The sequence below is a fragment of the Peromyscus californicus genome, unplaced genomic scaffold (genome assembly GCF_007827085.1).
Source record: "Peromyscus californicus insignis strain IS unplaced genomic scaffold, ASM782708v3 Scaffold_4__1_contigs__length_199733344, whole genome shotgun sequence".
NCBI lineage: Eukaryota > Metazoa > Chordata > Mammalia > Rodentia > Cricetidae > Peromyscus > Peromyscus californicus.
Window position 1 is genome coordinate 173406478 of NW_026294562.1, and position 144179 is coordinate 173550656.

Sequence of the window (144179 nt, forward strand, 5' to 3'; positions counted from 1 at the left end):
GAAAACAATACTACCACACATTAACATTCCCACTGTTCGTGATCTGTACAGAAATCCACACTTTGGAAAGCCAGTATACACATGCCTTTGAGTCATTAGAAAGCAACCAAAAGGAATTTAGTCATAGTATTGTAGAGTGGTAGTATAGTAGTTTGTACTCTGACAGAGCTAGATTAATAGCTTATCAGAATTCCATTGATTAATATTAAGGCTATGAATTGTTGGAATCTTCGTGTAACAATAGCATAGCAAGAGAGAGAAGTCTGGAACATGTTTCATTCTTTTATACATTTCAAATCACTTTCTCCTTATCATCACTCAAGCTTTCGTATCTTCACATAAACAAACCTTAAAGCACCTTCTTAGACCCAAAAACATTTTTCTTAGATCCTCAACTTAAGCTTCCATGTCTTCACATAAACTTTACACCTTAAAACACCTTCTTTCTATCTAATTCACCAGGAGATAAAGATGGCTGAGATCAGTCACTGTAAAGCAAGCTCCTTTAAATAAAGGAATGGTAAAAAGTTACATTGAAACCTATGCATTTATCTAACTTTTGAGTCTAGTAATGAGGTCAGTTGTGTCTAGACTTAGTATCAGCTCTAGGAGAGTGAGGCCTGTGCCTTGGATTTTATATGGAGAACTGGGAAAGTGGCTGAAGCCTTGGTTGCTGCTGTTAAACTGACAAAGCTGTCACTAGCCAAGTCATCAAATAGCATCAGAGTCTGAGGAGAAATTTTTACCTGAGTAAGCTGCAGACCAAGCAGCTTCTGAATGTATTAAAAATGACAGACTCTTACTTGCTGGCTACCTAGACAGCTACCTCAGGGTCCTCCAGGGTCCTTGGTGGCAGAGGTCTTAGGGCAGCATCAGTCTGGTCTTCAGCTGCCAGGACCAGAAGATCCGACCGACTTTCCTGTGGAGTAGAAGCTTGTGGGAGGACCAGCCTACCTTGTCTAGGCAACTTGGCACAATTGATTCCCCAGTGTCCTGTTGTCCACAGTCTGGACAGGGTCTTGGCAGCAATTGAGGTGAAAGGTAGTTTTTTGTTCCGTGGCTGGTGTTGTCACATTTACAACAAGCTCTGGTGGAGGTTCTTCTGTGCTCCTCTGTCTTCTTTGGAGGAAACAGAGTTGCTGCCAAGAGATGGCAGGTCTCTCTGTCATGTGAAGCTCTTTAATTAAACATTTAAATGCCATATTCTGCAGATCTCTGAAGCATTTGAAGACTATCTATCTATTAGGTATATCTGAATAGACAAACTTGGTTTCTTTCTAGTTACTTGTTTTAAGCTTAACTTTGAAAACATATACAGGGGACTAAGTAAGGCTTATCCTTGTAATTAATTATATTAGTACTTAACATGACTAACGTTAAAGAATTTGGTCATTTATAAGATGACTATTAACTTGTGTTCTGTAACCATCTACAATATGTTAGCAGCTCTCATCAGACTAGGACTTTCCATTCCATTCATGTGAGAATAAATATCAAAATAAAAATCTTTAATCACAGATAATAGGTTCTGTAAAGTAACCAAAATAGGCATTTTGTGGGTGAAAGCCAGCTCTGCCCTTGACAAGCTGTAGGTTCCCCTGCCCAAATGCTCAACTCTGGGAAAAGCACCCTCTTTGGGAATCAGAAACTAATATATATATATAATTTATCAAATGCCTGAATGATCAAACACATATTGCCACTTATCTAAGTTCTCCAGAAGCTTGGTGTTGAACATTTGGCAAACATGTAAGTACTTAGGTGTAAATCCCTAAGTTAGCTTTTGTTAATCAGAATAGATCTCTATAACCTTAAATTTTTATTATCATACAGAATATATTCTAAACCAGAGCTGAATCACATATACAGTATGTTGTAATAAATCCAACCATATAGTTTTATCATCATACAAAAGTTCATACCAATCCAAAAATTTGAGGCTTGTTGCTTCTTTAGTCTAAAAGGAGATAGAATGAACATAGAGCTCATTAGGACTAAGAAGTGTACTCTTTAACCTTAGTAAAAGATGGCTGCCAGCCACATGGCTGTCTACATCATGAAGAGGTCACCAGCCAAGATGGAGAAAAGCCACATGATTGCTGTTTAAAACATGTTTTTCTAAACGATAGTAACATGCATATATACGTAGAGTTTACTTACAGGCATACAGAGTTAGGTACAGCTTACATTCACACATGTGGAGTTAAATCCAAGTCACATACATGTACACACACACAATCTCTCTCTCTCTCTCTCTCTCTCTCTCTCACACACACACACACACACACACACACACACACACACATACACACACACACACACACACACACACACAAGCTGGCTTCTCCATCTTTGACTGTGATGTCGCAGCAAACACAGACAGGACATTTAGAGCAGAAAAGCAGATGGACACAAGCAGGTCTTGGAACAAAGAAAAAGAAAGAAAGTGGAGAATTCTTTCTCAGTTCCACAACTGCCTCATCCAACGAATACTGAGGCCAGTCTCACATGAGGGGAATGGTCAGAGGCAGGTAGCACCATCAGAGACCCAATTGCTGCTATTGAATGGAAGGCAAAGCCATCAGTGAACAAGGAAGTAGATTTGTTGCAGGTGGAAGACAGCGAGTCTATTGTGAGCAGAGAAGGTGGGTAGGGTTCCAGAATGAAGTGGGTACCTTTGGCGGGCCCTGCCAAGGTATGTCACCAAAATGCCACACACAACAGAGTTAGTGCAAGAGGTTTATTGGGGGAGGGGTAGAGTGGAAGAGTGAAAGGTCACATCAGAGTGGGAACTTGAGAGAGGCAGGCAGACAAGAGGAAGAGAAGCAAGAGAGAAAAGAAGAGGCAAGAGAGGGAATTAGAAACAAAGAGAGGAGTAAGGTAAGAGAAGAGGCAAAGAGCAAGCTCTGCCTGGTGGGCTCTTTTAAAGGGGCACATATAGCACTGCGGACGGTGGAAAGGGACCTGGTGACAGGTGATGATGTAACTGCTTTAATGATAGAGGCAGGCTGCTGCTGTGGTTGCCAAAACCAACATTGGAATTCTTCAATGAAAGAAGCAGATAGACATATAACACCCCAGTTTTTCTCTATTTGAGAGAGTTCAGCTAATGAAAGGGGAAAATGCAGTTTAATAGGCTTCATATCTAGCAGGAGCTGAGTAGAGGAACAGGAAGAACAGAGGGAAGGCTTGGAGTGAAAATAAGAGAAAGTTGGACATAGGGTACCCTCTTCCATCTCTCTGATCACTGACAGAAGTTGCAAAGGTCCCATAAAATATTGGGATATAGGGTGCCGGTAACTGGCCATTTGGATTCATATCTAAGTGGCATTGGGACCAGATCTGACTGCAAATGTGGCTAAGTTAAACCCTTAAGTTGGGTGCTTGGTATAAAGGTCTGAGGTTTTGGAAAAGACATCCCAGAGGGGAGCATGGACATATGGTGATAGGTGCATTTCCCATGAGTGAGGTAGAAAAAAACAAGACCCAAGGGCCTGGAATTCCCAGCCTCCCAGGAATTCAGGGAGGATCGGATTGAGGAGGTACAAGCTGTCCAGTGGATCATCACACAAAGAACAAGGGCTCTGAGCCTGAGAGACACATGGTCGCTTGGTACCAGGGCTTGCGGGTGGGGCTGAAAGGTGAGAAACCAAGCTGGAGAGATTAATCCTCACTCCTAGGAAATGGCCAGAGGTGGAGAAGGGGGGCTTACCAGTCATTGCCAGAGCTGGATGGGGAGCCCAGGAATTGGCTAGTTGGAAAAGTGAGGCTGTTGTAGGCAGAACAGAGTCCAGGGTCCCAGCATGCCTCAGACTGCCTGTGGATGGGAGGATCTGCCAGGATATCCTGGCAAGTCTCATGGTACCAATATTGTAGTTTAGTTAAAAATGACAGAAGGCGACCTTGGCAGGTTGGAGCCAAGGGGCGCCACAAAGTCACACCATACAACAGAACTCATGTGGGGGGTTTATGAGAGGGGAGGAAGGCAGAGGATGGGTGAGAGAAGGGGAAACAGAGGCAGCCTCTGGAGATAAGAAGCAATGGGAAGAGATTGGGGAAAATGGGCAGAGCTTATTTTTTTATAAAGGAATTTAGCACATGTACCTAGGGAGAGCTCTACATAGTGGCATATCTGAAGACATGTTCTGTCAGGACCCTGAGCAGGCCAGCATAGCTGTCTGAGTACTAACACATACACTGTTGGGTACCTGGGTACTCCACAAGTACTCCTCAAATACCATGTTCTCCCCCACCTCCTAGAAAAAAAATATGGGTTTGTACAAAAGGCTGACCCGATGTGAGCCCTTCTTCTTGACCACCACACTGCAGAACTTGTCCTTGGCCTGCACTGAGTCACAGGAGACCTGAACCCCACAAAAGGGGAATGTTCTTAGAAGTTTCCCTGTGTTTACCAGCTCTGCCCCTTGCATGTGGGACACAGGAAGAAGGGATGTGATCACCTCGGGATCCTCAGTTCAGCTCCTAGTCCTTTAAGGGATGGATCTATGGGTTTCCTAATCTCTTTAATGTTTGCTCTTGACTGCAGAAAATTTCATTTCATTTCCACATCGCCCACAGTAGTTCCCATATCCCTCTGTATTAGTGGTTCTCAACCTTCCTAATGCTGTGACCCTTTAATACAGTTCCTCATGGTGTGGTGACGCCCATGTTATTTTTGTTGCTACTTCATAACTGCCATCTTGCTACTGTTGGGAATCATAATGGAAAAAATATCTGTGTTTTCTGATGGTCTTAGGTGACCACTGTGGAAGAGGTTGTGACCCATAGGTTGAGAACCACTGACCTTGATGGTCTTCACAGTTGACAAGGAGAAACCCTTATGGCTTCAGGGTTGAGAAATACCGTTAGAAATTAATGTGAATTTTAACCCTAGCAATTAGAGACCTGAGGCCAACATGAGAGAAATATGTACAACAGCGATGTGATGGCAATATCAGGCATGAAAGCACCCTCCTTGTCATTCACACCCCACAAACCTCTCCTTCCTTTTTTGAGTGAGAGGGCTTGTTCGTTTTTCAGCCTCTGTGTCATGTACCTCAAAGTATCTTCATTAAGTCTCTGATCCCAATTCTTCGAAAAGTCTTAATTTACAATAAAGTTTGGCCACTTCTCAACCAAACTGCTATGTATTCCTTTCTGCTCTATTCTTGTTGGAGAAAAGACTCTCTCTCTCTCTCACACACACACACACACACACACACACACACACACACACACACACAAATCAATCATTGATTTTTTTCTTCTGAGAGAGTCTCACTGTGTAGCTCTGAGTAGTCTAGAACTCGCTATATACATCATTCTGGCTTCTTGATCACAAGAGATGTCCCTGTCTATGTCTCTAGGAGGCTATGATTACAAAAACACTGTTGTAATTTCACAAAGAAACTCTTTCCCTCCAAAGAGTCAGTCTGAATTCTCCACTTCCTCAGAAACCCAGCACTACTAGTACATCATTTCTATTTTCATGAATTGATCTATTTTGAAAGTTTAGAATAAACGCAATCATGTGACCCTTATGCTTGTTTTTTTTCACTTAATGTAACAGTCTCAAAGGTCATCTACGATGCAACAGTTGTAACCAATGTAATCCTTTTTAATAGCTGAATAATAATCCATAGTGCCCCACATTTTGTTAACACATTTGCCATTGGACACACACACACACACACACACACACACACACACACACACACACACACACACACACACACACACACACACACTGGGTCTCAGTATGCAGCCCAGGCTGTTCTTGAATTCCTAATATACCTGCCTCATTCCCCCAGGTAGTTCAGATAAGATATGTATCACTATGTCTGGTGAAGTATGTCCATTTTTTATTCTGCTGGGTATTCTTCTTGCTGTGTCTCCGTGCTGGCTAGTTTTATGTGAATTGATACAAGCTAGACTCATTTGGGTAGAGGGAAGCTCAATTGAGAACATGCCTCCATATCCACAGGGGAAACCCCCATATTCTGAAGCTCCATACTCAGCTCCTGGGAAGTGTGATGGAATCACTTGGGCTTCACTGACCAGGGACAGCCCTGTCACTCCAACTCCGTCACCTCAGCAACGTGACTTTCTCTTGGACTGACTTTTCTCAGTGCCTTCATTTTCCTCAGTGGACATTCCATGATTCTAGCATCTCCAGCATTTTGGGGTCTCTATTCCAATTTAGGCTTCAGGTGCCCAGCTTCATGTAGCAGCTTATCAGGCAGGGACCAGTAAAGGGAATCCAACCATGCCAGTTGGTGCTGGACCTCAGCAGTTTTCTGGAAGTTTGATGTAAGCCTCTGAGATACCATCAGTCTTGCATCTTTCATGTCTGCTAAACCATTACCACATGGATGCTGCTTCCAAGTTCTAATGCTAGATTAACCATTACCTTGCTCCTTGAATCACATTGTTCTATAGCTTGAAGAACCATTGGCCACTTATTTCTGACCCTGGGGTAACTGAAAGGACCAAGTAGATGCCATAATAGACTGCTTAGTCTTCTCTCAGAGATCAGACCTCAATTTCATTTTCCTGAGACTTGAGCAAGCAGTTTCTGGGAGGGCCGTGAACAAAAGACATAGTCCTTGCAGTAGCTCCCTTTCTGCGCATACTCAGACTGCTCAAGGTTCAGCCAACTGTTTACTGTCTGGGATCCCTCACCAACTTAGAGCTGCATGCATGGGTCAATGTGAAAGCCTGGGCCACTGATTCAGCCTCCACAGTCAGTATGTGTTAAGCCAGCCAGCCTCCATGGCAGCTCAAGTACAGGGCCTGGGCCATTGTGTCAGCCCCCACAGTCAATAGGTGCTGGGCCAGCCAGCCTCCATGGCAGGTCAAAGACAAAGCCTGGGACTTGTCCAGTCCTGCCCAAATATGGATAACTATAACCCCCAACTGACCCTAGCCAATTAAAAGTTACTAACATGGTGGCCACTCACAAAAAACTATTCCTGGGTCTTTTCCTATGTAGTCTGTAGACCCCAAGCCCCCCTTGCTTTAAAAGCCCTGCCCTATTGCTACTCAGGGTCTCTCTTGCTTTGCTGCTGCATGAGACAAATGGAGAGTCCTGAGTTAAAATTCCTATTATACCTAACAATACAAAGACTCTTTGCTTTTGCACTGGATTCAGTCTCTTTGTGGTGCTTGGGGGACTCTGGGTACAACAGTAACACTTACTAGGTGACAGTTTTTTAGAAAGGAAACTTGCATTTCATAAACCCAAGCCTACAGTGGGTGAAGTGGGTGAAGAAAACTCCCCTGAGGGCAACTTTCCTATTGTTCCAGAGCAGAGCACAGTTAGTACCAAAGATGGGAGGGGGAAGACCACTGATCTATATTATCATGGCCAAATGAATTAAAGCAAGCTTTTTTATTCATGTACACAGGCTGCATCCCCCAAAAGCAAGGTTCAAGATGCCAGCATTGGACCTGAGGAAGACAAGGCTATTATAGAGCTCAGGGTTAGATGGTTTCCAAATAGGGGGAAATAGGCAGTGTTACAGGAGCAGAACATAACAGGTGGTCTTAATAAGGTAATCACGAGGGTCATATAGCCTTTTGATACAAAGGTAGGGTCACAAGATGGTTATAAAAAACCCTCTGAAACAAAGAAATGATTGCCATTCCTGGAACAGGCAGTACAGAACTACTGGTAGTTAAGGTTACAGTTGGGGCATGGCCAAATCCTTGAGAAACAGAGGTTTAATCATAAACAGGAATGAACCTAGTCTGTCTTTACTATAAGTTGGCTTTTAAGCCTAAGATGGAGGCAGGCTGGTTCTTCACATAAGTTTGTCCTCAATGCTGCTGATTACCTTAACAGTTCCAGCTGCTTCTTCTGAACCCACACTGTCGGCAACTTTAAAATCTCTCATGTACCTTCTCCCTCTCTCTGTCTCCTTTCTTTCCTTCATTCCTTCTTTCTTTTTTCATTTTTTTCCTCTTTTTTTTTTCCACAAAATAGCATAGTTCCTCTATCTTCCTCCTTCACTTTTGGCTCCTTATCACCGTGGACTTGAATCAGAGCAGTGAGCAGTAACCATGCCGCTTGTCCTACTGCATTCTTGTCATGAAATGTCCTTCTCCAAATAAATTAGTCCATTCTTATTTTTCTTCATTAATGTAATTCTTTTTACTGATCTCTTGAGAATTTCACATCGTGCACCCCAATCCCACTCATTTCCCAGTCCTCCCATGTCTGTTGTGAGAATAGCTTTATGAGTTCAAGATGAGCCTGGGATACATAGGGAGAACTTGTCTAAGAAAAACAGATAAACAAACCCATTCAAAATGTGGCATGGATAATCAAATTCGAACTTGGAAGTTTTGTGATATGCTTGAAACAGCATATATGTGAATTATCTGCTATATAAATCAAAGATATCTGAAGGAAAATTGTGATACAAATTAAGTTGTTTTCACTTTGAAAATATACACCAGATTTTACACACAGTATGAACACCATCACCACCATCACTCACAACAAAATCATAACCAGAGCTCATGACATAAACCTATATTCTTTGTTACTGAAGAAAGATGATCACAAGTTCACAGTCAGTCTGGCTGGCAGAGCAAAATCTACCTACAATCCAAGCGCTGGGATGTGAAGGCAGGAGAATCGGTAGTTCGAGTCCAGCCTGGGCTACATAGTGATATTATATTTCCTAAAAACAATTGAAGCCAAAATAAAAAAAAATGGGTGCATCTGGATTTGGGAGAGTTGGTAGAATGTTGGCTTACCTAGTAACATGAAGCCCTGAGTTCAATCCCCAGCAGTGTATACTATAACCACTGTGGTTCATGACTATGCTCTCAGCACCAATAGAGGAGCCAGGAGGATCAGGTGTAAAAAATCATCCTTGGCAACACTGTGATAGGGTTTCATGAAACCTTCACACCAAGAGAGAAAGAAAGAAAGAAGTCTATTGACGTTTTAGGTTGCTTTTGACCTGTTTGTCTATCAGGATGACAATACGCACTGTGTGATCCTTGGCCACTGGGCCACAATGATACTGACCTATGTGAGGGGTAGATAATGTTGATGGGTTTGGGTCTTTGATAACTGAAATTTCTTGTGTTGAAATACTTTGGAATCTCATCCTTATGTAGTCAAGAATGACATTCAGGGTCCCGAGATCACACTTACTTGATGCAGTGATGAATGTGAAATCCAAGTTGACATGAATGTACGGAATGTATCCTTTCAACCAACCCCATCTCCAGCAGGTTTTGCCCTTGAATGTTGCCTATGTAGCTCTGTAGATGTCAGTGTTGTCAGAATAACTGGCTCTATTTCAGTTTCTCTCTTTCTTTCTTTATTTCTTTCTTCCTCTTTCCTGAGGATGACTCAACACATCCTTCCAGGTTCTTCATCTGTCATCACTTCTTTTGTCAAAATGTCAAGGTAAGACACAATCTCCTGCCAAAGAGAATGAAGGTTCTCTTCCAAGACACAGACATAGATGCAGGTTGACCCCGGTGTGTATACATTAGCTCTCCAGATTTATGCTAGTTTATGGTTTACAATTGAATGATGACTAACAAAGTTAATAATATAGTGTTGGACTATGGGAAAGGTTTTAATTTAATTTAAAGTTTGGGGCATTGGGATAGAATAAATGCCTTTTATTTGAGGAAGCAGTATGGGTTATTTTTAAGTGAGGGGAGCAGAATGCTAATTGTTGAATATTTTTTCTAAAATTGAAGTTGAAATTTAAATGCCATTATAACTGCATTAAGAAGTGAGATGTGAACTGGGGAGGTGGTTCAAGCAGTTAAGAGCACGTGCTGTTCTTGCAGAGGACCTGGGTTCAGATCCCAGCACCTACATAGTGGCTCACAGCCATCTAAAACTCCAATTTTGAGAGCATACAGTGTCCTCTTCTAACCACTTGGGCACCAGACATACATTTAGTAAACAGATATATCTTAAGATGAAACACTTGTACATACAAAATCAAAATTAAAAAAAGAATAAAATGACAGCGTGAAACTCTACAGCTTCATAATGCCTATTCTAAGTTAATAGATGTTCACTGAGATATATATACTGTACATCTTGTCAATTTCTGTATGTTATGTCTTATAATACAGTTAATTTAATAAAGCAACAAAAGAAGAAATGAGATATTTAAAAGATGATTCAGGCTTTGCCTTTATATTATGTTCAGTTGTGGAATGTTCCTTTCCAGCTTACATATTTGATCAGTTGGGCTTTAGTTGATAGTCATTTTTTGGGAGTTGTAAAATATTTAAAGGTAGGTGGTTGATCGTAACAAGTTTCTTAGATTGGGCTGACATTCATAACCAGCTTCGGTCTCTCTCTCTCATACACACATGAATTTCTTTGTGGTAGTAATATATGATCCTTCCTGTGTCAAAGCTGGGGCCCAAATTACCAAAAATTTCAAATTGGAAATTAAATGGTGAGTTTTATCACATAACAATCTCACTCCTGGTCCTGATTTTCTGCATTAGCTGCTTTGTCATCTGGTTAAATATCTGCTCAGAAGCAAGTATGAGGAAGGATTTATTTGAGGTCAGTTTCAAGACAGGAAGGCAGGGCAATTGGGTCTCTAGGTTTGCTGTGGGAGCATGTGGCAGGTGGGAAGGAGAAAGAGGAGGGTGTGAGGAAGAGGTTCCCTTAAGTAACCTACTTCTTTCTCTCAAGTCTGAGAACATCCTAAAAATACTGTTAGTTAGAGATCAAGAATTCAAACACATAGAGTCATGAGAGATACTTCACATTCTAACCATGACTCTTTGTGAAGGATTGGTGTCATTATCACAGGAATGGGTCATCTATAGGAGTGTTCAGTCTCCTTTTTAGCTCTGTCAGTCTTAGGCACACTTGATTGCCCCATGTCATGTTATAATGCAGCAAATGCCTCACCAGACATCAGTGCGGTGTTCTTGGAAATAACTGCTTCTAGAAGCACAAATTTAAAATGTCTACTAATTATAACTTCCCAGCATCTGTTATTCTGCCTCAGTAGAAAACAGTAAGAGAGTCTCCCCATCCTGCATCTCAGAGTCTACAGGGGACAGAGACACTGTCAGAGAGAGATATGTCGGGGGAAAGACAGAGAGATCCAGGTGCTAAGAGCCAGCCAGGAGGAGGAGGCTCACACCTTTAATCTCAGTATTCAGGAGGCAAAAGGAGAAGTTTCTCTGATTTGGAGGCTAGTACAGTCTACAGAATCAGTTCCAGAACAGCCAGAGCTACACAGAGAAATCCTGTCTTGAAAAACCAGCTAATACACACACACACACACACACACACACACACACACACACACACACACACACACACCCCTAGAGGAACACACAAAAGCACACACATGCACATTCATATAAGAAATATCCCTTTGCATATGCAGCACACACACACACACAGGCCCATCCCTGAGTAAATAATCAGACAAAACTGAGCTGACAAGTGCACACTCACCCCCAGAAATCAAGATGCAGTACTCCCAATGTTTTTTAGTCCTGTGTTCTATTTCATTGTCTTTGGCAACATCTATGGAATAGAAAGTGAGAAGATCACCAATAGCCCAAGTAGGAAGTATGGCTGCTCACACTCCTGGACAATGATGAAATAGAAGGCAGGAACAGCTCAAGTTGCTCAACTGCTTGGAGAGGCAGGCTCAGCATAAAATGTCCTGCTGGAGTGTGCAGTGGAATATACAGTCATCAGACCATGACCATGGAGCCCATTGTCCTGCTCCTCCTTACTCTTCTCTCTAGCTTTCTGCTACTCCTGGTCAGAGGCCACACAAAGACCCATGGTTACCTCCTAGGAGGACCATGTGCCCTGCCCCTCTTGGGGAACCTCCTACAGATGGACAGAGGAGGCCTCCTCAACTCTTTCATGAAGGTGAGACATGCACAGGGTCTGTGCTCGATGGGATTAGCCCCATATTTGTTCCTTGATATCACTCAGTGGGATGAGCAAGGGACTCTTCCAGGCAGTAAGTTCAGGTGGGAAAGTTGCTGAGTGAAAGCTGAGATGCTGATTGGTGATCAATGGTACTTAGATTGACAGGCATGTCCTTGCTACACTGGAATCCTGTGGTGCAGTGTTCTTGGAGTGTGAAAGGTGTCAGGGTGTTGAGATGTGTGCCAAGGGTTTACAATTTTCCTCTTTGATGCTTCTTTGTTCCCAAAGAGAAAGAAGGATGTCAGAGGCATTAACAGATAAAGTTTACTTCTGCCAGCACAAGGAATTAGCCTGCCTTGTTCAGGAACAAAGGGAAGGAGAGGCAGTTGAAGAGGTGGGGTAGGTAGGGAGTGCTTATTAGTTATTTAATAAGCACCATTTACCATCCAAGCAGCTGACCCTGGCACCATCTTTCCCAGTCTTCAGAGGGGAGATTTCATGTTCAATTACCACTTGTTTATTAATAATCAATTATCATCCTTGGCCCCACTTCCCATTTAGAGAGCTGATTTAGTGGCAACAACCCCAACTTCCTGCTCCCCTTTGGTTTTTAACAGCTCACCCATTTGGACTATTGGTGTAGTCATTTACTTTTATTTAGCTTTTGCAGCAAACTCATAACCCTCCTTCAAGTTTCATAAAATATCTTTGATCTTATCTGTGTGTTGATAGCTCATTGTTGCTTAAGAGTCAACATTGTGACCTGGCCTAAAAACATAAGTAGGTCAATATCAAACATGTATAGAGGTTTTCCTTAGCATGATCCCCTAAATAACACCAGACACTGACCATTTTCATAGCCTGTCATTTCTATTAGCTGCATTGCAATATAGAGTGAGTTAAAGGCTATGAGAGAATGAGGTGGGTTATGTGCAAACACTGCACCATTCTCTTCAAGGGCTTTTAGCACTGAAGGGTTGTAGTATTCCTGGGATCAATTCCCTGAAGATGCCCAGGTGATTGCATTGTCAGGTATTTTCCAGCTGTGTGTGCTGTAGTCATGACTCACATTCAGGTCCACCGCTAGGTGACTATCACTTTCCCTTCCCATGTAACCCAGTGGGTGGGTCAGGGCCATTCTCTGGAACTTGTCAGAAGGCATTGGACAGGTTTATTCTGGGTCACAGAAGACATGATTCAGCTGGCCAGACTGAAGGGTATGGGCATGGAGCCACATGCATACCTGTATCCTTATCTCTATTTTTTTTTTAGATAGAATTATATGCAGTTGAGGCTGGCTTCTAATTGGATATGTATCCAAGGATGACTAGTGATTCTCTGGCCTTACCTCCACAGTGCCAGGATTATAAACATGAGTTGTCATTCCCTCCTACTCTACAGTACTGCTCTACTGATCAGGAAGACCAACCAATCTATTACGATCCTGTCTGCATGGTGAATTAACCCTTTAACTCTTAGGTCCCCAGATGTGGCCAGAGGGAGAGGATCCTATTTACCAATCTGTGTCTAAGTGTTTTCACAGGCAACAACAATGCCTGTGTGGACTAATCACAACCTTCGTGCCCTTATTTTTGGCAACTTAAGAAAAATATGGAGATGTGTTCACAGTGCACCTGAGACTGAGGCCTGTGGTCATGCTGTGTGGGACAGAGTCATAAGGGAGGCTCTGGTGGACCAAGCTGAAGCTTTCTCTGGCCAGGGGACAGTTGCTATGGTTGAGCCAATTGTGCAGGGATATGGTGAGATATGGGACAGGAGTGTAAGATGTTGTCCAGGAAGGTGGAGCCTGAACTATGGAGAAGGACTCAGGTTCTCTGAACTTCTAGTGTTACCTACCCATGTTTCCCCTACTTTCTTAGGTATGATCTTTGCTAATGGAGAATGCTGGAAGGCCCTTTGGCAATCCTCAAAGGCCACCATGAAGGAATTGGGATGGGGAAGCAGAGTGTGGGGAAGCAGATAAAGGAGGAAGCCAGATGTTTGGTGGAGAATCTGCAGAAATCTCAGGGTGAGTCTCTGAGAATGGGTATGTGCTGATGATGTCTTTCTGTATGCTGTAAATATATTTTGTTCCCATTGGTTAATAAATAAGCTGCTTTGGCCTGTGACAAGGCAACTTAGAGGCAGGCAGGAAATCCATGGAGAGAGACAGGAAAGAGAAAGGTGGAGTCTGGGGAGATGCCAGCCTTCCACCCAAGGAACAATAGGCCAACAGAGTGGTAATGTCACATAGATTAATTAATATAAAAGAGCTTTTACTTTAAGATAAAAGAGCTGGCTAGCAAGAATTCTTAGGCATTGGCCATACAGTTTGTAAATAATATTAAGCCTCTGAGTGATTATTGTATAAGTGGCTGTGGGACCGGGGGCTGAGCGGGACCTGAGAAAAGCTTCCAACTACATTTGGTGCACAGATATGGTATCGAGAATTTCCACCAAAAACCTGAGAAAGCTTTTTAAAAACAAGATTCTAAAATGGAGCTAAAAACAGCTTCCTAAATGTGTCTCTCTGGCAAGCTGTGAGCTACACTATGGCAGGTTCATGGCATACAGGCTTGAGCTACAGCATGGTGGATTCCCACCAAGGTACACAGAGGTTTTTCCAAGCCATGCAGTATACTGCATGGCAGATTTAGCTTTTGCTAGTCTAGACCAAAAAAAAAAAAAGTTTCTGGGCCACACACTGCTTATTGGGGGCATAGACCCTCTGCTTCCTGGAGTTGGTAGTAATCATGACTCTCCTGGGTACCTCTGCCATGTTGGGAAGCTGAGGTGGGTGGAGTCAGCAGTCAAGGCTGCTGCATTGGTCCTAGTCATGCAACTTAGCAGTTTAAAATCTCTCCTGGTCAGAGAAGGATTATAGATTTACAATAAGACAGACTTAGATGAAATAAAATTCTAAATTGTTTACAGTGTATATAAAAAAGTACATAGGTTTGGAAGAGACAGGAAAAGGAGTATATGCAGTTATATAAAGAAATTGATAGTTTTAAAAAATTAAGTCTAGGGAGACACCAGCCTGCCACCGAAGGAACATGTCAGCAGACAGGTAAGCCACAGAACACATGGCAAAACATAGATTAATATAAATGGGTTAATTTAAGATATAAGAGCTAGCTAGCAAGGGATCTGTCATAGACCACACAGTTTGTAAATAATATTAAGTCTCCGAGTGATTATTTTATAAGCAGCTGTGGGACCAAAGGGCTAGGCAGAACTGGAGAAAACTTTCTCGCTACATTTGGTTGCCCAATGTGTCCTTCTTGCTCTACAGCTCATTCTCAAGCCAGGTCAGTGTGTGGGAAGAAACATATTGGTTTATTGACCAGCTGAAGAGCTGGCATTTATATTGACTGGATTGGCCCATATCAGTTTCTAGTAAGTTCAGGGCTCATAGTCATTTGGAGTAGGTCATCATCAGCAAATGGTGCTTGGATGTGTCAGCCAAGTGGTAACCTGTTGAGACAGATATAAACTAGGAACAGGCATTAAAATTGATAAACTTCTTTGGAAATTTGAGACCCATAGTCTCAGTGATTGAGGAAGGGAAGGAGTCCCAAGTCCAGGAGAGAGAAAAATACTATCCTCAGGAATAGACAGGCAGGGAAACTTAGGCTGTATTTATCTGGATCCCTTTGAGCAAGTTTTTATGACTTTCCCAACTTTTTTGAAATTTGTATGAATTTCCTTTTCATGAAAGACATAAAAGTTCCAGATATATTAACATTTCCAATCTGTTTTGAAATCCATATTGTTGAAAAAACAGTTGACAGGTATCTGTAAAACAGCCAGAGTAGACTCATACCCTTGAGTCCTAGCAAAAGCTATAGATTGGGTTTTTAAAAATGTGTATTTTGCTTCTGTCTAGACAGCCAGCTATAAATTGGACTGAAATGTCTTTGGTCTGATGAAAAGCTTCTGTGAGTCTCTACTCAGAAAACAACCAAAGAAATATAAAATATTGAGCTCATGACCAAAACAGTAAGCAGTTGTTGCTCTATTAGCTTGTCAGAATTCTATTAATGAATAGAATGAAAGGTAATAAAACTTTTGAAGTTTCAACACAATGACAGTATGGCAAAGGAAAGGAATGTTATAATATCCTTTATACATTTCCCTCAGATCTTTATATTTTAGACCCTTAGAATTTATTATTTATTAGAAATATAAGTAGTTATTATTCAAGAACAGCCATTTTAAATTATGTTTGAAACTTGTTTATCCCTTAATATGAAGCTTGTGAGTAAAGCAAACCTATTTGTCTTTTTTTCAGGAGACTTAGTAGCTTTAATTAATTAATGCATTCATCAATGAACTAATCAGGTGGTTGCAACCTTGTGGAAGACTCTGGTTGTTCAATGCTGCTGACAAAGCTTAGCCAGCTCAGTCATCAATGCCATCAAAGATCTGAGAAGGATAAATTTTATCTCAGTGCAGACTTCCAAATCTGTTAAAAAATGGTAGAGACTATCTATTATCCAGACCAGCATCATTCCAGGCTCCTGTAGTCTTCATAGCATTGACAGGACAGGTGTCAGAACAGCATCAGTCTTACAGCTGGGCCAATAACTTTAAAGTTTTCTCTGTGGAGGAGGAACTTGTGGAAGACTAATCTTATTTTGTCAGTGCCTCATTTGTCTATTCTAGGCCAGATCCCTAGCAGCAGATGTTGAGTTGGGACATCTTGCCTAGTGGTCGGGGTTGTCAAATATTCAGGTAGCATCCTCATGTCATTGTTCCATATCTTCTTTGGAGACCTTGGGAATCATTGTTAGGAGTTGGGAGTCTCTGTTTGTTATAGTAAGCTTTCTATTAAATAATTTCAGTGCCATATTCATCAGATCTTTGATGGCTTTGAGGACCATTCTCTATTAAATATATCTGAGCTAAAAAAAAAAATCTACGCCTAATCTTGAAAACATCTCTGAGTTTGGTAACAATAACTAGGCCAATTTGTTATCCTGAAAATATATTAGTCAAATAGACATCTCATGTTCTTACTTCTCTTATTTAAATAGCTTGTAATTTATGTAACAGTTAACAGCTTATGTTTTAACTAGTAGCCAGATAGCTGATGACTTGTTTTAACAGGTCCCCAACACCTTGCCCACAGCACTTGTCTCTGCTTGTCTATACCTAGAGCATGAACCCCTAACCCCTTTGAGATCTGCTGGCTGGCTCCAGGCCTCTGCTGCAGAACAAGACCAGCCCTTCCCTTGCTGCAGGCCTGATAGCAAAAAAAAAAAAAAAAAAAAAAAAAAAGCTATGGAGGGAGGTGGCCCTTGCCTCTCTCATTCTTTTCCAGGAAAATAAGGGAGGTTAGTAGACAGAAGCAAGCAGCAGTGACATAGACAGAAGGACAGTTACCTCAGCACTGAGATGACAGCCTCACTGGCCGCTAGCAACAGCAAACAATTGGCTGAATCTTGAGTGGTCAGAGTATGTGCAGACAGGGAGCTACGGCAAGGACGAAGACTTTTATTCACGGTCTTTCCAGAAACTGCTTCCTGAAATTGTTGCCTGTTTTCTGATAGAAGACTGAGCAGCCTCTTACGGCATCTGGTTGGTCCTTTCATCAGAAGTGCAGGTAAATCTCAAGATGGCGCCAGCCGTATGAGAGTCAGCCAGAGGGAGAGTGTAGGGGACACCTAGATCTTGGTGATTTAGCTCTTGCTGCCAGGGGCCTACCATAACCCAGCTATCCTCGTTCACTCTGCCATGGCCAATAGCATCTGCTCCATTATTTTTGGTGAGCGCTTTAATTTCTAGGATCTAAAATTGATACATTCACTAAGTACACTGGGTGAAAGTTTCACTGTCATCAACTCTTTCTGTAACCAGCTAAGGTCAGAGATTTCACAATGGGCCGGGAATCAGTGTGGGTGGATTCTGGGAAGCGACCAGATGTCTCCTGTCTAGAACACAGATGCAAGAAAGGCCCCAGAGGAGTTTTTTTTTCTATCTCTCCATGCTTCAGAGTATAGTATCACTCAACAGGTAACTGCCAGCATCCATAGAGACTGAACTAAAGGAGATTAGCTGAGGCATGCTCAGATCACAAAGTGTGTGCCCAGCATGCATGGAGCCTGGGTCTGCATCACATAAAAAGATTGTGCTGGGACAAGCCTGTTATCCTAGTTTTTGGAAGGTTGAAGCAGGGGCTAGGGAGTTCAAGGTTATCCTCAATTCCTTAAGTGGAGGCCAGCCCAGAGAACACAAAACTCTATCTGAAAAAAAAAATACAAAAAATTCACCTCTTTCTCAAGGAAATACATTGTGAACTAGTTTATAGAAGTCTGAGATAGCATTTCTGGTTCTGGTTTGTTCATTCTCACACCCCTGAACTCCCATGGACAAACCTTACCTTCCAAGTGAGGTGACAAGTCATATTGGGCATAGATTTAGGAATCCAAAAAGGATGGACTGTAAGAGAAGAGGCTTCAGTGACCTTGTGGTGATTTTAGGTAGTCAAAGCTGTGGAGGTAGCAGTGTGTGTGTGTGTGTGTGTGTGTGTGTACCCACATGATCACCTACATTCAGCAGGGAGCACACTCCTCAAGTCTCTGTGGTGTCCTTGAGATACTGGTGTGTTGTGCAGGGCACAGGCTTAAGCACTAACTATTTATGGGATCAAAACATGTTTTTAGGTCGTTCATGCCTTTCTCTGAGTGTGTGAACTTCTTGAACTCCTCCCTGGCATCTTGAAGCATTTCCTGGCCCCCATACTTTCTTGTACAACAACATTTAAGAACTGAATGATTTCATTACTGATAATGTGAGATGTGCCAGGAATCACTGAACCCCAGCACCCCTCAGTCCTTCACTGACCCCTTCCTTCACATAAATTCCTTAACAAAAAAAAAGGAGCAGATGTCTCAACAGTTGCAAAAGCTCTCTCCTTTTTTTTTCTTTCCTTGATTCCTGTGCTGATATCATCAAACTGGACTCGGAAAAAACTTTGTCTAATTGAGTCCCTTTATTTTACTAATAAATATAGCACCTTTGGGGTGAATGATTTGTCCAAGGTCACATGGTGAGGACAGTGTGAAAAAGGGCTGTGATATCCAATCTGTCCACAACTCATTCTCAGTAAAATATAAGGGGCCTGGGAAGTTCACCTAGTGTTGAATTGATTCCCATCCACCAACTGTTCCATAAGCAAATCTCCCTCACAACTAGAATGCAAACACTGGATAAGACATCTCCATAAAGAGTCCACTGGCAGTTCTTCTAGGTGCTACATTGATGAGTGACAACACAGCATCTTTGTGAAGAGTTTCTTCCTTCCTTTTTTCCTTCCTTCCTTCCTTCCTTCCTTCCTTCCTTCCTTCCTTCCATCCTTCTTCCATCCCTCCTTCCCTCCTTTATTTCCTTCCTCCCTCCCTTCTTGTTGTGATTTGAAAGAAAATGGCCCCCAAAGGGAGTGGCGCTATTGGGAGATGTGGCCTTGTTGGAGGAAGTGTGTCACTGTGTGGGGGGTGGGGGGAGGTGCTTTGAGGTCTCTTTTGTTTAAGCTTCCCTCAGTGTCCTTTAACTTCCTGTTCCCTGAAAGATGTATCACTCTCAGCTTCAGCTCCACATCTGCCTGTATACTTCCATGATCCCTGTCATGATGATAATGGACTAAACCTCTGTAACTGTAAGCAAGCCATCCCAATTAAATGTTTTCCTTATAAGAGTTGCCATGGTCATGGGGTCTCTTCACAGCCATGGAAACCCTAATTAAGACATTTCCTTTTCTTCTTTCTTTGGTATATTGACCCGTCCCGCGGGCCAGGTTATTGGGGAGACCCGAGGAGGCACCTCCTGAAAGATCAATGGGGGCGAGAGAGAAAGGAGACCAGGCGCAATAAGGGAAGACAGAGTCAGTCTGAGTCGCGTCAAGGTCTCATTTATTGACTGAGTATTGAGGCTTATAAGCAGGGCTTCAGGCAGGGAGGGGGGCAGGGGAAGCAAAAGGAGAGAAGAATGGAAAATTCCTAAGGAAGGGTGAGGTCGCATTGGTCCCAGGCCCCTGCAGCTGGCTGATTAGCAGGTACTCCAGGAAGTTGTACAGCCCGCAGTTAGGCCAGGAACCTGTTTTTTGCAAGGTTTGATAAAGTAAGGAAGGTCACACAAAATTCAAGACACAGCTGTCCGGAGTCGGTCTCCAACAGTTCCCCCCCTTTTCTCAAAAATGGACCAAGTCCATTGTGATCGGGTTGGCTAGGGTCCGAGAGAGTCCCTGTCTTAGGCTACACAGGGGGCTTCCCACGCTCGGCAGCGTGCCATGTTGAGCCGGTCTCGACGACCTCTGTATGCTGTTGTCTCCGGCATGGGCCCTGTACTATTCCCGTCATTGGGTATCCTCTAGCAGGACCGTGGGGACGTTAGGGCCTTAGGACACTGAATCTGAGTCCTTGATGGGGCTCCTGGCCGGCCTCCTCGGAATCTGGCCCAGGGACCAAAGGTAATGAGACGGAGAAAAACAATTAAGGGGGCTAGAATGGTAGGTAGCAAGGTGGAGATCCAGGGGGACCCTTGCAGTCAATCTTCAAACCACCCATGATGATTTTCAAACTCCCTTTTTCTTTGGGCTAGCCTTTCCCTTAATTTTTCCATCAATTCCCTGACAATACCAGTATGGTTGGCATAAAAGCAGCATTCTTTCTTTAAGACTTCACATAATCCCCCCTCCTTTAAAAATAGTAAATCCAGACCTCTTACGTTTTGTAACACAACCTCAGAGAGCGAGGTTAAAGATTTCTCCAGAGTAGAAATGGATCTTTCTATGGCCTCTAGGTCAGTAGTCATAGCCATTTGTAACTGCATAAGGTGGTTGCTCTGCACGAGGGCAGTAGTTCCTGTACCAATTCCTGCAGTGATGCCCCCAATACCTAACAAGAGGGCAATAGTCATAGACACAGGTTCTCAAGTGTATCTGCCTCTCTGCTCAAAGAATTCCACATCGGAGACTAATTGGACCAGAACATAAGATTTTCCCATTATCAATGGCAAAGCGAGCTTCCCCTTATTCAGTTTTTGCCATCTGCAAGTGTGTCATGGGTTCAGAGGTGGATCTTGGAATTCTAGCATCCTCAGTTTAGTGGTACCCAGACATGAATTATCATTTAGTTAAGACATCAGTGATATAAGAGCCAACAGTAATTAGCAGAAGCACAAGGGCCAAAAACCTTATGATGGCTGACAGAGCTCCTTATCCTCAAGGAACTTGGAACTTTATCTCAGGTTCCCTATGACAAGAAATTCCCTTTTGATCTAACATTCCGGGGTGGTGGGAAACAAGGGCGATGTTTTCTCTTCTATAATTACTTCCTGCTGACATTGGGATGTTGTTGTCAAGGCCCTGGAAAGCCAGAATGTTAGTCAAAGACAAGAGGGAACGTTCTATTGACCAGCTGAAGAGATGGTATGCATATCGGCTGAATTGGTCCATATCAGCTTTCAGCAAGTTCAGGGCTCACAGTCATTTGCAGTAGGTTGTCACCAGCAAATGATGTTTGGATGTATTTGTCAGCCAAGTGGAAACCTGTTGAGATAGATATAAACTAGGAACAGGAGTTAAAACTTACGAACTTATTTGGAACTTTTAGACCCATAGTCTTAGTAATTGTAGTATTATCAATTTGCCCTGAAATCCATAGTGTCCTTTCCATCTGGAGAGCCAAGTATAGATTGGACTGAAATTTCCTTGGCCCAATGAGAAGCATCTGTAAGTCTATATTTAGAACCTGTTTATCTTTTTTGAAGAGACTTATTAGCTTTAATTGATTAATCCATTGATCAATCAATTACTAAGCTGAGAAAGCTATAGCTAGTCCAGTCATCAATGTCATCAAAGATCTGAGAAGGATAAACTTTACCCGAGTGCAGACTCTTAAATCTATTTAAAAAACAACAGAGACTATCCATTACCCAGAATGCCATCGTCCCAGGCTCCTATAGTCTTCATAGTGTTGGCAGGACACGTGTCGGGACAGCATCAGTCTTGGCTGCTGGGCCCATAATGTGAAATTCTCCCTGTTGAGGAGCAACTTGGTAAAAACTGACCTTATCTTGTCAGTGTCTCCTAGGCCAGATCCCTGGCAGCAGGTGTTGAGTCAGAGCGTCTTGCCCAGTGGTTGGTGTTGTCCGCAATTCAGGTGGCATCTTCTTGTCGTTGCTCCATATCTTTTTTGGAGACCTTGGGAGTCATCGCTAGGAGCTGGGGAGCTTGGAGTCTCTGTTTGCTATAGTAAGCTTTTTATCAAATAATGTAAATGTCATATTTAACAGATCTTTGACAGGTTTGAGGACCATTATCAATTAAATGTATCTGAGCCAAACAAATCTAGGCCCAATCTTGAAAATATCTCTAAGTTTGGTAACAATAACCAGGCCAGTTTGTTCTCTTATAGATATATTAGTTAAATATACCTCTCAGTTTTTTTTATTAAAATAGAACAGTTTATGCTTTAAACTAGTATCTGAATAGCCAGATGACTAGTATTAACTTGTATTCCTTAACATAAAGGACATGCAAACTCAGACATTCAAAACCAAACATACATGTGGCCACATTTTTCATTCATACCTGTAGAGTAGACAGACATTTTTACAACTATGACCCTTTGGAGTCTCAATGTAACAGCAGAATAGCAAGACAAAGAAATCTGAAACACGTTTCATTTTTTTTATATATCTCAAGTCATTTTTTTAAATCATTATTTAAGCCTTTTTATCCTCAGACCTTTATACCTTGCTTTTACATATTCTAATAACTTGCATTTCATATTTTTTTATAAACATTTTTTTTTTATCTTAACCAACAATAATTTGAAACCAATTCTCTTAAATGATGGCAAGTATTTGTAACTCATTGAACTCAAATGACCAACACCCATGTAAATTTTTATTTTTCCTGTGGAAACAAAAGCATAATTTTCCCAGTATCTTGAACTGATAATTTAACATTTCTTTTTAAGCAATACCAGGACAGAGAAGGGTTAACAAGAGAAGCTGCTGGCCAGCAGAAGAGACATTGAAGTTATCACAGTAAAGGAAGGGAAGGGGAGCAGTGGGCATAGAGCGTGTCCTTGGCTGCCAGTGTTCCTGAAAAAAAGTTTTTGTTAACTCCTCTGACTAAAGTCAGATTCTCTGCTCAGTGTTCACACAGTTTTTTGTCAATTGCAGGCAGTCCCCATTGCCCTGTCCAGAGCTCCTGTCTTTGCCTGCCTGTATGGAGAGCACGCACACCCACCCTCGTGAGAGCAGCCTGGCTGCAGTCCTGATAGCAAGAGAGCTAGGGAGGGACGGAGGTGGCCTTTGTTATACCTCTCTTTCCTCCTCTTCCTTTAGGAAAATAAGGGAGGTTAGTAGACAGAAACAAATAACATTTACACAGACAATCCAAGAACCGGAACATCAGCACTGAGAGGACGGCCTCATTCACAGCCAGCAAGTCCCTCTTATGGTATGCAAGCCCCACCTGGCAGGAGCTACCTGTTTATCTCAGTTTAATCCAGGAGTGGGGGTGGGGAACCCAGTTCCCTCTATTGTGGCTCACACATTCTTCCAGTGGGCTAGGCAAAGGTCTAGTGGAGAAGAAGGGAACTGTCCCATAGCGTCCCTCACAGTCAAGTCAACAATGAGAACAGTTAACATATTACACATAAGACCACGGTCACACGGAAGAAAACTTTGCCCCAATGAGACAACCAACCAAGCTCCAAGAACAATGACAGCCTGATGTGCTCTGGGTGGGGGGGTAACCCTCCAGGCTCAATCACATCAAAAACAATCCAGACTCGAGGATCTCTGTCCTTAATCAAACAGACATCAGGGGCTTCCACATCCCTGTCAGTCAGACATGCACCTTTTTTTCTTGGAAGAGAAGGAGAGAGTAAAGTAACAATGATCACAACAAAACATACAAAAAAAAACACAAAATGACTCTGACAATTTCCCTGGACAAAATACAAAGTGGCACTTCCTCCCACCGTGGGGGAAGATACCCAAAGATGCTCCTAAACCAAATGGTCACCTCTGAGGTGGCCTTAGGGCTCTGGGACGTCTCCCTTTGCCGCCAGGTTCACTGTCAGGACACGTCTGTCCCAGTGAGCCTGCAAAGTACAAATGGAGCCTGCAAAGTATAAAACAAAAGTAACAAGACAGAGAGACACAGACAAGACAGAGAGCGCTCTTACCGGTAGATGTCAATAAACCTCTGGACCCTTGGGTGTCAGGCAGGGGGAGTTTGAGAGAAAATCCTCTGCAAGGGCTAGTAAATGTGAAACACGCCCATCTCCCTCTGCTTCCTTTAGAACATCTCTAATCACACCATAAAAACTAAAAAAGGCGTCGGGGACATTTTCCCCATCTCTGAGTAATTTGTTAATATCTTTTCCAACCTTGTTCCAAGTCAAAGGGTGAATTCCTGGGCCATTAATCACTAACCAGGGACATTTCTCCTCCACATATTGGAAGAATTTTATCAAATCCTTTTTCTTTCTTTCTTTCTTTTTTTTTTTTTTTTTTTCGAGACAGGGTTTCTCTGTGTAGCTTTGCGCCTTTCCTGGAACTCACTTTGTAGACCAGGCTGGCCTCAAACTCACAAAGATCCGCCTGGCTCTGCCTCCCGAGTGCTGGGATTAAAGGCGTGCGCCACCACCGCCCGGCTTCAAATCCTTTTTCTTAACTCTTATTCCTCTCTCCCTAAGATTACCTTTCATCTCCTTGAGAAAAACAGCCTCTTTAGATAAATTTTTGCCCATGATCGATGGGACAACATACTTAACTCAAGACTCTCCCGCGTTGCACGAGTGATGCGGTCCAGGCGTCTCTACCCTGATCCTCTCCGGGGCCCCTTCTGTTGTCCGTCGTCCGGCAGGTCACCGTGCCTCGGGCCCCACGTTGGGTGCCACTTGACCCGTCCCGCGGGCCAGGTTATTGGGGAGACCTGAGGAGGCACCTCCTGAAAGATCAATGGGGGCAAGAGAGAAAGGAGACCAGGCGCAATAAGGGAAGACAGAGTCAGTCTGAGTCGCGTCAAGGTCTCATTTATTGACTGGGTATTGAGGCTTATAATCAGGGCTTCAGGCAGAGAGGGGGGCAGGGGAAGCAAAAGGAGAGAAGAATGGAAAATTCCTAAGGAAGGGTGAGGTTGCATTGGTCCCAGGCCCCTGCAGCTGGCTGATTAGCAGGTACTCCAGGAAGTTGTACAGCCCGCGGTTAGGCCAGGAACCTGTTTTTTGCAAGGTTTGATAAAGTAAGGAAGGTCACACAAAATTCAAGACACAGCTGTCCGGAGTCGGTCTCCAACAGTATATATGTGTTGTATACATGCATGTATGTGTGTTTGCATGTATGTGAGTACACCTGTGTGTAGAAGGGCAAGTCCACATTCACATTTGCCTGTGAGCCCACAGTTAGTGTCAGATGTCTTCCTTGATAGTGCCCTACTTCACTGACCCAGAATCTAGTCTAGCCATCTTTCCCCAGAGATCCTGTGTCTGCCTCCCAAGTATTGGGATTACACAGGGAGCCAAACCTTCCTCACTTTTTATGTGACTTGTGGGTTCTGAACTTCAGCATTTATGCTTGTGTGGCAAGCACTTAATTGGTGGAGTCATCTTCCCAGCTCCTTTGTTCATTTGTGAAGAGTTCTAAAGACTCATCCCAGGTGTGTGTGTGTGTGTGTGTGCGTGCGCGTGCACGTGTGATGTAGTCTAAGTTTTCTTGAGCTTATGGTAGCCCTGGATAGCTTCAATCTCAAGACAGTTCTCCAGTCTGAAACTGTAAGTGAGCCACCCTAATTAAATTTTTCCTTATAAGAGTTGCCATGTTCACGGTGTCTCTTCAAAGTAATGGAAATCCTAACTAATAAACTTCCTTTCTTTCTTTGGTATACGTGTGTTGTATACATTCATGTAGAATTATTTGTTTGCATGCATGTGGGTACACCTGTGTGTAGAAGGGCAAGTCCACATTCATGTTGCATGGGGGCCTGAAGTTAGTGTCAGATGTCTTCCTTGGTGGTGCCCTACTTCACTGAGGCAGGGTCTCCTTGGAACCAGAGCCTAGGCTAGCCATCTTTCCCCAGAGATTCCATGTCTGCCTCCAAAATGTTGGGATTACACAGGGAGCCAAACTTCCTGGCTTTTTGTGACTTGTGGGTTCTGAACTTCATATTTATGCTTGTGTGGCAAGCACTTAATTGGTGGAGCCATCTTCTCAGTCCCTTTGTCCCTTTGTGAAGAGTTCTGAAGACTCATCCCAGCTTTGTGTGTGTGTGTGTGTGTGTGTTTGTGTGTGTGTGTGTGTGTGTGTGTACATGTGTGTGTGATGTAGTCTAGGTTTTCTTGAGCTTACATTAGCCCTGGCTAGCTTCAATCTCACGACAGTTCTCCAGTCTCACAATTCACCATGCCTGGCTTGCTTGTCCCTTCCGGGGACCTTTGTTCAGCACTGCTTTGAGTGTTTACTCATGTGCCTCTTCCCCACCCTGTCCATCTCAGGGAAATTCCAGGCAGAGACTGATGGTGTGGCTAATAGCCACCAATCTTCCAGCCTTTGAACATTGGGCAAAAAATGCATTATACTCGTGCTGCCATCCACAAGATTCTGAGATACAGTGACCTCAACCCATTGGTCTCTCACTGTGTCATCCAGGACCTACTTCCAGTGGCATATGAATATCTTCAGAAGGAGTTGATTCTTCTAGAATCTAATGCAAACATGCTGCTTTCCTCTAAGGCCCCTTCTGACTTTTCCCCAATAGGGCATGTGTCTTAGTTAGGGTTTCTATTGCTGTGAATAGACACCATGACTATGGCAACCCTTATAAAGGAAAACATGTAATTGGGACTGACTTACAGTTTTATAGGTTCAGTCCATTATCATCATGGCAGGACATGGTGGCATACAGGCAGACATGGTGCTGGGAAGGAGCTGAGAGTTCTGCATCTTGATTCACTGGCAAGAGAAAGTGAACTGCCACACTGAACTTGACTTGAGCATGTATGAGACCTAAATACCCACCTCTACAGTGACACACTTTCTCCAACAAGGCCACACTATCTAATAGGCCACTCCCTATAGATTAAGTATTCAAATGCATTAGTATACGGGGGCATACCTATTCAGGCCACCACAGAATGTTTGCAGAGATTCTTCTGTGTTTTCATATATTTTCACAAACTGGCCTATTTGATGCTGTGTGATTTTCCTCAGTAAATGTGAATTAACATATTCATAGCAGATAGGTGACAGGTGACAGACCCAAGAAATGACCCCACCTGAGTCTGTCTTGGTAGATCAGTGGCTTATTGAAACTACTTACAGCAACCTGGGGAGGGCTAATTTACAGGGCTTGGATGACTCAAAGGTAGCTGAGTCACCTCAAATCCCACCCCATCAAGGGTGACAACTCATCAAATCTGTATCTTTGGAACTCTGTGCCAATCTTGTAGACAATAGTTGCTGCTTTTTAACACTGTGAATTTGGGACCCTTCTGAACTTCCTGAGCTTAGGATCCTTCATTCTTCCTCCAAGGGAGCACACTTCAGTTCAGAGGAAATAGCGCCACAACCCTTAAAAATATACTTAACCAGAGACACTGGAGAAAGATAGAGAATGAGACCAAGAGAGAAGGTACTGTAGAGGAAAGCTGATAGAATGAAACAGAGTGGTATAAACACACACATGAGAGACAAATACAGAGACAGAGACACAGAGAGACACAGAGGAACAGAGATAGAGAGACAGAGACATAGAGTGAGATTAATGCTGCTTGTATTGATGAGTAGAATAAGAAAAGAAATGTGATTTAATTTATGCAAATTACATGCAGATCCTGTTGTAGTTTAGTTAAAAATGGTGGAAGGTGACCTTGGCAGGTTGGAGCCAAGAGGCAGGCACCACAAAGTTACACTATACAACAGAACTCACCTGGGAGGTTACTGGAGGGGAGGAAGGGAAGAAGGGGGAAAGAAGGGAATGCAGAGTCGGCAAGAAGAGAGAGAGAGAAGGAAAGGGGCAGAGCTTGCTCTTTATGAAGGGATTTAGCACAGGCACCTAGAGAGAGCTCTATTCTGTCAGGACTCTCGTTGTAATCCGTTTTCCCTAGTGGCTTTACCCAGCAGGTCTGCACTTGGCTCTGCTGGGGGGAGGTCTTTTGCTCCACCCCTTGGCATTCCTTTAAATACCCTAGGGCAGAGATACCTGGGGCCCAATGGATTAGGATCCAGGCCCTCTTGAGGCTATCCGGTATTTTCTATCTGTTTCTCTCCCCTCTGTCGTTCTAACTAATATTTCCTGCTGCTCCTACTCGAGAGTACTCTGGGGAAATTTGGGGGTTAGGGATGGCTTCCCACAGATAGTGCCACTGAATAGGGACTAAGAATATATATCCAGAGTACTTGTCGAAAGTAAGAGTCAGGGTTATACCCTGCCAGTTTGGAACTGTTCAGTTTTGTAGTGAAAAAAGTTAAATGGGGCAGGGGGTTTTATCCTTGAAAAAAGAAAGAAAAAAAAAAACGGACTAGAAGAATGTCTGAGAATAAGGCTGAAGCATAGAATCTTCTCTATCAAGATTTATCTCTTTTGTCTTTCTCTTAATTTCTATCTATAAAAAGTAAGGAAGGTAGAGTGTAGTAATTTAGTGCAGAAAGAAATTTAGAGTAAGGTAGTGTAGAAAAAATTATTAAAATAGCATAAAGAAAACTTAGGATAAGATAGGGAACTAGACAGAGAAACTAAGTCTTTAATTTTCTAACTTTGAGGCTATGAACACAAGCTGGGAAAAATCAGAGGAGAAGAAAAAACAGGCAGAAAAAAATTCCTGTGGGAAGTTTTTGGTCCCAAGTGGCAGGCAAAAGTAATTCTCCCTGAGGCAAAATTGCGGATGAAATAAGCCAAAGTTTAGAAGTCTTGGGAAAACTTGATGGCCTCTCTCAAACTTTACTTGGGAAAAACTTGGTAAAATCTCTAAAAAACTAGAAATCTTTCAGCTCTCTGATTTTCTTTCTGTAAAGGACAAAAATAAGAACTACCTGGAGATATTACTATGGAGACCACCCGTGATTCTCTCTAAGGAAAAACAATAGGGAAGAACCTCTCTAAGTTCTTTCTTTTAAGGGGGGGGAGGGGATGGGTGGGATAAAAAAAACAGCAGCCATAAGTTCCCTATGGTTAGAGCCTAGCAAAAAGAATGTATGCTGAGAGCTGCAAAGAGCCAAGGGAGAGTTCCCCCCTGATGAGAGGGGCCGCTGGTATGGGGAAAGCAGTAAAGCCAAGTTATGTCTGCAGCTGCAGCAGTGGCAGCATCAGAAACTCTATCTGGGAGGAAGGAACAAGCAGGACTAGATAAAGATCTACCAGGGAAAGTCTCTCTGAAGGAGCTGTAAGAAAGCTTTGCTTTAAGTGCTTTTGTTTCTTTTCACTGACTGGCTGGGGCAAATGAGCAAGCCCCTAGGAAATTTTGGTATCAGGAATGCCCGCCTATATACGTGCTACCAGATGAAAGGAAAACACATAGCAATGCCAGTTTAAGGAGAACAGAAATCTCTCCATCTCCCATGGTGAAAAAGCAAAAAGCTTGGTTCAAACGTCCCATGCTGAAAGCAGAAACTTGACTTTTGTCATGTAGAGGGAAACAGGAATGGCAGACCCAGAAGAATTATGGGAAATGGAGTCTCAAAGGTAGCTCGTAACAGCAGGCTGACAAAAAGAAAAACGCATTTTAGGAAAGGTAGTTTTTCTGCTAGAGATGGCTACTACCTGTTAAAACTGTTTTTTCAACTCGAAATGAAGTTTCTTTCCTAAGCACAGCTAGAAAGCTTAGATTTACTTCCCAAAACATTGAGAGCAAACAAAGAGCTTGCCTCACAGGAGATAATTAAAAGGAAAAAAGCTTATGAGATTGAGTTGTGTTTAAGATTCCAGAGAAACATTGATAGCATTAAATGATGCTCATGGTAAACTTAAAACACAGTTTTCTATGTGATGGCTAAAAGAAAGTCTCTTTTGAGAGGACTTTGCACCAACCAGCTCTTGTGGAGATAATAGCTTTTGCTATGAGGGAAAAACTGCCATAAAATGCTACTGTAAATAAAAATGTCTCTGGCCTGAGAATGAAAGTTGCAGAAACACTTGTTTGAACTAAAATTGCTAACTGCAAAAAGGTTTTGGTTGTAAAACGATTCTTCATATTTGGAAGTGGAAGTCTAGTACCAGAACTTGTTTGAACTTTTTGAACTTAAAAAAAGAAATGAGATAAAACTACAAAAAAGTTTTGGTTAGGGGTTTCTTCATATTTGAAAGGCTGGTACCAGAATTTAGTATTTGAATTTTGGGACTTAAGACATGAATTAGACAGGAGTGATTTCATTGCAAGGGGACAATTTTGAATTTACTTATGTATATAGACTCTATCAGTGCTGATGATTTATGGAACTGTTTATGTAAAAATGGAACTGCTTAAAAATGGAACTGTTTAAATAGAGAAGTTTGTTTTTTTCTTAAAAAAATTATAAAGAAAAGGGGGAGTGTCAATATTCCTCAGTTTATTTAATTTAAAAAAAATTTAGTGTTACTTGAGTGAATTAATGTTATGTTTTGTATAGTTCTATAAGAAATTATTTTTGAATGTAGGTTTGTAGAAAGTGTTAATGGTTATATTGAGAGTAGGTTTGTAGGAATTATAATTGTGTATAGTAATGTTTATGTTAGAATTATTATGTTAACCTATTGATATTGTTGAACTATGGTTTGGTGAAGTTAAGGAAATATTTAAGTTTGATGTGAATACATCATAAATTTAACCTATATTTTGTTAGCAAGAAATTCAAATGGTTCTATTAAGAGGTTGCTTTATGTTGTAAGATTGAGAGAATTGTAACTATGTACAGCAATATTTATGTTAGAATTATGTTAACCTGTTAATGTTAATGATGAAGTTAAGGGAGATTTTAAATTTGATACAGTTCACTCGGGAGGCAGAGCCAGGCGGATCTCTGTGAGTTCGAGGCCAGCCTGGTCTACAGAGTGAGATCCAGGAAAGGCGCAAAGCTACACAGAGAAACCCTGTCTCGAAAAACCAAAAAAAAAAAAAAAAAAAAAAAAAAAAAAAAAAAAAGCCTTAAATGCTAAAAAAAAAAAAAAAAAAAAAAAAAAAATTTGATACAGTTGCATCAAGAGTTTTTGTTTTGTTGTTTTTTTTTATTTAAAGGGCTTGATGCAGCTAAGACTGTTGTAGTCACCTTATATCCATTCCAAAAAAGAAATGCCATCTTTATCATCCTCTACTCCTATACTGGGAGGTGTGACAGCTATAGATATTGCTGTGATCCCTTAATGGGGAGTTGTTTTTATATATAAAGAAAGGGGGACCTGTAGGAGCCCATTTTTCCTAGTGGCTTTACCCAACAAGTCTACATAAAGAGGATGGTTGAACCATAGACCTGAGTACAGGTGTCTGAGATTCTCTGTACTTGGCTGTGCTGGGGAGAGGTCTTTTTCTCCACCCCTTGGCATTCCTTTAAATACCCTAGGGTGAACACAGTCAAGGCTGGTGTATTGGAGGATCCAGGCCCTCCTGAGGCTATCCTGTGTTTCTATCTTTATTCTCATCATCTGGGTATCTCCTTCTAGCTAATATTTCTCACTTCTCCCTACTCAAGGGTACCCTGGGTCATAGAAGTGGTGGTTGGTCTACCACAGACACTGACCAGGCCAGCATAGATATCTGTGTACTAACATATACACCATTGGATACATGGGTACTCCACAAGTAGTCCTCAAATATCATTTTCTCCCTCAGCTCCTAGAAAAAAAATGTGTTTGTGCAAGAACCTGGCTTGATGTGAGCCCTTTTTTTTGACCACCACAGTAAAGAACTTGTCCTTGGGCTGCAGTGATTCACAGAAGATCTGGACTCTACACCAAAGTTGAAAGGGCTTGGAAGTTGCCCTGTCTTTACCAGCTCTTCCTCTTGGTTGTGGGACACAGGAAGAAGGGATTTGACCACCTCAGAATCCACAGCTCAACTCCTAGATCTTTAAAGGATGTATTTGTTGGTCTCCTAATCTCTTTAATGTTTGCTCTTGACTGTAGAAAATGTCATTTCATTTCTATGCAGCCCACAGTAGTCCCCATATCCCTCTAGGTCAGTGGTTGTCAATCTTCCTAATGCTGCAACACTTTAATATAGTTCCTCATGGTGTGGTGAACCCCAACCATAAAATTATTTTTGTTGCTACTTTATAACTATCATCTTGCTACTGTTAGGAATCTTAATGTAAATATCCATGTTTTCTAATGGTTTTAGGCAACCCTTGTGAAAGGGGTTGTGACCACTGATCTAGATGGTCTTCACAGTTGACCAAGGAGCAACCTTTACGGTGTCAATAGAAAAAAATACCATTAGGTATTGGTGAAATTATTAAGGCCACTCCACGTAGTTACAAGGGAGGTTTATTTTGTGGGGTAACTTACAAGTGAATGGATAGTTTACAGAGTCTGGGAAAGGCATGGCGCAGTCTGGCGGTGTTCTCTGGAGAACTCTGCTTGGTCTACCTCCAGTGTCCAGGGTCCAGGAACCAAGAGAGCCGGTGCATCTGGATCTCGGGTCTTCAGGGTCCTCTCTTGGCCCCGCCTTGTAGGCATGACAGTTACCAAAGCCTCAATGGGGGTTGGAACTTTCAGATCAAAGCTGGAATGGCTACCCACTATAATTAGGAATTAATGTGAACTTTAACCCTAGCAATTAGAGACCTGAGGCCAACATGAGATAAATATGTACAACAGCGATGTGATGGCAAAACCAGGCATGCTAGCTCCCTCCTTGTCATTCACACCCCACAACCTCCCCTTCCTTCCTTGAGTGAGAGGGCTTGTTAATTTCTCACCCTCTGTGTCATATACCTCAAAATATCTTCATTAAGTCTCTGATCCTAGTTCTTTACAAAGTCTTTGTTTACAATAAAGTTCAACCACTTCTAAACCAAAATGCTGTGTGTTCCTTTCTGCTCTACTCTTATTGGAAAAAGGACTCACACACACACAAAATCAATCATCTATGTTTTTGTAAATGGATGAATCTCTCCCACTGCCTATTCCCAAATAACCATTCAGAGGTTTATATTAATTATAAATGTTTGGCCAATGTCTCTGGCTTATTATTAGCTAGCTCTTAAATTATCACATTTCTATTAATCTGTTTATTGACACATGGCTGAGGCATTACTGAACCTCTGGCATGTTGCTCTTTGGGCAGCTGGCTGGCATCTCTCCTAACTCCACCCTTCTTTCTCTCTCAGTTCAGTTTGGCTTTCCCATCTAGATATATTCTGCCTGGTTATAGTCCAAATCAGCTTCAGTATCAACCAATGAGAGCAACACATATTCACAGCATACAGAAATACATCCCACAACAATTTTTTTCTGAAAGAGTCTCACTGTGTAGCTCTGGGTGGTCTAGAACTACCTTCATTTTGTTAATATATTTCCCAGTGGACATACACACACACACACACACACACACACACACACACACACACACACACACACACTGGGTCTCAGTATGCAGCCAAGGTTGTTCTTGAGTTCATAATCTACCTGCCTCGTACTCCCAAGTAGCTGGGATAAGATATGTATCACAATGTCTGGTCGGTTGAGTCCATTTTTTATTCTGCTGGGTATGGGTCTTTCACTCAGCTGATTTCTTCTTGCTGTGAAGTGCTGGCTAGTTTTATGTGAATTGATACAAGCTAGACTCATTTGGGTAGAGAGAGGCTCAATTGAGAAAATGCCTCCATTTCCACTGGGAAAACCCCCATATTCTGAAACTCCATACTCAGCACCTGGGAAGTATGATGGAATCACTTGGGCTTCATTGGTCTGGGACAGCCCTGTCACTTCACCTCTGGCACCTCAGCAAAGTGGCTTTTCTCTTGAGTTGGCTTTTCTTGGTGCTTTCATTTTCCTTGGTGGACATTCCATGATTCAAACATCTCCAGCATTTTGGGGTCTCTATTCCAACTTAGGCTTCAGGTGCCCAGCTTCATGTAGCAGATTATCAGGCAGAGACCCATTAAGGGAATCCAACCATGCCATTTGATGCTGGACCTCAGAAGCTTTCTGGAACTTTGATGTAAGCCTCCAGGAGCCCATCACTCATATCCTTCATGTCTGCCAAACCAGTTCTACATTAGAACGCTGCCAAGTTCTAATGTTAGATCAACCATTGCCTTGCTCCATGAATCACATTGTTCTGTAGCCTGAAGAACTGTTGGCCACTGTTTTCTGACCCTCAGGTAGCATTTACTAGATGACAATTTTTTAGAAAGGAAATGTGCAATTTACAAACCAAAGCCTAGAGTGGGTGAAGTCTTGCCCTCCGGGCAGCTTTCCTGTTGTTCCAGTGCACAGCACTGTTACTCCCAAAGATGGGATGGGAAACACAACTGACCCATATCATCATGGCCAAATGAATTAAAACAAGCTTTTTTATTCATGTAAACAGGATTCCTCCCCCAAAAGCAAGGTTCAAGATGTCAGCCTTGGATATGAAGAAGACAAGGCATTTATAGAGCTTTTGGGGTAGAGGATATCCAAATAGGGGAAAATAGGCAGGGTTACAGGAGCAGCACGAAACAGGTGATCATTACAAGGCAATCACAACAGGTGTTCTTAATAAGGTGTTCTTAATAAGGTAATTTTGAAACAAAGGTAGGGCCACAAGATGGTTATAAAAAACCTTTTGAAACAAAGAAATGTTTGCCATTCCTGGAACAGGCAGTACAGAACCATTGGTAGCTAAGATTACAATTGGGGCATGGCCGAATCCTTGAGGAACAGAGGTTTAATCATAAACAGGAATGAACCTAGTCTGTCTTTACTATAAGTTGGCTTTTAGTCCAAAAATGGAGGCAGGTTGCTTCTTCACACAAATTTGTCCTCAATGCTGCTGATTACCTTAACAATTCCAGCTGCTTCCTCTGAACCCACATCGTCTGCAATTTTAAACTCTCTCATATTCTCTTTTCTTTCTTTTTTCTTTATCCTTTTCCTTTCTTTTTTTTTTCCCAAAATTGCATAGTTCCCCTATCTTCCTGCTCTACTTTTGGCTCCTTATCACCTTGGACTTGAATCAGAGCAGTGAGCAGTAACCCTGCCGCTGTCCTACAGCTGCCTTTTCATGAAATATCCTTCACTAATTAAACAATTCATTCTTTTTTCTTTATTAACATAATTCTCTTTATTGAACAGTCCAGAATTTCGCAACATGCACCCCAATCCCACTCATTTCCAAGTCCTCCCATGTCAGTCCTCCAACCTTGTAGCCTCCCCCGTAAGAAAGAAAATTTAAAAAAGGAGGAAAACATTCCACTTCTCCATCTTTCCTGCCTCTCCATCACATATTCATTTGTCCTAGTGGCCTTGGGACCTGTGGTGTGTCACGAAGTATGCCAAGCAGCTTTACTTGCAAATGTTCATTGCAATGAGTTGTTGGTCTGGTTCAAGGACCCTGACTTGTGATACACCATTAATACCCTCATGGAAAGTTCTTTCTGATATCCTGCTGTTGCCTCAAGTCATGGAGATCCTGCATCTATGGTTGTACAGGCCCGGTCTCTTCATGTGCTTCAGCAGGTCATAGATTGGGTAGATGCTGGGGTAGGCCAATTCCAAGCCCAGGACATGAGGACGTGAGCCTGGGTGGTAGCTGAGTTGGTCAGTCTGGGCCTCCATTGGGACTGACCCTTTCAGGCAAGGGTTAAGGCCACCTCTCCTACATGAATGGTGAGGGTTGGGTCCAGCTCTCCCAAGTGAGGGGCAAACTTTCTTTTTGAGCAGCAGGGGAGGGGAGGGGCATTTCTCCCAGGACCATCAATGCTAAGGACCAGTTCATCTGTGCCCAAACCATTGGGGCCCAGTTTTTCCATTAGTGAGCCTCTTCTGATGTGGCCTGCAAGGGGTGGAACCAGTTCTTTGGTGGCCAGACCTCCAGGGCTAGCTCTTCCATGGCTCCTGGAAGTAACATGGGCCACTAGCATCAACACTGATCCCATCTGCCATAGGACCCCAAACCCAGACATGGCCCTCAGAGTACCCCAACAGAGGCATCTGCTGTGGAATAATCCTTTTTCATACTGTGAAGATGTTTTGCTCTTATTGGTTTAATAAAAAGTTAACTGGCCAATAGCTAGGCAGGAAAAGTTTAGGCAGGAGAGCCAGACTGAGAGAATTCTGAGAAGAGGAATAGCAGAGTTACCAGGAGACACAGGGAGAAACAAGAGGAACATGCCATGCTGGAAAAAAGGTACCACCACATGATAGAGCATAGATAAGAAATATGGGTTAATTTAAGTTGTAAGAGATAGTTGTAAATAGGCCTAAGCAATTAGCTGAGCTTTTATAATTAATAAGAAGTCTCCATGTGGTTATTTGAGAGTTAGCCAGCAGGACACTTTTGGGCTTCTTTAGAATTCCACTCTTTCAATAAATCAGTTCCAAAAACCCCCAAGAACCACATGGTCAGGTTTATCACAGTGACAGCCCTCTCTTTGTACAAATTTTCAGAAGTAATTACTTGTCCATTGCTATGAATAAGAACCTGACAAGTGTCAACAGGAAGAGGAAAGGGTTTGTTTTGACGCTACCATCCATGCTGGCAGGGAAGGTGTGGTGACAGAAGTAGGTCAAAATTGTCACAATGTATCCTCAGCCATGAACCAGAGGTAGACTTATACTTGTGTTCATCATGAGTTCTTCTTTTTATTTCATTCAGGAACCACCCATTAATGGAGGTACCCATAGTCAGGGTAAGGATACCCTATTCAATTAAAAATTTGTAGAAGTTCTCTTAAAAGGTCACACCTGGAGCTATGGTTGATGTGATCCTAAATCTAGTCAAGTTGATAATGAAAGTGAACCAAGATGTCCCAGTGCATCCTCTCAGGTGAAGGGACTGAGTGGCATTCCCAACACTCTCTGCAAGTCCCCAAGTCTCTGGCCTTCATCTTACTCTTTTGTTATCCTTCTTCCAGACTCATGGCTTCTTTCTTTCTGTCTGTTTATCTCTATATCTCTGTATTACCAATCTCTGTGACTAAAATATTTGTCCCTACTTTTCTCTCTACATGTCATCATACCCCCTCTTCATCTCTCATCCTCTTTCTGAATGAGGATTGAATCTAGGACCTTAGACCTGCTTGGAAGTGCCCTAACACGAAGGTACATCCAGGATTTCTCACCTGTGACTGCTAGAGGCCAGACAAGTGCTCTACCAGTGTGGTTCATCACCAGCCCTTTTGAAAGTTTTAATTTGGAGATAGAGTTTTGCTAATTTCCCCAGGCAAGGACTGACGCTTAATCTCAGCCTCCCAAATGCTGAGATGAGAAGCACATGCCCATCCTTTGACCTCTCTTTTTATGCAAGACTTCACATGTCTTTATCTATACAGAAGAGAGAGAGAGAGAAGGAAGGAGGGAGGGAAGAACAGGGAGGGAGGGAGGGAGGGAAGGAGGGAAGGGAGGGAGGGAGGGAGGGGGAGGGAGAACTTCTTTCACCATTAAACCGATGTCCGTCTAGATCCAGGACATGACCTCCAGAGCAAAGTTACTCTCCAGTGACCAAGAAGGAAGGAAAGAAAACTGTGTAGATCTCAGACACAGAACCTGTTCTTTCCTGATCCTGGCATGGTGTCACCCTAGACTCGACTGACACCAGGAACTTTTTCTTGTCAAGCTGGGTGATCTGGCATTGAAATGGGTCATTTTTCCAGACCAGGAGTCCTGGTGGGAGCCATGAAGTGCGTTTCATACAGTAACTGATAATTCACACTTGGGGGAGGTGTGTTGCCTTCCCCCTATTAATATATTGAAGAAGTATAAAGAGGTTGGCAGATCACTTAAGGTCACACAATGCATTAAAACTACTATGAGCAATAGAAAAGCTGCTTTCAAAACATGAAATGTGCCAGAGGTGACGGCTCATATCCGTAACTCCAGCACTAGCAGGCTGTGAGAATAGATTACAAAACTAGTAAGTTTTATGATATACTTGAAACAGCAAAGCTATGTGAATTATCTTCTGTATAAATCAAATATTTCTGAAGGCAATTATCATACAAATTTCATTATTATCACATTAAAAACATACAACAGATTTTACTCACAGTATGAGTACCACCATTACCAACAACAACCATAAAATTATACCCAGAGTTCATGACTTAAGCCTGTAATCTTAGTTACTCAAGAGAAAAGGTCACAAAAACACAGTCAGCATAGGTGGCAGAGCAAAGTTCAAATTATCATTGACACTTATTGGCACACCCCTGCAATCCAAGTGCTGGGATGTGGAGGCAGGAGAATCAGGGTTGAACTCTAGCCAGAGCTACATAGTGATATTATGTTTCCTAAAAACAAGTGAAGCCAAAACAAAAAATGGGTTCTGGGGATTTGGCAGGGTTAGTAGAATGTTGGCTTGTCTAGTAACAAGTCCTGAGTTGAGTCCCCAGCAATGTATACTATAACCATTGTGGTTCATGACCATGCATTCAGGTCATGAGGATAAGGTGTATAAAATCATCCTTGGCCACACTGTGATGCAGGGTGGGTAGAGTTGCATGAGACTGTCACACCAAGAGAAAAAGAAAGAAGGAACTCTATTTAAGTTTAGGTTGCTTTTGACCTGCTTGCCCATCAGGATGACAATATATATTGGGTAATCCTTGGCCACTGAGCTACAATGATGCTGACATACATGAGGGGTAGATGATGTTGATGGTTTTGGGTCTATGATAACTGAATTTTTGGGGGATAAAATGCTTTGGAAAGGTATTTAACGAGAATCTGATTTTTATGTAGTAAAGAACGACTTTCAGGGTCCGGAACTTGAATCAGTTCATTTTCACATTCACTTGATGCAGTGACGAATATGAAATCCAAGTTGATATGTATGCATGGAATGTATTCTATCAACCGAGCCCATCTCCAGAAGGTTTTGCCCTTGAATGTGTATGTAGCTCTGTAGATGTCAGTGTTGTCAGAATGGCTGGCTCTATTTCAGTTTCTCTCCTTCTTCCTCTTTCCTGAGGATGACTCAACACATCCTTCCAGGTTCTTCATCTGTCATCACTTCTTTTGTCAAAATTTCAAGGTAAGACACAATCTCCTGCCATAGAGAATGAAGGTTCTCTTCCAAGACACAGACATGGATGCAGGTTGACCCCGGTGTGTATACATTAGCTCTCCAGATTTATGCTAGTTTGTGGTTTACAACTGATTGATGACTAACATAGTTGGTAAAAATAAGTGTTGGACTATGGGAAAGGTTTTAATTTAATTTAAAGTTCGGGGAGTTGGGATAGAATGAATGCCTTTTATTTGATAGAGCAGGATGAGTTATTTTTTAAGGGAGGAGAGCAGAGTGCTAACTATGGAATATTCTGTCTAAAAGTGAAGTTGAAATTTAAATGCCATTATAACTGCATTAAGAAGTGAGATGTGAACTGGGGAGGTGGTTCAGCAGTTAAGAAAGAGCATTTGCTGTTCTTGAGAGGACCTGAGTTCAGTTCCCAGTACCTACATGATGGCTCACAGCCATCTAAAACTCTAATTTGAGAGCATACAGTGTCCTCTTCTAACCTCTTGGGCCCCAGGCATGCATGTACTAAACATATATATGTTCAGATGTAACATTATACTCATAAAATCAAAATTAAAAAAGAATAAAATGACAACATGCAGCTCTACAGCTTCATAATGCCTATTCTACATGAATAGATGTTCACTGAGATGTATAGAGTGTAGATCTGATCAATTTCTTTGTGTTATGTCTTATAATACAAATTAATTTTATAAAGCAACAAAAGAAGAAATGAGATGCTTAAAATTTGTTTCAGGCTTTGCCTTTACATTATGTTTTGGTTGTAGAATGTTCCTTATGAGCTTACTTATTTGATCAGTTGGTCTTTAGTTGGAAATATTTTTTTGGGAGTTGTAGAGTACTTGAAGGGAAGGGTGACCAGTGGTAGCAAGTTATTTAGATTGGGCTAAATAGCCAGGCTCTGTCTCTCTCTCTCTCTCTCTCTCCCATATGGATTTCTTTTTTGATACTGATATGTGATCCTTCCCATGTCAAAGCTGGGACCCAAACTAACAAAGAATTTCAAACAGTGAACTAAAATGTGAGTTTAATCACATAACAACCTTCCCCTGATACTGATTTTCTGCATTAGTTGCTTTGTCACTGTGGTAAAATATCTGTACAGAAGCAAGTGTGAGGAAGGATTTATTTATTTGGGGTCAGTTTCAAGGCAGGAAGGCAGGGCAGCTGGGCCACATGTCATGGCCACACCTTTAATCTCAGTATTCAGGAGGCAAAGACAGGAGGTTCTCTGAGTTTGAGGCCAGCCTGGTCTACAGAGTGAGTTCCAGAACAACCAGAGCTACACAGAGAAACCTTGTCTTGAAAAACCAATCAATACACACACACACACACACACACACACACACACACACACACACACACACACTCCTACAGGAACACACAAAATCATACACATGCACATTAACATAAGAAATATCCTTTCACATATGCAGCACACACAGGTCCATGGCTGAGTAAATAGACAAACCTGAGCTGACAAGAGCACACTCACCCCCAGAAATCAAGATGCGTTACTCCGATGTTCTTTTGTCCTGTGTTCTGTTTCATTGTCCTTGGCAACATCTATGGACTAGAGAGTGAGCAGGTCACCAGCAACCCAATCAGGAAGTATGGGTGTTCACACTCCTAGACAATGATGAAATAGGAGGCAGGAACAGCAAAAGTAGCTCAACTGGGCAAAGAGGCAGGTTCAGCATAAAAAGTTCTGCTGGAGTGTTCAGTGAAGTCCACAGTCATCAGACCATGACCATGGATCCCAGTGTCCTCTCCTTCTCACCATTCTTACCAGCTTTTTCCTACTCCTGGTCAGGGAACACACAGGGACCCATGGTAAACTCCCACCAAATCCATGTCCCCTGCCCTTGTTGCAGAACCTCCTACAGATGAACAGAAGAGGCCTCCTCAACTCCTTCATGCAAGTGAGACATACACAGGCCCTGTACCCTATGTTCTTAGCCCCAGATTTGCTCCTGGGGGCCACTCAGCAGGATGAGGTAGTTACTCCTTCCAGGCAGTAGGTTCACATGGGGTGTTCGCTGAGTGAAAGGTGAGATGATGATTGGTCATGGATGGTATTCAGAATGATGGGCATGGCTGCTTTATGTTGGAATCATGTGGGGCATTGTGCTTGGAGTGTGAAAAGTTTCAGGGTGTTGAGGTATGTTCAAGGGTTTACAATTTTCCTCTTTGGTGCTTCTTAGTTCTAGAAGAGAAAGAAAAATTTCAGAGTCATCAACAGATAAAGTTTGCTTCTGCCAGCACAAGGGATTAGCCTGCCTTGTTCAGGAGCAAACTGGAGGAGAGGCAGGTCAGAGGTCCAATAGGTAGGGAGTGCTTATCAGTTATAAACACCATGGACCATTCAAGCAGCTGACCATGGCACCATCTTTACCAGTCTTCACAGGGGAGATTTCATGTTCAATTATCACTTATTAGTTAATAATCAATCAGCATCCTTGGCTGCACTTCTCATTAGAAAGCTGATGTAGTGACAACAATCTCAACTTCCTGCTGCCACTTGGTTGTTACACACCTGGATCATTGGTGTATTCATTCATTATTATCTAGATTTTGAAACAAGGTTGTCCTACTTTTCCAATGTTAACCTCAAACTCATGATCCTCCTTCAAGTTTCATATAATATCTTTGATCTTATCTGTGTATCAATAGTTCACTGTTGCTTAAGATTTGATGTCGTAACCCGACATAAAAACATAAGTAGGTCAATATCAAATATGTGTAGAGCTTTTTCTTAACATTGTCCCCTACATAACACTGGACACTGACCATTTTCATAGGCTTTCATTTCTATTAGCTGTATTGCAATCTAGAGTGAGATAAAGGTTGTGAGAGGATGAGGTGGGTCACTGCACCGTTCTCTTCAAGGGCTTTTAGCACTGGAGGGTTGTGACATTCCTGAGATCAATTCCCTGAAGATGCCCAGATGGTTGCATTGTCAGGTATTTTCCAACTGTGTGTGCTGTAGTCATGGCTCACATTCAGGTCCACCACCAGGTGACTATCACTTTCCCTTCCCATGTAACCCAGTGGGTGGGTCAGAGCCATTCTCTGGATGTTGTCAGAAGACATTGAACAGGTTGTCACTGGGTCACAGGAAGCATGGTCCAGCTGGCCAGACTGAAAGGTGTGGGCATGGAGCTACATGTATAGCTGAATCCATATCTATATCCATTTCTTTGATACAGAATTGTATGAAGCTGAGGTTGGCTTCCAAATGGATTTGTATCCAAGGATGACTTGTGATTCTCTGGCCTCTACATTCACAGTGCTAGGTTTATAAACATGTGCTACCCTTCCTCCCTACACTACAGTACTGCTGTACTGATCAGGAGTTCCAACCAATCAGTGCAGATCCTGCCTATGTGGAGAATTAACCCTTCAACTCTTAAGTCCCCAGAAGGGGAAGTTTGGGCATATGAGAGGTTCCTATTTACAAGACTGTGTGTAAGTGTTTTCACAGTGTAACATCATCATGTGAACTGACTAATGACAACCCTGGTGCCCTTATGTTTGGCAGTTTTGAGAAAAATATGGAGATGTGTTCACAGTGCATCTGGGCCCAAGGCCTGTGGTCGTGCTGTATGAGACAAAGGCCATAAGGGAGGCTCTGGTGGACCAAGCTGAGGCTTTCTCAGGCCAGGGGACAGTTGCTGTGGTTGAGCCATTTCTACAGGTATATGGTGAGATATGGGACAGGCTGGAGTGGAGGATGTGGTCCAGGAAGGTGGAGCCCAAGCTGTGTTGAAGGACTCAGGTTCTCCGACCTTTCAGTGTAACCTACCAATGCTTCCCCTACTTTCTAAGGTGTGATCTTTGCCAATGGCGAACACTGGAAAGTCCTTAGGCGATTCTCTGTGGCCACCATGAAGGACTTTGAGATGGGGAAGTGGAGTGTGGAGGAGCGGATAAAGGAGGAGGCCCAATGTCTGGTGGAGGAGCTGCAGAAATCCCAAGGTGAGTCTCTAAGAATGGGCATGAAGGAAGATGGTGATACAGATACCTGAGTGCACAACTAAAGAAAGAGAAAGAGACAGTCAAAGGTAGATAACAAGGCAGACAGACTGACAGACATGGAGAGAGAGAGAGAGAGAGAGAGAGAGAGAGAGAGAGAGAGAGAGAGAGTATGGGGAGGATGAGATATGGACAGAGGTGGAAAGAGAGAGAAACACACGGGCAGGGAAGAAACATGAGGAGTATTGTTTCCAGAATAACTCAGAAACATGTACTGACCATAGTGGTCATGTTTCTTCAGAAAATCAATCTGTGATTTTGTTTGTCAATTGGGTATGACTGGTACATACTTGTCCTCTCAGAACTCAGAAGGTGAGGCAAGATGGTCATGAGTTCAAGGCCACTCCTTTCTACATTGTGAGGCCCTGCCTTTGATGTGACTGTGACTAAGTGTATGTTGCTTCCAGCACCATATACAGAGGGAATGATCATGGATGTTTGTAATCCCAGCACTCCAGAGGTGGAGGCAGGAGGCTGAGATTTCCAAGGTCACCTTCTACTGCATATAGAGGTCAAGGCCACTTTGACTTAGCCTTTGTCACTGTCACCCATCATCATCTTATCAAAGACAAACGCAGATCCTAGGTAACTGAGAGGGACGGGGGCAGGAGGAACTGCAGACACGATCTCAGCAGGGAACTGTGTTTTCTTCCTTGTGGTTGTGCTGGTGAGCAGCAGTGAGCACAGAGGCTGATGGGAGTTTGACTCTGGGTGAACTCAGAGGCACTTCTGGGGACTGGAGGGGTCTTTACATCAAGGGCGTATTGGTGACATGACTGTTGTTTGCACCTCTATTTCTATACACGGGACATTTGCCGTCTCTTATTGACCTTTCTCTGGAGATCTGAGAGGTCAGGGCAGAGGCAGGAGGGAAGAAAGGTGCAGAGGCTGGGAAGATTGACTGGAGAACGCAGTCAGAGAAGGAGCGACCCAAAGGAGGAGAAGTGAGCTCTAAGGCTGAGAGTGAAGGTGATGAGCCCCAGGGAAGGATCTATATCTCTGTCTGTAGAACCAGGCTCCAGGCAGCTTTGGACTCAAATGGAAATCCACAGTGTCAGCACACTGGAATTTTTGTCTGAGGAGGTTATGGAAAAAGACACTCACACACCACACACCTTCTTGATGGTTTCCTTTCTCCTCCTCCTCCTCCTCCTCCTCCTCCTCCTCCTCCTCCTCCTCCTCCTTCTCCTCCTCCTCCTCCTTCTCCTCCTCCTCCTTCTCCTTCTCCTCCTCCTTCTCCTCCTCCTCCTCTTCCTCCTCCTCTTCTTCCCACTTCCCCTTCTCCTCCTCCTTCTTCTTCTCCTTCTCCTCTTCCCCCTCCCCCCTCCCCCTTCTTCTTTGCCTCTACAGATTATATTCCCCAACAAAGTCTTTTAGGCAGTAATGGCTTCAGGATGTGGTTACATTCCATTTTTCAAGTGAATTATTATAATGAATATAGGTAAAAACATGATTTTCATCTCCCCTACATGATTAAAAAAGAGTCACTGTGATGACCCACATACATTACATCTAAGCAACATGTTACAGGTTGATAGAACATGAGAAAGCAAGGAACATTTGTTTTCAGCCAACTCTTTCCTAGGCAGGCTGCATATTGCTGTTAAGAAGAATCAACCACTTTATTATCGATTTTGAACAATAATCTTATAAGGAATTTTAAAGGAGTCACAAACCTAAACTTTTACACTTGAAAACCAGTCAGTCAGCTGAAGTTTGAATCCTCAGGGTACATTCCCATTTATCAATAGTTTTTTTTTTTTATTTTGCAATACAATTCAGTTCTACATATCAGCCATGGATTCCCTTGTTCCCCCCCCTCCCGTCCCCCTCACCTTCCCCCCAACCCCCCCCCCCCATTCCCATCTCCTCCAGGGCAAAGCCTTCCCCACAGACTGAGGTCAACCTGGTAGACTCAGTCCAGGTAGGTCTAGTCCCCTCCTCCCAGGCCAAGCCAAACAATCCTGCATAGGCCCCAGGTTTCAAACAGCCCTGGGTGGATCTCTGGGAGTCCAATTAGCGAGAATGAGGAGGGTTTATATGAGCGAGAATTGTTGAGACCAAGGTTGGATAAAGCACAGGGACAAATAGCCAAATATCAATAGTTTTTTATCAAAAAATTGAGGTAAGATATGGGTGAAAGGAATTAATTATCACCTTTGATCATCAACCAGACCTAGAAAGGAAAGTACTTCAGCTAGCAACAGTCAGACTGCTCTGTATTTTTTATCCTAGCCTGATGAGTCAGTAACTCAGCTATCTGTCCTTGTGAACTTCAGATTGTTTTCTGAGGTTCTTCATCTTAAAACTATTCTCAGAGCATCTGGTCTAATCTGAAGTTATTTTGAAGTTTTGTTTGAGCTAATGGTGCAAACAGAAAACTGACTGCATCTTTCAGCATTAAGAGAATTAGAGCCAGCCTAGATCCTGGGGATTCAATTGTTTTCCTTAATCATTAACCTGAACTTTGATCTAAAGCAGTCCTTAGGTAGAACCTATAGGCCTTAGGTTTAAAACTTATAGGCCCTAGCTGTGTAACATTTCCTTGTATTTATTTTTATTCATCAAAACTCTATATAAACTATCATTATTATTTGTAGATGAATTTTCTAAACAGTCTTATTAAATAAGAAACACAAAGCCAAATACAAGGGTGAAAGCCATAGAGATCAGAGAAATAGTGAATAGCCACCAGCTAACCTTAGCTCACCATGCTGCCATAGCTTCCCAAGAGAACCAGCTTCTTTCTGTCTAACCTGCGTCTTTATTGCTTTGCTGTTCTGCCTTCTCATTGGCTCTTAGCCCAGCCACCTCACTTCCTCATCACTGCCTGTCTGTACAGACCTCCAGGTCTCTATGGTTGGTACTGGGATTAAAGGCATGTGTCACCACAATTGGCTGTGTCCTTGAATACACAGAGACTCTGCCTGCCTTGTGATCAGATTGAGGGCATGTGCTACACTGCCTGACTTTTGTTTATGGCTGACTATCTATGTCCTCTGATCTCCAGGCAAATTTAATTATTAACATACAAATAAAATATCACCACATTTCAGCACAAGTAAAATATCACCACATTTCCTCCTTTTCTCTAATAAAAATAAAGAATAATTAAAAAGTTATAACTAATATAAGAAAAACTATATACAATGAGTACAATAACTATATACAATATATACAAGTAATAAATATGTCAACAATGTCTAGTCCATTTGCATTTGACAAACTCAGAGGAAATATTCCATTATCTATCCTATTTTGGTGAGTCCAAAATGTACCTGCTTCACTTTCTATCCTAACTTGTACTATCAACAGAAAACTATCTTATAATGTCTTTCAAATTTATACACTCTACACCTCTTCAGTGAATTTTTTTCTGCAATTCTTAATAAAGAAAACTGTAATGATAACTATCTAATCTTCAACTCCCTCAGAGACTCAAGAAGGAAATAATATTACCTAGTAAAACAGAAAGTACAAACAAGAGGCTTCCAAAAAAAAATGTGAGTTATGACAGAAACAGCCAGCTGCCTGGACAGTCACCCAAGGTTTCTCCGCAACATTGGGGCATCATCTTTAGCCTATAGGCTTAGCGTATCTGACAGACTCATTTGTAAAGTAGGATGTACACAAGGCCTACAGTTCGATCTCACATTCAGTGAGAGTAGTCCATGTACCAAATAATCCTGAATTCCATCAGTGTTTTGTCATGATTCAGGATTTTAAATTCTGAAAAATGTTGGTGTTTTTGGAATTTGGCTGTTCATTATTCTTGACTTGTGGGTGGCTTCATCTCTTTTGTTAAATGCCAGTCTATCATTGAGAGGTTAGAGTCCATCAGCTTGGTTACTCTTTCAAGAATAACTGTTTCAGTTACTGTTCCACTGCACACCAGAAGCCATTGGTCCACTGCCTGTTCAGCTGACTTCAAAGAAAGGGGCACTGTACCTTTTCCAGATTGCAAAGGCTACTTTAGTGATGGTACCATATTGCCCTGGTCACAGAGGATGCCTGTTGCTAAAGCCACAACCACATTTGTCTTAGCAAGGATCAGTAGTCCTTTGTTTTGTGTCCTGTCTGTCCATTTTTGTCCTGTTTGTCAGCAGTCAATGCAAGGGCACTTTGTTGTCCAGTGGCTAGCTTTTGCCACAATGAAAGTTAACTCCATATGCAGTTTCTTCAATGCCCATATCTTCTCTGAAGTAGATTGGTGCTGCCAGGAGCAGACATGTCTCATAGTCACAAAAAAAGAAAAAAATTCTAAGTTATTAAAATATTTTAAATGCCATATTCTGTAGATCCCTGAAGGGTTTGAAGATGACCTGTCTATCTAAAATATATCTCTGCTTAGCCTTGAAAACATACTTAATATGACTACAAGGGTTTTTTTTGGTTTGTTTTTCAAGACTACAAGTTTGATTGTAATGTCTAACTACTAACTTTCATTTCTTTATATCCCAATAGTTGGTAATAATAACATTCAAGAATTAGCAAATTGAATTACACTGTTAAATGAACTGTCTAAGTACAACAACCTGAATAAGATTAGAAAAAATTCACACGGCATTTTCTAAAAATATCAATCTCTGTGTGTGTGTGTGTGTGTGTGTGTGTGTGTGTGTGTGTGTGTGTGTGTGTATATAATTTGTATACAATATATAAAAATCTAATCCAATGTAAAGTATTTAAAACTAGTAATTGTCTTTTCAATGTAGATTCAATAATCTACTTTTTATCTATATCCTCTCTTTACTTTTTCTTTTCAGAGTAGAATCAATAATCTACCCTCTATTCTATCATTTCTATATTTTTTTTCAAACAAGAACCTTAAATCTAACCTCCTTTGCTTAGCCCTTTTCCTAACCATTAACAACAACAACAATAACTTGTAACCAACCCTTCTAAACAATGAAATTATCCCAGACCCAAGACCATTGAAAGACCAAAAACCACCCGCCCCCAACCACCTCTTTGGGAATATGGGCATCATATTCTTAAAATTGCTTCCTGCTGTTTGTGGGCGAAGGCATCTTTAGGGAATTCTGAGAAGAAAAATTTTGGGATTTCTCAAGTTCTAGGATAGGTAGTTTTATCATTTGTTGTCCAGTCTTTGCATAATGCCAAAGTTCAGGGCTTATCTCAAGTCCTTGTTCAAGTAGTCTGAGAAACTGGATCATCTCAGCTAGCCATCCTGAAATTGTTCTGAGCAGTTTGTAGTCCAAAACTGATTTGTGGGTGATGTTTGTTAGCTTAGTGGTATTATTATTGTCCACATAGAATCATTGTTGTGGGGCCCCATCATCTTTCTGGAGACTTCAAATTCAATGTTAGACCTGGGTGTGATTCCCTGCAAAAAACTGATAGAGACTCAAAACACAAAAAACATGTATAAGCAGTTAACTGAAGCCTTTTTTCTAGAATTAGTTAGTGCTCTATATGACCATTAATATCATAATAAAAGTTTAAAAATCTTATAAATTTTGATATAAAATTAATACCTTAAGAAAAGTTTATAGAATCAAAGAATTGAGATTAGTAGCAAAAGAACAGTCCCTTAATATTTTCATTTTCTTCTATCCCATATCAGAAGATGGCTCTTTATTCTGGCATGACACATTTTCCTTTTAACAACATGCTTGGGTTTAAAGAAGGAGAGAACCATTCTCCAACTCCAAAGTCAGCTTTAATTTTCATTTGAACTGGGACTACCAAAAGACCATTTGTTTTAAGTGTCTTTAGAAAAGAGTAGAAATAAACACTTAGGAAGACTTATGAAATTTTATAGATGATATACTGATAGGCCAATTTACTCCTTTTCTTGGGACATTTTTTCTACATGAACATTAATCACTGGCCTATGTTAAAAGCCAGACTTAGCAAGAGAGACTGGCATAGCAATTAGGTTGCTATGTACCTATAACCTTGGTTCAACAAATCAGACAGCTGATATTTTGTCCTTGTGAATTAGACTTCTTTCCCTGAGAAAAGTTTATCTTAAAACCCATTAGCAAGGCACCTGGTCTAATTTGAAGTTACTTTGAAGCTTAAAACCAGCTAATAGTATGTATCTGTCTTAGTAGATGGAAATATAACAATTTACCTATACCAGCCTGAGCTATGATATAAAACAGATCCTAAGTATATCACAGTCATTGTGGAACAATAGACCTAGTTATGAAAATATCCTAATATTATTTCTATTTACCAAAATTATACAGTGTAAGAAGAAATTATCTTCCTGACAATCCACAGATATAAATGTGTCCAGTAGATGGAATATATTCATGAGATGAACATGTTACAATATAGGCAGTGGAAGACTGACTCCACACTCCATATACATACTAGCAGCAAGCATGTAGGGACACAACAAAACAAAATACATTATGGAATCTGTTTTCTAGCAAGCCTTGCTTGAGTGAGAAAATCCCATCACAGAGTTGAACTACTGGTGGGCTGACACCTTCAATATTAATTGCCATCTGCTATTGCTGTGACATGTCTATAGGGTACCAGCAAAGCTTAGAAACAGATTTGAAGATACAGTTCAAAAGCATGCATGTGTATAGTGTACACTATGAGAGGGATGTGTGTGTGTGTGTGTGTGTGTGTGTGTGTGTGTGTGTGTGTGTGTGTGTGTGTGTGTGTTGTGTATTTTTCATCAAATCTGAGACCTAGGAGCATGTGGTTGTTTGAATGAGATTGGCCCACATAGGCTAGTGTCTTTGTATGCTTGAGTTCCAGTTGAATAGGTGTTTGGAAGGATTAGGATTTGTGTCCTTATTGGAAGAGACATGTTGTTATAGGTGAACTTTGAGGTTTCCAAATCCCATGCAAGGCCTGGCGTTCCCTCTAGTTCTGTCTTTCTGCCTGTATATCATGATGTCAGCTCTCAGCACATGCCTATCTACCTGTGTATCATGATGCCAGCTCTAAGGCACATGCCTGTCTGCCTGTATATCATGATGTCAGCTCTCAGGCACATGCCTGTCTGTCTGTATATCATGATGTCAGCTCTCAGGCACATGCCTGTCTGCCTGCTGCCAAGCTTACTGTAATAATGACAATGGATTAACCTTCTGAAACTGGAGGCAACCCTTCAAAAATGCTATTTTTTGGTAAGAATTGCTTTGGTCATGGTGTCTGTTCAAAGCAATAGAAGAGTGACTAAGTTAGAGCACTGTCCACTTCTCGTGACCAGATAGCTCCAGGTAACATCCTGGGTCCTTCTTTCTTGCAGGTGTTTGAACTCTTCTCTGGTTTTTCTAGAGTACTTTCCTGGTGCCCACAAGCAAATCTTCAAAAACATGCAGGAAGTCCTTGACTACATTGGCCAGAGTGTGTAGAGGCACCAGGCAACCTTGGACCCCAGAAATCCAAGAGACTTCATTGATACCTACTTTCTACACATGGAAAAGGTAAGTCTTGCATGAATGAGAAAAGTGTTGTGTGAGAGTGAAGGCTGAGGATGTGAGCAGAGGAAATGGGGGGCAGAGGATGGGGAGGAAAGATAGGAAGTGGAGTGGAAGAGATGCAGAAAAATCTAGAAATTGAAGACTAGAGAAAGGGAGGAGAAAATGAAATAGGAATATAGAAGGCTGTGGAAGAAACACAGGGCAAGGGACAAAAAGCAGAAAAGACCTCAGAGGAAGAAAGAGCCTGGGAGACAAAACATGATAAACTACCAGAGAGCAAAGTCAAGAGAGAAAGATATAGAACAAACAGAGAGCAAGGAACATTGTCAAGGCCTGAAAAATGCCATGTGGTTTATATAGTGTGAGACAGAAGGACAGTTCTCAGGATGTGTGTGCATCTCCCTGTAAGGACCCAGTCACCCCTGACCCTCCCTTCTCTCTCCCATCTGGAACCAGATGTCCAACCAATACATGGAGTTCCATCACCAGAACCTCATGGTCTCCATGCTGTCTCTCTTCTTTGCTGGCATTGAGACCACCAGCACCACACTCCACTATGGCTTCACACTCCACATGCTCAAATATCCCCATATTACAGATGCACCACAGGTTGCCAGTTGGGGGATCATCTAGCTCCCTTTTGGCTCTGGAGCTTTGTGTGGATGAGTGAGATATGAGCCTCTGACATCTGGAATTTGAAGGCTTTGGTGTATTTCTAAACTAGCTCAGTGCTGTGGGTAGTGTGTGAATGAACACTCAGCTGGCCCATTTTCTGCTATCACTTAAAGGTTGATACATCCATTCATCCATCAATCCTTCCCTCCTTTTTTCCGTCTGTCTTTACATCCATCCATTGACTCATCTTCCTGTTCACTCACCTATTCACCCATTTATGCATTCTATTCATTTATCTATCCATCTATTCTCTACCCTTCCACTTATCAATTTTTCTATTCATCCAGCTACACACCTATTTACCCACACATGTAGTCATCTGCCCATCTTCTCTATATCAATAGATTATTAATCTTTGATTCTTTCATCTCTGCTTCACCCAATGACAAATATTTCATTCATTTATTTCAGTTGATCAGCTCCTGAGTTTTATGAGTGAACTATCTGTCATTAATTCATTTGTCCATTCATATACAAATCTTTTCATTCCCTAATCCTTCCAACTATCCCTTAATTTACTCTTCATGTGTCCATCCATTCTATGTATCTATGTAATAATTCACTCATTTACCTCTGATTTATTTATCATTCAATACACCTACCTGTTTATTCCTATATTTACTCATTCATTCATTCACATATTCCTTTGTTGAACCTAACATTTGCTTGATTTTTGGTTAGTTGTATTCATTAATTTTTTAAACATGAACCATTTATTGATTCATTGATAGATTAATATAATGACTGAAAAGTGGAATATGTATATCCAGTGTTTAGTTTGCTCATTTCATTCACTCAGCAATCTTTCCTTTCATTAACTGGCTCAACTATTGCTTGGTTGACTTACACACTCACATTCTAAAAATTTACAAATGATTTGCTGTTTCTGTGAGTATGCCTGCCACAGCTCATGTGTGGAGGTGGGAAGACAACTCTATGTAGTTGGGCCTCTCCTCCACCTTCACATGGGTCCTGGACGTCAATGTCAGGCTGTCAGGATGCAAGTTAAGTGCATTTAATGGTTGAGTCATTTCACTGGTCAACATATTCACCAACATATTTATATTTTGTATTAAATAATACATAGATTAATTTACTTCCTTTTATTTCTGAGAATATAGCCTTAGATTCTCAGCCTGGATTTTTAAATTAATTTTACATTGTTGTTTTGCCTGCATATATGGAACAAACGCATGTCTGTGTGACAGTGTTGGATTCCCTGGACCTAGAGTCACAGACAGTGTGAGTAAACATGTGAGGGCTAGATATTAAACCTGGGTCCTCTGAAAGAGTGGCCAGTGCTCTTAACCAATGTTAATGTTAATGGCATTTCTCCAGCCTCCTGGATTTATAAATATAATTTCCATGCTAAGATGTCTGTCTGTTTGCTTGCCCCCCCGTCTTTCTTTGTGTGTGTTTGTATATTTGTATGTGTGTGTGATATGCTGAGGGAGATCAGCTCTCTCCTTTTCACCCAGGTGCTCTTGAGGATGGAGAAGTGAGAAATATGTAGATAGAAGTATAGAAGAGAGAGACAGATAGAAACACAGGATAGCTTGGGAGGGACTGGGTCAAAACCCACCACTCCCTTCTGTCTCTACTAACGGGCTTTTAAAGGAATACCAAGGAGTGGAGCAAGAGACCTCCCCCCAGCACAGCCAAGTGCAGATCATCCCAGGCACCTGGAGACCATGCACATGGTCAAGCCATCACCCAATGCAATCACCTAATCCTGTGTAAAGCAAGCTCAGATCCCAATAGGAAACTTTTGTGGGCTCCCACAGGTCCTTCCTCTTTATTTTTTAAAGAGCCACTCAGGCCCCTCAGATAAGCTGAGTCTGCCTCAGGTTGTCCCCTTTAGCCAGACAAACCTTTCCCATCTTGGAGGTACACTTTCCATCAAGTGCCGTCTGGCTTAGGTTGGAAAGCTAGCAAGAGAAAGTTGCCCATTCTTGACTCTCAGCATCTGGTAAGAGGGCATACTGAGCTAACTTAGCTCTGGCCCAGGTTCTGAATGAGCTTACAACCTCCAAGGCGATATCCATAGCTGCCACACCTCTCAGTACAGGAGTAGAGGATGATAAAGATGGCATATCTTTTTTGGAATGAGTCTTAAGATGTCTATAATAGCCTTAGCTCTGCCAAGCCCTTTCTAAATCAATAAACACTTGATGCAAACCACATCAGATAAGTTACATCAAACTTAAAGATTCCTTTACCTTCTACCAAACTCTGGTTCATTAACATCAACATAATTCTAGTATAAATGTTACATATTTACAACTATCATGACTATTTACTATACATATTTACAACTAGGATGGCCGCTTACTATATGTATTTACACTTCTTAAAATCTTACATCATTTACAACACTTTACAAGCTTACTTATTTATACTTCTTACAAACTTATATTCAAGAGCAAGCTCTATATAACTATCTTATAAACTTATACTCATAAGGAAACTCTATTAACACATATCTCTTGGAAGAACTATTTACCAAGCTTATATTTAAGAGGAAACTCTACAGGACTATACAGGCATCTAGAACTAACTTCCACTATCAAGCATCTAGAAGAGATTTCTTAGAACTATTTACCAAAGTTATATTAAACTATTAACAAACATTTAGAAAGAATCTCTTAACAGGACTAACCCATCCAACATCTAGAAGAGATTTTACATTATCTTCCAACAAGACAGAGAGTAATTTTTTGACTTCATTTAGAAAGTAGAAATAGTGCTGCTGCTAAACAGTACTTTATGAAGTCCAGATCTTTTATAAAAACCCTTTTAAGAGCTATCTCAGTTTACAGCAAGCCCAGAATGGAAGAAAAGAGATGAAGAGAAAAACTTCCTAAGGAACATTCTGTTTCTGAATTGCTCAGCTATCAACTCCATTACAGTCAATTTCCCATCAGGAGAAGATAATTGTCTAAGCTGGAGTGGGGTTCCAGACCTGCAGCCTTCAGCAGGTTCCCCTATATACCAAAAACATTGCTGAAACTTCATCCCAAACTCCTCAGCAGTCTGAAGACCTCTTTATTCTCCTACTATCCCCATACTGCAAGATGGAACCTCATTATTAGGAACATTAGTTTAGTTGTTTTTCACTCCAGTTCTGCCAGAGGAGTGTCATTGGAGCTGACATTCCTCTGTTCCATACTCACCACCAAACTCTCAGATAATTTTCTCCCTTTTAATTTTTTAAAGATATATTTGCCATGAGTTCTTCTAATAATGCTGATGTTTATGATATGTTTTTATTAGCCCAATATTTCTTGCAATGATATTGGTTCACCAAAACTGCTACTGTTCAAAGGAGTCAAGAGCATAGATGTTGTTTCATGAAACACATCTTTCATTAGCTTATTCTAAGGAAGAACATTTTCATGATTTAACATTTTCACTTCATTCATTAGCTTCTCAACCCCTGATGTTATTTTTCTTAGTAGCTGTGATATACTCTGACCATGAGTAATTTAACTCAGACTGTAGTTGTAGTTTTTCAACCTTTAATAAGACGGCTAGATTTTCTGAAGTTTGATCCCCATATGCAATGCAGTCATTTCTTTTTGAGTGCCTGCTTCCTTGCCCCCTATTAGATTTGCAAAGTAATCATTTATTGCAGAGCTCCCTATTATTCTCATTTGTCCTCTCTAGTATCTCATAACACAACCCACCTTTTTTATTTTTACTTGCCCATAAATTTTTCCTATGTCTAAAGTAATTTCCCAGTGTAGGAATCACTTTCCTTTGCTTTAAGGGTTTCGATATGACTTGTTAATAAACAGTATTAGTATTTTAAATGTCTCTTAAGAGGCAAGCTTTTGATCACCTGTTTCTTGTTTTTTGAGAGGTAACCAGTGCTTAGGAAAGAAACTTCACTTTCAACTGAAAAGCAGTTATTTGGGGCAGTACTGCCGATTTTATCTAAAAAACTACATTTCTCATAGTCCATTTCTCTATATCAGCCCACTGTTACAAATGATCTTATAGACTACATTTCCCATAATGCCTTTTGAGTATGCCACTTCTATTTCCCTTTAGACAGCTAACGTCAAGTTTCTGCTTTCAGCATCAGAGGTTTGAGTTAAGTTTTTTGCTTTTCCACCATGGGACATTGGGAGATGTCTGTTCTCTCCCAGAATGGGCATTGATATATGTTTTCCTGTGCTGATACTGCCCCCAGAATTGAATCATACCCACCTGCTTGCCCGTATCTGGGCAGGTTCTTATGTGCCTAAAGCAAAATTCCCTCAGACCTAGCTCTTCCGAGTTACCAGGTCAATGAGAGAACACGAAATCACTTAACACAAAGCTTTTTCACAGCTCTTTAAGAGAAACTTTTTCCCCTCTGAAAAGGTAAGATAGATTGTCTTGTCCCTGCTTGTTCCTTTCTCCCAGATGCAGAGCTTCATATGTCTCAGGCTGCAGCTCTGTCTGTCTGCTAACTGCATCTGCAGGTAGGAGTTCCCTTATCTGATTCTGCCTCAGCTTTTCCCCATGCTGCCAGTGCAGCTACTGCTAGAAACTTAGACCCTGCTTTTTTTACACTAGCAGCTTTCCCCCGGTCCTGCAACTTTTGGGGAGGAATCTGCCCCTGCTCCATTTCCTGCCTACACTCTCTTGCCAGGCCTTTGCCTCAGGGAACTCTGGCCACTATTTTTCTCTAGCTTAGAGAGACAGGGCTTAGCAGAGAGGATTTGTCTAGCTCCAAGAGGTCTTTTTGTTTTTTCTTAAAGCAAAACACAGATTTTTTTTTTCCATAGAGTTCCAGGTAACTTTAATTATGCTCTCATAGAAAGAGAATCTGAGAAAGTTCTGAAAGGCTTTTTAGTTTTTTTAGAGAGAGATTGTTTTCCCCAAGAAACCTTTCAGTTTTTGAGAGAGAAACACCACCAGATTTCCGCAGAGTTTCTGTTCTCTAAACTTTGGCTTCACTGCCAGGAGGAAACTAATTCTGATGGTACAGTATTTCCATACAGTGGCAGCATCAGCATAGTGAAAAATTTTATTTCACCTGAATTCGCTTCAGGGAAAATTCTTTCCCTGCTGCTTGGGAACAAAAGCTTCCCACAAGAATATTTTTCTCCCCATTAAGCTCTTCTTTGATAGATATTTCCTCAAATTTTTCCTAGTTTGTGTTTCTAGCCCAATAGTTAGTAACATAAGGACATAGTTCCTCCATCTTGTTGCTTATCTTAATCCTAAATTTTTCTTACACTATGTGCTTGCATTCCACTTTTCTCAAGTTTTTCTACACTATATTACTACACTCCTTAATTTTCATAGATAGAATTTAAAGAAAGAGAGAAAAAGAAAGAAGCCTTGATAGAAAGAAATATACACTGCAGCCTCACTCAAAGTGTCTTTCAGCCCCTTTTACTCCCAAAAATAGATTCTAATTTGCATAATCAGACATGTCCTAACTTCCCATGGAGTCCTCTGACCCTCCTTTTGGCAAGTTCCTGGTCTGTCCCTGTTTTCAGCACCATTTGAGGAAGAACAGCTCCCTCTTTTTCCCCCAGGGTACTCTTGAGGATGGAGAAGTGAGAAAACATGGATAGAAGTATAGAAGACAGAGACAGCTGGAAACACAGGATAGCTCGGGAGGGACTGGATCAAAACCAACCAGTCCCTTCTGTCTCTACTAATGGGTATTTAAAGACGTGTCAAGGGGTGGAGCAAAAGACCTCCCCCCAGCACAGCCAAACACAGACCATCCCAGGCACCTGGTGACCAAGCACATGGTCAAGCCATTCCCTAATGCAGTCCTGCTGTGTAAAGCAAGCCCAGATCCCACAAGGAATCTTTTGTGGGCTCAAACAATATGCAGGAAGATGATTTATAACACTATATTTCAAAAGGAGAGAATTCTTACCATCTCCCCACACACACAGCCCTCACTCTAGATTCTTAGATGAAAAAGTCCTTTGCTGTAGGTTTTCTGTTTCTCTCTTTTATGAACAAGGTTGGAGCTAGAAACCTTTGGGAGAGACTCTACTATAGATTTAAGTGTGGCTGTAGAGACAGGTGCCCGAGGAAAGCAAAGATGTGCATGCCCAAGAGTGCACTGTGTCTTTCTCAGCAGAGTCTCCTTGATCTGCACTATTCCTATTGGCTGGCAGAAAACAGAGTCACTATGTATTGCATCCATGAAAGAGGGGCAGGCATTGTCTGTTGTCTCCCTTTTCTGTGCAGAGAAAGTCCAAAAGGAGGTCGATCAGGTGATTGGCTCACACTGCCTACCAACCCTTGATGACCACACCAAAGTGCCTTACACTGAGGCTGTGATCCATGAGATTCAGAGATTTTTAGATCTTGTCCCGATTGGTCTGCCACAGTGTCACCAAAGACACTCTGTTCCGAGGGTACCTGCTCCCCAAGGTGAGACCAGCTGCCATTCCACATTTCTACACCGTGATCATCCTCCACTCTCCTCATCACCAACCTCAGCCTGTTTGTGGTTTCCTAGCATTCTGTTTCTTAGGGACTGACAGTTTGCAGATGGGAGTCAGGGTATACTAATATCGTTGTGTCTCATAATGTCTCCTAGAACACTGAAGTGTACCCCATCCTGAGTACAGCTGTCCATGACCCACAGTACTTTGAACAACCAGACACCTTCGATCCTGACCACTTCCTGGATGCCAATGGGGCTCTGAAGAAAAATGAAGCTTTTATGCCCTTCTCTATAGGTGAGACCCATTTGTGCTTCCTTTCCCAGACACTAGAGGGCAGGCTCATCCTGCAGGACATGGCAGGACTAGGTCCATGTTTACTGAGACTATTTCAGCTGCTTTGCCTGAACCATCCAATTCATCCCGGATCTAGTCCCACAAGGAGTCTCTTGAACTAAATGAGCCCTAAGCAGGAGGACTATCCACACTGCTGTGAACTTGGCAGGGTTTTGATGGCTGGGAGGCATTGACTCTGGTTGTGAACACTGAGGAGCTGGGGAATGTTTTAACATGCTTATTTCTGTTTGTAGTTAATACTCTGGCTTCCTGAACTGTAAGAGAAATCAAAATTACTAGTATGTATTTGAGCAAAGAAACCATTCATGATGGTTAATATCCTGAACCAGAAAAAGTTCAGAGTAACAGCAGCCATCACTGTGAGCATGCAGTGTCTAGAGACAATGGGGAGCTGGTCATGGACACACAGCTTGATTGGTGCCAGCTCTGCTTTTACCTTACTTGGCCATGTTGGAGTGGTTAGAAGCCTGAGGTAGGTCAACTGTTATGAGAGACTGAGACTTCTTCATTGGAAGAATGAGTGAGTGGTTGGGTTGGCTATTGTGTTTGGTTAGTTTGCAACATACAGAAGCTTCCTTTGGCAAAATATAATTTAGCTTAGTGGACTCTATGGGAGGTAAATACTGAAACTGTATATTCAGGTTTTTAATCTTTTGGAGAAAGTGGCATTCAGTGACAATTCCTTAGACTTTAGTTGTCCCCCCCCCATGTCCTCATGCTAGGGATGGGACCCAGGGCTGAGTGTATGGTAAGCAAGCTCTCTTTGAAAGTGCCCACACCTCCAGCCTTTCCTTAGTGCATTCTAGAAGATGTTCTCCTGCTGAGCCTCTCTGTTCTCATCTCATAAATGAGGGATTTCAGGCAAGTGTTCTCTTGCTGAGCTATGTCTCAGCTAAGAATTGTCTACCCTTGAGTGTCCAAGTGACTTCAGTGACCCTGGTTCTGTGCAATATAAGGGCCTCCTTTCATATTTGATCTTCAGAGTTGTAGACAAGTAGGGTGTGAGATAAAAGTGAATTGTCTGTATAACTGTCTCAATTTTAGAAAGGCAGGTTGTTGGGAAAGGGGATGCAAGAAGAAGACATGGAAGGAATGCATGACCAGACGTGGTTAGACAGAGAAGGTGGAGGAGTTAGGATGTTGGCTAGGAAGTTTAGAGAAAGCAAGCAGAAAAGAACAGATAATAAGACACATAGTGATGGTCAGTACAGACACAGGTTCAGGGAGACTGCTGTGGGATGCAAGCAAGAGAACAAGCAAGCAAACAAGCTTAAAGGATATTGGAGTCAAAGGGACATGAATGGTGTCTAAATCTCCAGCTCCAGGCATGGGGACATTGTGTTGAGAGTGAGCTCAGTCATTAAAAGCCAGTCTCAAAAAATCTGGGTTGCATAATCAGTTCTAGGAGAACCATCTCAGAGAGATACTCCATGAATTTCTAAGCTCATGTCATCTGAGATATGGAAATGGGATACCCAAGTCGATAGGGTGCTTTCTCTAGATACCAGTACACATTTACCATTTCCCAACAACTGGAGGGCACAGGGGTGCTGGGAAATCCCTCCTCCACCTAGAGGCCTGAGGCAACCAGCTGCAGATTAAGAATCATTAAGGTACAGGGCAGGTGGTAGAGCCTCTCCCTGGTCTTTCAGGCTCCTGTTGCTCTGTGGTGCTCCATGCCTGAGGTGGCAAACCAACAAGGACTTCTTCTACCTCACAGAATCCTGCGGGTGCTGTAGGTCCCTTATCATGTGTTCCTGCCCATTCTCCATTATATGAACAATTGTGTTCAGGAACTTACTGAAGTTCATTCATCTCAATCTGAAGAAACAACGGAGGCAGAGAGAAAGAGAAAGGTGGGAGTGGGGATGGGTGACAGAGGGGACAGAGACAGAGAAAAAGGTGGGGGTGGGGATGGGTGACAGAGGGGACAGAGAAAGAGAAAGGTGGGGGTGGGGATGGGTGACAGAGGGGACAGAGAAAGAGAGAAAGGTGGGAGTGGGGATGGGTGACAGAGGGGACAGAGACAGAGAAAAAGGTGGGGGTGGGGATGGGTGACAGAGGGGACAGAGAAAGAGAAAGGTGGGGGTGGGGATGGGTGACAGAGGGGACAGAGAAAGAGAGAAAGGTGGGAGTGGGGATGGGTGACAGAGGGGACAGAGACAGAGAAAAAGGTGGGGGTGGGGATGGGTGACAGAGGGGACAGAGAAAGAGAAAGGTGGGGGTGGGGATGGGTGACAGAGGGGACAGAGAAAGAGAAAGGTGGGGTTGGGGATGAGTGACAGAGGGGACAGAGAAAGAGAAAGGTGGGGTTGGGGATGAGTGACAGAGGGGACAGAGAAAGAGAAAGGTGGGGGTGGGGATGAGTGACAGAGAAGACAGAGAAAGAGAGAAAGTTGTGGGAGAGGATGAGTGACAGAAAGGACAGAGAAAGGGGAGAAACAGAGAAGCCATGCTCTGTAGTCCATCAAATTCCTGCCTCAGTCTCCCAAATGCTGTACTTGCACACATGTGCCTCCATGTCTGGCTCATATAAGACCCTTAACACCATCCAGTTGTTAATCTAAGAGTTTTTGTAAACAGTACCTTCACCCTCAGGGCGAAGTCCTATGCGATGGGTACCAATCCTCTCACATGAGCTAGGAGGGAACACTAAAGATGTTGCATTATACATGTGTACACAGACACACTTGGTTCCTACTCTAAATGGGTTCTTATACTTTTGTAACAAAGGACATTGATAATCTAACAAAAGCTAGAAATCTGTCAGAAGTAATGACAAGACATTCACCAACAAATTGTCCTACATTTTATGGTTGATTTATGTGTGCTATGGTGAGTGTGTATGTGTTTGTCAGAGGACAGACTATGGGGATTGGTCTCTCCTTGCAATATATGGGCATAGGGGATTGAACTCTTGTCCTCAGGATTGATGGCAGGCTCCTTTCCATGCTAAAAAGACACACTGGCCCTTGGACCAATTCTGTAAGGTTTTGGGAATCTCTTAACTTTTTTGAACTGCAGGTTGAGGGTGAAACTCTTTTTTTTTTTTTTTTTTTTTGGCAGCAATGTCTGGGGTTCCCTGGGACTGGCTGCATCCTAGGGCCTAGGTCCTAGACACGGGACTCTGGGTGACCCATTCTTATTCTTTGCAATGAGCAAGGTTCTCTGGGTGTAGGGTTAGGACAGTTGTCTAAAGGTTGTATACTGCCCTGGGGCTCACATGGCTTATCCTCTGTGCCCAAAGGAAAGTGCATTTGTCTTGGTGAAGGCATTGCCTGCAACGAATTGTTCCTCTTCTTCACCACCATCCTCCAGAACTTCTCGGTGTCCAGTTCCATGGCTCCTGAGGACATTGACCTCAGTCCCAAGGAGAGTGGCTTTGGCAAAGTTCCCCCAACATACCAGATCTGCTTCTTGGCCTACTGACTGGGCTGTGGTGGCCAGGCCTCCCCGCTCCTGTTGAGAATGGCCCCATCTTTCTACCTCTGAGAGACCTGCTGGAATCCAGGCCCTGGGTCACTGCTCACTTCCTTCCTTCTTACTGCAGCTTCTGCAAAATTGGAGGTGTGTTCTTCTGCCCTGTGAATGACACTGGAGAAATCAATCAAATGGCTTTTTTTCATGTGTGAACAGAGAGACTTCAGGAGGCCACATCTCATACTGAATCACTCCCAACAACCACAGTCCCCATGTATCAGCTCCCAGTGATCCATGGTCTATGCTGATGGACTCTGTATATGGCTGAATTTTGTGTCTGTAGACTTGACTAATATCTATAGTTCTTGTAACAGAATCACATAGTGTGTGATCTTTTGTGTCTGGTGTCTGTTACTTCACACACTATTATCTACGTTCCTGTGCTTTGCAAGCCACAGTCACAAACCTTCGTGGACTTTTCTCATGATCTTTCTCACCCAAAAGCACAATTACCTTCTTTCATGTGTTCTGCCAGCCAAAGGTGTGGTCCAGATTTAGGGTGGGTCTTCCTGCTTCTAAGAATCTAAGAAATCCCTCACATGCTGCCCAGCAGCTCGGGTTCTAGCTGATGCCAGATACAGTCCAGTCAACACTCAAGTGCAGCTATCACTATGCCCAGTCCCCTGACCTTCTGGTTACTTTGACGTACAACCTCTTGGTTGTCTGGTAACTAAGTGTCTTTTCAGAAGGGCTTCTGTCTGCAAACTCCATCACATCCAGGCCAGGTTTGTGACGGGACAACCGGCTTCCTTGTTCCTTGCTCCGTTGTGAGAACCTGGAACAGCAGGTGGCTAATGCCAGGTGTTTAATATGGTGGAAGAGTAACCAATAAGTAAATAAACAACTCAATAACGTGAAAAAAATTAGTTACTCTTTAAACTCACCATTGTGCAGCCAGAGCCAGTCTCCCTAATCTCTGTCTGCTGGAACCCACAGAAATATGAAGTAGGAATTCAGCTGACTGCGGCAAAAGTTAATGCCTGGTAGAAGTCAAGGATCTTCCAGAGTTAAAGCCAAGGCTCAAGGAGTCTTGGTGATATTGGCTCTTGAATATTTAGCCATTTTCCTGCAATGAATTTCTTGCATGCTATTGTACCTTCTCCATTTCTAGAACAGTGTGTTGATCGTTCACTGGGCACAATTTCCCCTATGCTATTGGAATATTGGGACAACCTTCCCCAACTGTGCTAAAGCATCAACACAGACAGACAGACACCCAATTTTAAGCCTCTCTGTAATTATCGTCATTAGCAACATCTGGCCAGAACCATGTCTGGATGAAAGTATTCTATCTGAGAAACTTCCCAGACTTTGTAAGAACTATTGCCCATGCTAGGTGGATGTGCTAATTAAGCTTAACTTTCTCTTTTTCCAAATCTTATCTCTAGTTCCAGATCTCCTATTTACAATTACCAGGTGCATCTAGCTGTGACTCAGGGTACCTAGCCACCAAGTGCACTTACCCCACCCCTTGCCAGAAAACAGCAGCAGCTGAGTTAGCTTGGACAGATAAGGAGCCAAAGGAAAATAAGGCAGTTTTATTTTCACTCATCACTGATAGACTCCTGACACTTTACCCAACCACTTCTAAGAATATAGCTGAGCACATGAATGTCCCTTTTTGATCTACTAACTGAAGTTAGCCCTCAGTTGATTCATTCCCCATTAGTCAATTCCCTTTTGGGTTGCAGATGATGCCTGACAATTACTGCTCTTTTGTGTGGATCTTATTGCCCCTCCTTTTGACCCTGAGGGAATTCAAGCCTGGTGGCCTTGCCATAGCCAGAACATTGCTATTGCATGTGTAAACCTCAGAGACTTAAGAAGAACTAGATTAAAAGGCTAGAAGAGAGAACTAGAAGAATGAGATGGAAGATGAGGAAGAGCCAGGTGGGAAAGAACAAGATGAGGAAGAACAGATGGAAAAAGGAGGTGGGAGAGGAGCTAAGATGGGAAAGAACTAGATGGATGAGAACCTAGATGAGGCAGAACTAGATGAAGGAATTAAGATAGCACTTAGAGGGAATAGCACAGAAGTGTAGAGAGAATCAGCCAGGAAAGGGGCTAGGCATGAGAGAAAAGAAGCTGTGCAGACAGAGAACTGACTCAGAAGAATAAAGTAAATGGACTAAAGAGTTTCATGTACATAGATTCATTTCATATCATCTAAGATTAGATTATCAGATGGTTGTAGATTCATCCACAGACCCTGAGAGAAGGCTACCAAGTGGCTGGACCCTAATACTCTCTGTTATCTGTCACTGCCTTCAGATGACCCGAGTAAATCCTCGTCCCCAAGTCTCCAGACTGACCCAGTTCTGTGAGTCATCTGCTCTTGCTGTCTTGTCACCTTCTGACAGAAGTGTCTGGGAGCCACCCTTTGAGCAGTGTCCCCTGAAACTCAGCCTCTGCACACCACACTGCTGGGACAAGCAGGTGTTTGTGGGAAGTGTCATTTATTAAACATCACCACCTAGGAAGGTGTCTCTGGGCAGCCTTTGGCCAATCAGCAGGCAACTCTCAACTCACCTCTGAGATACTAAGTTTCCACCTGAGTCACCAAGATCATTGTAGCCTAGAAAGAGTTACCAGGAGCTTTGCCAAGGTAGATTCCTGGCTCACTCTCTTCCACCAACCAAGAAATAGGACAGCAAACAGAGCAGTCTGTCCTTCAAGAAAAATGGGAATTACAGCATGCTAATGTAGGACGACAGCACTCTGGCTTCTTTTGAATCTTGCTACTCTGGATCTGTGGTAGCACCTGCTCAAGAACTGTCTCTTTCCTGGGCAAAGGCTTCTCCCTTTGCTGGAGAACGTTTTTGCAAACACACCTCATGAACTTATTCAAACTCTTCCAAGGAGTGAGATTGGAGGAAGTCAAAGTGAGGAAGCAGGAGGTGGGAGGAAGGAAGTGATGCTCACAGGCAACAAAAAGTTGCAAGTCCATGGTTCAACAGACATCTCCAGCTGGGAGAATTCTCTTCTTCCAGCTGTGCTGTGGCACTAGAGAAGCTTTTAGAATTCTTATGAGAAGGAACAGTGGGAAGGTAGGTAGGGAGATAGGTGCTGGATGTTCTGTCTAGATTAGGACCCCCAAAGAGACCACTGGAGACCAAAGATGTCCAGAATGCAATACCAAGGTTTATTTGACCCAGCGCACATGCGTGCATAGTTCTAGCTAGCAGGGAACCCTCATCCACCACGCCCAACGCCGAGAGGCAGGGAGGAGAGTTCCTCTTTCTTGAGGAAGTTAGTTTTTATAGGCAAAACCCACAAAATTCCTTAGAGGGGAGGGGGTTAGTACGGGTCCATCCTTGATTGGTCCAGTTTTTCCTGGGCCTGGACTTTGTCTTATTTCAGCTTATCTGTTTGCCCTGTCAGGAGTTTTACAACCCATCTCCAGTGTCTGGTCATGTTATCTCCAGAGAGGGGCATCTCGTGGTTAATTGGTCACCACCAGACATCCTGACTTTGTTCTTTTGAAAACACTTGACTTCACCCTCTCCAGGAAGGGGGAACTCATTCAGTTCTGTTTATTTTTAAGATATTTGTTCCCTCAGCTCCTTTGGGTTTCTGGGGGGACTGTGTCTGGGACTTTGGTGGGGGTCTTTCACTAGTAGACATACTCTGCTCTCCATCCTGGAGAGTGCTGAAAGTCTCAGGAAAATGTAGCGGAATTCAGCTACTAAGACAAAAGCTACTACCTGGGAAGTCAAGGAGTTTTCCAGAGGTGAATCCATGGCTTAAGGAGTCTTGGTGATATTTTAGCTTTTGTATGTACATTAGCCTGTTCCTGCAATGATTTTCTTGTATGCTATGTATGCCCCCAAGAACTTTTAATGGTGTATTTTACCTGAAATACTTCTCAAGCATCCTAGGCCATACAGCAAACAGTCTCCTGAATTAAGGTAAACACCCTTCTGGAGATACTGCCTAGGAGACAGGTGAGGCTAGGTGCATAGCTTTGTTTCTTTTGAAAGCTCAGACCCTCCTTCCTCTCACAGGAAGTGGCATTCCAGAACAATTGACCCAGAACAAAAGGGTTTTTTGCATACCAGGTGAAGGGACAGAATGGGGCAGGTTTCCCAGCTTGGAGCAGTGTGGCCCAGCCAGAGGAGAAAGCAGCAAGGCAGAGGTTCTGAAGATTGTAGGTGGACTGAGTTGGGTCAGGAGAGTAGAAGAGGAAGGGAAGAAGACAGATGGAGGAACAGACGGAGTTAAGATGAGGTCAAGATGGGAAGAGCTTAGTTAGGACTAGGAAAATGAGAGGACAGGAAGAGAAGGGATAGAGAGGAGCTGAGTATGAGAACAGAACAGAAGCCATGTAGAGAAAGAACTGACTCAGAAAAATAAAGTGAATGAACTAAGAGATTCGAATACATGGATTAATTTAGTGTCATCAAAGATTAGATTATCAGCTGGTTGTAGATTCTTCCTGGACTCTGGGAGAGGGCTATCAAGGGGCTGGACACTCCATTGTCTGCATTAGAAGAGCAGCATTTGCTTGCGTAGAGCCTGTGAATCTCATAAGTCCAAAGCTGAGATGGTTCTCAGAAAAGCTGGGACAGGGCCCTCAGGGAAGGGTATGTGAGAGATGGTCAAGAGAAACCACAGAGTTCAAATTTGAGTTCTTCCCTGATGAGACCCAGACAACACTGAGGCATGTGATCCAGTGAGAGGAAGGACCCATCGCTAACATCACCTTGTGAGGTCTGGGCCCTTCATTGTAACCAGGAAGAAAATACGGAGATACTGCAACAAACTACATGGGTGATCCTTTGTCACTGGTCCACAATAATGCTGACATACATGAGGGGTAAGTGATGTTGATGGTTTTGGGTCTTTGATAACAGTAATTTCTTGGTTTGAAATAATTTTGGAAGGTCTGTGACTGGAATCTGATTCTTATAGAGTCAAGAATGACCTTCAGAGTCCTGAACTTGTATCTGTTCATTTTCACATTCACTTGATGCAGATATGAATGTGAAATCCAAGTTGATATGTAAGCACGGAATGTATTCTATCAACCGAGCCCATCTCCAGAAGGTTTTGCCCTTGAATGTGTATGTAGCTCTGTAGATGTCAGTGTTGTCAGAATGGCTGGCTCTATTTCAGTTTCTCTCCTTCTTCCTCTTTCCTGAGGATGACTCAACACATCCTTCCAGGTTCTTCATCTGTCATCACTTCTTTTGTCAAAATGTCAAGGTAAGACACAATCTCCTGCCATAGAGAATGAAGGTTCTCTTCCAAGACACAGACATAGATTCAGGTTGACCCTGGTGTGTATACATTAGCTCTCCAGATTTATGCTAGTTTGTGGTTTACAATTGAATGATGACTAACAAAGTTGGTAAAATAAGGGTTGGACTATGGGAAAGGTTTTAATTTAATTTAAAGTTTGGGGCATTGGATAGAATAAATGCCTTTTATTTGATAGAACAGGATGAGTTATTTTTTAAGGGAGGAGAGCAGAGTGCTAACTATGGAATATTCCTTCTAAAATTGAAGTTTAAATGCCATTATAACTGCATTAAGAAGTGAGATGTGATTAGCCGGGCGGTGGTGGCGCACGCCTTTAATCCCAGCACTCGGGAGGCAGAGCCAGGCGGATCTCTGTGAGTTCAAGGCCAGCCTGGACTACCAAGTGAGTTCCAGGAAAGGCGCAAAGCTACACAGAGAAACCCTGTCTCGAAAAACCAACAAAAAACAAAAAACAAAAAAAAGAAGTGAGATGTGAACTGGGGAGGTGGTTCAATAGTTAAGTAAGAGCATTTGCTGTTTCTTGAGAGGACCTGGGTTCAGTTCCCAGTACCTACATGATGGCTCACAGCCATCTAAAACTCTAATTTTGAGAGCATACAGTGACCTCTTCTAACCTCTTGGGCACCAGGCATGCATGTACTAAACATATATATGTTCAGATGAAACATTCATACTCATAAAATCAAAATTAAAAAAGAATAAAATGACAACATGCAGCTCTACAGCTTCATAATGCCTATTCTACATGAATAGATGTTCGCTGAGATGTATAGAGTGTAGATCTGATCAATTTCTTTGTGTTATGTCTTATAATACAAATTAATTTTATAAAGCAACAAAAGAAGAAATAAGATGCTTAAAATTTGTTTCAGGCTTTGCCTTTACATTATGTTTTGGTTGTGGAATGTTCCTTATGAACTTACTTATTTGATCAGTTGGTCTTTAGTTGGAAATCATTTTTTGGGGAGTTGTAGAGTACTTGAAGGGAAGGGTGACCAGTGGTAGCAAGTTATTTAGATTGGGCTAAATAGCCAGGCTCTGTCTCTCTCTCTCTCTCCCATATGGATTTCTTTTTTGATACTGATATGTGATCCTTCCCATGTCAAAGCTGGGACCCAAACTAACAAAGAATTTCAAACAGTGAACTAAAATGTGAGTTTAATCATATAACAACCTTCCCCTGACACTGATTTTCTGCAGTAGTTGCTTTGTCACTGTGGTAAAATATCTGTACAAAAGCAAGTGTGAGGAAGGATTTATTTATTTGGGGTCAGTTTCAAGGCAGGAAGGCAGGGCAGCTGAGCCACATGTCATGGCCACACCTTTAATCTCAGTATTCAGGAAGCAAAGACAGGAGGTTCTCTGAGTTTGAGGCGAGCCTGGTCTACAGAGTGAGTTCCAGAACAGCCAGAGCTGCACAGAGAAACCCTGTCTTGAAAAACCAATCAATACACACACACACACACACACACACACACACACACACACACACACACACACACACACTCCTTCAGGAACACACAAAAGCATACACATGCACATTCACATAAGAAATATCCCTTTACATATGCAGTGCACACACAGGCCCATGCCTGAGTAAATAAACAGAGAAAACTGAGCTGACAAGTGCACACTCACCCCCAGAAATCAAGTTGCATTACTCCCAATGTTCTTTTGTCCTGTGTTCTGTTTCATTGTTCTTGGTAGCATCTATGGACTAGACAGTGAGCAGGTCATCAGCAGCCCAAGCAGGAAGTATGGCTGCTCACACTCCTGGACAATGACAAGATAGGAGGCGGGAACAGTTGAAGTTGCTCAACTGGTTGGACAGGCAGGTTTGGCATAAAAGGTTCTGATGGAGTGTGCAGTGGAATATACAGTCATCAGACCATGACCATGGAGCCCAGTGTCCTGCTCATCCTCACTCTTCTCATCAGCTTTTTGCTACTCCTGGTCAGGGGCCACACGAAAGCCTGTGGCCACCTACCTCCAGGACCGCGTCCCCTGCCCCTCTTGGGGAACCTCCTGCAGATGGACAGAAGAGGCCTTCTCAACTCCTTTATGCAGGTGAGACATGCACAGGGCCTGTGCCTTATGGGTTTAGACCCATATTTGCTCCTGGAGATCACTCAGAGAGAGGAGCAAGGGACTTCTTCTAGGCTGTAGGTTCAGGTGGGAAGGTCACTGGATGAAAGCTGAGATGCTGATTGGTGATGGATGGTGTCCAGATCAATAGGAGAGTCCTCCTTAGGTTTGAATTGTGTGGGTCACTGTGCTTGGAATGTGAAAAGTGTCGGGGTGTCAAGGTGTGTGCCAAGGGTTTACAATTTTCCGCTTTGATGCTTCTTTGTTCCCAAAGAGAAAGAAAGATGTCAGAGGCATCAACAGATAAAGTTTGCTTCTGCCAGCACAAGGGATTAGCCTGCCTTGTTCCTGAACAAAGGGGAGGAGAGGCATGTCATGAGGTGGGGTAGGTAGGGAGTGCTTATTAGTTAAAACACCATGGACCATCCAAGCAACTAACCCAGACACCATCTTTCCCAGTCTTCAGAGGGGAGATTTCATGTTCAATTACCACTTGTTTATTAATAATCATTTATCATCCTTGGCCTCACTTCCCATTTAGAGAGCTTATTTAGTGGCAACAATCCCAACTTCCTGCTCCCCTTTGGTTTTTAACAGAACACCCATCTGGATCATTGGATCATTGGTGTAGTCCTTTACTTTCATTTGACTTTTGAGACAATCTCATGATCCTCCAAGTTTCATAAAATATCTTTGATCTTATCTGTGTGTTGATAACTCATTGTTGCTTAAGATTCAATGTTGTGACCTGGCCTAAAAACATAAATAGGTCAATATCAAACATGTGTAGAGCTTTTCCTTAGCATGATCCCCTAAACAACACTGGAAACTGGCCGTTTTCATAGGCTTTCATTTCTGTTAGCTGCATTGCAATCTAGAGTGAGTTAAAGGTTATGAGAGGACGATGTGGATTATGTGCAAACACTGCACCATTCTCTTCAAGGGCTTTCAGCCCTTGAGGGTTGTGACATTCCTGGGATCAGTTCCCTGTAGATGCCCAGATGGTTGCATTGTCAGGTATTTTCCAACTGTGTGTGCTGTAGTCATGACTCACATTCAGGTCCACCACCAGGTGACTATCACTTTCCCTTCCCATGTAACCCAGTGGGTAGGTCAGGACCATTCTCTAGAACATTGTGAGAAGGCATTGGACAGGTTGTCACTGAGTTACAGGAAGCATGGTTCAGTTGGCCAGACTATAGGGTAAGGTCATGGAACTACATGAATTGTTGCATCCATATCTCTATCTGTTTTGTTTTGTTTTTTTGAGACAGAATTATATGTAGCCAAGGTGGCTTCTAATCAGATGTGTAGCCAAGGATGACTAATGACTCTCTGGCCTCTACCTCTACAGTGCTAGGATTATAAACATGAGTTGCCCTTCCTCCCTACTCTACAGTACTGCTGTACTGATCAGGAAGTCCAACCAATCAGTGCAGACTATGTGGTGAATTAACCCTTCAACTCTTAGGTCCCTAGAAGGGGAAGGGTGGCCAGAGGAGGAGGTGTCTATTCACCAATCTTTGCCTGAGTGTTTTCACAGTGTAACAACAATGCTTGTGTTAACTAACCACAACTCTTGTGCTTGTTAGCTTCGAGAAAAATATGGAGATGTGTTCACAGTGCACCTGGGACCAAGGCCTGTGGTCATGCTGTGTGGGACAAAGGCCATAAGGGAGGCTCTGGTGGACCAAGCTGAGGCTTTCTCTGGCCGGGGGACAGTTGCTGTGGTTGAGCCAATTCTACAGGGATATGGTGAGATATGGGACAGTGTGGAGTGGAGGATGTGGTCCAGGAAGGTGGAGCCCGAGCTGTGTTGAAGGACTCAGTTTCTCCAACCTTCCAGTGTAACCTACTCATGCTTCCCCTACTTTCTTAGGTGTGATCTTTGCCAATGGAGAACGCTGGAAGGCCCTTAGGCGATTCTCTGTGGCCACCATGAAGGACTTTGGGATGGGGAAGCGAAGTGTGGAGGAGCGGATAAAGGAGGAGGCCCGATGTCTGGTGGAGGAGCTGCAGAAATCCCAGGGTGAGTCTCTGAGAATGGGCATAAAGGAAGATGACGATACAGAGACCTGAGTGCACAACCAAAGAAAGAGAAACAGACATATAAGGGTAAATAAAAAGGGAAACAGACTGACAGACACACACACACACACACACACACACACACACACACACACACACACAGACAGAGACAGAGAAAGAGACAGAGACAGAGAGTATGGGGAGGGTGAGATATGGACAGAGGTGGAAAGAGAGAGAAATACAAGGGCAGGGAAGAAACATGAGGTGTATTGTGCCCAATATGACTCAGAAACATATACTGACCGTAGTGGTTATGTTTCTTCAGAAAATCAATCTGTGAATTAATTGTGTATGTCAATTGGTTATGTGGTGCATACTCTTTTTCTTAGAACTCAGATGGTCATGAGTTCAAGGCTAGTCCTATCTACATTGTGATTGCCCTGCCTTTGATGTGACTGTGGCTGAGTGTAGGTTGCTTCTAGCATCACATTCAGAGGGCATAATCATAATTATACATGTTTATAATCTCAGCACTTCAGAGGTGGAGACAGGAGGCTGAGATTTCCAAAGCCATCTTTTAGTGAACATGGAGTTCAAGGTCACTTCGGCTTAATTTTTCTTGTCACCCCCCCCCCATGTTCTTATCAAAGACAAATACAGACTCTAGCTAAATGAGAAGGATGGAAGCAGGAAGAACTGCAGACATGTTCTGTTATGCCCAGACCATGAGGACCCCAAAAAGACCACCACAGAGACCAGAGACCAAATCCCATATATAAAAACAAAGCAGCCTTTATTCTCAAGCTTGGAACTTGGGCTTTCTGTCTGATGCAGCAGTGAGAGCAGAGAGCCCCAAGCCCAGGTAGAGTGGGTTTTTTTTTTTATCATAGAAGAGGTTGGGGTGAGGAGACCCTGATTGGCTGACATTTGTCTAGGGGTATAGGAATTGTTTGGAATGTCAGAACTTTCCTCTTAGATGCAGGCCCCAATGGGGAGGGTCAGCTTATGGCTTTTCCTGGGTCGAGGTGTTGCCTGCCTGAAGCTGTGTCTCGGCCTCTAAGCCTGTCATGGCAGCTGTGTAGTCAAACTGTTTTGGGCTGCCACACACAATTCTAAGCAGGGAACTGTGTTTTCTTCTTTGTGGTTGTGCTGGTGAGCAGCAGTGAGCACAGAGGCTGATGGGAGTTTGACTCTGGGTGAACTCAGAGGCACTTCTGGGGACTTGAGGGGTCTTTACATCAAGGGCGTATTGGTGACATGACTGTTGTTTGTACCTCCATTTCTATACACGGAACATTTGCCGTCCCTTATTGACCTTTCTCTGGAGATCTGAGAGGTCAGGGCAGAGGCAGGAGGGAAGAAAGGTGCAGAGGCTGGGAAGATTGACTGGAGAACGCAGTCAGAGAAGGAGGGACCCAAAGGAGGAGAAGTGAGCTCTAAGGCTGAGAGTGAAGGGGATGAGCCCCAGGGAGGGATCTATATCGCTATCTGGGTGCTATCCAGGGTGTAGCTGCAGTTTTCTCTCCGGTTCCGCCAAACCCCGGCAGTCCAACAGCCCACTTATAAAATAAACACACAGATGCTTATATTATTTAAACTGTTTGGCCTAATGGCTCAGGCTTCTAGCTATCTAGTTCTCACATCTTAGATTAATCCATTTTTATAAGTGGATTGTCATGTGGCTTGTGGCTTACCAACATCTTCACATGCTTCTTGCCATGGCGGCGGCTGGCAGTGTCTCTCTCTGCCTTCCTGTTCTCTCAATTCTCCTCTCTGTTAGTCCTGCCTATACTTCCTACCTGGCAACTGGCCAATCAGTGTTTTATTTATTGACCAATCAGCAACACATTTGACATACAGACCATCCCACAGCACTTCCCCTTTTCTTTCTTTTTTTTTTTTAAAGGAAGGTTTTAACTTTTACACATCTCCAAAGCCAGCTTGGTATATTTGGGAATTTGGGCATAGCTTCTCTTACTACTTCCTGCTTGAGGGGGGTGCTGTATCTTATGGGGACACAAAGAAAATTTTAGGATTATAGAGTAGTCCATGAGACTGTATTGTCTGAGCCAGTTGCCTTGAAACAGTTCTGGATGTTGGATCATCTGAGCCTTGGTGTCATCAGAGACCTTTCAGGGGGTCTTAGCTGGTCAAACCTGATGTATCTTAATCTGGAACAAATCCATAACCTCTGGCTTTCTGTGGAAACAAAAGCAGAGCCTCCTTTCCAAAGCAACATATCCTTTCATCCAAATTTTGAAGTCAAGGTACCTTTAAAATATACATTTTGGCCTAACTCAACAGCTTTTGCAATCAAATATTTTTCTTCAGTTATGAATATCAAAGAGAACATAATCCAGATTCTCTGTGTGGTAGCCATCTTACGTGGCTTATTTTTTATATTACCTTGAGCCTATTGTTTAAATTGCAGCATTTTAAGACTGAAATGGTGCTGTGGCTGCTGGCTCCGCCCACTTCAGCTTCCCAACATGGCGGTACATTTTCCACCAGCTCTGGGGGCCATCAACTCTCAGAAATAGTGGGTCTATGCTTCTATCAAAGCAGTGTGTAGCCCAGAAACCTCTTTTTGTTTTGTACTAGCAAAGGCTAAATCCACCACGCAGCTTAATGTGCCACTTGTAGAGGCCTCATTCCTGCCATACTGCAGGTCGAGCACACATGCCAGCAACCCCCCATAGTAGCTCAAACACACAGGCTGTCACTAACTTGAGAGAAACAACTAGGAACTGTTATTAGCTCTGTTTTAGAATCTTTTTTCTCAGGTTTTAGGTGGAAACTCTTGCCAACACGTTGGGCGCCATTTGTAGCTAGAGTTTTCCTGCCTGGCCCACAGTCAGGACAAATCTCTGTCACCTGCCAAGTCCCACAGCCGCTCAGACCCAACCAAGTAAACACAGAGACATATTATTTAAACTGTTTGGCCTAATGGCTCAGGCTTCTAGCTATCTAGTTCTTACATCTTAGATTAATCCATTTCTATAAATCTATACCTTGTCATGTGGCTCGTGGCTTACCAACATCTTTACATGCTGCTTGTCATGGCGGCGGCTGGCAGTGTCTCTCTCCACCTTCCTGTTCTCTCAATTCTCCTCTCTGTTAGTCCTGCCTATACTTCCTGCCTGGCCACTGGCCAATCAATGTTTTATTTATTGACCAGTCAAAGCACACATTTGACATACAGACCATCCCACAGCACCAGGAAGCCCAGGACTTGAAGGGAAATCCGCAGCCTCAGCACACTGAACTTTTTTATCTGAGGAGGTTAGGGGAAAACACACACACATTCTTGATGGTTTCCTTTCTTCTTCTCCTTCTCCCTCTTCTTCTCCCCCTCCTCTTTCTCCTCTTCCTCTTCCTCCTTCTTCTTCATCTTCATCTTCTTCTTTGCCTCTACAGATTTTATTCCCCCAACAAAGTCTTTTAGGCAATACTGACTTCATAATGTGGTTACATTTCATTATTCAAGTGAATGATTATAATGAGTATATGTAAAAACATTTTTTATCTCCCTTACATGAATAAAAAGAGAATCACCCGAATAACTCACATATATTACATCTAAGAAACTTGTTACAGGTTAATAGGCTATTAGCAAGCAAGGACCATTTGTTCTCAGCTAACTCTTTTGTTGGCAGGCTTCACATTGCTGTTACAAAGAAAGAATCAACCACTTTATTATCTATATTGAAAGATAATCTTATAAGGAATTTTAAAGGAGTTGTAAATCAAATCTAAACTTTTTTACATAAAAACCAGCAGTCAGCTGAACTATGAATCCTGAGTGTACATACCCATTTATAAATAGTTTCTTATATCAGAAAATTGAGGTCAGGAGTGGGTGAAAAGAATTAGTCATCACCTTTGATCACCAACCAGACCTAGCCAGGAAAGTACTTCAGCTAGCAACAATCAGACTGCTCTGTATTTTTTATATTAGCATAATGAATCTATAACTCAGCTGTGTATCCTTGTGAACTTTAGATTGTTTTCTGAGGTTTTTCATCTTAAAACTATTCTCAGAGCATTTGGTCTAACTTGAAGTTATTAAGAAACTTTGTTTGAGCTAAAGGTGGACACAGAAAACTGTTACTGTATCTTTCAGCATTAAGAGAATTAGAGCCAGCCTAGATCCTGGTGACTCAATTGTTTTCCTTAATCATTATCCTGAACTGTGATCTAAAGCAGTCCTTAGGTAGAACTGATAGGCCTTAGCTGTAAAACTCATAAGCCCTAACTGTGTAATATTTCCTTGTATTTATTTTTATTCATCAAAACTCTATATAAACTATCATTATTATTATTATCAATTTGAGAGTACAGTTTAGGTAGGAATCATTTTCATGACAATCCACAGATAAAAATGCCCAGTAGAATGAGATGTTTCCATGGGATATAGACACTACAATACAGGCATTGTGGATCTCAACACATCTGTTAACACCACACCAGATACCAGAGGAAGACAGCAGTGGGAACATGTAAAGGAGCAGCAGAATCAAAAAACATTCTGAGGTCTGGGGTATTGTGGCCCTGCCTAACCAAGATTGACCTATCAGAGAGTTTTCTCCTGGTGGGCTGACACCTTGGACTCCAATTGCCACCTGGTGCTCCTCTGGCACAGATCTCCTCTCGTAGATTTACATGGGATCAGACCACAGTCAAGCCAGCCCCAGGGTGAGGGGCAATGGTGGCCCAATATTGTTGGACAGACAACAGTCCTCCAACCAGCAGGGTCCATGACTGAACCTGACATAAGAAGGTTCCAGGCAGCAGGTGCTGATGGCTTCTGGAACACCACAGAGCCCAGAAGTCAAAGAAAGAATGGCAGATTGGCATGCAGTGTTCAGGGACTGGAAATTCATACAGGCATTCCCTGAATCCTTCTCTGCACCATTCCTGCCAGTGGGAGTTAGGTATCAGCTCAGAGCCAAATGTTGTCCTGGGAGGAGGTACAGGGTGGAGACTGAATATATACACTCTTCTCTCCATCCTAGTATCCTAGTCCCAACAATGATAGCTAAGTTGCCTTGGTGAAGGTAGCTTTCCTTTCCATGTATATGAATAGCATTCCATATTCTCTACCATATTGAGGGAAGTTAACTAAAATGATGTATACATTTCTAAGTGAAGGGCCTAGACTCATATGTATTTCATATGTGCAAATGTGGTAGCCACTGTTGCTGTTCTTAGAGTACTGAGTGGTGGGGGCAGCCTCACAGAGCTGGGGCTGAAGCCAAATGTTCCCCGGTTCTTTATCCTCTGCCTCCTGTCCTGCATTCTCCTCCTTCAGGAACCCCCATGGACCCCACCTTCCTCTTCCAGTGCATCACAGCCAACATCATCTGCTCCATTGTCTTTGGAGAGCGCTTTGACTACAAAGACTGCCAGTTCCTTCACCTCCTGGACCTGATCTATCAGACCTTCTCACTATACAGCTCATTCTCCAGCCAGGTCAGTGGGTGGGATAAGAGGAGCATTCAGGACAGAGGGTAGAGGGGGCTGCTCTGTGAGCAAAGGAGTGAGTGTTTTAGGGCAGGAAGAAAAGCGGAGACAACATGGAGAGGCGAGGAGTTTGAGAGCAGGATGAAAAGAAGGATGGGGAGCAGGGCAGAGACCTGAATGCAGAAATAGAGAGCCATACACACATGCAGAAAATGGTGATGTTGGTGATGTAGCTGTAGCTCAGAGGGTAGAGGACTTGGTTTTCATGCCTGAGGCCCAGGCTGTATATCCTGGGCATTGTGGTACACAACCCATGCAATTCCTGCACATGAAGTCAGGGGGATGAGAAATTCAGGGTGATCTTTAGCTACATAATGAGTTTAAGGCCAGTCTGGCATGCATGAGACCCTGTGTCCATAAACCAAAACTCTTAAATTAAAAGAAACAATGACAATTCAGCTCAGGGTATTGGGAGAGAAAGCAGAGGAGAGAAAAGGGAGATACAGAGAAGGGAATGGTTTATTGCAGCCTAGGAGAACAAGCTCCAAGGCTGAACACAGGGCTTGCAAGGAATCCATAGAGTTGCACAGCTAAGACTTTTTTTTTATTGGAGGGATTTTTAAGGAATAGGGAAAAAACTCAAATCCATGTTAAAGCTTACTTTCATTGTTCTCTCACACTGAATCTCTTTTTCTTTGTTCTACATAACTAAATATACCCAACATAAATCTTCAGGTAATACAAAAGTTACATTTGAAGGTCACATTTTATTTGATACGAAATAGAGTCATCCCTACAACAACACACTTATTGTAAATCTTAGCTTTCTAATTGGTGTGGTTATAATCTGCAGCTGCAGCATAAAGAAAGAACTGGTCATTGTTATCTATTTAGAGAAATAGCCTTATAAAAGATTTTAGAACAGTTATAAACCTAAACTATTGAGGAGTCTAAGAAAAATAAAAAAAATCATCAACTATCCTACATTTCTGAGTGTAAGACAAATTTTAAAGTAACATTTTGTGATTAGGAGGAATGTCAGGCTTTCTTGAAGTCTCTGTACTAAATGCTTTGGTTGGAACTCAGGTTTACCTTAAATCTCCTAATATAAGCCTACTTGACATTTTCCAAGGTACAGTGACATTAAAAGTGTTTTAGTTCTTGAAATATATTTTTCTGTCCTGCTTGTAACTTTAGATCATAAAAAGGAAACTTCTAACTCTTTTTCACCTGTGCAATTTTAGGACTCAACATAAAAACAGTTAGTTGGCTGAACTTTGAGTTTTCAGGTGTATGCCTGTATCATAAAACTGAGATTAGGAATTTGTGCAGAGAGTTAATCACTGGCCTATGATATCAGCCAGACTTAGCAAGAGAGACTGGCATAGTAATTATGTTGCTATGTACCTGTAACCTTGGTTCAACAAATCAGGCAGCTGCTATTTTGTCCTTGTGAATTAGACTGCTTTCCCTGGGAAATGTTTATCTTAAAACCCATTAGCAAGGCACCTGGTCTAATTTGAAGTTACTTTGAAGCCTAAAACCAGCTGATAGTATACAGCTTTCTTAGTAACTGGAAATACAACAATTTTCCAATATCAGCCTGAGCTATGGTATAGAACAGGTCCTAAGTATATGACAGTCCTCGTGGAACAATAGACCTAGTTATGAAAATATCCTAATATTATTTCTATTCACCAAAATTATACAGCTCAAGAAGAAATCAACTTCCTAACAACCCAAAGATATAAATGTGTCCAGTACATGGGATACATTCATGAGATGAACACATTAAAATATAGGCAGTGGAAGACTCCCAATACCATATACAGCAGCAAGCATGCAGGGACACAGAAGAAAATATATTCTGGAGTCTGTTTTCTTGCAAGCCTTGCTTGAGCAAGACAATCCCATCAAAGAGTTGAACTTCTGGTGGGCTGACACCTTGATTATTAATTGCCATCTGCTATTGCTCTGACATGTCTATAGGGTACCAGCAAAGGTTAGAGACAGATTTAGAGACAAAGTTCAAAAGCATGCATGTGTATAGTGTACACATATGAGAGGGGTGTGTGTATGTGTTTTGCCTGTTTCTTCATGAAATCTGGGACCTAGGAGCATGTGGTTGTTTAAATGGAATTGGTCCACATAGGCCAGTGTCTTTGCATGCTTGAGTTCCAGTTGAAGAGGTGTTTGGAAGGATTAGGATTTGTGACCTTATTGGAGGAAATGTGCTGCTAGGGGTGAACTTTGAGGTTTCCAAATTCCATACAAGGCCCATGTTCTCTCTAGTTCTGTCTGTCTGCCTCTATATAATGATGTCATTTCTCAGGCACATGCCTGTCTGCCTGTACATCATGATGTCAGCTCTCAGGCACATGCCTGCCTGACCCGTCCAGCAGGTCAGGTTATTCGAGGGTCTCGAGGAGGGAACCACCTGAAAGCCAATGGGGGCGAGAGAAGAAGGAGACCAGGCACATAAGGAAAGACAGAGTCAGTCTGAGTCGTGTCAAGGTCTCGTTTATTGGCAGTATGTTGCAGCTTATAAGCAGGATTTCAGGCAGGGAGGGGGAGCAGGGAAAGGAGAGTGGAAAATTTTTGAGAAGAAGTCAGGGTGGTCAGGGTGGGTGTTTCTTTGGTCCCAGGCTTTTGCAACTGGCTGATTACAGTTTATGCCAAGTGGTTTATCTAAACGTACATTTTGCAGTTAGGCCAAGGACGCCCTGTTTTTGGAAGACTCCACAAAGCAGAAAAACTCAAGACATAACAGTCCTGGGTCAAAGAGTCCTGAGTCAGTCTCCAACACCTGCCTGCCTGCTGCCATGGTTCCTAATGGACTAACCTTCTGAAACTGTAGGCAAGCTCTCAAAAATGCTTTTATTTGTAAGAATTGCCTTAATCATGGTGTCTCTTCATAGCAATAGAAGAGTGACTAAGTTAGAGCACTGTCCACTTCTTGTGACCAGGTAGATCCAGGCGACCTCCTGGGTCCTTCTTTCTTGCAGGTGTTTGAACTCTTCTCTGGCTTTCTGAAGTACTTTCCTGGTGCCCACAAGCAAATCTTCAAAAACATGCAGGAAGTCCTCGACTACATTGGCCAGAGTGTGGAGAAGCACAGGGCAACCTTGGACCCCAGCAATCCAAGAGACTTCATCGATACCTACCTTCTATGCATGGAGAAGGTAAGTCCTGCATGAATGAGAGAAGTGATGGGTGAGAGTGAAGGCTGGGGATGTGAGCAGAGGAAAAGGGGGGCAGAGGATGGGGAGGAGAGATAGGAAGTGGAGTAGAGGAGATGCAGAAGAATCTAGAAATTGAAGGCTAGAGAAAGGGAGGGGAAAATGAAATAGGAATATAGAAGGCTGTGGAAGAAACACAGGGCAAGGGACAAAAAGCAGAAAAGACCTCAGAGGAAGAAAGAGCCTGGGAGACAAAACATGATAAACTACAGAGAACAAAGTTGAGAGAGAAGGAGACAGAACAAACAGAGCAAGTGACATTATCGAGGACTGAGAAATGCCACGTGGTTTATACAGTGTGAGACAGAAGGACAGTTCCCAGGATGTGTGAGCATCTTCCTGTAAGGACCCAGTCACCCCTGACCCTCCCTCCTCTCTCCTGTCTCAAACCAGGAGAAGTCCAACCCACATACAGAGTTCGATCACCAGAACCTCATGATCTCCGTGCTGTCTCTCTTCTTTGCTGGCACTGAGACCACCAGCACCACGCTCCGCTATGGCTTCCTGCTCATGCTCAAATATCCCCATATTACAGGTGCATTACAGGCTGCCATTTGGGGGATCATCTAGCTCCCTTTTGTCTGTGGAAGTTTGTGTGGATGAGAGAGACATGAGCCTCTTACATCTGGAGCTCTGAAGGCTTTGATCTACTTCAAAACTAGGGCAGTGCTGTGGGTAGTGTGTGAATGAACACTCAGCTGGCCCATTTTCTGTTATCACTTAAAGGTTGATCCATCCATCCATCCACCCTTCCCTCCTTTTTTCCGTCTGTCTTTACATCCATGCATTCACTCATCTTCCTGTCCACCCACCTCTTCTCCCATTTACCCATTCTATTCATTTACCCATCCATCTATTATCCACCCATTCATTTATCCATTTTTCTATCCACCCAGCTACACACCTATTCACCTACAAATGTAGTCATCTGCACATCTTCTCTACATCTATAGATTATTAATCCTTGATTCTTTCATCTCTGCTTCACCCAATGACAAATATTTCATTCATTTATTTCAATTAATCAACTCATGAATTTTATGAGTGAACTGTCTGTCGTTGATACATTGGTTTATTCATATACAAATCTTTTCATTTCTTAAGCCTTCCAACTGTCCTTTGAACTTACCGTTCATGTGTCCATCATTCTTCTATGTATGCATGTAATAACTCACTCATTTACCTCTGATTTACTTATCATTCAATACACCTGCCTGTTTATTCCTATATTTACTCATTCATTCATTCACAAATTCTTTTATTGAACCTAACATTTGCTTGATTATTGGTTAGTTGTGCTCATTGATTTATTTATTACTTCATTATAAATCATTTATTGATTCATTAATTGTTTAATATAAAAAGTAAAAAGTGGAATATTTATATCCAGTTTCTAGTTCGCTCATTTCATTCACTCAGCAGTCTTTCCTTCTATTAACTGACTCATTCATTGCTTTGTTGACTTACACACACTCACATTTTAAAAATTTCAAAATGATTTGCTGTTACTGTGAGTATGTCTGCTCATGTGTGGAGGTAGAAGGATAACTCCGTGTAGTTGAGTCTCTCCTCCACCTTCCCATGTCAACGTTAGGCTGTCAGGATGCAAACCAAGCACATTTACTGATCGAGCTATTTTATCGGCCAACATACTTACCAACGTATTCATATTTTGTATTCAATTCTACATAAACTAATTTACTTCCTTTTATTTCTGAGGATATAGCCTCAGATTCTTAGCCTGGATGTTTAAATTTATTTTACTAATGTACATTTTTTTTTTTTGCCTTCATATATGTCTGTGTGAGGGTGTCACATCCCCTGGACCTGGAGTCACAGAAAGTGTGAGCCACCTTGTCGGTGCTGGGAATTGAACCTGGGTCCTCTGCAAAAGTAGCCAGTGCTCTTATCCACTAAGCCATCTCTCCAGCCCACCGGATTTTTAAACATTAATTCAGTGCAAAGATGTCCATCTGCCTGTCTGTCTGTCTGTCTGTCACTCTTTGTGTGTTTGTATATTTGTGTGTGTGTGTGTATGAGTGATATGCAGTAATACAAAATATAACATTACATTTCAAAAGGAGAAAATTCTTACTATTTCCCTCTCCAGCCTTCACTCCAGATTGATAGATAAAAACAGCCCTTTGCTGTAGATTTTCTGTTTCTCTCTTTTATGAGCAAGGTTGGAGCTTTTGAGAGAGACTCTAATATAGATCTAAGTGTGGCTGGAGAGACAGATGTCTGAGGGAAGCACAGGTGTGCATGCCCAAGAATGCACTGTGTCTTTCTCAGCAGAGTCTCCTTGCTCTGCACTGTTCCTAGGCTATTGGCTGGCAGAAAAACAGGGTCACTGTGCATTGCCTGCATGATAGGGGGGTAGGCATTGTCTATTGTCTCCTTTTTCTGTGCAGAGAAAGTCCAAAAGGAGGTCGATCAGGTGATCGGCTCACACCGCCTACCAACACTTGACGATCGCACCAAAATGCCTTACACTGAGGCTGTCATCAATGAGATTCAGAGATTTTCAGATCTCGCCCCGATTGGTGTTCCACACAAAGTCACCAAAGACACTTTGTTCCGAGGTTACCTGCTCCCCAAGGTGAGACCAGCTGCCATTCCACATCTCTACTCCACGATCACCCTCCATCTTCCTAATCACTAACCTCAGCCTGTTTGTGGTTTCCTAAATTCTGTGTCTTAGGGACTGACAATTTGCAGATGGGAGTCAGGGTATGCTAATATCGTTGTGTCGCATAATGTCTCCTAGAACACTGAAGTGTACCCCATCCTGAGTTCAGCTCTTCATGACCCACGGTACTTTGAACAACCAGACACCTTCAATCCTGACCACTTCCTGGATGCCAATGGGGCTCTGAAGAAAAATGAAGCTTTTATGCCCTTCTCTATAGGTGAGACCCACTTGTGCTTCCTTTCCCAGACCCTAGAGGGCAGGCTCATCCCCCCCTGGACACAGACAGGACCAGGACCATGTTTCTGTCCCAGCTGCTTTGCCTGAACCATCCTGTTTCACTCTGTCTACAGTCCCACGAGGGGAATGCTGAACTAAGGGAGCATCTTGGTCAGGAGGATTTTGGAGAGGTATTTAAAAGCCTCTAAACTCAAGCAAATCCATTTTCTTTCTTATTTCATTGTGAGGGGAAAACCTTTTAAAGTGAGTGAAAACATTTGTCTTTAATCCTGATTAAATGCCTGGAAAAGGAGAACAAAGTGTCTTTACAGAGAACAAAATGTTCTCTAAGTGCAAAACCAGGTTTCTACCTCTGCTCCCAACAATAACAGATTAATTAATAGAGAGGATGGGAGTGCAGATATTCCCATGTCACGATGTTCAAGACGTCTTTAAGGCCAATGCAGTAATTCCCATGTAAAGTCCTCAAAAGACAAGAAGACAGTTTCTCCCCTTTAGAGAGTGTGATGATCAACTTAATCTATCGGTTCCCTTTCAGTTGCACCAAATCCAGCAATAGTTTTGCTTTTCCTGTTAGACTTCTGTTTATTTATTTTTATTTTTTCCCCTTTTATTAAAAATAGATTCCTAGCCGGGTGGTGGTGGCGCACGCCTTTAATCCCAGCACTCGGGAGGCAGAGCCAGGCGGATCTCTGTGAGTTCGAGGCCAGCCTGGACTACCAAGTGAGTTCCAGGAAAGGCGCAAAGCTACACAGAGAAACCCTGTCTCGAAAACCAAAAAAAAAAAAAAAAAAAAAAAAAAAAAAAAAAAAAAAAAAAAAAGAAAAAAAAAGATTCCTTTCTCATACAATATATACTGATTACAGTTTTCCCTGCCTCTACTTCTCCCAGTCTCTCCCCACCAACCCCTCCTCTCCGGATCTACCCCCTTTCTGCCTCTCATTAGAAATAACGGGCTTCTAAGAGATAACAACCAAACATGACAAGATAAAACAAAAACCATCACATCGAAGATGTACAATACAAGCCCACAGAAGGAAAAGAGCCCAAGAGAAGGCACTAGAATCAGAGACCCACCCATTCACACACTCAGGAATCCTATGAAAACACTAAAATGAATTTTGTAATATATGCGCAGAGGACCTGGTGCAGACTCAAACAGGCCTGTCTCAGTCTGTGAGTTCAGATGAGTCTTGCTCAGTTGATTCAGAGGGCCTTGTTCTCCTGGTGTCCTCCATCCCCTCTGGCTCTTATACTCTCTTCCTCCTATCCCTTGAGGTTCCCTGAACTCTGATGGGATGCTTTGGATCAAGACATTCCATTTTGAGCGATGTGTTCCAAGGTTTCTCTCTGTGTGAAACGTCTGGCTGTGGGTCTCTGAATTTATTCCCAACTGCTGCAGGAGGAAGATTCTCTAATAACAGCTGAATGAGGAAGGCATTGATCTATGAGTGTAGCAGAGTATCTTTTGGTGTCTCTTTATTGTTACTTTTTTTTGGACCCATAGCATTTGGTTTTATCCTATGTCTCTTGGCTATGTAGTGTCTGGTTCATGGTCACCCAAGCAGTGTTGCATATTCAAACCAGATATTGGATAGTTACTCCCACAATGTGCCACTGTTGAGCCCTAGCATATCTTGCAGGCAGGACAGCTTTGTTCATCAAAGATTTTGTGGCTGGGTTGGTGTATACATTTCACTTTTGTTAGCCTGCAGAATACCTTCCTATATCAAAGACACAAGAACATGGGGGTGAATGTTCTATACGTGGGCACCAACCAGCTCAATGTCTCCAAGTTCATTGAATTCTGTGGGTGTTCTCTTCAGAAATGGGGCCTCTGCTGTCAGTTTGTGGGGAGCAACCTATTATCTTAGCAACAGCTGTGGGTTGTTCGTGGTTTTCCATGCGACCCCTTTGGCCAGCAACTCAATAGAATGTAACCCAGTCCCGGTACTAGAAGCTTCATTTAGTGACAAGAGATGACCAGTTGGGACTATGTCTCTCTCATTACTTGGAGACTTCATTAGGATCATCTTCACATAGTTTAGGAAGTTTCCACAGCACTAGGTATCCATACCACCACTCAGTGCTCCTCAATGCTAGCGGTTTCTCCCCACATTCTATCCCTCCAACCCACCTCTCTTCCCTACCTGATCCTCGCATCCCTGTCCCCTCTGATGCCCCTAGTCCACCCACGAAATCTATTTTACTTTCCCCTCCCATGGCGATCTACATATCCCTCCTAGTCCCTTCATCTATGCCTAACCTTTCTGGGTCTATGGATTGTAGCTTGGTTATCATGTACTTAATGGCTAATATCCACATATAAGTGAATACATACCTTGTTTATCTGTCTTGGTCTGGGTTTTTCTCACTCAGGATTTTTTCTCGTTCCATCTATTTGCCTGCAAATTTTGTATTGCCATTTTTTAAGCAGTTAGATAATACTCCATTGTATAAATACACCACATTTTCTTTATCCTTCTGTTGAGGGCCATGTAGGTTGGCTCCAACTCCGGCTATTATGAATAGAGCAACAATGAACATGGTTGAGAAAGTGTCCCTACGGTAGAATTAAATGTCCCTTGGGTATATACTCAAGAGTGGTATCGCTGTATCTTAAAGTCAATCGATTCCTAACTTTCTGAGGAACCAGCACACCGATTTCCATAGTGGCTGTATAAGTTTACACTCTCACCAGCAATGGAGGAGTGTTTCCCTTACTCCACATCCTTGAGAGCATATGCTGTTTCTTGTGTTACTAATCCTAGCCATTCTGACAGGTATAAGATGGAATCTCAAAGTCATTTTGATTTATATTTCCCTGATGGCTAGGGTGTTGAACATTTCTTTAAGTGTTTCCTAGCCATTTGAGTTTGCTCTATTGAGAATTCTGTTTCAATCTGTATCCCATTTTTAATTGAATTGTCTGTTTTTTATATCTAATTTCTTAAATTCTTTATATATTTTTGGATATTAGTCCTCTAATGGATGTGGAGTTGTAAAAAATCTTTCCCATTCTGCAGACTGCCACTTTGTCCAAATAATGGTGTCTTTTGCCTTGCAAAAGCTTTTCAGTTATATGAAGTCCCACTTGAAATCTATTTTGTTAGATAGTAAAATGAGTACACTAGCTCATTTCTTAGGTCCATTTGCTTGGTGTTGGTGTTGGTGTGTGTGTTTCTGTCAGGAGCCACAATCATGAGCTGTTGCAGCCTGCAGGATTATGTAGTGAGAATTCAGCCATCATTTACATGGTCAACCCACCAGAATCAAGGATTCTGATGGAGGATTAAACCAAAACACAGGGCATTTCGGAATTATTTCCTTTTGAGTGAATTGGCTGTTTCTTGTTGTAGATTTCTTGTGCAATTACAGCTATCATATCTCTCTATTACCACACATCTTCATGTAATGTGTATAAGTAATCTCATGATTACATCTCATCGTATATATATATGGATGGTCAGGATGATGACTCCTCATTAGCTGTACAATTTTGATATATAGAAAATATATCAGAATATGCTTCATAACTAGGTCAATTGTTCCACAAGACTGTAGACACTTAAAGCTTGCCTTGTTCCTTGTACTCACACTAACAAAAATAACCATCTCTCCTCAGTCTAACACAAATTGCACACATTTGGCTCATTTTTATCTCAGAGCAAGTTCAAACTAGACTAAAGGCCTTTGTAAATAGATTATAAATTTTAAACTTTACAGTTATGCACAAGGTGAGAGTCATAGGTGCCAAGATTACTAACACAAAGCACTATAAGAAAAGCATGCCAATTCCTCTCCAGCCAAATCTGCTGACAATAGACCTATGTCTCAAAGTTTGTCTCATTTGGGCACTATGACCTTCCCTCTTACTCCTGAAACCTTGAAAATGTGTGCTCCCATGGTGAATGGCTCAGCTCCTTATTGCTTCCCCTAGGAATGTGCTCTTGACCAATGAGAGGTAACTCTTGTAATTATTTCTGGTGCTTTGAGCCACTTGTAGAGGAGACATTTTAGGCTAGATGAAAGAAGAAGCTAAGGAATTAGGAACTAGAATAAGAACAGAGAATTAGAGCCAAGAAATTATAGACACGTAGGAAGCGAATTAGAATTAAAAGTCAGAAGAATAAAGAGACATGCACAGGAAGAACGTGGTGTGAGCAAATTCATTCCTTCACCTCAGACTCTTAGTTTTCCTCGCTTATCATAGCATCACCTTTTGAACCCTAAAAAGAAGGCTTTAAGGCTGGTCCTTAAAAGCCTTCCTTATGTTTCCCTGCTTTTGATTTTGCTGGTCTGAATTATTTATTCCCTGTGTTTTCACGTATGTGGTTAATATTTTCAGGTTGGAGTCTTGCTTCCAACACGTTCTTTAGGGCTAGGTTTTTAGATAGTGTTTAAATTTGACTTCATCTTTGAATGTTTTATTTTCTCTATCTATGGTGATTGAAAGTTTTGCTGGTTATAGTAGTCTGGGCTGGCATCTGTGGTCCCTTGGAGTCTGCGACACATCTGTCTGGGCCCTTCTGACTTTTAGAGTCTCCATTGAGAAGTCTAATAGATCTTCCTTTATATGTTACTTGGTCTTTTTCCCTTGCAACTTCTAATATTCTTTCTCTCTTTGTACATTTAGTGTTTTGATTATAATGTGCTAAAGGGAGTTTCTTTTGTGGTCCAATCTGTTTGGTGTTCTCTATGCTTCTTGTACCTTTATAGACATCTCTTTTAGGTTAGGAAAATTTTCTTCTATGATTTTTGCTGAAAATATTTTCTGTTCCTTTGAGCTAGGATTCTCCTCCTTCTTCTATTTCTATTATTCTTCGGTTTGGTCTTTTCACAGTATTCCAGATTCCCTGGATGTTTTTTGTCAAGAGTTTTTTTTAATTGAACACTTTGTTTGACTAATGTATCCATTTCTTCTATCATATCTTCAATGCCAGAGATTCTTCCATCTCTTGTATTTTGGTGGTGAAGCTAGCCTATGTAGTTCCTGTTTGAATTCCTAGATTTCCCATTTCCAGAATTCCCCCATTTTGAGTTTTCGTTACTGATTCTATTTCCATTTTTAGGCCCTGAATAGTTCATTTCCTCCCACTGTTTGTATTTCTTTAGATTTCTTTAAGGGATTTATTCATTCCCTCTTTAAGGATCTCTATCATCTCTGTAAGGCTTTTTTTAAGGTCTTTTTCTTGGGCTTGAGCTGTGTTGGAATATTCAGGGCCAGCTGTGGTAAGGTTGCTGGGTTCTCGTGAAGACATACTGTCCTGGCTGTTCCTGGTTGTGTTTTTGTGCTGGCATCCAGGAATCTCAGATTGGGGTGATTATAGGTCTAGGTGCTGATTTCTGGGTTTGTCTGTGTTGAGTGGGTGTTTTGTTTCTTGGTCTTTGTTTCCTTTCTGGGTTTTAGGTGAGCATAATGTCTGTGTGTTGCCTAGGAGGACATTTTCTGTGGACTTGTTTCTTTGTCTGCCCAACTGGTGTGTTCCCAAGGACTGCCTGCTGGTTTTGGAGGCAAGAATAATGGGATGAGTTGGGGGAAGGTAGGGTGAAGGAGAGGATCTTTGTGATTCATTGGGTATGGGATCAGGGAGGACAGGGAGAGCACAGGAGGCATTCTGCTACAGAGCTGTGGATAAGACTGGGATGTGGGTAGATCAGGAGAAGCAGAAGGAGAGGTGTGGATCATCTGTGAGCTTACCTGCTTCCTTGGCAGGAATGGTCTTTGAATTAGTTAGGGGTGACTTCTGGGGATGATCTGGGGGATCCACAGGAGATATACGAAGAGGGGCAGGGGCAGCAAGTACTTTGTTGCAGAGTTGGGATGAAGGCTGGGGATTGGGTCTTGGGGGACAGAGGAAGAGCTTGGTAGGGTCTTTGGTCCAGGGAGGTATTTATCTGTGAGCACTGGGGAGATGGGGCATGTGCTGGCACAGTTGTCTGTTTGCATTAAATACTCTTTGTCTTGTTCAATTGTAAGAGAAAGGAAAATTACTAACATTTATTTGACCAAGGAAACCATTCATGATGGATAATATCCTGAACCAAAGAAAGCTCAGAGTTACAGCAGCCATCAGAGTCATTCCATGGTTTCTACAGACAATAGGGAGCTGTGCATGGACACACAGCTTGATTGGTGCCGGCTCTACTTTTGCCTTACTTGGCCATGCTGGAATAGTTGGCAGTCTGGGGTGGGTCAACTGCTATGAGAGACTGAGACTTCTACTTCATTTGGAAGATATAATCTCAAGTTAGTATGTAGTTGGTTGCCTGTTGTGTTTTGTTGGTTTGTTATATACAGAAGCTGCCTTTGGCCAAATTTAGTTTAATGGACACTATGAGATATAAACATGGAAAATTTGTGTTCAGGTTTCTTATCTTTTGGAGGCAGAAAGGTTCTAGACATAATTTCTTAGCCTTTAGTTGAGCCCCCACCCATGCTAGGGATGGAACCCAGGGCTGAGTGTGTGTTAAGCAAGTTCTCTTGAATGAGCCCACACTTCCAACCTCTCCTTGATGCATTCTAGAAGATGCTCTCCTGCTAAACCTGTCTACCATCCTCCACTCACTGAGGGATTTTAGGCAAATGTTCTCCCCTTCTCCCACCCTGAGCCATGTCTCAGTTAAGAATTGTCTAGTCTTGAGTGTCCAAGTGACTTCAGTGACCCTGGTCTCAGCCCGGTTCCTGAACTGTCCATATAACAGTCCCAAGTCTAGAAAGGCAGGGATGTGGAGAAAAGGGACAGAGGCAAATAAACAGTACAGTGGTAAGGATGCTGTAACAGATCCCAATAAAGAGAGGCACACAGAGGACACAAGGAAGCTGCAATAGGAGGAGATATGTGGAAGGATTCAGAGAGTGGACATGAGACAGCGAAGAAGTGTGAGGAACCAGAGGTGAAGGGGGAAGACCCAAAGAGAGGAAGAGGAGAGAGAAGGAAGGGTGAGGAACCAGAGGTGAGGGAGTAAGACAGGAAGAGAGGAGGGGGAGAGAAGGAAGGGTGAGGAACCAGAGGTGAAGGGGTAAGACCCAAAGAGAGGAAGAGGAGAGAGAAGGAAGGGTAAGGAACCAGAGGTGAAGGGGTAAGACAGGAAGAGAGGAAGAGGGAGAGAAGGAACGGTGAGGAACCAGAGGTGAGGGAGTAAGACAGAAAGAGAGGAAGAGGGAGAGAAGGAAGGGTGAGGAACCAAAGGTGAAGGGGAAGACAGGAAGAGAGGAGGGGGAGAGAAGGAAGGGCAGGGGACACAACTTAATAGACAAAGGAACACGAGGGAAGACACAGAAGGAACACATGACAAGGTGTCCTTAGACAGAAAGGGGAGGGGCTAAGATGGTATCTAGGGAATTTAGAAAGTCACAAGTAGGTGGAATAAATCAAAAGACTAATAGAGGTGATAGGAACAGGGTCAGGTAGTCCACCAATGGAAGAAAGGAGAAAGAGAGAGAGAGAGAGAGAGAGAGAGAGAGCCAAAGAGACATGAACAGTGTCCAAATCACCAGCTTCAGGCATAAGGACATTGTGTTGAGAGTGAGATCAGCCATTAAAAGCTGCTCTGGAAAAATCTGGGTCACAAAACCAGTTCTGAGAGAACCATCTCAGAGAAATACTCCATGCATTTTTAAGCTCATGTCACCTAAGTTCTGGAAAGGAGGTGCCCAAAGGGATAGGGTGTTTTCTCTAAATACTCCCACACAGGCACAATTTCCCAACAACTGGAGGACACAGGGGTTGCTTGGAAATCCCTCCTACACCAAAGTAAGGGAGAATTTTAGGGCCACAGCAACACCTGGGGAAGGGTTGGGCTTTTAGACTTTTGCCCTAACTTTTTCCAGGACGCCCTCGCACTGGACCATACTTATCATGACTATCAATATACAGGAGGATGTTTGTTTCTTATTCATTTTTCTTTTAGAGACAAGCCACAGACTGTTGCCTAAACTATTCTTGAATTTACAATCATCCCAATTCAACCTTTAGAGGCATGTACCAGAACACCCAGCCTTCTTAGGTGGCAAAAGATGAACGTGTTATCAAGTTTGGCCTACAATTAGCCATTTTAGAAATTTCTTGACACAAAGAAAGACCAGAGTGGAAGGGCTAACCCACATAGCAAGCACGGAGCGTTTCTAGCTCCACCCAGTAATAACTGCTTCTAGCACCTTCAATGGCTCCCTCCTATCCTATACATCACCTGTGCCCTAACAAAAAACTGTAGCATCCATTCCATCAAAGTATGAAATTCTCCTGAGCAGTTACTGTACAACATGCAAAAGGGTTTTTCTGGGCTCACCAAGTAGATCCAACAGTTATGAAATTAATACAGTGCCTAGGCTCCTTATATCTCAGAGAATCCTGTGGGTTCCATAGACTCCTTATCATGTGCTCCTGCCCATTCTTAATTGTATGAACAATTGTGTTCAGGAACTTGCTGAATTTCTTTGGTCTCAAGCTGAAGAAGCAAAGGGAGCAGAGAGAAAGAGAAAAGCTGTGAATGGGGATGAGTGATAGAGAGGACAGAGAAAGGGGAGAGACAGAGGTTTTGCTCCATATCCCATCAACTTCCTGCCTCAATCTCCAAAGTGCTGTACTTCCAGGCATGTGCCTCCATGTCTGGCTCATATAGGACCCTTAACACATACAGTTGTTAATCTAAAAGTCTTTGTAAACGGTACCTTCACCCTCAGGGCAGCCAATGAGATGGGTACCAATCCCTCACATGAGAAAGGAGGGAACACTAAAGATGTTACATTAAACATGTGTACACATACACACTTTGCTCCTACTTAAGTGGGTTCTTACAGTTCTGGAATGAAGGACTCTCATAATCTAACAAAAGCTAGAAATCTGTCAGAAGTGACCATGAGACACCCACCAACAGTTTGTCTTGAATTTTATGACTAATTTGTTGTGTGTATGTTTGCATGCATATACATGTGTGCTATGGTGTGTGTGTGTGTGTGTGTGTGTGTGTGTGTGTGTGTGTGTGTGTGTGTGTGTGTGTTTATGTCAAAGGACAGACTATGGGTATTAGTTCTCTCCTTGCAACATATGGGTCCAGGGGTTTGAACTCATGTCCTCAGGGTTGACGGCAGGCTCCTTTCCATGCTAAGAAGTCTCACTGGCCCTTGCACCAATTCTTTAATGTTTTGGAACCTCTTAATATTTTCAAATTGCAGGTTGAAGGTCAAACTCACTCTTAACTCTTTGCAATGGGCCGAGTTGTCTGGGTGTAGGGATGGGACAGTCTGAAGGTTGTATACTGCCTTGGGGCTCACATGGCTCATCCTCTGTGCCCACAGGAAAGCGAATTTGTTTTGGTGAAGGCATTGCCCGCAACGAATTGTTCCTTTTCTTCACCACCATCCTCCAGAACTTCTCTGTGTCCAGTCCCGTGGCTCCTGAGGACATTGACATCAGTCCCAAGGAGATTGGCTTTGGCAAAGTGCCCCCAACATACCAGATCTGCTTCTTGGCCCGCTGACTGGGCTGTGGTGGCCAGGTCTCCCCGCTCCTGTTGAGAATGGCCCCATCTTTCTGCCTCTGAGAAACCTGCTGGAATCCAGGCCCTCAGTCACTGCTCACTTCCTTCCTCCTTCCTGTAGCTTCTGCAAAGCTGGAGATGTGTTCTTCTGCCCTGTGAATGACACTGGAGAAATCAAACAAATGTCTTTCTAGAAGTATGAACAGAGAGACTTCTGGAGGCCACATCTCATACTAAGTCACTCCCAACAGCCATAGTCCCCACATATCAGCTCCCGGTGATCCATGATCTATGCTGATGAACTCTGTATATGGTTGAATTCTTTGTCTCTGGACTTGCCTAATATGTATGGTTCATGTCAACAGAATCACATAGTGTGTGATCTTTTGTGTCTGGTGTCTTTTACTTCACACAGTATTATCTAGGTTCCTGAACTTTGCAGGCCACAGTCACATACATTCATGTTCTTTTATCATGATCTTCTTAGCATCCACTCTCTGAGCAGAGGCCTCCTCAGCCCATGGTCCCTGAGCTGTGTGATTCTTAACACCAACCTCATGTTCCCTTATGTGTCTCACAAGAATCACACCAATACCTTTATTAGTCAGGGTTCTCTAAAGGAACAGGACTGACAGGATCAATCAGTCTGCCTGCCTATCTACCTATGTATCTATGTATCTATGTATCTATCTATCTATCTATCTATCTATCTATCTATCTATCTATCTATCTATCATTTATCTACATCTACCTATTTATCCATCTACTATCTATATATCTATCTGTATGTATATATATATATGCATCTATCTGTCCATCTATTTATCTATCATCTATCATCCTTCTATCCATCTATCTATTTGTCTATTATCTATCCATCTATCTATCTATCTACATCTATCCATCTATCTACATGTATCTATCCATCCATCCATCTATTTACTATCTCTCTATATACCTATCTGTATGTATGTATGTGTATATATATATATATATATATATATATATATATATATATACATCTATCTGTCTATTTTTCTATCATCTATCATCCATTCATCTATCCATCTATCTACATCTATCTATTTATCCATCCATCTACTATCTATATGTATGTATATATACATCTATATATCCATCTATCCATGTACATATATATACCTATGTGTAGCTAGAGTTTTCCTGCCTGGCCCACAGTCAGGACAAATCTCTGTCACCCACCAGTCCCACAGCCGCTCAGACCCAACCAAGTAAACACAGAGACTTATATTGCTTATAAACTCTATGGCCATGGCAGGCTTCTTGCTAACTGTTCTTATATCTTAAATTAATCCATTTCTATAAATCTATACCTTGCCACATGGCTCGTGGCTTACCGGTGTCTTCACATGCTGATTGTCATGGCGGCGGCTGGCAGTGTCTCCCTCCGCCTTCCTGTTCTCTCAATTCTCTCCTCTCTGTTAGTCCCACCTATACTTCCTTCCTGGCCACTGGCCAATCAGTGTTTTATTTATTGACCAATCAGAGCAATTTGACATACAGATCATCCCACAGCACCTATGCATCCATCTATGGTATTTATTAGACTGGCTTACAGGCTATGGCAAGCTGGTGCAACAATGACTGTCCCATAATGAAAAGGCTGAGAATTTGGTAGTTGTCCATCCAAGAGTCTGTAAGCCTCAGTTGTCCCACATGGTGCTGCAGTCCTGGAAGACATCTGGAGAGCGGATGGTTTTCAGTCTCTGTTGAAATCCAGAAGAATTTGGATTTAATTCCAGCCACACCAGCAGGTTAGATGAACTTGAGTTAGGGAAGGCAGTCAAAAATCCTTTCCTTTTGGCCCTTGTTCCAGTTCAAGTCAGCTTCTCTGTCTTTGCCTCTGTGTCTCCTATCTCTGGATAGAGATAAGATGCTGTATGAGAGTAGAATTATTTCAGTCTTTCTGTCTATATCTGTTTCTCTGTCTGTCTCTCTGTCCCTCTATTGTTTCTCTGCCTCTGTTATGTGATCAGTGGTAAGTTCCCATATCAAAAGTGCAGCCTAAACTACTAAAGAATTTCAGCCTAGGAACAAAATGGTGAGTTTCATCACATAACAACCCCACTCCTGGTACTGATTTCCTGCATTAGCTACCTTGTCACTGTGGTTAAGTATCTGCTCAGAAGCAAGTATGAGGAAGGATTTATTTGGAGTCAGTTTCAAGGCAGGAAGGCAAGGCAGCTGGACATCTAGGTTTGCTGTGGGATCATGTGGCAGGTGGGAAGGGGAGAGAACAGGGTGTGAGGAAGAGGTTTCCTCAAATAACCTACTTCTTTCTGTCAAGTCTGAGAACATCCTAAAACTACTGTTAACTAAAGATCAAGCATTCAAACAAATGGAGTCGTGGGAGATATTTCATATTCTTTTCTTTCTTTTTTCTTTTTATTTATTCTACTCTCATACAATACATCCTGACCACAGCCTCCCCTCTTTCCTCTCCTCCTACCACATGTACCCTCTCCCATAGATCCACTGATCCTCCATTTTGCTTCAGAAAAGAAGGAGGCCTCCCAGGGATATCACCAAACATGGCATAACAAGATGTAAAAAAACTAGATAGAACCATCAAATGAAGGCTGCACAATGCAACCTAGTATGAGGGAAAAGGTCACAAGAGCAGGCAAAAGGTCAGAGACACCCCCACTCCCATCTAACCATGGCATTTTGTAAATGGATTGGTGTCATTAGCACAGGAGCGGGTCATCTACAGGGGTGTTCAGTCTCCTTTTTAGCTCTGTCAGTCTTAGGCACACTTGATTGCCCCATGTCATGTTATAGTGCAGCAGCAAATGCCTCACCAGACATCAGTGCGGTGTTCTTGGAAATAACTGCTTCCAGAAACACAAATTTAAAATGTCTACTAATTATGACTTCCCAGTCTCTAGTATTCTGCCTCAGCAGAAAACAAGAGTAAGACAGTCTCAGCATCCTGCAGCTCGGAGTCTACAGGGGACAGAGACACTGTCAGAGAGAGATGGGTCAGTGGGAAGGTCAAAGAGCTCCACGTGCTGAGAGACGGCCAGGAGGAGGAGGCGATCACCAGTCGCAGTGATCAGAGACCCGGAGGCTCCAACTGCTCCTCGGCCAGGCTGCAGCCTCCCTCTCCACCTGACTGCTGAGCCTCACCACCACTGGGTCTCTTGTCACTCCACTTTCTGCCATCTGCGGCTGTCACAGGCCAGAGAGTGAAATGGGAACTCCACTCAAGTCACATGTGAAATCAAGAATGTACAGAATAGCCCCACAATGCAAGAATGTATTTGTGAGCGACATGTCATAGCCCACACCTTTAATCTCAATATTCAGGGGGCAAAAGGAGGAGGTTCTTTGAGTTTGAGGCCAGTACAGTCTACAGAATCGGTTCCAGGGCAGCCAGAGCTGCACAGAGAAATCCCATCTTGAAAAAACAACCAATACACACACATACCACCACCACCACCACCATCACCACAACACACACACACACACACACACACACACACACACACACACACACACATCTAAAGGAACACACAAAAGCACACACATGCACATTCACATAAGAAATATCCCTTCACATATGCAGTGCACACACAGGCCCATGCCTGAGTAAATAAACAGACAAAACTGAGCTGACAAGTGCACACTCACCCCCAGAAATCAAGATGCATTACTCCCAATGTTCTTTTGTCCTGTGTTCTGTTTCATTGTCCTTGGCAACATCTATGGACTAGAGAGTGAGCAGGTCACCAGCAGCCCAAGCAGGGACTATGGCTGCTCACACTCCTGGACAATGACGAGATAGGAGGCGGGAACAGTTGAAGTTGCTCAACTGGGCGGAGAGGCAGGTTCAGCATAAAATGTCCTGTTGGAGTGTGCAGTGAAGTCCACAGTGGTCAGACCAGGACCATGGAGCCCAGTGTCCTGCTCCTCCTCACTCTCCTCATGGGTTTTTTGTTACTCCTGGTCAGGGGCCACATAAAGGCCCATGGTCAACTCCCACCAGGACCGCGTCCCCTGCCCCTCTTGGGGAACCTCCTGCAGATGGACAGAAGAGGCCTCCTCAACTCCTTCATGCGGGTGAGACATACACAGGGCCTGTGCCTTATGGGTTTAGACCCATATTTGCTCCTGGAGATCACTCAGAGAGAGGAGCAAGGGACTTCTTCTAGGCCGTAGGTTCAGGTGGGAAGGTCACTGGATGAAAGCTGAGATGCTGATTGTGATGGATGGTGCTCAGATCAACAGTCGAGTCCTTACCTTATTAAGTTGGAATTGTGTGGGTCACTGTGCTTGGAGTGTGAAAGGTGACAGGGGTGTCAAGGTGTGTGCCAAGGGTTTACAACTTTCCTCTTTGATGCTTCTTTGTTCCCAAAGAGAAAGAAAGATGTCAGAGGCATCAACAGATTTTTTTTTGCTTTTACCAGAGCAAGGGATTAGCCTGCCTTGTTCAGGAACAAGGGGGAGGAGAGGCAGGTCAGGAGGTGGGGTAGGTAGGGAGTGCTTATCAGTTATAAACGCCATGGACCATTCAAGCAGCTGACGATGGCACCGTCTTTACCAGTCTTCACAGGGGAGATTTCATGTTCAATTACCACTTGTTTGTTAATAATCAATTCACATCTTCGACTCTACTTCCCATTTAGAGAGCTGATACAGTGGCAACAATCCCAACCTCCTGTTACCCCTTGGTTATTAACAGATCACCCATCTGGATCATTCATGTATCCATTTATTTTTATTTAGCTTTTGAAACAAGGTTGCCCTACTTTTTCCAGGTTAATCTCAAACTCATGATCCTCCTTCAGGTTTTATAAAATATCTTTGATCTTATCTGTGTGTTGATAGCTCATTGTTGCATAAGATTCCGTATTGTGACTTGGCCTAAAAACATAAGTAGGTCAATATCAAACGTGTAGAGGTTTTCCTTAGCATTGTCCCCTAAACAACACTGGACACTGACCGTTTTAAAACCCTTCATTTCTATTAGCTGCATTGTAATGTAGAGTGAGTTAAAGGCTATGAGAGGATGAGGTGGGTTATGTGCAAACACTGCACCGTCTCTTCAAGGGCTTTCAGCACTTGAGGGTTGTGACATTCCTGGGATCAATTCCCTGAAGATGCCCAGGTGGTTGCATTGTCAGGTATTTTCCAACTGTGTGTGCTGTAGTCATGACTCACATTCAGGTCCACCACCAGGTGACTATCACTTTCCCTTCCCATGTAACCCAGTGGGTAGGTCAGAACCATTCTCTAGAACATTGTGAGAAGGCTTTGGACAGGTTGAAGCTGGGTCGCAGGAAACATGGTTCTTGATTGAGATTCCCGGGACAGATGGCCAGACTGAATGGTATGAGCAAGGTTCTGCATCTATATCTGTATTTATATTCATACCTATATCTAGATCATATCTATTTATTTTATTTTGAAATATTGTTTTAAATCAGGTATGGCTGTAGGTTCACACGGGTCTGTGGAATCATGAGACAGAGGCACCTCGAGGATGACTCTTTAGTCTTTCCCAGCTGCAGAGGGAATTTGTCTCTATGGACTAGTCCACTCTTGCTGAGCAATGACCCTTTTATTATTATACACATCACACCTTTAGCAAGTCAACTCCATATACCAAAGCTTCCTATGTAAAGCCCCAGAGAGACAATGCCAAATGCAAATTCTCAGTAATAATACCACAGTGTTCTGGGTTGTTCTTAAACTCAGTTTGTGAAGGCTTTGATCCCCTAGGAAAACTCTCAGCTAAGACTTCAAACAGAAGATATGGAGATAAGAGGCAGCAATCACAAAAGGCAGATCAAGGCTAGGTGCTAACACTCCAGAGTCAAATGGGCTGTAGCTCTGTGGGAATTCTCCCATCAAGATAGAGCCTTAGGTAGCCCAGGCTGGCTTCTAACTGGATATATACCCAAACATGACTATTGATTCTCTGGGCTCTACCACTTCAAAGCTAGGATTATAAGCATGTGTCTAGAGCTCCATTTCACCTCTACAGTAATGGTGTACTGATTAGAACATCCAACCAATCAGTGCAGACCCTGACTATGTGGGGAACTAACTCTTAGGATCCCAGAAGGGGAAGGGTGGCCAGGGGAGGGGTTCCTATTTACCAGTCTCTATGTAAGTGTTTTCACAGCATAACAACATCATCTGCACTGACTAACAACAACCCTGGTGCCCTTATGCTTTGTAGTTTCGAGAAAAATATGGAGATGTGTTCACAGTGCACCTGGGACCGAGGCCCGTGGTCATGCTGTGTGGGACAGAGGCCATAAGGGAGGCTTTGGTGGACCAAGCTGAGGCTTTCTCTGGTCGCGGGACAGTTGCTGTGTTTGAGCCAATTGTACAGGGATGTGGTGAGATATGGGACAGTGTGGAGTGGAGGATGTGGCCCAGGAAGGTGGAGCCCAAGCTGTGGGAAAGGACTCAGGTTCTCTTAACTTCTAGTGTATCCTACCCATGCTTCTCCTTCTTAGGATTGATCTTTGCCAATGGGGAACGCTGGAAGACCCTTCGGCGATTCTCTGTGGCCACCATGAAGGATTTTGGGATGGGGAAGCAGAGTGTGGAGGAGCGGATAAAGGAGGAGGCCCAATGTCTGGTGGAGGAGCTGCAGAAATCCCAGGGTGAGTCTCTGAGAATGGGCATAAAGGAGCAAGGTGATACAGGGATCTGAGTGCACAATCATGGAAAGAGAAAGAGGCATATAAGGGTAGAGAAACACACATACATGCACACAGAGAGAAAGAGAATTAGAGACAGAAAAGAGATGTGGTGTGTGTGTGTGTGTGTGTGTGTGTGTGTGTGTGTGTGTGTGTGTGTGTGTGTGTGTGTGTGTATAAAGAGTGGGTATGGACAAAGGTGTAGATAGAGACATACAGAGACAGAAAAGGAATTATGAGGTCCATATTGTGCACAAATAAGTCAGAGACACAGATTGACCATGGTAGTCACTTTTGTTCAGAAAAATCATTCCGTGCATTAATTTTCTTTGTTGGTTGGTGCACACTGGTCCTCTAAGGACCCAAAAGGCAAAAAAAAAAAAATGTGGTCATCAATTCAAAGACAGTCCTGTCTACATTGTAAGGTTCTGTCTCAAAAAGGTATATGCGTGTGGATACAAGTGTGTTGTAGAATGTTTCGTGGGCATGGTCATATATGTTTGTAATCCCAGCACTCTGGAGGTGGAGCCAGGATGTTGAGATTTTCAAGGTCATCTTCTACAGCATATAGAGTTCAAGACCACTTGGCTTATCCTTTGCCACACCACTGCCCAGACGGTCTTAATCCAGTGATTCTTGGCCTTCCTAATGCTGCAACATTTTAATACAGTTCCTCATGTTGTGGTGACCCCTTATCAAAAAATCATTTTTGTTGCTCCTTCATAACTGTAATTTTGCTACTGTTATGAATAGTAATATAAATATCTGTGTTTTCCAAAGGTCTTAGGCAACTCCTTTGTTGTTTGAACCCCAGGGGGGTCATGACCCACAGATTAAGTACTGGTGGTCTTATCAAAGACAAACGCAGACCCTAGGTAACTGAGAGGGACGGGGGGGGGGGGGGGCAGGAGGAACTACAGACACGTTCTCAGCAGGGAACTGTGTTTTCTTCCTTGTGGTTGTGCTGGTGAGCAGCAGTGAGCACAGAGGCTGATGGGAGTTTGACTCTGGGTGAACTCAGAGGCACTTCTGGGGACTGGAGGGGTCTTTACATCAAGGGCGTATTGGTGACATGACTGTTGTTTGTACCTCCATTTCTATACATGGGACATTTGCCATCTCTTATTGACCTTTCTCTGGAGACCTGAGAGGTCAGGGCAGAGGCAGGAGGGAAGAAAGGTGCAGAGGCTGGGAAGAATGACTGGAGAAAGCAGTCAGAGAAGGAGGGACCCAAAGGAGGAGAAGTGAGCTCTAAGGCTGAGAGTGAAGGGGATGAGCCCCAGGGAAGGATCTACATGGAATCAGAGACCACAGGCAAGTCAGCCCCAGGATGAGGGGAAATAATAGCTCAATACTGTTGGACAGACAACAGCCCTCCAACCATCAGGGTTCATGACTGAACCTGACATACAAAGGCAGCAGACAGCAGGTGCCGATGGCTTCTGGAACACCACAGAGCCCAGAAGTCAGACAAGAGATGGAGGAGTACTGGCCGATGGGCGTGGAGTGTGCAGGGATTGTAAATTCACACAGGCATTCCCTGAATCCTTCTCTGCACCATTCCTGCCAGTGGGAGTTAGCCATCAGCTCAAAGTCAGAATGTTGTCTTGGGAGGAGGTGCAGGGTGGAGACTGACTACACACACTCTACCTCTCCACCTTGCATCCTAGTCCCAGCCATGATTAGCTGAGTTGCCTTAGTGAAGGTCCCTCCCTTTCTGTGTATACGAATAGCATCCCATATTCTGTACCGTATTGAAAGAAGTTAAATAAAAGGATGCACGCATCTCTGAATGAAGAGCCTAGACTCCTGTGCATCATATGTGGAAATGTTGTAGCCACTCTTGCTGTTCTTCAAGTAGTGAGTGGTGGGGGCAGCCTCACAGAGCTGGGGCTGAAGCCAAATGTTCCCTGGTTCTATATCCTCTGTCTTCTGTCCTACATCCATCTCCTCCAGGAGCCCCCATGGACCCCACCTTCCTCTTCCAATGCATCACAGCCAACATCATCTGCTCCATTGTCTTTGGAGAGCGCTTTGACTACAAAGATTGCCAGTTCCTTCACCTGCTGGACCTGTTCTTTCAGATCAGCTCACTCATGAGCACATTCTCCAGCCAGGTCAGTGGGTGGGAAGAGAGGAGCATCCAGAGTAGAGGAAAAAAGAGGCTCCTCTGTGGGCAAAGAAGGGCGTGTCTTAGGGCTGGAAGAAAGGCAGAGACAACATGGAGAGGCAAGGAGCCTGAGGCCTGGAAGGAGGGAGGAATAGAGCGAGGGAGGAATGTTAAACAGGGTGGAGAGACTTGAGTGCAGAAATACAGAGCCATCCAGACATGAGAAAATGATGGTGTGGGTGGTGCAGCTGTGCCTTAGAGAACAAAGGACTTCATATTTCATGCATGAACTCCTGAGTTCAATCCCAGGATGTGGTGGTATACAACACATGAGATTCCACTATTTTGATAGTGGAGCCTGGGGTATCAGGAATTTGGGGTGATTTTTGGCTACACACGGAGTTTAAAGCCAGTCCGGCATAAATGTGTCCAAAAATACAATACCCTGCAACTTAAAACTAATAAAGACAAAACAGCAAGAGGGATTGTGAGAGAGAGCAGAGGAGAGGGAAAGAGAGATACAGAGAACGTAAAACAAAGGTTAGAGACTGATTCTAAGACACGGTTCAAAAGCATGCGTGTGTACGGTGTACATGTATGAGGGGGGTGTGTGTGTGTGTGTGTGTGTGTGTGTGTGTGTGTGTGTGTGTGTGTTCCTTCATAAAATCTGTGGACATAGGATCACTGCCCACTTCCTGAGACCTGCTAGCTCCAGGTGGCCTCCTGGGTCCTTCTTTCCTGCAGGTGTTTGAGCTCTTCTCTGGCTTCCTGAAGTACTTTCCTGGTGCCCACAAGCAAATCTTCAAAAACATGCAGGAAGTCCTCGACTACATTGGCCAGAGTGTGGAGAAGCACATGGCAACCTTGGACCCCAGCAATCCAAGGGACTTCGTCGATACCTACCTTCTACGCATGGAGAAGGTAAGTCCTGCATGAATGAGAGAAGTGATGGGTGAGAGTGAAGGCTGGGGATGTGAGCAGAGGAAAAGGGGGAAAGTGGGTGGGGAGGAGAGATAGGAAATGGAGTGGAGGAGATGCAGAAGAATCTAGAAATTGAAGACTAGAGAAAGGAGGAGAAAATGAAATAGGGAGGAAGAAGGCCGTGGAAGAAACACAGGGCAAGGGACAAAAAGCAGAAAAGACCTCAGAGGAAGAGAGAGCCTGGGAGACAAAACGTGATAAGCTACCAGAGAGCAAAGTCAAGAGAGAAGAAGACAAAACAAACAGAGAACCAGCAGCATTGTCAGGACTGAGAAATGCCACGTGGTTTATACAGTGTGAGACAGAAGGTCAGTTCCCAGGATGTGTGTGTATCTCCCTGTGAGGACCCAGTCACCCCTGACCCTCCCTCCTCTCTCCCATCTGGAACCAGGAGAAGTCCAACCCACATACAGAGTTCGATCACCAGAACCTCATGATCTCCGTGCTGTCTCTCTTCTTTGCTGGCACCGAGACCAGCAGCACCACGCTCCGCTATGGCTTCCTGCTCATGCTCAAATACCCCCATGTTGCAGGTGCGCCATAGGTGGCCAGTTGAGGGATCATCTAGCTCCCTTTTGGCTGTGGAGGTTTGTGTGGGTGAGACTTACACACTCACATTCTAAAAATGTGATGTTACTGTGAGTGTGCCTGCCCCAGCTCATTTGTGGAGGTGGGAAGACAACTCTGTGTAGTTGGGCCTCTCTTCCACCTTCACATGGGTTCTGGACGTCAAAGTCGGGCTGTCAGGATGCAAATCAAGTTCATTTACAATTTTATTGGTCAACATATTCGTATTTGATATTCAATTATACACAGATTAATTTACTTCCCTTTATTCCTGAGGCTAGAGCCTCAGATTATTTGCCTGCATATATGTCTGTGTGAGGGTGTCAGATCTCCTACACCTGGGGTCACAGACAGTGTGAGCCACCATGTTGGTGCTGGGAATTGAACCCAGGTCCTCTGTAAGGGCATCCAGTTTTCTTATCCATTGAGCCTGGATTTTTAAATTCCATGCAAAGGCATGCATGTGTGTGTGATATGTAGGAATGCAATTTATAACACTCATTACATTTCAAATGGGGAAAATTCTTACAATCTCCCCCTCCAGTCCTCACTCCACATTGATAGATGAAAAAGTCCTTTGCTGTAGGTTTTCCATTTCTATCTTTTTTTTCTTTTTTTTTTTGTTTTTGTTTTGGTTTTGGTTTTTTGAGACAGGGTTTCTCTGTGTAGCTTTGCGCCTTTCCTGGAACTCATTCCATAGCCCAGGCTAGTCTCGAACTCACAGAGATTGGCCTGGCTCTGCCTCCCGAGTGCTGGGATTAAGGGCTTGCACCACTACCACCCGGCCCATTTCTATCTTTTACAAGCAAGGTTGAAGCTTTTGAGAGGGACTCTAATATAGCTCTAAGCATGGCTGGAGAGGCAGGTGCATCAGGGAAGCGCAGGTGTGCATGTCCAAGAGTGCATTGAGTCTTTGTGAGCAGAGTCTACTTGCTCTGCACTGTTCTTAAGCTATTAGCTGGCAGAAAACAGAGTCACCATGCATTGCATCCATGAAAGAAGGGCAGCCATTGTCTGTTGTCTCCCTTTTCTGTGCAGAGAAAGTCCAAAAGGAGGTCGATCAGGTGATCGGCTCACACCGCCTACCAACACTTGATGATCACACCAAAATGCCTTACACTGAGGCCGTCATCCATGAGATTCAAAGATTTTCAGATCTTGTCCCGATTGGTCTGCCACACAGGGTCACCAAAGACACTTTGTTCCGAGGGTACCTGCTCCCCAAGGTGAGACCAGGTGCCATTCCACATCTCTACACCATGAGCCTCCTGCATTCCCCTCAAACCTAGTTCAGCCTGTTCCCAGCCTTCTCTCTCTTATTGATTGGTTGACTGCAGGTGGGAGTCAGGGTATGCTAGTATCTTTGTGTCTCATAATGTCTCCTAGAACACTGAAGTGTACCCCATCCTGAGTGCAGCTCTCCATGATCCACGGTACTTTGAACAACCAGACACCTTCAATCCTGACCACTTCCTGGATGCCAATGGGGCACTGAAGAAAAATGAAGCTTTCATGCCCTTCTCTATAGGTGAGACCCACTTGTGCTTCCTTTCCCAGACACTAGAGGGCAGGCTCATCCTGTGGGACACAGTCAGGACCAGGACCATGTTTACTGAGTCTGTTCCAACTGCTTTGCTTGAACCATCCTGTTCACCGTGGCTACAGCCCCGCCAGGGGACTCTCGAACTAAAGGAGCATTCTGGCCATCAGGACTTTGGAAAATTATTTAAAATGCTCTAAACCTGAGCAAATGCATTTTCTTAAGAAACAGCAGCAAGAACAAGTGACATCATCTATGAACACTGCTGTGAACTGTGTAGGGGCTTGATGGCTGGGGAGGCATTGACTTTAGCTGTGAGCACTGGGGAGATGGGGCATGTCTTGACATGCTTGTCTCTGCTTGCAGTAAATACTCTGACTTGTTAAACTGTAAGAGAAATCAAAATTACTAGCATTTATTTGAGCAAAGAAACCATCCATGATGGATAATATCCTGAACCAGAGAAAGTTCACAGTTAGTAGTGTGGGTAGGAGGTGAGCTATATGGAGTGGGGCATGTGGATACAACTTGACCTGTGCCAGCTCCACTTTTCTTTTACCTGGCCATGCTGTAGTTGTTGGCATCCTGGAATTGGCTCACTGCTATGTTTGGCTCTGACCCAGGTATTTGCTGGCAGAATAGCTACTTGCTGACACAATATAATCTCAATTCATTTTACAGTTCACTACTAATTAAGTCTGAATAATTCCTGTTGTGTATATGGTCAGCCTTATGCCAAACTGAATTCATTTTAACAAGCTCTAGTCATGAAAAACTCCATTCATGTAGATAGATTCCTTATCTTGGGGAGAAAGGAAAGTCCAAGAAAGGACTCCTTAGAACTTTTCCTTCTGTGATAATTATTGAACCTAGGGCTTTGAAAATGTAAGGCAGGTGCTCTACCACTGAGCCATACCCCCAGCCCTGGGGGATTCTAGGCAGGGGCTCTACCACCAAACCACATCCCTAGGCAAAAACTGTCTAGAGTTGAGTGTCATAGTGACTTCAGTGACCCAGAGCTCAGCTCTACCCTGAAATGTCCAGTGTATGGGTTTTCTCCCCTATTTAATCTTCATTTAGTGTGGGGACATGTAAAGTGGGATAAATGTGAATTTCTCCATTCCATAGTTGTAAGTTTAGAGGACAACAGGAATGCAGAGAATTATGTCTGGAAACAACTAGGCAAGGGAGAGACAATGGAATTGAAACAGAGATCTTAAAAAGAAGAGGCACAGTGAGATGGGGACAAGATGCACTGCTCGGTGTTGTCAACATGACAATCTAGAATCATCTGGGGAGAGGGTTTCAGTTGAGGAATTGCCTATCTTATGATAATCTATGGGAGGTTTGCTTATTTGATCACTGATATGGGAAGACCCAGGCCATGTGGGTGGCGTTACTCCTAGTTTGGGGCCCAGGCCCATGTAAGAGATGCGAGGTCTAAGCTGAGCTCTGAGGAAGTAGGCAGCATGCTCTTGCCTGTGGATGTGGGTTGACCAGTTGTCTCCAGCTCTTGTTTCTTTGACCCCTCTGGTGTGGCAGTTAATGATCTGGACCTGTAACTCAAAAAGAAGCACTTTCCTCAACTCTGCTGCTTTTCTGTCAGGATATTTGTCATAACAACAGAATTGGAATCAAGACATAAGAAGACCATGCAGGAAGAGGCATTTTATGAGAGATGAAAAGTGAAATGAGACAATAGAAGAATGGGAGGGAGAGGTGTTATAAGGAGGTGGAAGTGTAAGAACAGGAGAGGGGGTGATAGAAAATAAGGAGGGAGAGGATCAGAATAAGAAATAGACCAAAGGAACATAAAGAAGAAGATGCTGAATGAGCAAGTGACAAAGGGGGAACAGGAGGGGGGAAAGAGAGGAGAGGAAGAGAGAGGGAGGGAGGAGAGAGAGAAGGGGGAGAGAGAGACAGAGAAGGGGGAGAGAGAGAGAAACAATAGGGAGTTTAGACACAAATAAGCAGAAAAGGGAAAAAGTGAAAGAAAAATAGTTTCTGGTGGGTAAAAAGATACAAGTTGATTGCCCTGGCCGGCAAGAAAAAAAAAATGGAGCCAAAATATGTTAGAGCCAAAGAGACATGAACAGTGTCCAAATCGCCAGCTCCAGGCATGGGGACATTGTTTAGAGAGTGAGATCAGCAATCAAAAGCTGCTCTGGAACAATCTGGGTCACAAAACCAGTTCTGAGAGAACTGTCTCAGAGAGATGCTCCATGCATTTCTAAGCTCATCTCACCTAAGTTCTGAAAAGGAGGTGCCCTAGTAGATAGGGTGCTTTCCCTAGACACCCCTACACAGGCACAATTTACCAACAACTGGAGGGCACAGGGGTTGCTGGGAAATCTCTCCTCCACCTGGAGGCCTGTGGTGGTCAGCTGCAGAGTAAGAATCTCTGAGGTACAGGGCAGGAGGTGGAGCCTCTGCCTGGGCTTTCAGGCTCCCCTTGCTCTGTGGTGCTCCGTGACCATGTGACAAATCAACACGGCTCCTTATACCTCAGAGAATCCTGTGGGTGCCATAGGCCCTATTCACGTGCCCCTGCCCATTCTCAACGGTGTGAACAATTGTCTTTAGGAACTTGTTGAAGTTCATTGATCTAGGGCTGAGACCAGAAAGGGGTGGGGGAGAGTGGTGGAGATCCAGAGCATGTGTCTTCCTCTTCCTTTCTCTCCTCTCTCACCCTCCCTTCTTTCCTCTTCGTCCTCCTCACCTTCCTTCTCCTCCTGTTGGTTTCTAAGATGGGATCTTGTGCTACAGCCCAGGCAGTTTTGAACTCATGATCCACCTGCATCAACTTCTCACATGCTGGGATTATATCCATGCACAATCATGCCTGGCTCATATATAACTATTAGTATCAGCCAGGTGTCAATTGAAGAGTCATTACAAACATTAACTTTGTGCTCACAATAGCCTTATGAGCTGGGTGCCATTGTCCCCACGAGAGAAATTAAGAATACTAACAATGTCATGTTACAAATGTATACACACACACACACACACACACACACACACACACACACACACACACACCCCTATCCATACCCAACTCTAAGTTGGTTCTTACTTCCTCTGGGGCAATGGATGCTTTGGAAATCCAACTCTCACAAATAAATGCTGGTCATCCATCTAATATTTTACAAGCATTATTTGAGGTGTGGAGAACTTCTTTATAGTGTCTTAGAATTGCAGGTTAAGAGTCAAACTCACACTTATTCATTGTAATGCACACAGTTGTCTGTGTTTGGGGATGGGATGGGACAGTCTGAAGGTTGTGTACTGCCCTGGGGCTCACATGGCTCATTCTCTGTGCCCACAGGAAAGCGCATTTGTCTTGGTGAAGGCATTGCCCGCAACGAATTGTTCCTTTTCTTCACCACCATCCTCCAGAACTTCTCCGTGTCCAGTCCTGTGGCTCCTGAGGACATTGACCTCACTCCCAAGTGCAGTGGTGTAAGCAAAATACCCCCAACGTACCAGATTCACTTCCTGCCCCGCTGAATGAGTTGAGAAAAGAGAGTCAATGGATTTCAGTGTCCCCACTTCTGTCCATCTGTGGCATCATGTTCTCCCCTGTGAATGGAATTGGGAAAAAAAAGAAGTCAAGTGCCTGCCTTGAAGTATGAACAGAGAGACTTCTGGAGGCCACAGCTAATTCTGTGTCACTTTTCTCATGCTTTTAGCAGCTATAGTCCCAACGTATTCACACCCTGTGCTCCGTGATCTGTGCTAATAGACAATAGACTGCTTATTGTCTCTCTTGAGTCATCTCCATCATATTCCCATGTTTAGGGTCACAATCCCCTTTACTGATGAGTAACAGAGGTCACACACGACATCACACTGCAAGTGAGTAGGGGAGCAAGATTGCACTGTGAGTCTAGAGCAAACTCTTTGCTATGGCAACTCCCAGCCCTCGTGTATGTTTAAATTGAGATGAAATTCATATACCAAAACTGAATAATTTTTTTAGTTTAGTATTTCAAGACAGAGTCTCATGTAGCTCAGACCATCCTCAAATCTTATATGTGTTCAAAGATGACTTGAACTCTTGGACTTGCTTTTCTCCATTTCCCAAATGCTGGCATTATAGGCACGTGGACCTACATCCAGATTTATTTTTAATTTATTTATTACACTGTACAACTACAGTGTCTAATTAATGTATTTTGTCACACTTAACCACCCGCTCAAGCCCAACCTGTTAAGAAATCTCACCCTAGTCCCCTCTCCCCTCTTTTACTTCACACCATGTTTTCCAGGTTTCTGTATGTTGCAGAGCACAGCCACATGCCTTCGTAGGCCTTCTTCATTCTCTTCCTTAGCAACTTCTTGCATCTTCTTTCTGGGCAAGGACTTCTCAGCCCACAGCTCTGGCTATGTGAGTCTGTTTAGATTCTCTTACGTTCCCTTCCAAGTCCTCCAAGGATCTCATAAATACACAAAGTCTTCTCACGGCTTGGGGTGGGGTGAGGTGGGTTGGATGGGTGGGTCCTTGCTGTGTTTTGTTTTGGGATGAGGGTTGCTCATTTGTGTGTTGAGACAGGTCTCACTCTATGGCCCTGGCTGACCTTGAATAGGCTCCCTTAAGGGAAAAATTGTTGGTTTAACATCCACAAATATGATCAATTTGCCAATGGGTAGCTGGCTTGCAGCCTCAAATCTGAGATACTAAATTTATGCATGGGCTCTCTATAGCCTATAGAGAGTTACCAGGAGCTTTGTCAAGGTAGATTCCTGGCACATCCTCATTCACCAACCACAAAAAAAAAAGAAAGAAACAACAGAAAAGCCTGCCCTTCAAACTACAACTTCTCCTTTTTAAAAATTGCTTCTTTTATTTTCATTTTTTTATTTTTTGAGATTATAATATATTTACATCATTTACCCCTACCCTGTCCTCCATCTAAACTCTTCCATGTACCCCTCCTTGTTCAATTGTTTCATAAATTGTCGTTACTTGCATATATGTATAGGCATACACACACACATATATGTATATATATATTTCTAAATGCATAACTACAACCTGCTCAGTCTGTATAGTGTTAACTTGTGTGCATGTGTTCAGGGTTGACCATTTGATATTGGATGACTTGGAAAAGCTATTTCTCCAGCTCTCATCATTCCTTAGCTGCCTATAGTTCTTTGTGCAGGGTTGAGACCTTGTGGATTCCCCCCCTTCATCTATAACATGTCTATTGATGTCCTTGTCCATGTTGATGAAACATTATAGGCATACCTTCTGACATTCCTTGGAGACACCATTTCACAGCAAACTCCTCGATCCTCTCTCTGGCTCTTACAATCTTTCCACCCCATCTTCCACAGTGTTCCCTGTGGCTTCTCCTTCTCAGTTTTTATCCTCAGCATCTTTCTAATCTGGATCTGGGGTGGCTCCAGCTCAAGGACTGTCTCCCTCCTGGACAATGGCTTCTGCCTTTGCTGGAGAATGTTTTTGCAAACAGACCTCATGAGCTACTCAAATCTTTCCAAGAGGTGAGATGTGGAGAAGATCAGGGTGAGGAGGCAGGAGGTGGGAGGAAGGAAGTGATGCTCACAGGGAGCAAAGACTTGCAAGTCCATAGTTAAACAGGCATCTCCAGATCAGATTGGGAAATCTCTTCTTCCAGCTGTGCTGTGGCACTAGAGAAGCTTCTAGAATTCTTATGAGGAGAAACAGTGGGAAGGGAGGGAGGGAGATAGGCTCTGGTAGAGAGAGGTACTGTGGTCTCCATTGTGGAGAGCAGCATTGCATATGTGTGGTCTGTGAAACTCGTAATGTCCAAAGATGGGGAGGTTCTCAGAAAATCTGGGACCGGGGCCTCGGGGAAGGGGATGTGAGAGACAGTCACATGAAACCACAGAGCTCAAGTTTGGGTTCTTCTCTGATGAGACCTAAACACCACCAGAGAGTGTTATCCAGTGAGAAGAAGGTCCCATTGCTAGGGTCAGCTTGGAGGTCTGGGCCCTGCCTTGCAGACAGGAGGAAAATATGGGGATATTGTCACAGCCTACATGGGCCTCAGCCTATCCTAGTCCTGGGTGGACATGAGGGAATATGGCTGGCCCTAGAGGATCAAGCTGAGCCTTTCTCTGGATAAAACTCACCATTATCATCTATCCCATCTTCCAGGAAAGTGGTGGGTCGGGGGACAGGGCTAGTACCTGGAGGAGACGAAATAATGTGAGTCCTCATGGCCTTCCTACTGTGCCCACCACACCAATTGAGTTTGGTCTTCGACAATGGAAAGCCTTGGGAAGTTCTTGAGCATTTCTGTCTGAGACCCACAAAGGGCCTTTGGGATGGAGAAATGGAGTGTGGAGCAGTGAATCAGGAGGAAGACCCATGTTTGGTAGAGGTGCTTCAGAGTCTGGACAGGAGGTCAAGAAGACAGGGACATGGAGAAAGAGCAGGGCTGGTAAAAACCCAGAGAAATATAGAAAGCTGTAGTGATCCATTGCCTCAGGCTCTTCCTACTGTTCTGATCCTTCTTCAGGGATGACCTCTGAGCCTGAGGAAGAGGGGTGTGATACAGATGTCCCATTTAGGGCTGAGCACTCCATGGTCTCTTATTCTCTGCACCTTGGCCAGTTGTGGGTCTCTGTGTCAATTACCATCTACTGCAAAAAATAAGCATCTATTTATTTATTTACTTATTTTGTTTTTTATTTTTAGAGACAGGTCTCTCTTCTTAGCCCAAACTGTTCTGGAACTCACTCTGTAGCCCAGGCTGGCCTCAAACTCACAGAGATCCACCTACCTCTGCCTCCCGAGTGCTAGGATTGAAGCAGTATGCCACTATACCTGGCTAAGAAGCTTCTCTGATGGCAGAGGGGGAGACAGGTTGATCTGTGACTACACACATAAATATTTAGGAGTGGGTTTAATACCATATTCAAATAGCAGAACAACAGTAGGTTCTCCCCTAGGACTGACGATCTACCTGGCCGTGGGTTCTTGGCATCCTTAATGGTGCTAGGCATGGGTTTTATCTTGTGAAGTGGACCTTAAATCCAACCAGAAAGTGTTCCAACCCAAGCAGTCACTCCCGTGACATTAGTTTTCCTGTTGTGCAGTGGGCATGTCTTTCCAGGTTGGTCATTACTGTAGCTCACAGGGTTTGCAGCTGAGTAACACTGATGATCACATTTCTCCCCCAATAATGCATTTCATACCTTCCAGCTAGCCAGTAGAGGTGGAGCTTCCTGGTTTCTCCATGTTCTATGATTCTAATATGTGGTGTCTTCAGCAATACGGTCTTACCCTCTATCAAGTCTGGAGGGTAATCAAGAGCAACAGCAATTGCCTATAATGTTTGAGGGTTATGAGACCCTTCTGGCCAAAAACTCATAGAGGCAACCCAGTCCCATCACTTGGAAACCTGGTCAGTGTTCTATTGCTGTGAGAATACACCATAACCATGGAAACTTTTTTTGTTTGTTTGTTTTCTTTTTTCAAGACAGGGTTTCTCTGTGTAGCTTCGGAGCATGTCCTGGAACTCGCCCTGTAGCCCAGGCTAGCCTCGAACTCACAGAGATCGGCCCAGACCATGGCAACTCTTATAAAAGAAAGCATTTAATTGGTCTGGCTTACAGTTTCAAAGGTTTAGTCCACTATCCTCATGGCAGGTGGCATGGCAGCATGCAGGCAGCCGTGGTAGCTGGGAGTTCTACATCCAGATCTGAAGGCAGCTGGAAGAGACTCGGCCTGGCACGGGCTTCTGAAACCTCAAAACTCACCCCCAGTGACTCACCTCCTAATCCTTTCAAATAGTACCACTCCCATAGCATTCAAATCTATGAGGCTTTGGGGGCCATTCCTATTCAAACTCCTACACTTGGCTTTTTATCTGATAGCCTATGGTATCTAGTAGAGGCATTGTCTCCATCTAAATGCTTTAAAAATGTATGTATACTTCAGAAAGCTGCTTCTACAGTAGTTGCAGCTTCTCCAAGGGTCTTTAGCATTAATCATACCTCTGTGTACTCTCTCCCTTACCCTGCCTTCATGTCCCTCACACCACTTAATCCTTCATGCACCATTCCTCCCCATTCCACCTCCATGCTGCCTGCATTCTATCTCCCCACCCTCAGAAGCTGTGCTGCCTGTAAGAGGGGTCCTAAGGTGGTAGGGTCTGGTTCAGTAGATGGGCAGTGCCACTTTATGAGGTGCATTGATTGACAATGTGTTCAGGTAGTGAGGGCTTGGGTCAGCAGGGGATCAGGGATACACTGTGAGGCTCTCTGGTAGCAGGCACTGGGGTTTGTGGGGGAGCATGGACACCTGGGAGGTAGAGGTGAAGAGAAACAGAGGAAGGTTTAGAGCTCTGCCACAGACTTATTTTTAAAGAAAAGGAGGGGAAAGATCTATGGGAGCCTCCCAAGCTCCTTGATTATGTAAAGTCTCTTCTCCATCCAGTCTAACGTTGTTCCCAGATTCCCTCTGGACAGACTCCCCGGTTGACCCAGGAGGAACCTTCAGGATCTCAGGGTTGAGGAATACTTCCATAGACTTAGTATTAGCACTGCCATTAGCAATTTGGGGTTGGAGACGCAGTTCAGTAGAGAAGAGCACTTGCTACTAGCGCAGGGGACTGGGATTTAGTTCCCTGTACCCTTGCTGGGCGGCTGCCAGTGAGAACAGCTGCAGGGACCTGGAGCCCTCAACAAAGCAAGACAGAAAGAGAAGAAAGAAGAGGAGAGGGAAGGAAGGAAGAGAGTGGGGGAGGCTGGGATGATAGTGGTACTGAGGATGAGACCATCTGCAGTGCAAGCATTAGGACCTGAGTTTGGATCTCCAGTACCCACATAAAGAAAAAAAGCTGCGTGCATGCACACACATACCACATACACATACATATATACACACATCACACACACACACACCATACCACATACATACCATACACCACACACATCATACACACACCACACACCTCACACACCACACATATATATATACACACCACACACACATATCACACACTGCACACACACTGCATACAACATACACATCTCACACACATGCACACACACCACACCATACACATACACCACACCTCACACACCACACACACGTCACACACTGCACACACACATAAACACCATACACAAAAAAACCACACACCACACATATACCACACACATCACACACTATACCCACACCACATAACACACATACACAACACACTCACATCACACACACCACACCATACACATACACACACACCACACATCTCACACACACACACACAAAATACACACATATACATACACCACACACACACACTACATACACCACACACACAACACAAACATATACACACCACACACACACACTACACACACCACACACACATACACACACATCACACATGCACACACACAAATAAAAATAAAATTTAATAAAAATCTAAAGAATACTTTCTAATTAAAAAGGAATTCAGTGCAGATGGAGTTCATTACATAAAAAAAAAAAAGGTGTCGCCTTCATGCACCTGCCTGGTGTTTACAGTTCACTCTACGATACAAAAATCCTGGTGTTTGTAGAACATCTTGTGGTTTTAAAAGGGCTTGGACATTTACAAAGCCCTTTAAACTTTACAGTTCTGCATTGGCACAGGGCTGGACCTTATAAACACCATTGGATTATAAACAAGTTTCGTTTACAAACCTCCTTTAACAACATTCATTCTCATAAAGTGATTTTCCATTCCACAAAGTAAATATTTTGTCGATTCTTTTGTAATGTTCACAAAGAAACTGCCATGAATAAAGAGCTTAATTTTGCCTACAAAACATATTAAATGGGAAACCACTCGATGATTGCTTAAATGTTCTCAACACCCTTGAAGGGAGGGAATTTTTTTTTTTTCAGTCTTCCCATATTGATTTGAAGCGTTTCCTGAATGTCCACTAGGGGGCAGGCAAGACGCTAAGTGTGGGATTTGGCTGTCAAACCAAGGAGACACTGTTCTAGTTGCATTCTGTTGCTGTGATAAAATGCCCTGACAAACACCACCACAGGGGTTACTCTGCGTACAATTCCAGGTTTCAGCCCACTAGTGGAGGGGAAGACAAGGCAGGAACTTCAAACAGGTTCACATCACATTCACAGTCAATAGCAGAAAGAAACGAACACACGTGCCCTTGCTTGCTTGGGCTTAGCTAGTTTTCTCTAGTCTTATACAGTCTAGGTCCCCAAACTGGGGAACGATGTCGCTCACAGTGGGCTGGGTCTTACTACTCCAATTAACAACCAAGACAACACCACCCCAACACAGAGAGAGAGAGAGAGAGAGAGAGAGAGAGAGAGAGAGAGAGAGGGAGAGAGAGAGAGAGAGAGAGAGAACAACCCAATGTAGGCTATCTCTCACTAAGACATTCTTTCCAAGCGATTCTACCTAGTGAGACCCTGTCTCAAAACAAAACAAACAAACAAAAAATCCTACCACATTCCTGGGTCCCTGGAAAATTTGGTATGGAGATGTAAATAAAGACAGGTGTAACCCAGGCTGTCCTCAAACGCTATTGTCCCATCCTTCTGAGTGCTAGTATTATAGCACTGGGCTTGGCGTAAGCTTAAACTTTACTGCAGGACACATTCTTTTAGCCTAAGACCCTGTGTTGCTGTCTCCAGAATCCTTTCTTCCCTGAGTTACTCTTGCAGTTCCAGGACTTGCCCTACAGGGGGAGCACCAGCTCCAGAAGAACCCCCTCGGAGCTCAGACTGTCCACTCTCGGCTTTTCATCACTATAAGGACAACAGCTGATACAACTAACTTGCACAGAGAAAAGTTCATTTGGGCTCACAGTTTTGAAGGCCCCACTGTAAGCGGGTGGACCCATCTGATGGACATGTTGTATAGCAGTGGTGGGGGACATTTGGTGCAGCAAGTGACTTACTTCATGAACAGGGAAGCAGAAAGAGGAAGAAATAAGGATCAGCAAAGCCTCTTCAAAGATACCCCCAGGACGAAGGACATCTCACAAAGCCCCACTTTCAAAAAGTTCCATCATCTCCAAACAGGGCCATCCTGAGGATCGTGTTAACATATAAACTTATAGTGGACATTCAACTTCCCCTACCTTTTAAAAACTTCACTGTAACACACTGCATTGCTATTTCTCCTGCCCTTAGTCGGCTTTGGGGAAGGCGCTGGAAGCTAGAATGTAAAAACTGGGTTGGAGAGGCATCTCTCTGGGTAAGAGTGTTGCTACGCAAGCATGAGAACCCGAGTACAAATCACTGTCATTCATGTAAATATCTGGGTGTGGCCATGCACATCTGTAACCCTAGCACTGGTAGGGGCAGTACAGACAAAGCATTGCTTGGGCTTCTTCATTGGGAGACCCGGTTTGAAGTGAATAAGGTGGAAAATGATAGCCTCTACACATGCGCGCGCACACAGACACTCATACAAAGAGGGATTGTTCAAAATGTTTACCCTAACCCGTCGGTGCTGTCCTACCTTGTTTTTCTCTGGAAATCTCAATGAATACATCTCTTTTCCTTTGTGGAGCTGTGGATGGAATGAACCCAGGACCATGAGAATGCTAGGCACGGGCTCTACCACTGAGCCACACCCCCACTGGGAGATTCTAGGTAGGAGGAGCTCTACCACTGAGCCACACAACCCCCAGCCTCTTACTAGGGGATTCTAAGCAGGTGCTCTACCACTGAGCCACACAACCCCCAGCCTCTTACTAGGGGATTCTAAGCAGGTGCTCTACCACGGAGCCACACCCCCAGCCCCTCACTGGAGGATTCTGGGCAAGTGCTCCGTTAATGACTCCATTCCCTTCTTTGAAAATCACAGCACAAGTTGTAACCTATGCCTCCCCCTTGCTCCTTTACGCCCCCTGATCTGCAATGGTGCTTCCCCTCTGTCGCATGCCACATTCTCACTTCTAGGAGAATCTAAACTTCGATGGTACTCATCTTAAAATACATATTTTTAGATTCATTTATTTTCACTTTATGTGTATGAATGTTTTGCCTGCATGCATGTATGCGCACCACATGTGTGCCTATTGGCTCCCTTAGAACTGGGGTTACAGGTGGTTGTGAGCCACCATGTGGTCACTGAGAATCAAATGCTCTTAACCACTGAGCAATCCTTCCAAGCCCACATTCACCTTTTTCTGTCATCCTGTCTTTATATTAAAATCTCCACACACAGTTTCAGAGGTTTGTGAATCTTATTACAGTATTGAGTGTGGCCCCATCACAGCAAGCTAGAACTAGGACAGTAACATAGATTTGCATATCCAGCAGAATGGCAAGGAACAGACTCAGGAGCCAAGAACGAGTGCACGTCAGGAACTCAGCATTTCCCTTTTTTCTTTCTTTCTTTCTTCCTCCCTTTCTTTCTTCCTCCCCTCCCTTCCTTCTTTCTTTCTTCCTTTCTTTCTTTCTTGTTTTGTTTTTGAGACAGAATTTCTCTGTGTAGCCCTGACTGTCCTGGAACTCACTCTGTAGACCAGGCTGGCCTTGAACTCACAGAAATCCACCTGTCTCTGCCTCCTGAGTGCTGGGTTTAAAGGCGTGTGCCACCACCGCCTGGCTGGCATTTTCTAGTTGTGTTGAGTTGAAGCAAGTTTTAAAAACTGAGCCGTTGCTTTCCAAATCTATAATTAATCTCTACCTTCAATGGCTGTTGGAAGAGCTATATAGACAAATTTAGCCTACATCTACATGTGCCAGGGTGATAAAGGCTGATCGAAAGTGATCTCTGTATAGACTGAGCCTTACTCTGCTTTGTGGGCAAATACAATAACAACCTAAGAATATACTCTGGGGTCATCAAGCAACCAAGTTTCAGCCAATCACAGCATTGGACCTTCAGCCAATCACAGGCTGACAATTGACTAGACCATTTTCGTGGGAAGCCAGTTGCAGCCAATCAAGCTTTTTCTTTAAAAAAAAAAATAATAATTCATTCTTTGAGAATTTCATTGTTATACCTAGCCCATTATGCCCCATGAGGAAGGAGAGAGACAACCCTTATGGGTTCCAAAGATTTTATTAAATCACCACAAAAGCAGGGTCACTGATTAATCAGAGCTGCAGGAAGAGGACTAGGGAGCCTTGCTTCTCCTGATAGCCCTGAGCAGGGGCAGAAGTGAGGTTTATAAGCACAAAAAAAAAAATCACAAACATCTGTTGCCAAGTTACAGTTACAATTTTCACCGATCAGGATTTAGAGATTAGGGGCATTCTTGAATTTTCCATCATTGTCAACCGATAGACAATGCAAGCCTTTCAGTCCAGCCAATCAGATTCATTTGTTCCTTCTGTGGTTAGGAACAGCCATGATGTGTCTAAAAAACTAAAGATGCATAAAGACTAGTTCTATGGTTTAGGGAGGAGATTGATCAGCCACTGGAAAGTTCTCAACTTCCCTAGGGCTTGGGAACCTGAACTGTACTTCACCCTGCAGGTAAAATGGAGTCTGAAGTCAAAATGGCAGTACTTAGGTCAAGGTGCTTTTACCTGTTCCTTTCATTCATAAAGTATTTTTAAAATCATATTCTTTCCTGACCACCCCCAACCTCTCACAGATTTCTGTCACTTCCCTACCCAACCAACTTCAACTTCCATCTTAAAAAAAAAAAAGAAAAAAGAAAAAGAAAAAGAAAAGCCACTAAAAACATGGAGTCTGTTTTGAGTTGACCAACTCCTCCTAAGCATGCGACTGCCCTACAGTGTGGTTGAAGCGTCACTCCATTAAAGAAGAATACCCCCTTCCCTCTTCCAGCAGCTATCATCTGTGCATAGTTCCTTGGCTAGGGGTGGGATCTGTGCCCACTGCTCCTCCTCCATGCTGGAATTTTGTCTGGCTTAGTTTGTGCAGGTCCTGTGCATGCTGTCACAGCCTCTTCAAGTGCATATGTGCATCTGTTGTGTTGTGTCTGGAAAATGCTGCTCTAGAACACTGCCAGCATATGGTGGGGCTCACAATAAATATTCACAAAGTAAATAATAGCCATGTGCTCACAGGATGTGAATATACTTGGACATGGTTTTTCCAGGTGGGCACAATAGTCTTGGGGAGTTCATAGATTTCTTTGGAAGATCTCTAGATTCTAGCCTATCTCCCATGTCTACAGACTCAGAGATCAGGCTATCTCCCATGTCTACAGACTCAGAGATCAGGCTATCTCTCATGTCTAACAGACTTGGAGATCATGTCTCTAGCATTCTCAGCTCTCCTCAGCACAGGCATCCTGACAACAGATTCTACCTACACTATCTCAGTGTTGAATCTGAGCTAAGTCATTTTGCGATGTGATTCATCCCCACCTCTGCCTTATTTTCACATTTGTAAAGTGGTGGAGATAGCAGGGCTTGTTTACACAGAAGAGCCACCCATAGGATTAGCTGCGGTGTGTAGAAGTGTTTCCATGGAGCTGGGATCCAGCCAGTGCACTGAAGAACTGGCTGTACTCATAGTGTTGAAGCCTGTTGTTGGGGTTAAGTGAGATTTGGTTTGCGGAGTACTGACACTAAAAAGGAGCCAGAGAAATGACCGTGCTGGCCGCTCCTAGGGCTTCTGAGGCCATGCTGGCACGGAACTTGTTCCTCTGATTGGTTTATACCTCCCCTCCCAGCTTCCACCCTGTTTCTGCCCAATTACATTCTTCCTGCTTTCCAGATTCTGTTTTTCTCTAGTCCGTTCATATGACTCTGATATTTGAATCTCTGTTTCTTTCTCACTTGGAGCCAGGGAAGACTCCCTGGCTCCAAGTCACTCTGTCTTTACCTGTCTCTTTAGCTGTGCATCTCTCCCTGCCTCTGTCTTTCTTTCCATCTCCATGTGTTCTCTGTGCTTTGTATCTTCCTTCCTTCCTTCCTTCCTTCCTTCCTTCCTTCCTTCCTTCCTTCCTTCCTTCCTTCCTTCCTTCCTTCCACATGTACGCCAGGCTTTCCTTGAACTCTCCATGGCAGATGATGGTCTTGAACGTCTGATCTTGCCTCTACTAGGTTTTCTTGGCCCCGACATCATCCCCTTCTGACTCAGTGCTTATGGGAAGATTTAGGTGTAGGTCCTTATATGATGTCATGAACCTGGAAAGGGGTAGAGAGAAATGATGAAGTCTAGAGAATGAGAGGCCATAAAGAAGCAATATCTTTCTCCTCCCTCTACTTCTTACTTTTCCTCAGCCCGCTAACCCAGCCTTATAAAATCTCCTTCAGCCGGGCGGTGGTGGCGCACGCCTTTAATCCCAGCACTCGGGAGGCAGAGCCAGGCGGATCTCTGTGAGTTCGAGGCCAGCCTGGTCTCCAAAGCGAGTTCCAGGAAAGGCGCAAAGCTACACAGAGAAACCCTGTCTCGAAAAACCAAAAAAAAAAAAAAAAAAAAAATCTCCTTCAGCCAGGCCCATGGGGCATGCATGTGATCCCTGATTCTAGGAAGAATAGAGGAGGGGATTCAATGTTCAACACCTACATGGGCTACAGAGAGAGTTCAAAGCCAGCATGGGCAATTTAGCAAAAGGTCTGTATTAATAAGAGAGAGAGGGAGAGGAGGCGGAGGGAGGGAGGGAAGGAGGGAGGGAGAAAGAGAGGTCACTGTGATAGAGGACTTGTCTAGCATGTGTGAAGACATGAGTCCAGTCCCCAGGACCACAAAAACAAAATGAAGACAACCCTAAATGGGACTTCCAAAACCCTTCCCACATCTCTGTTATTCTTAGATTGGGCAGAGAGATTGGATGACTATCTCTCTCATGGGAGATGTTCTGAAAAGGAATATCACAAGACCAAATGTTCCAAGAGGCCTTGCAGCCAAGTAGAGCTTCCCAGAGGAGAAAGGCAGGCCTCCTCTCCAACTCCAAGCAAAAGCACAGAGTAATACAATTAAGACATCATTGGAGATTGAAGGGTGCCCTCAGCATGGTCAGGGTCTACTGCTCCATTTTCTAAACACCCAAAGCAAGATCCCTGAAGGCAGAAGGCATGCCGGGCTTCCACCTAGCACACTGCTTCTGGGTTTCAACAAGGAGAGAATGTTTATCTTCCTTGTGTGGGGGGGGGGGATAGTTTTTAGAGGGACAGACTGGTGGGCTGACCCCAGATCTGCCCCTTTAGAGTCAGGTTCAGGACTAGGGAGATAACTTAAGTGGGTAGAAGTTTTTGCTGTGTGAACACAAGGAGCTGAGTTTACATGGGTGATCTCCAGCATCCATGTAAAAAAGTCAAGCATGCTGGCGGGCATCTGTAATCCCAGTGCTTCGGAGGCAGAGACAGATGGACCACTGGAGCTTGCTGGTCAACCAGCCCAGCCAAAGCAGAGAGTTCTCAGTTCAGTGAGAGACCTGTCTCCAAAACTACAACAATAGGCCAGGCATAGTGACGCACGCCTTTAATCCCAGCACTCGGGATGCAGAGGCAGGTGGATCTCTGTGGCCAATCTGGACTATGTAGGTAGTTCTAGAGCAACCAGAACTGAATAAAGAGACCCTGTCTCAAAGAAACAAATGAACAAAAAATGATGGAAAGCAATAAAGGAAGACATACCTAAGGTCAATCTCTGACCTCCACATGCATGCACCGCACATGGGTGCACACACACGCAGAGTCAAGTGGCCTCAGCAAGCCTCAGTGTGTCTGTGTGTAGAATTAGACTGATATACAAATTCTTATCCAAATAAGGATGTTCATCCTTGGCAGTGACTGGTTCTCTTTCTCCCAGCAGCCATTAGTTGCCTGTAGTTCTTTGTCATTGGATAGGACCCCACGAAATTTTCTCCTTCCGACGGAATATGCTCATTTGATAGTGCCATTGTTCCTGTCTTGTTTAGGCAGCTGGAAGAGACTGCTTCCTAACAGACTTCCTGGCATTCCAGCTCCCACACTCCTCCCATCAGGATAATTCTCAACAAGAAAGGCCATTCACATTTTCTCTTATAGGGATGTATCTCTGTCTCATGGGCATTTCTTCTGAATTCAAACATTCCCTCCTGGAGGAAAGAGGCAGATCCATAAAATCCAGGAAGTTAACCAAAACTTACCAGTCTCAGCAAGTACGGAGTCACAAAGTTTACAAGGCCCCTCCCCCAAGGATATGAAATCTGTTCGAAGTTGCCTGAAGAGGAGGCTTATTTAGTGTTTTCAATAACTGTAGGGTAGGAATGCTGGTGCTTGCTCAGTATCTGCAGCAATTGAAGCTGAGTTGCTCTTGGTCTCAGTTGTGAGCTGTGTACACTGAACTACTGTGGCATGGAGATGGTGTGGTGCAGGGACCGGTCCTTCCAAGTTGTATTCAGCACCCTTTCCACTGATTCCAATCAGGGAAATCAGAGGAAGAGCTAGAAGGACCTCTGATGCAAAGACATTCATGCAAATAGTGGATTGTGGGAACCCAAAACCTCCAGGTCCCACAGCTGAGAACTGACTATACTGAAATTTGAAGTTAACTAATGAACTGTAGACTTAGATGATTATGGTGTTCTGCAGGGTCTGGTCTCTCTTTTGTTTTTTGTTTTCTGTTTTTGTTTTTGTTTTTGCTCTATGATTTCCACTCCCAACATCACATAAGAGTGCAGAACATGCCGGGCGGTGGTGGCGCATGCCTTTAATCCCAGCACTCGGGAGGCAGAGCCAGGTGGATCTCTGAGTTCGAGGCCAGCCTGGGCTACCAAGTGAGTTCCAGGAAAGGCGCAAAGCTACACAGAGAAACCCTGTCTCGAAAAACCAAAAAAAAAAAAAAAAAAAAAAAAAAAAGAGTGCAGAACGCCTCATAGAGTTCCAGTTGTTGATTCTTTGTCCTGGCCTGGCTATTAGAAAGTTTTGTGTGTGTGTGTGTGTGTGTGTGTGTGTGTGTGTGTGTGTGTGTGTGTGTGTGAGAGAGAGAGAGAGAGAGAGAGAGAGAGAGAGATCAAATTTGTTTGTGCAAATACCAACGTAACAGGCCCCCAGTCCTTAGCACAACTAACACCATATAAGAAACAATCACACACCATTCTGACTGAAGAGGCCAGCACACAGACCCACACACCTGCCAAAAACGAGAACAAATGCCTACTCCATAACTAACTCCATAGTTCTGGGAAAGTCCTTAAATGTACTAACCTTCCTTTTTGGCTTCTGTAGCTCCACTTACTGCTAACTATTCTTGTTAAATGAAGTATGTCAACCAAGTTATGGATTTTGTGCATAAAAGACAAAGAACAGTGAGACTTGGGCTATCCAGTTTGGGTAAGTTACCTATGTAGCCTGTTGGCTGGTGAATAAAAATTCTCTATTGGCTTTAAGAGTCTGTATTCACTGAAGAAGTTACTTCTCAACACCAAGAAGGTACCACATGAACTTCTGCCCTGTGCTGTGGTCCACAACCTACTTACATTCTCTCTCCCTCTCTCTGTCCTGCTCTCTTTCCCTCCCCTTCTCTCTCTCACTTTATTTCTTTTTTTTTTTTTTTTTTTTTTTGGTTTTTCGAGACAGGGTTTCTCTGAGTAGCTTTGTGCCTCTCCTGGAACTCACTTGGTAGCCCAGGCTGGCCTCGAACTCACAGAGATCCGCCTGGCTCTGCCTCCCGAGTGCTGGGATTAAAGGCGTGCGCCACCACCGCCCGGCTCACTTTATTTCTTTACACACAAAACTTGCACAAAAATATTTTCAACAGCTTTATTCACAGCAATCAAACTAAAACACCAGTACCACCACCACAACAACAAAGGAAAGAAAAGCCCAGCTGTCCCTCTATAAGAAAATGGATAAACAAACTACAGTGTGTTTGGCCAATGGGCTCAGCCACAGTTAACTATTGATAAACATGACAGGAATGAATCTCAATCAAGCTGAGCTAAAGAGGTTGCATACTGGGGTTGGGAGTGTAGCTCAGTGGTAGAGCACTTGCGTAGAATGTTTAAGGCCCTGGGTTTAATCTCCACATCACCAAAACAAAATTAAAAAAAAACAAACCAGCATTTGTTCATAACAGCTAAAACGAGAAACAGTCCAAGAGTCCATGGGTAGATGAGCAGATAAAGCTGGATGTAGTATGCAGAAGGAAGGGGCTTCTACACAAGCCAATAAACCTAGAAGGCAATCTGCCAAGTGAGATAAGCCAGTCAGAAAAGCAGAAATACCACCAGATGTGGTAGGCAGGAGTTCAAGTTCAAGGCCTGTTGGATGTATATAGTGAGTACAAGGTTGACCAGATCACCATAGTCAGACTCTGAACTACTTTTCATAATGGCATTATCTTATTTTTATTTAATCTTTGACAATTTCATGCATGTATACAGTGTATTTTGAGCATATCCACCTCCCCCTATTACCCTCTCATAGCACCCCCAGACACTCTTATTTCCACAGCTGCTGTGAGTTCGTGATTATATTGGTCATGTCATCTGAAGAAGTCAGAATTTTACAGTGGTCCTTCCCATCCTCTGGCTTTTACACTTTTTCCCTCCCTCTTCTGTGGTGCTCCTTGGGCATTGTGGGAAGTGATGCAAATGTCCCCTGGGCTGAGCGCCTAACAGCCTCTTACTCTCTCTCTGACCAGTTATGTGTGTCTGCGTTAACCACCACCACTGAAAATGATGCTTCTCTGACCAAGGCTGAGAGCAGCACTGGACACCCTGACTTCAAAAAGAAAAGCAAGCTTGTGGAGTAATAAAAACCACAGAGACAAAAGAGGGCTGGGATCTTCCAGAAACTGGAGGGAGTCTGAGGAGTCATTATTCACTGGGGACATAGATGGATAGTGGTGACACTTGGGCATTATGAATGTACTTAATGTCATTGAACTGTACAATCAGAAGTGGCTTTGATGGTAAGTATTGTGTTAGCTGTATTTTGACAGGATTTCTTTTAAGGCATATGTAATTGGGTACGTTCTGAATGAGAAATGCTAGAACAGGTGAAAATAATCTATTATAAAAAAAAGTAGAGCTTCTAATGCTGTAAATGCTACCACTTAATGCTATTCTTGTGAAAGCCCAAATGCTTTTTTTCTTGTAAGCTGAGAATGAAAGAGCTTTGTGCATGCTAGACAAGCAGTCTACCACTGAGCCACTCCCCCAGCCCCTCACTGGAGGATTCTAGGTAGGGGCTCTACCACTGAGCCACTCCCCCAGCCCCTCACTGGGGGATTCTAGGCAGGGGCTCTACCATTGAGCCACACCCCAGCCCCTCACTTGGGGATTCTAGACAGGTGCTCTACCACTGAGCCACGCCCCCAGCCCCTCACTGGGGGATTCTAGGCAGGGGCTCTGCCACTGAGCCACACCCCAGCCCCTCACTGGGGGATTCTAGGCAGGTGCTCTACCACTGAGCCACGCCCCCAGCCCCTCACTGGGGGATTCTAGACAGGTGCTCTACCACTGAGCCACACCCCCAGCCCCTCACTGGGAGATTCTAGGCAGGGGCTCTACCACTGAGCCACACCCCCAGCCCCTCACTAGGGGATTCTAGGCAGGTGCTCTACCACTGAGCCACACCCCCAGCCCCTCACTAGGGGGTTCTAGGCAGGTGCTCTACCACTGAGCCACGCCCCCAGCCCCTCACTGGGGGATTCTAGGCAGGGGCTCTACCACTGACCACACCCCCAGCCCCTCACTGGGGAATTCTAGGCAGGGGCTCTACCACTGAGCCACACTCCCAGGCCCTCACTTGGGGATTCTAGACAGGGACTCTACCACTGAGCCTTTCCTTCTCTTCTTTCCTTTCTCTGTCTCCACTCTCCCCCTCCTTTATCCCTCTTTTCTCCTTTCTTCAGTCAGTACATTTTTTATCCCCTCCCCCACTTTTTTTTTCTGTCTCGGGGATGGAACCCAGAGCCTTGTACATGCCAGGCAAATGCTCTGCCACTGAGCTACATGCTCTCTTTTACTATCTTAATCATATCTACAAAGAGCCTTTGTTCATATAGGGATGCCTATCTATATTTACATTATTGGATATTGAGACTGAGAAAACTTATAATTTATTGATTCATTTGAAGATAGTGATAATGGCCAGGCAGTGGTGGCACACACCTTTAATCCCAGCACTTGGGAGGCAGAGGCAGGCAGATCTCCTAGTTCGAGGCCAGCCTGGTCTACAGAGTGAGTTTCAGGACAGCTAGTGCTACACAGAGAAACCCTGCCTTAAAAAAAAATAACAAAAGAAGAAGATGATGACAACAGCGATGCTGAATGCATTGCATATTTGCATAAAGATCATCTCTCAATCAATCATCATCGTATTTGACCTTGTATTTGGGGAGAGGGGAGAAGCTACCCTAAGGTAACGTATCAGCTTGTTTTGGAATATGAAAGAACAAAATGAAGAACAAAATTTGGAAAATGCATGCAATGCCTGAGGAGGCCAGAAGAGGGTACTGGATTCCCTGGGACTGGAGTTTCAGATTGTTGTGAGTCACAGCATGGGTGCTGAGAATTGAACCTGGGTCCCCTGGAAGTGCTTTTAACTGTGGGATGACTCATCCCTGCTGTGGGATGTTCTGTATGGCAAATGTGTTGCTGATTAGTCAATAAATAATACACTGATTGGCCATTGGCTAGGCAGGAAGTGTAGGCGGGACAAGGAGGAGAATAAAGCTGGGAAGTGGAAGGCTGAGTCAGAGAGACTCTGCCAGCTGCCACGATGACAAACAGCATGTGAAGATGCCGGTAAGCCACGAGCCATGTGGCAAGGTATAGATTAATGGAAATGGATTAATTTAAGCTGTAAGAACAGTTAGCAAGAAGCCTGCCACGGCCATACAGTTTGTAACCAACGTAAGTCTCTGTGTTTACTTGCTTGGGTCGGAGAGGTTGTGGGACTGGCAGGTGAGAGAGATTTGTCCTGACTGTGGGCCAGGCAGAAAAACTCTAGCTACACATCCCTAACAGGCTTGAGGGCCAAATGGCCCAAAAAAGTAAAAAAGATACTTTCTGAGAGCCAGCCTGGGTCTGCCTAATGGTCTTAGCAACAGCAGCTGAAACATGATCTGGAGATGACCCGGACCAATGAGGGGTAACCATGTCACACCAGCAGATGCATATTCATCAGACCTCCCCCAGGATGGGGTGGAGGGTATATAAGGCTGGCCTCTCCCTGAATAAACTGAGCTTGTTGTTTCGATATTCTCCCAGAGTCTGTGTGGTTTGACTCTGTGCCTACTTGGCCCCCACCCTCAAAGGGAACAACAGCAAGGACCCTGCTACTGAGTCGTCTCTCCAGCCCCAACTTGTTCTTAGTCAGCAGTGATGTGGTCTATGATAGAAAATTCTTTTCTTTTCCTGTAATATATCTAGAATTCAAAGATTCTGTCCCTTACTGAAATAGCCTTTCATGCTTTATGTTGAGTTAATTCTACACTTGAGTATTCAAGGAACAAAATGAAACAATGAGAATGGCGCCTCATTAATGAACCATTAACGTTCTTACGATTGCGTTGTCTGTTTAACATGCTGCAACTGTAACTGGGTAAACAAGTATTGTTTCCCAGGTTGTGAATGCCTCACCCAAACTGAATCTAAAATACAGAAAACATAAAAAAACAAGCATGGGGGTGGGCTGTGGGAGATGGGCACAGGAGGAACTCTAGGACTTCCTAGACATCCAGGCAAGACCCCATTTCAAGAGAGTAAGGCAGAGAGTGATCGCGAGGCGGATATGTGTTGAATTCCTACATGAGCATGAACAACACATCTCTCTCTCTCTCTCTCTCTCTCTCTCTCTCTCTCTCTCTCTCTCTCTCTCTCTCTCTCTCTCTCTGTCACACACACACACACACACACACACACACACACACACACACACACACAGAAAGAGAGAGAGAGACAGAGAGAGAGAGAGAGAGAGAGAGAGAGAGAGAGAGAGAGAGTATAGAAAAGAAAAACAGGTCAAGAATGTTCGATAAAATGAAGTTAAAATGGGGGAACAAATGGTCAGAGCAATTAAGTAGGGGTACGGTCCCTGGGCACTCAACACCACTATCAGGAGACTAATCATGCTCTGCTGCCATGACCGACAACTTCCTGATTGCATCTGTTTTGTGTCACATCATCCAGGTTGAAAATTTCAAGCAAGATGATCCTCATATATATAGATGAGGAGAAACTGCAGCTGGGATGTAAAATGAATGAATGAATGATTGAGTGAGTGAATGAATGAATGAATGAATGAATGATGAATGAATGAATTTATTTATTTGAAAATACTTGGAGACAATTCTCCTGCTTTCATTTCCCAAATGCCCGGAACTCAGGTGTGCATGACCGTATTTGGCTCCAGTTAGCCACACTTTTTCTCTCATTCTTACTTTTTTAATTCTTTGAAGAGTTCACAGAATCATCTAACCTCTCCCCCTCATTACCATCTCTCATTCTCCATTTTTCCTACTAAAACCATTTTTCCTTCAACAAGCCTCCTCTGACTTTGAATTCTTTTGATCTGCTGAGTTTGATTTTGCTTTATGTTACTAGAATATGGGCTATGCACAATGGCTACAGAACTGCAGAACATGACAAACTCCCAAGCACCTATTAATTACTCGTGGTTTCCCAATGGGAGGGAGGCCTCAGGAGCCTCTCACCCATGCATGATGACATAATGGCAGGCCTGATCTTGCAGTGGTCTTGTGTGATTAGTCACTGTCACAGTGACTTCATGAGTTCAGTGGCCATGTCATGTTCAGGTGATACCATTGCACAGCAGTCCTTCCCAACTTCTGAAACATTCCCTGAGCCTTGAAGAGTGTGATGTAGATGTTCCATTTAGGGCTAGGTACTATACTCTCACTTTTTCATAGTTTTGAGTATCTGCATTAATCACTGCCCATGATGATCAGAAGACGCTTTGATGAAGGCTGAGAGCAGCTAATCTATAAGCATTAAGTGCTGAGGAGGCAGTTTGACACCATGTGTACTTAGCAAGACAGCAATAATAGACTCGTCCCTAAGGCCTATAACCTCCCAATCCACAAGCTTTTGACCAAGTTTCCATGATCGCACATGAATTCCCTCCCATAGAGCAGGCCTCAAATCCAGACAGAAGGCAGTTGACTATCCCAATAACAGCCATGCCACTAATGGACCAGTGAGCACACCATTATAGCTTGTGATATCCATTCTCCATACAGCCTCAGATAATCCCCCCGCAGCAGCTTGCACAGCACCTTGATTTTTTTATACCCTACAAACAAATTATTAGTGTCTTCATTTAATAGTTTCTTATGATATAGTTCTGGTGGGCAGACAGGGGCATTTGCAATAGCCTATAATGTTTTGGAGACCCCTGGGGCCTCCCTGACCTATACATAGTTCATAGGAAGGTATTCCATACCTGGTGCTAGAATTTGCATTTAATAACTTTTGGCTTCTGGGAGGACCATTGTCCATTCAATCAGGGTGCCTCTGTACAAACATTTTTAAATTATATTTTTAAATAGACTTACAAAATAATAGGTTTCTGTAGGGCTTTTGCATTATGTACTTTGTTGTAGTTAACCCACCTGCTCCTATTCCTTATTCCCTACTCCGTTGTCACTTAACCCTTTCCACCCCAGTAATTTTCCCTCTCTAATTTTATATTACATGTAATTCTTCGGCCCTCCCCTCTTAAGGTCTCTGTATTTTTCTCCTCCTTCGTCTTATGGCCCCTTTCTAGTTTCTTGACCTTTACAGGACCTCCAAGCTTAACACACTTGTCTAAGAACTCAAAGCTAGGATCCACATATGAGGGAGAACAGGTGATTGATATTTGTCTTTCTGTGTATGAGAAATTTCATATTCATTTCAGTACAATTTTTTCTAATTTCATTTATTTCCTGGAAATCTCTTAATTTCATATTTTTTTACAACTGAATGAAGTTCCATGGTCCATTCATCAAGTGATGGACATCTGTTTGAGTCCATTCCCAGCTATTGTGAATGAACATGGAAGTACCCACACCTCTGCAGTAGGTTACATGCCCAGGAGTGGTGCGGCTGGGTCATACTGCAGCTGGGTCATACTGCAGCTGGGTCATACTGCAGCTGGGTCATACTGCAGCTGGGTCATACTGCGGCTGGGTCATACTGCAGCTGGGTCATACTGCAGCTGGGTCACACTGCAGCTGGGTCATACTGCAGCTGGGTCATACTGCAGCTGGGTCATACTGCAGCTGGCCTTTCTTACCCTTCTGAGAGTCCTCCACACAGTTGTTAGCTGTGGCTGCACCAGTTTACACTCCCACCCTCACCAAGTTTTCTCTCTGCCTTACCCTTGCCAGCTTTTGTTGTGATTGTTTACAGTAGCCGTTCTGACTGGGGTGATACGGAATTTCAAAATAGTTTTAATTTGCATTTCCCTGGTAGTTAAGGATTTTGAACACTTTTTGAGATGATTCCTAGCTATTTCTATTTCTTATTTTGTGAACACTCTGCTTAGACCTTTTTTTATTTTTGAGCAGATCGTTTTTATGTTTGATGTTTAAGGTTTTGTATACTCTAGGCTTTAATGCTCTGTCAAATGTACAGTTGACAAAGACGTTCTTTAATTCTGTAGGCTGACTCTTCAGTCAATTAACAATTTATTCTGCTGCACAGAAGATTTTTAAATTTCATGAGGTTCCATTTGTTGGTCTTATTTCCTGTTTCCTGAGCAACCAGGGTCCTATTTATAAAGTCCTTACTTCTGTCGATACCTGCCTCAGAAGGTATCTACTTAGTCATCTCATGGATCCTGAGTTTTAGGTCTTACATCGAGGTCCTTAATCTTTTGAGAATTGATTGGTGTGTGTTAGGAGGTAAGGATCTCCTTTCGTTCTTCTACACATAGATGTTGAGTTTCTCTAGGACCATTTGTCTTTCTCTAGTGTGTATTTCTGTCCTAGTTGTCAAGAATCATGGGGCTGTAGTTGTGTGGGCTTCTTCTGTCTGGCCTGCTATTCCATTCCGTTACCCTACATATTTGCCAGTATCACGTTGTTTTTATTACTATGTTTCTGTAGTATAACTTGACATTAGATACAGTGACACCACCTGCATGCAATATTCTTTCTGTTTAGAGCCAGTTCAAAAACCAGGACAGTGTTTTAAGTGACAAGTGAATATATTTTTTTTCTTTTTTTTTTTTTGGTTTTGGTTTTGGTTTTTTTGAGACAAGGTCTCTCTGTGTAGCTTTGGAGCCTGTCCTAGAACTCACTCTATAGACCAGGCTGGCCTCAAACTCACAGAGATTCACCTGCCTCTGCCTCCCAAGTGCTAGGATTTAAGGCATGCACCACTACCACCTGGCATGAATATATTTCTACCAAATTGTTGGTTCCCAATATTGAGGGGTTTTTCAAAAGTCTACACAGAATCTGAAAGGAACAATTCCATTCATACCAAGGACAGCATAATAAGGTCATCAAATTCCTGTGGGAAATACAGAAACTCAGAACACAGAACAATGTGTTCATTTACACAAACACACCAAGAAGGTTTTTTTTTTTTAGCGTCCCCTCCCTGCTGTCAGTTTCTTTAAAAATAGCAACTTTGGGCCAATATCATATTGTTTTTATCATGATGGCTCTATAACATATCTTGAAGTCTGGAATAGCAATCTCTCTCCAGTTCTTTTTTGTTGTTGTTGTTCAGGGTTGCTTTGGCTATCTAGGGTCTTTTCTGGTTCCATATGAATTTTGGAATTTTTTCCTATTTCTATAAAACATGTTGTGGGTATTTTAGCTGGCATTACATTAGATCTTTAAATCGCTTCTGGTTGGGTCTTCATTTTCATGACATCGATTCTAATGAACTAAGACATCTATGAACATGAGATGTCTTTTTTAGTGCTTTTTCTCAATTTCTTTCTTTGGAGATTTGAAGTTTTCATTGTAGAGGTATTTTGTCTCCTTTACTGGGTTTATTCTCATATATTTTATTGTCTTTTATGCATGGGAGTGCCTTCATAAATCTCTTTCTCAGTTAGTTTGCTGTTGACTACTGACTGTTATGTATGTTGATTTTGTAGGCTACCACTCTGTTGAAATTGTTGATTATTTCTAAAAGTTTCCTGGTAGGTTTTTGTTTATATCTCTTATGTATAAAATCATATTATCTGCAAGTAGGGATCATTTGACTTCTCCTTTCCTATTTGTATTCCTTTAATTCCTTTCCCTTACTGCTCCAGCTAGTGCTTCTAGCACTGTATTGAAAAGGAGTGGGGATAGTGGGCAGCCCCATCTCATTCTTGATTTTAACACAATTCCTTCAAGTTTTTCTCCTCGTAGGACAATGTTGGCTGTGAGCTTGTCATATGTAGCTTTAATTACATTGAGGCATATTCTCTCCCGGGATACTTGTTTCATGAAAATATGCTAGATTTTGTCAAAGGCTTTTTGTGTATCTATTGAGACAATCCTGTGGGTTTTTAACTTCATTTTATGATTAATTTATTGACTTGTATGTGTTGAACAAACCCTGCATTTTGGGATGAAGCCAACTTGATTGTGGTGGATGATCTCCTTGATATGTGCTTGTATTTGGTTTGCTGGTGTTTTATTGAGGAATTTTGCGTCTGTGTTTACCAGGGATGTAGGTTTGTGGTTTTATTTTTGTTGTTGTTATTGTTGTATCTCTCCATGGTTTGGGAATTAGAGTGATACTGGCTTCATAAAACAAGTTTAGAGTGATTCTTCTCTTTCTTTCTTTCTTTTCTTAAGAAGAGTTTTAAAAAGATTGGTTGTGGCTCTTTGAAAATCTGGTAGAATCTTGCTGTGAAACCATCTGGGCCTGGACGTTTTGAGTTGGAAATCTTTTTATTACTATTTCAGTTTCCTCCTTTGTCATGGGTCTGCTTAGTAGGCCCACGCAACAGGAGGAAAATCATGCCTGGTACCTAGCCAACTTTCTAGGGCTAGTGAGGTCATGGACTTCAGAATAAAATCCACTCCCATCAATTTTTGGACCATTATAAATCTTATCCTTTTACCCACAGATAAACGTGGCTATGATATATACACCTCTCTTCACAGAAAATGGAGATCATCACAGAAAACCACAGTGGGCACCATGCAAAGATGAACAGATGGTACGAAATCCAGTTCCCATAGACATGTCTATATCACAGCTCCTGCATCTCTGGCTCAGGGAACATGAAGGAAGAGGAGAGCCCTGATACCAGGAAGTCTGTTGTGAAACAGTTTCTACTAGAAATGGCTGTGCAAACAAGACTGGAACTATGGCAATATCAATAGACACGTTGACATGGAAAGGGGAAAACCTCACTGGGTCCCACCCCTAGACAAAGAATGACTGTTGGGAAAAAGGGAGCTAGCCTTTCCCAGAGTAAGTCCCTCTAGTTGTCCTCCAATCCAGAATGGTCAGCCTTAAAATCATATAGAACACACCACCAATAAAAATGGATTAAACAAGTTGTAGTTATATATATATTTGTGCATACACATAGATATACACACACACACACACACACACACATACATATGTATGTAACACTGATAATCAAATGAAAAGAGGCAATCAACCTGAGAGTAGGGGGGACATGTGAGGAGAGAAAGTACTATAATTGTGTTTCAATTAAAAACATCTTTTGTTTATTTTTTTGTTTTTACAGAAAAACATATTTCTAAAAACAGCAAAAAATGTAAAAATTGACAATAAAAATTAACTGATTGGTTGGGGGGAAATTGCATGCAGTGGGCAAGATTTGCCAACTCATACAATAGTCACATGACTGTTATGGAGTAACTACCATGCCTGGTACTGTAGTCCTAGCCAAAATCCCACAGCTGGTGTCTTAGTTAAGGTTACTAGTGCTGCGATGAAACACCATGACCAAAGCAACTTGAGGAGGAAATGGCTTATTTCACTTACACTTCCACATCACTGTTCATCATCAAAGGAAGTCAGGACAGGAACTCAAACAGGGCAGGAACCCAGAGGCAGGAGCCAATGTAGAGGCCATAGAGGTGTGCTGCTTACTGGTTTGCTCCTCATGGCTTGCTCAGCCTGTTTTCTTATAGAACCCAAGTCCATCAGCCCAGGGATGGTACCACCCACAATGGGCTGGGCCCTCCCCAATCAATCAATAATTTTAAATAAAATGCCTTACAGGCTTGCCTACAGCCTGATCTTATGAAGGCATTTTCTGAATTGAGGTTCCCTCTTCTCAGCTGACTTTAGTTTGTGTCAAGTTGACACAAAATTATCCAAAACAGCTGGGGAGGTCATAGGTCCTAAGGTAGAAGGTGATGTTGTTATTTTGCTAAATGGTGTTCTTGTCAAATTGCCTTCTAACTGCCTATCTTAATGTCCATAAACCTGGGCTGCTCCCAGGGTTGGTCGGAGAGGCTTCTCGTGGGTAGCCATCAGTGCAGAGATTCATAATTGCTCAAATTGTTGAGAATAAGAGACCGAGCAATTAGCCCTAAATGGGCCATCTTTACCAACCAGTGAGGCTCGTGGAAGAGGACATAGGAAGGTTGTAGGAGCCAGAGGAAGAGTGTGATGAATTGCAAACTTCTAGACATGACATACCTATCAAACTAATAAACGGACAGAAACTATGGATAAGATTAAACAGAATTGAGCCACCTAACTTTGGAGTTCATGAGGGAGGTGCTCTCCAGGCCCCATGCCTGAGTGAAGAGCTATTGGGAGTTGAGAGCCACTGGGAAAGGGAAAATCATTATCTTTAAGAGTATGCGTGGCTCCCCAGGCTCTAGTGCACGGCCCCACACCCATATACATATGGGCAACACAAATTGTACTTAGTGGGTTATCAAGAAAAAATGAAATTTTGAGGGAAATAGGTTACATGATTGGGGGATATGGAAAGAGCTTGAGGAGGAAAATGGACAGTGAATGTGGACATATTTCATTGTATAGATGCACATAATTCTCAAGAATAAAGAGAAATGTTTCTTTACATTGCCTGACTCTGATTATACCACCTCCCAGTTAGTCGCATTAATACTCCATGTTCGTGAGCAATGGTTTGTAAACTGAGAAACCAGCATCAGCGGTGCGTATACTAGCAAATGCAGGAAAGCAAATAGCGTATAAAGTCTAATTCATGCGATATTGTTAATACACAAAAACCAGTGTTGGGACTATTAGCCTTTTGTGTTTACTTTATCTTTTTTCCTAAAATAAATAACTTTGAATTAAATTTTTTGTTTGTTTTTATTTTTCAAGGTAGGGTTTCTCTGTGTATCCCCAGCTGTCCTAGAACTCACTCTGTAGACCAGGCTAACCTCAAACTCACAGAAATCCCATCCCCTTGCCTCTGCCTCCCCAGTGCTGGGATTTAAAGGTGTATGCCACCACTGTTTGGCTTGGTTTTGATTTTTAATTATTATTTTTAAATGATCTGTATGTCTGTTAGCGTGTGGGTATGTGCACATGGATGAAATATGTGGGGAGCACAGAAAAGGGCCCCTGAACTTTCTGGAGCTCTGGTTCCAGGCATTTGTGAACTGCCCAATGAAGGTGCTGGGAACCAAATTTGTGAATAAGAGTATGTATTCTTAACCTCTGAACCACCACCACAGCGATTTACGTAATTTAGGCTAAACCCTCAAATAGCTTGATGAATGCTTATTGTTGTAGTCTGCCTTGACATTAAGAAATGAGATATGAGGCAGAGCCAGGCGGATCTCTGTGAGTTTGAGGCCAGCCTGGGCTACCAAGTGAGTTCCAGGAAAGGCGCAAAGCTACACAGAGAAACTCTGTCTCAAAAACAAACAAACAAAAAAAAGAAAGAAAGAAAGAAATGAGACATAGTAAACACAGCTGGTAATACAAACCCAGCAGTTACTGGGTACAAGGCCACAGTGACCGTTACCTTTTCATATAGGATGCAATGCAATCACTGTAGAACAGAACATTGTCTTTTATCATTGCTAACACTGTACAAGTAAAGAATCCAAGTCCTAGATAGGTATAGTGATTTGACCTAAGGAGGCATCATTCATGTAAAGTGTAAACCCCGCAATATGCCTCGATGGTCCCTCTCCCAAATTTTTCTTGCATGGGAGAAGGTATAAATTCTGCAACTAAAACAAAACAAGGCAAAACAAAATGTGCACACACAAAACCATGGAGTCCATCCTACTGGGTTTTTTTGTTTATTTGTCTGTAGGTTTGTTTTGATTTTCACTTTTTGAGGAGAAAGAACATGAAGTTGGGTGGCTGAGAAGGTGGGAAGGATCCAGGATGAGTTGGGAAAGGAGGAAGAATGTGATTAAACTATATTACATGGGGGCTGGAGAGATGGTTCAGGAGTTAAGAGCACTGGCTGTTCTTCCAGAGGACCTGGATTCAATTCCCAACACCCACATGGCAGCTCAGAATTGTCGGTGGCTCCGGTTTCAGGGAACTGACACCGACACCCTCACACAGACATACATGGAGGCAAAATATTGCACATAAGTAAAAATAAAATAAACTATAAAAATATGTTGTATGGAAAAATTATTGTTAAAAATTTAAATAATGAAGGATCACACACAAATGAAAAGTTCTGTGACTAAAGAGAAAGAATTTACGAGACAACAATGAACGTGACAGTGTGAGACTTCACCACCTCCACGTATGTGGTCATTTCTCTGTTACCTTTTTCAGACTTGTGCAGTGGTGCCCAGAGCTTGTGAACAAATAGGCAACCTTCCATGCTCTTGACTTGGTTTATTGTTCCTTTTTAAAAGTTTTATCACATTTATTGATTGTGCGGGTGTGTATATGAATTGGCACATTCAAGCCATGCTATACATGTAGAGGTCAGATGATAATTCTGAGGAAGTGCTCCTGGAAACTGAGGTTGTCAGGCTGGGTAGAAAGCATCTTTACTGATGAGCTATCCCACCATCCTGGTTTCTTGTTCTTTGATAGTGAAGTTCTGTCTACTCTAGTTGCATCACTTTGGAGGTAGGGGTGTGTGTGTGTGTGTGTGTGTGTGTGTGTGTGTGTGTGTGTGTGTGTGTGTGTGTTTATTTTCAGTTAATATATGAAGCTCTGGTCCATGCCTTCAACTGCATCCTCTATTTGTTCTCTGCATACTTTGCCCCTTTATCTCTGTTCCTAAATAACTTAGCTTTGCAGCTCTTTTGACCTCCCTCAGTGACTCATGTTCAAGGACACACATACTTCTCTCATACTGTGGACAAATCAGTTCCACATTCCACTTTCCTTAGCCCCTGTGAGTTCCAGAGTCCTATAGAAAACCCAATCACGTTCCTCGATGCCTCTTCAAGCCTGTAGCCCAAATATTGACCCATAGCAAGAAAAAATGTTTTCCCAGGGATACCCGGAAAATCTACTCTTGGCGATCTGGCATGCTTTTACTTCAGGTACTTGATAAAACTCTACCTCCGGGACCAGAAGACAAACCATGCAGAAATCTTTCCTCCTTGCTCATTGAAGTGATTCCAAAAGTCAACAAAACCTGTGAGATCTCCTTTTCAGAGTCAAAATCTTATGTTTCAAAGTTGGCTGTGTCTCTCTGGGCCAGGTCAAACAGAAAGCACTGGGAAGCAGTCTGCATCTTTGTTCTCTTTCTGCACCTCTGATACAGAATCCTTGAAGGGTTCATGAGAAAAAGTCTCTGACATATATGGATAGTCTTCATATACTCTGCTTGTAGCAAGAAGGCCAGAAGCACCAGAAGCCTTTTCCTTCTTTCATTCTCATGGACAGAGTTGGTGATAGAACATCAAACTAGTGAGCACAGTGGTCACCTCAAGACACCTGTGGACAGGTGTGTGAGCATTTCAGAAGCTGCTTCCTAAGAAGTACCTGTTGGCTCGTGCCTTCACGTCTGACCAGTGGTCGAGCGTGAGGCTCAAGGGGGTGGTGACAGTCTGTCCCATGGCTGTTTCTAGGAGGAGAACAGTTAAACAGAAAATGGAGAACAACAGACAAAACAGAAATAAGACTAACACGCGCTGCGCGGCTTCGGTTCCAAACCGAAAGCAAAAACTCAGAGGGAGACTGCTGTGAGGGTCCGGACTCCTCGTCTCCGACCAACACCACGTATCCCTCGGATACGTGAGTGGCCCCGAAAAACCGTGCCCCTGAGGGGACTTCAGACACCCGTGGAACGTCTTCCAGGGTTACGGTGGGCGAAGTCCGAGCTCGTCAGCTCCTTCAGCCCCCACCGCTACAGACAGATCACCAGATGCACAAACAACACTCATTCAGGATAGGACAGGGATGACATATACTGAGGCCGGCCGGCTTACCTCCTGACGGTGGGTCGGTGGTCCCAGGGAGGGGTCTCAAATCTCGGTGGGACCTCCAATGAAAGACCCCCTGAGGAGATCTTCCCTCAAGAGAGACCCCAACCCCAGGGAACACGCCGAAATCACGGATCAGATGCAAACAGCAAGAGGGTTTATTCAGATACACAGGTACCTGGGGCGACAAAGTCTCTTGGAAGACTTGCGCGCCCTCCTAGGGTAAGGGGGACTTTTTATAGGTTTCCAGGAGCAGAAGCGCGGTTACAGAAGCGAGAGGCATAGTTACAGGGTTCCCATTGGTGGATTCAATTGAGGTCAGGGTGAACTCTTAAACTTCTCGGGAATTTGATGTGTGTGTCTGACTTGGCCTTGTGGGTGTTTTCCCAGCCCAACTGTTTATTCCCCAAGGTCGGGTAGCTAACCACAGATGTCTTATTTTGACTCAATGGTTTTTCTCCCAAGGCTGGGTGGCTGACCACAGCTCTCTTTCCCAAGGCCAGGTGGCCAGCCACAGGCATGAACTCCCTGTTTTCCTGCCTTGCAGAATGGCGTTTCTTAGGCTGAGTAAAAGCTTGCTGTAAGTGGGGTCTTTCAACTGTATACATAATAAACTTTTTTTTTAAACAAACAAGTATCTGGGAAGAATGTGTTGATGCCTGTCATGTTATTTGGTGCTTTCTTTGTCACTGTTTGCTTCACAACTGCCTTAGCAATATTTGTTTTTATGTTGTTGCTTTTGTTCTGTTTTGTTTGTTTTTTACTGTAGCTACCTCCAGCTCCCCATCTGTTCCCATCCCCTCATCTCTTCATTCTTCTCATCTCAAAACAGGTTCTCACTCAGTCCAGGCTGGTCTGCACACAGCATCTTGTTATGATGTATCCCGGATGGCATGAACAATTGATCTCCCTTGCCTCTGTCTAACGAGTGCTGAAATTACAGGTGTCTCCCCACTCCAGCCATCACCTTTACTTCTAGTCTGTCTGTTCTTTTTAATTCTTGTTCTGGGCATGGAACCCAATGGCTTTGTTCATGCCAGACAGGTGCTCTATTGCTGAGCTACATACAGGTCAGCCCATCTTTTCAGTTTCTCAATTATCTCTGCAAATAGCCTTTGTTCAGGTAGGCGATGTTGTTTATAGGTACAGTGGGATGTTGGAATTGAGAAAGGCTGAAAAATATTTGCTCACTCATTTGAAGACAGCAGTGATGAAAGAATTGCACAGTTACATAAAGAGTATCTCAGCATCAACAGAGAGAGGAGGAGAGGTGGGGGCCAAGGGGCTGGAGGGCAAGGAGACGGGGCGGGGGTATAGGGAAAAGGAGGAGGGGAGCTGTCCTTAGGTAAAGTTCTAACTTGTTTGAGAACATGAAGGAGGGAAATGAATAGATAAAACTTGGAGAGTGAGCCTTGCTTGGATTTGATTATAGTTTCTGAGTTTGAGTAGAAATTGAGAAATGTTGAAATGTTGACAGAGTTCATTCAACTTTGATGTTCTTAATCATTAATGATCTGGTCTGTGTTAGAAAGGTTATCCTTTACTTTTTATGTAGTAGGTCCAAACATCAAGTGTTCTGTTCCTCACTAGAATAACTTTCCATGCTTTATGTTGAGTTTATTTACCATCTTCACTGGGCGTTGTTTCTCAGACAAGATTCTGCTTAGCATCTGGTTCTCTAATTTTCACCTTCCCAAATGGAAACCAAAATAAACAAATAAAAGCTTTGTGCTATCTTTTGCACTTAAAATTACTTTTGTAGTTTCTGAGAGGGGATTTGGGGTGGGGGGTGAATTACAGATTGGCTTTTTCAAGATACAATATTATACTACAATAATTAGACAAGTTTAGAAAGTTGCATATGAAGATGGGCCAAGATAGAATTTAAGTCAGATCTTCCCTAATTTCAATTGCTGTGAATAAAAGTTTTCTGTGGGTAAAAGCATGATGAAATTGTATGTTTTATGGAGATGCTGTGATGTTTTGTCAAAGTATGCTGTCATCGAGATGAACATGTTATCATCCAACAGCTCTGTTCAGTTTTCCTATATTTATCAAAGACATGTTAGTCTTGTGCCTAATGTCAGGTAAGATTATCATAAAACTGTCATTCATAATTTCAGGTATTATATGAAATGTTTGGTTGGCCATGGCCTTTCCTTTTTAGTCTGTATCTAGCATCTTCTAAAGCCGTGTTTCTGAATTATTATGTAGTATATCTTTTTTATTATTTGAGAATTTCTTATAATGTGTTTTGATCAAGTCCACCCCCATTCTTTCCTCTTCAATTTCTTCCCACCCCACACTTATGTTCCCTCACCATTTTATGTCTTTTTTTTTTAAATCTTCTGAGTCCACTTAGTGCTACTAGTGTGAGCATAAGTATTGGACATACCGGATCATGGATGGCCTCTCAAGGGATACAACCTTAAAGAAAACTGACTTTTCCTCTCTCCCAGCAGACATCAATTGCTAATACCTCCTCAGATGGTGGTAGGCCTTTGTGACTAACTCCTACATCCATGTTAGGTTTTTGTCTGGCTTGATCTTTCATCAGCCTTGTGCATGCTGTCACAATCATTGCAAGCTCCTACATGCAACTGCCTGGTTGTGTCCAGAAAACACTGTCTCAATCTAGTCATCCACTACTTATGTCTCTTACCATCTTTCTACCCCATCTTCCACAAGATACCTGAGCCTTGAGAGGGGTATGATATTGTGGAATATTGTGGTGATATATTATGTACCCCATTAAAGCTTAGCTGGGGATCAGAGGACAGAGTCAGTCACTAAATTTGACATAGAGGTCAGGCAGTGGTGGCACACACCTTTAATCCTATCACTCAAGAGGCAGAGATCTGTTTGGATCTCTGTGAGTTCAAGGCCACACTGGGCTACATGACAGAAACAGAACCAGGCAGTGGCGATACAAGCCTCTAATCCCAGGAAGTAATATGGCAGAACACAGAAAGATATATAAGGTGGGAGAAAACAGGAACTCACTCTCTTGAGACTGATGATTTTGTAGAGGTAAGCTAGTGGCTGGTTGCTCTGCTTCTCTGATCTTTCAGCTTTCACTCCAATATCTGACTCTGGGTCTTTTTATTATAAGACCTTCTAAGATACATGTGGTGGTATTGTATTCCTCGAAATATTGTGCACTCTAATAAACTTATCTGGGGTCAGAGAACAGAACAGCCACAATATTAAACAAACAGGTTAGGCAATGGTAGCACACGCCTTTAATCCTAGCATTTCAGAGGCAGATATCCTTCTGGATCTCTGTGAGTTCAAGGCCACACTGGAAACAGCCAGGCGTGGTAACAAGAGCCTTTAATCCCAGGAAGTAATGGCAGAAAGTAGAAAGGTATATAAGGCATGAAAACCAGGAACTAGCCTGGTTAAGCTTTTAGGCTTTTGAGAAGCAGTTCAGCTGAGATTCATTCTGGATGAGGACTCGGAGGCTTCCAATCTGAGGAAACAGGATCAGCTGAAGACTTGGCAAGGTGAGGTGGCTGTGGCTTGTTCTGCTTCTCTGATCTTCTAGCATTCACCCCAATACCTGGCTCCAGGTTTGTTTCTATTAATAAGACCTTCTAACAATTCTTGTTACAGACACATGTTACATCTGGTATCCAACCTATGGGGGCCAAATTCATGAAAAAGCCACTTGCCTGGGGTCTTGCGGGCCCCAGCTCAGGCCTGACCTGCACATGGGCCAAAGTCTCTACCCTAGGTGGGCCAGAGTCCCTACCCCACTAGCTAAGTTTCTATTCCAGCCTCTCTGCAGCAAACTCCCCAGGCTCAAGTTCCAAACACTCCAGAATTAGCTGCTTTCACACATTCCCCAGTGCAGAAAGCTGGCTTTTTGATTTCTTTCCTCTCCTGGTGGGTTCTGGCTTTCCGTGGGCTCTCTCCTCCAGCTGCTGCTACATCATCATCTGAATTGTCATTGTGAGCAGATTTGGTGAGTCAATTAAGATTTCCTAAAGGGAGGAACTAGTTAAAAGAAATTTTTTTCCCACATTAAAAAATAGGAAACATTTTTACAATGGAAGGTGTTTGGTCTCTGTTTGATGACACATTAGGCAGTCTGAAAATGGAACAACTAAATGAGAGGATAGATAATTAATGTTGATGGGATAGAGATAATGTCAATTATAAATATTATTTGATCATTTCTGTTTTATCATTTAAAAAGTTGGTTAATGTAAGTGTCAAGATAAAAATTTTAGAAAAACTTGTTGAAACAGATCATAGAGAAATTCAGACCCAGTAGAGGAATTTAAAGGTGAACTAATCTCAGCATTAAATTATATAGTTACAGAGAAACAGCCTAAGGTTTTCAAACAGCCAACCTTAATCTATCTGATAACCTTATGGGAACTGCCAAATGCTCAAGGCTGTGTATGAGCTAACTGGACTCCTGTGGAAATGTTAGACTTGAGGAGATTTAAAGAAGCTATAGTCTCATATGGTATGCATTCTTCATTTTTAAAACAGGTGTTAAAGTCATGGTCAACTTGTAATAGAATTATCCTTCAAGACTGGAAAGATTTGGTTACATCTGTCCAAAAGGATGGTGTACAGTTACAATAGAGAACCTGGTGAAAAAAGGAAACTAAGACTAGGACAATGATGTAGGAATAGAGTTATGGAAATTTCCCAAGATCATCTTCTTGGAGAAGGCGATTATGCTGATATACAAAGACAATCTTTATATAATGACCACACCCTAATTCTATGCCATATGGCAGCCTTGAATGCTTGGGACAGAATTGAAGAAGTAGGAAAGAAAATTGAGTCATTTACAAAAATTATACAGGGTCCAAAAGAAATCTTCACATATTTTTTTTTTTTTTGCCTGAGCCAGTCACCTTTTATTGAACACTAGTTCTTAGGACATGAAGACTCAGCCACAGTTGAATTCATGGATGGGAGTGGGGCAAGTGGTTGTGCTCAGGTATGCAGTGCCCTCCACAGTGACCCTTCTTCAGTGGTACTTGCGTTGCTGCTCATGTTTGAGTTCCTTGTAAGAAATGCAGTAGCTGAAAACCACATAGGCTGCCAGCACCATGTTAATCCCCGAGATGCTACCTTTCTGCACATTGATGTACTTGTTGTAATACCAGTAAGAACCTCTCTGAAAGGCTCCTGCTATGCCACTGGGGGTGAAATTCCACATCATTATCCAGCTTGGCAGCTCTCCACGTTTAACCTCCATGAGCTTCTTATCCTTCAGTGACCCGAGCGATGCCATCTTGCAGTCCTGGTGTCCGCAAAACACTTCACGGATTACTTACAAAGGCTGTCTTCAGCAGTAAATAGAATGATACCAGATTCAGAAGCTAGACAGATAATAATTGAATCTCTGGTTTTTGAAAATGCTAATGCAAATGGGTAATTAGGCCATTAAAGGCAAGATCAGTACCCCTGGGGAAATGGATCCAAGATACAATAAATATTGAATCTCATGACCATGATGATACTTGGATAGGAGAGGTGATTTCCAGAGGTTTGAAGAAAAATAGTAATGTCAGGTATTTCAGTTGTGGTAAACAAGGTCACCTAAAAAGGGACTATAAACAGGGCATTCTTAGAAACAATGTTTTGTCAAGGAATAATGGCAACAGAACACTCCTCCCTTCTGGATTATGCAGAAGGTGTGGTAAAGGCAAACATTGGATTAGTGAATGTAGATCAACAAGGGACAGACAAGATAATCCTTTGCCTCTGTTGTTGAGAAATTCCCTGAGGTGTCTCTCATAGATCCCTATGACAAATTCTATTTAGTCCTTTCCTGCCATCATAGAAGAAACCCCTTCTCAGAGCAATTAAAGAACCTAATGCCTACTGTAAAAAAACCATACTGCCAGGTGTGATAGAACAGCTATAGAAGAGAGAGCAAAAAAATAGGAGAAACAATAAAGTGAATTTTTTGGCAAACATCTATAAATGAACAAAGACCAAAGTTAAAAATATGAATAAATGATGTTCTCATTGAAGGTTTGTAGACATAGGTGTGCACATAACAATAATTGTACCAGAATCTTGGCATCCAAATTGGCCTCTTCAGGAAATAAATGTTCAGATTTTAGGGATTAGAATACTATCTCAAATGAAACAGAGTACAAAATGGGTCAAGTATATAGGGCCAGAAGGACAGAAAGGAAAATTAAAGTCATATATGGCTAATATAGCTATGAATCTATAGGGACATGATTTATTATAACAATGGAATACCCAGATTAACATTTCTCTAATCTCAGAAACAAATTGTAAACTAACATATGTTTCTCAGAAAAACATTAGAAGGTATTATAAAGAACAGTCACCAACCATCCAGATTGTACAAGAACAGGGCACACAACTGCTGATCCTTCAAAGACACCAAAAGCCCTACCTTTAAAATGATTAACAGACAAACCTGTATGGGTTCAGCAATGGCCTTTAACAAAAGAGAAGCTACAGGCCTTAGAGCAGCTGGTACAAGAGCAGTTAAGTGCTCAGCATTTTGAAGCATCAACCAGCCCTTGTAGTTCTCCTGTGTTGTTATTAAAAAGAAATCTGGTAAGTGGAGAGTGGTAACAGATCTAAGAGCTATTAACAAGTTAATTCAGCCAATGGGATCTCTACAATCTGGAATTCCTTTGCCTACTCTGTTACCTAAAGGATGGCCTCTTATGGTTATTCATTTAAAAGACTGTTTCTTCTCAATACCCTTACAAGAAAAAGACAGAAAAATTTGCCTTCACAGTATCTACTTATAACAATTCCCAGCCATTCAAAAGATATCAATGGAAGGTTCTCCCACAGGGCATGTTAAATAGCCCAACCCTGTGCCAATATTTTGTACAACAGCCATTGGAAGTAATACATAAACAATTTCCTCAATCTATAGTTTACCATTACTTGGATGACATTTTACTAGCTGATTCAAGTGTAAATACTATAGAAAGAATGTTTGAAGAAGTAAAGAAAATTTTGCCTTGTTGGGGATTACAAAATGCTCCTGAAAAGATACAAAGAGGAGATTCTATTAATTATTTAGGATATAAAATAGATCTACAAAAAAATTAGACCCCAAAAGGTGCAAATTAGAAGAGATTAATTGTGGACTCTTAATGACTTTCAAAGATTATTAGGAGACATTTCCAATCTACAGACTGCTATT

The 144179-nt window shown here is 43.1% G+C and overlaps 3 protein-coding genes and 1 pseudogene across 4 annotated transcripts; 3 read left to right on the top strand and 1 right to left on the bottom strand.

The window, feature by feature from the left end:
* The first annotated feature begins 11731 nt into the window (after positions 1-11731).
* On the top strand, positions 11732-61406 carry LOC128124094 (cytochrome P450 2B1-like; annotated as a pseudogene).
* Positions 61407-64448: 3042 nt separating this feature from the next.
* LOC128094649 (cytochrome P450 2B1-like) lies at positions 64449-92328 on the top strand. Its single transcript, XM_052713124.1, has 10 exons — positions 64449-66655; positions 68420-68779; positions 70390-70552; positions 70677-70826; positions 76137-76297; positions 79294-79470; positions 79921-80062; positions 81939-82126; positions 82295-82436; positions 91758-92328. Exons 2-10 carry the CDS (start codon positions 68603-68605, stop codon positions 91937-91939), a joined length of 1482 nt encoding a protein of 493 aa, XP_052569084.1. The 5' UTR covers positions 64449-66655; positions 68420-68602; the 3' UTR covers positions 91940-92328.
* A 3541-nt stretch (positions 92329-95869) lies between these two features.
* LOC128125498 (cytochrome P450 2B1-like) lies at positions 95870-107528 on the top strand. Its single transcript, XM_052762953.1, has 9 exons — positions 95870-96040; positions 98166-98328; positions 98449-98598; positions 100591-100751; positions 101489-101665; positions 102117-102258; positions 103331-103518; positions 103679-103820; positions 107161-107528. Exons 1-9 carry the CDS (start codon positions 95870-95872, stop codon positions 107340-107342), a joined length of 1476 nt encoding a protein of 491 aa, XP_052618913.1. The 3' UTR covers positions 107343-107528.
* Positions 107529-141973: 34445 nt separating this feature from the next.
* On the bottom strand, positions 141974-142265 carry LOC128095433 (ATP synthase subunit f, mitochondrial-like). Of its 2 annotated transcripts, XM_052714366.1 has the most exons (2): positions 142145-142265; positions 141999-142027 (listed from the first exon to the last, which is right to left on the bottom strand). In XM_052714366.1, the coding sequence occupies exons 1-2, from the start codon at positions 142263-142265 to the stop codon at positions 141999-142001; spliced, it is 150 nt and encodes a 49-aa protein (XP_052570326.1). The 2 variants fall into 2 exon arrangements, with proteins under 2 accessions (XP_052570325.1, XP_052570326.1); XM_052714365.1 differs by having other exon boundaries at positions 141974-142265.
* Between the last annotated feature and the right edge of the window lie 1914 nt (positions 142266-144179).

Bases quoted from the DNA above. Each gene is read 5' to 3' on its own strand.
- LOC128094649 (XM_052713124.1), top strand. From the start codon at position 68,603: ATGACCATGGAGCCCAGTGTCCTGCTCATCCTCACTCTTCTCATCAGC. The intron at 70,827-76,136 runs GTGAGTCTCTGA...CTCCTCCTTCAG, and splicing joins GGAGCTGCAGAAATCCCAGG to GAACCCCCATGGACCCCACC. The intron at 82,437-91,757 runs GTGAGACCCACT...CTGTGCCCACAG, and splicing joins TTTTATGCCCTTCTCTATAG to GAAAGCGAATTTGTTTTGGT.
- LOC128125498 (XM_052762953.1), top strand. From the start codon at position 95,870: ATGGAGCCCAGTGTCCTGCTCCTCCTCACTCTCCTCATGGGTTTTTTG. The intron at 98,599-100,590 runs GTGAGTCTCTGA...CATCTCCTCCAG, and splicing joins GGAGCTGCAGAAATCCCAGG to GAGCCCCCATGGACCCCACC. The intron at 102,259-103,330 runs GTGCGCCATAGG...TTTTCTGTGCAG, and splicing joins CAAATACCCCCATGTTGCAG to AGAAAGTCCAAAAGGAGGTC.
- LOC128095433 (XM_052714365.1), bottom strand. From the start codon at position 142,265: ATGGCATCGCTCGGGTCACTGAAGGATAAGAAGCTCATGGAGGTTAAA.